Source organism: Ochotona princeps, chromosome 25 (assembly GCF_030435755.1).
Source record: "Ochotona princeps isolate mOchPri1 chromosome 25, mOchPri1.hap1, whole genome shotgun sequence".
NCBI lineage: Eukaryota > Metazoa > Chordata > Mammalia > Lagomorpha > Ochotonidae > Ochotona > Ochotona princeps.
In genome coordinates, this window is record NC_080856.1 from 16,172,506 (window position 1) to 16,316,144 (window position 143,639).

The 143,639-nt window shown below is 46.3% G+C and overlaps 2 protein-coding genes across 2 annotated transcripts; one reads left to right on the forward strand and one right to left on the reverse strand.

Annotated features, from left to right (window-relative positions):
* Positions 1 to 19,291: 19,291 nt before the first annotated feature.
* LOC101531703 (laminin subunit beta-1) lies at positions 19,292 to 82,599 on the forward strand. The gene is made up of 34 exons (XM_004598582.3): positions 19,292 to 19,485; positions 19,624 to 19,738; positions 20,674 to 20,849; positions 23,354 to 23,489; positions 26,474 to 26,547; positions 33,945 to 34,133; positions 34,223 to 34,286; positions 38,656 to 38,858; positions 41,087 to 41,207; positions 42,697 to 42,885; positions 43,158 to 43,337; positions 43,448 to 43,560; positions 44,989 to 45,068; positions 51,120 to 51,255; positions 52,483 to 52,641; positions 53,512 to 53,639; positions 53,851 to 53,974; positions 55,454 to 55,658; positions 56,307 to 56,450; positions 56,668 to 56,899; positions 60,047 to 60,210; positions 61,920 to 62,144; positions 63,086 to 63,300; positions 63,911 to 64,007; positions 69,038 to 69,407; positions 72,238 to 72,422; positions 73,342 to 73,583; positions 75,836 to 76,039; positions 76,581 to 76,725; positions 78,818 to 79,025; positions 79,164 to 79,305; positions 80,689 to 80,865; positions 82,138 to 82,297; positions 82,454 to 82,599. The coding sequence occupies exons 2-34, from the start codon at positions 19,702 to 19,704 to the stop codon at positions 82,588 to 82,590; spliced, it is 5,361 nt and encodes a 1,786-aa protein (XP_004598639.2). The 5' UTR covers positions 19,292 to 19,485; positions 19,624 to 19,701; the 3' UTR covers positions 82,591 to 82,599.
* Positions 82,600 to 87,082: 4,483 nt separating this feature from the next.
* Positions 87,083 to 108,667, reverse strand: DLD (dihydrolipoamide dehydrogenase). Its single transcript, XM_004598583.4, has 14 exons — positions 108,509 to 108,667; positions 105,335 to 105,413; positions 102,622 to 102,701; positions 102,104 to 102,172; positions 100,399 to 100,468; positions 97,949 to 98,049; positions 95,295 to 95,438; positions 94,823 to 94,924; positions 91,795 to 91,985; positions 90,061 to 90,231; positions 89,600 to 89,789; positions 89,071 to 89,208; positions 87,737 to 87,826; positions 87,083 to 87,644 (listed from the first exon to the last, which is right to left on the reverse strand). Exons 1-14 carry the CDS (start codon positions 108,545 to 108,547, stop codon positions 87,579 to 87,581), a joined length of 1,530 nt encoding a protein of 509 aa, XP_004598640.2. The 5' UTR covers positions 108,548 to 108,667; the 3' UTR covers positions 87,083 to 87,578.
* Between the last annotated feature and the right edge of the window lie 34,972 nt (positions 108,668 to 143,639).

Consider the following 143,639-nt stretch of genomic DNA (forward strand, 5'->3'; position numbering starts at 1 on the left):
TAAGTATTCTATTTACTAATAATAATTTCAGTCAAATGAACCTAAACATTAAATACCACTAACACTAACATAGAGGAAACATGATGGGGTGTACTAGTTTGTCCTATATTTTCTTTTTATTTAGGATTTGGCTTTAGTTCTAAAACTATTATTCTATTCTGAATAGACTGAATACCATTCAGTGTAATTTGCTTTTCCACCAACTTCCCTATGCATTCATTCTCTCTGTTTTTTGTCTTCTTTCCTTTTTTGGGGGGGCGATTTTTTTTTTTGAAAGATTGTAAAGAGAGTGAGAGAGAATCTTTCATTTGTGAGGTCACTCTGCAAATAGCTACTGTGGCCAGAGTTGGACCAGGCCAAAACCAGGAGCCAAGAGCTTTATCTGAGTCTCCCACGTGGGTGACAGAGGCCCAAGCTCTTGAGCCGTTCTCCACTGTTTTCCCAGGCCCATTGGCAGGGAGCTGGATCAGAACTGGAGCCATAGAAACCTGAACTTGTATGGGATGCTGGCACAACCTGCTGTGGCTTAACCCATGACACCCAGTACTGCCCCATCCCCCCGTACTCACACTCTCAACCAGAGGCTTTTGTTTGTTCCATATGGTCTTGGGAAAATATTTAAAAAGAGAAATATTGAACAACCTTTTTAAACTTGTCTGCAGACATATTGCTGTAGACAAGCATATTGCTGTAAATTGTAGTGTTCATTTTAAAAACTTGCAAGCACATTGTATTCTTTAGTATAAAAGATCAGATTGTCTCATTTTAAAATGAGTCAGTGAGTTCACATGAGTATTTTTGCATGGATGGTTCCTAAGGGGATCATTGCTGCTGTTTCTTTCAGAACAACTAAAGCAAGGGAATTTGCACCCCCTGTTTTTAATGAAAAAAAAAAATACGCATTCAGTAGTGTTATGAACAAGGAAGAGCAGCTGGAGCGAATTCTATGAAGGCCAGACTCATAAAAATGGATTTAAAACTTCAACAAAGGGATCTTAGGATTACCCACAAAGCAAAATGTGTTAAAATGGAGGCTATGAGAGAAAATGACAGCACCTACTTCCCTCAAGAGGCTCAAGACTAGAGGGAAACTGTTCAAGATGTATTTATCTGTTTACTTACTTATTTGAAAGGCAGAATGAGAAACAGGGAAAAAAAGACAAAGATATTTTTTGTCCACTCGTTCATTCCCCCAAATGGACATGACAATGGACCCAGGCCAAATTCAGGATCCTGGAACTTTGTCTTGGCTGCCCTCATAGGTGGCAAGACCCCAGACTCTCAGGCCACCATCTGTTGCTTTCTCAGGCACATTGGCGAGATGCTGGATTGAAAGGGGAACTAGGAATCGAACTGGCATTCCAGTATGGGATGTCCAGGTAGCAAGTGGTGGCTTCTATTGCTGTGCCACAACTCTGGCCCCCAAGCAGGAAACCTTTTTTCCAGGAAGGCCCCGCTAGGAATCTCTTGAAGTATATACAGTTGTAGTATCCCACACACCCACCATAGGAGTTTTGGCAAACTTCTGCCAGTAAGTAGTGCGTAAAATGGCCCAAGTATGTAAATGACCCAAAACAGAACTGCCACAAAGCTCTTTTTTTTTTTTTAAAGATTTTTATTTTATTTTCATTACAAAGTCAGATATACAGAAAGGAGGAGAGACAGAGAGGAAGATCTTCCGTCCGATGATTCACTCCCCAAGTGAGTGCAATGGCCGGTGCTGTGTCGATCCGAAGCCAGGAGCCAGGAGCTCTTCCAGGTCTGCCACGCAGGTGCACGGTCCCAAGGCTTTGGGCTGTCCTCAACTGCTTTCCCAGGCCACAAGCAGGGAGCTGGATGGGAAGTGGAGCTACCAGGATTAGAACCGGCACCCATATGGGACCCTGGCACGTTCAAGGCGAGGACTTTAGCTGCTAGCCCACGCTGCCAGGCTCACAAAGCTCTTTTTTACTCCAACTTTCCCACGAGTACACTGACTTTAGCCTTGTAGAATGATAGGACAATTATCCAAGTGTGTGTGTGTGTGTGTGTGTGTGTGCTTTGTCTGCAGTCACAGCATCCAGTTCTTCCTGTTCAATGATCAGAGACTACACAAGTAACAGGCCAAAAGTGTGGGAATGGTTAAAGTGAGGAGGTGCTGTCTGCTGCTGGCTGGGGGGGTTGTAGAGAAGCAGGAAAAGCCACAAGCATTTGACAAAGAGCTGTTGGAGAAAGGGTCAGGCAAGCCCTAGGGCTCAGCAGAGCCTGGCTCGGCGCTGAAGAAGCCTGGGAAGTGTGTGATGATAAACTTTGGCAAAATGGGAACTACACCTGATTACGCTTTCTAAACTTTGGAGAAAACAAAGGGTCTTAAAGAAGTTTGTGAAAATGCATTAAGACAAGCTGATTTGGGTGCAGAAAGCTTGTCAGCCATGCATATGAAAGGTCTTCAAAAGTTCATGAAAACATATATTATGAAAAACCTATAGGGACCAGCACAAAAGCCTAGTGGCTTAAAGCTTGCCCTGCATATTCTGGGATCCCATATGGGTACCAGTTATGTCCAGTGGCCCTGCTTTGCTTCTGCCTTTCCAATAAAAACTTTATTTATAGTAATATTCACTGTTTTTTTTTATTGGAAAGGTAGATCAGATATACGATGAGAAGGAGAGACAAAAGACAAAGATCTTCTACCAGCTAATTCACTCCCCAAATGGTCGCAACAGCCGGAGCTGAGCTGATCCTAAACCAGGAGTTGCTTCAGAGTCTCCCACATGGGTTCAGGGTCCAAAGTCTTTGGACCATCCTCTACTGCCTTCCCAGACATCAAGCAGGGATCTGGATGGGAAGTGGGGCAACTGAGACATGAACTAGCTTCTATATATATGCCCACGCTCACAAGCCTAGGATTTAGCGGTTGAGCCATCGCACCAGACCCCTGCACTCATTTCTTAATCAGAGCTCCTGCGCTGAGGATCCTGAGTTCCCCAGGCCCACACCTGGAGGGCTGCAGTCTCCATCTTCTCTGTGCCTTGGGGGTTGTCTAGGTTCTGGTCTCCCACTCCCTGCAGCAGCTCTGTGCCCTTTATGAATCAGAATCACTGGTCCCAGCCAATATCTATCACCTCCCGTTTTGCCTACTTGTTTGTTAAGCTTTGATTTTCAGTTCAGTGGCCCCAATATCATGTCATTGAATGGAAACACACTTCCTTCGGGGTCAGAGGCCAAGGTCACAGGTACAGATAGTGCAGTGTTGCCTGTGAGTCATTCTGCTGTGAGTGGGAACCTGGTTACACGTATTTCCTCTCTGGGTTTTAGATCCTTCTATTTCTTCTTTAAGATGTTTCCTTAGAGAAGGTACAGCTCTGCCTGCTTCGCTAAGAAAGTGTGTGAGGGTATGCATCTGGCCTAGTGGTTAAGATGCCCATGTCCGGGGCCCGGCGGCGCGGCCTAGCGGCTAAAGTCCTCGCCTTGAAAGCCCCGAGATCCCATATGGGCGCCGGTTCTAATCCCGGCAGCTCCACTTCCCATCCAGCTCCCTGCTTGTGGCCTGGGAGAGCAGTCAAGAACGGCCCAAAGCTTTGGGACCCTGCACCCGTGTGGGAGACCCGGAAGAGGTTCCAGGTTCCCGACTTCGGATCGGCGCGCACCGGCCCGTTGCGGCTCACTTGGGGAGTGAAACATCGGATGGAAGATCTTCCTCTCTGTCTCTCCTCCTCTGTGTATATCCGGCTTTCCAATAATAATAAAATTAAAAAAAAAAAAAAGATGCCCATATCCCACATTGAATTAGCTGGATTGAATGCTCACCTCTGGCCCCTGGTTCCAGCTCCCTGTTAATGCAGAGCCAGGGAGATGGTGATGATGACTTCTGCTACTCACCCGGGGGGATCTGAACTGGGTTCCCAACTCTTGGCTTGCCTCCAGCAAGCACTCAGGGAATGAGCCAGCAGATGATGGTTCTGAAATAAGTAACAAAACTTCAACAAAGTGCCATGATGTGAGGAGCCCAAAACATCCTGAACAGAGTATGTGTCACACTGATTCAATCATCTGACAGGATACCTAGAAATCACATTTTAATTCTTTACCCGAAATGTTTATATGTGTCAGCACGCATCCATTTCCTTTCCCTTTTTGTAATTATATTGTAGCTTCCTAAAACTGAGTTGACTGAAAGCCACATCTACCCAGCACTGGGAGATCTAAGAAGATGGGTGAGGGGCCATCACAGACATCTCCAGATTGAATTCTGAGCTTCTCAGAGTACGGGATGAGCTGGGTGGGGAGAGCAGGAGGAGAGAACCAGCATTCGAACCAGGCTGACTGATTATGAGGCTGGGAAGTTAGAGCGGTGGGGACTTGCAGACACGACCTCAGACATTGGCTGTGGAAGGCAGAACAAGAGTCTGAACAACAGCCCGAGTAACTCACATGGAAAGGGAGCGGGTCAGCAGGTTTGAGGCCAGAGAGAGGCACCTGGAACCCAGGTAATCACACCTGCACATTAATATGACGACCTGAGCCAAGTTGACCAGTGAAGGAGCTGGTGTGGCCCATTAAGGAGACAACTTCATCTCTTCTTTCAGATTAAAAGCTGATCCCAGGGAAGGGCCGCTTAGTGCACTAGGTGAGCACAATTAGGCAAACACTTCAGAGGGGCCTAAAAAGAAGAAGCAAGTCTGAAGGCAGATCCTGGATCCCAGGGTGCGATGGAACACATCAACTGGAAACTGCTGTCAAGTATGCATTCTCTTCCTTCCTCATTTTGGTTGTAGAACTCCTGTTTTATTAATTAATCATTTGGCTGGGGTAGTTGTCCACTTGCTGGCCACACTCTCAATACCTACAGGCTAGTTTACATATGCATGAATTCTGTAAGTCGACTTCGAATTGATGTGAGACAGTCACCAGACCATCACTGATTACAAATAAACCATAATATGTTGGTCCTTCAAATAGAAGGGACATTCAAAAGATACTTAGAATATGTGCATTGTGGGGGAAAAAAGTAACCTTTTCTTTGCACCAAAATTTTAATTCCATTTTTTCACAAAACCAACTCATGCAGTTCAGCTTTTCTGAAAAATGGACGTGACAACAATTTAAATCTTTGCTACAATGTTTAGGAGAAAATGTCACAAGGGAATGGAATTTAGTAATAAGAAAATTCAGTTCTCCAGGAAGGCATTGTGCAACACCGCATTAAGCAGATACCTGGGATGCCCACATCCCATATCCTAGTAGCCTAAGATGAAGCCGTAGAGCTCCTGGCTCCAGTCCTAGCTGTTGGGGCATTTGTAGTTGCATATCAGGAGTGATGTTTATCTCTCCCTCTTTCTACCTTTCAAATCAAAACCAAAAACATCCTGTTCCCTATCTCTGCCTCTCAGTGGCAAACATATTCGTAGCAGCATTTAAAAACTCCTTCTTCTCTGCTTTCGAAAGCCAAACTCATGACTCTTTGCTCTCCAATCTGATCCTTTTCCTTTGCACTTGGCTGCTCTCGCTCTGCCCCAGCCATGCACGCCTGAGTTTACAAGACTGCCTCTCCTTTCCAAGTCGCTTGGCCATAAATGAGGGCGAGTCACTCTCAGATGAAGGCCAGGACCTCAGACAGGCTCAGCCTCCCAGAGCCAAGGGACGGCCTCCCCGCCTTTCCCATTCAGTGAGACTGTCTCCAGAAGAACTTCCTTCAGAAAGCAGTTACACAAAGAAAACATGAACGACTACACTTAAAGTCTTACCAATAAATACAAAACTTTATACTCATAACACAATGCAAAATGTATAGGAAATTAAGTGTAGTTCGTGGGTTTCTCAGTGGTCCTTAGCCATTACACAAACCGGTTTCACCAAACCCTTCTGTATACACACCCCATGTCTACCCCCTCTTTCTTCCTTGCCCTCCCCGCAAACAGGCTTCATCAGAAAACCTTTGCATTTGCTTTATACAGCTGGAAACTAAAATTATTTCCCAGTTCTGAATCTGGGATCTTAAGGTACTAAAGAATTTCGAAACTTGGGTGACCCAAGGTCGCCTGGCTTGCTGTGCAGTGAGCTCTGAGAGCTCCTGCCTCTGAGTACCAGAGAGCCCCCCAAGGGGCCCATCACGTTGGCTGCCCTTCGCTCTCGCTTTTCTTCTCTTGCAAGAGAGCCCTCAAGGACAGGTGAGTGTTCTTCCTCCTGAGGCAAGCAGCAGCAGCCTACACAGGACTTCTCCTGACAGTGGCTTCAAACTGCTAGTCCTCTCGACCTTGACTGGTTCAATGCCCAGGAAGCTTCTGAGACTCTCCTTCTGAGGAAACTTCCAGTTACACAGAGCAAGGCTGCCCATAGCCAACATCAAGTCAAAAGCGATTAGAGGCAGCATCTGTTTTGTTCACATCTACATGGAGTCAGTGTCAGTCTTGGTCATTTCACAGCCTCTGCAGTTCACCTGAATGACGAATGCCCAGGGCTGCCAGGATACCAGGTTGACTGTGTCTTCACACTGGCAAAAGGTGTACTAGCTCCAGTGGGGTACAGCTGTTCCCAGTCATTCCCAACCATTCCAGCAGGGCTCCAAAAATTAATCTTGTTTTGTTTTTTCCCCCTAACTGCTGTTATTTTACTGAGAGAACTTTGAAATATTCAGCTGCAAAACATTCAAGGCAAAAAAAAAAAAATATTTAAAATCTACCAACAGAAGATGCTTTTAGCTGTGTTGGGAAAACATAAAATGGCTGGCTCAGAAGAGAGCTTGCTGCAGCTGGGCACGCTTTAAGAAAGACACCAGATGCCAACATCCGCTGCCCCATAGATTTTTCTCCCTGGTGCTTGCTCTCATCCAGAAAGGGTGTGAGAAATTGAAAATTGCCCATGTGGGAGACCTGGAAAAAGCTCCTGGCTTTCGATTGGCTCAGCCTCGGCCATTGTGGCCATTTGGGAAATGTATCAGTGGATAGAGCCAGAGAATTCTTCATCTTTCCTTGTCTCTGTAACTGTCTTTCAAATAAAAACATTAATTCTTAAAAGATCTACTGTGAAAATGCTAGGGCCCGGCGGCGTGGCCTAGCAGCTAAAGTCCTTGCCTTGAAAGCCCCGGGATCCCATATGGGCGCCGGTTCTAATCCCGGCAGCTCCACTTCCCATCCAGCTCCCTGCTTGTGGCCTGGGAGAGCAGTCGAGGACGGCCCAAAGCTTTGGGACCCTGCACCCGCATGGGAGACCTGGAAGAGGTTCCAGGTCCCGGCATCGGATTGGCGCGTACCGGCCCGTTGCGGCTCACTTGGGGAGTGAAACATCGGATGGAAGATCTTCCTCTCTGTCTCTCCTCCTCTCTGTATATCCGGCTTTCCAATAACAATAAAATCTTTAAAAAAAAAAAAAGAAAATGCTCAAAGGAAGACATTTTTGAAAAGCAGAATGACAGAAAAAAGGGAAGACATCTTCCATGCATCCACTGATTTATTCCCAAAATGGCCACAACAGCTGGTGTTGGGCCAAGCTGAAACCAGGAGCCCAGAACTCCAGCCGAGTGTTCCACGGATGTGGCAGGGATCCAAGGCAGCCATCTTCTGCAACCTTCCCAGGTGCATTTGCAGGGAGCTGAAATGTAAAGTAGAGCACTGGAGACTAGAATCATCGCTCCATGTTAAATGCCAGCATCACAAAATACCAACTTACCTTGCTGCACCACAGTGCTGGTCAGCCCAGACCGTACTTCTATCACACCCTCTCTTTCAATATAACTTGTTCTTTTAACTTGCTCCAGCTGCTATTAACTGACCCATCAAGCAGACCATTTTCCAGAAGTGACCAATTTCTTCAAATACATGACCTTTGCCATAAATTATGTCAGGCATGTTAATAAACATTTCACAGGAAGCAGTTTTGCTGGAAAGCAAAGAATAGATCAGCTAACCGAGTAGAAGTATTTTCTCTTCGAATGTTGCTGAACAAAGATATCTCTTGGGACCAGGATGTCTTTTGAGAATACTCAACTAAGAAAACAGAGTTGTAATTATTCCAAAGAGTTTATAATTTTCTCAAAAGCTTTTATGTTACTTTTGAAAGTAGGACTAAAAAATAACACAGTAGACCTAATTTTAGGCAGTGATCCTTACGTTAGGAAATTATTGAATAAAATTTGATTATGTAGGAAAACAAAAAATAAACCTGGCTACTAAAAGGGCCATTTGATTGGGGATGCCAGTTCATTATGACTTAGCAAATAACCCAAATAGCAGATGATTGCTTCTGTAAAAGTGAACATCTAGTATAACTCAAGGCTTGCTTTTGGTTCTCAGCTTATTGAGCCAATTAAAAGCATTACCTTCCTGTGAACTTTCTAAAAGGATTAGAGATGGAAGTTCAATGGAGCCTGTAAATCTACAGTGTTTGAGAATTCCAGAGATTCGTACCCTGGGAAGAAGCTCAAAGCTAGGCAAAGCTGTATAAACATTCCATATCTAAAGATAAACACTGGGGGATCTTTATAACATTCAGGTTTAGCTTTGGTGTGGGGCTCACTGCAATATGACTCATCAAGGGAAGGCAAAATATGAATGGAAAAGATCAAATCTTCAAGATGAAAAGAATCATCGCTCTCACTAGGAAAGTGTGCAACATTTCTTACAAATCTGTTTAAAAGTCAGTCTGCTAAGACATGAGTGATGGGTTTTCCATGAGAGCTGTTCCTTTTTGAAAGGCCTGCTCTACAACTTGTAGAACTGCTGTCATGGGTTTTATAAATGCATGTTCTAAATTTTCTCTTAGCTAAAGTCAATTTTCATTGAATCCCAGTCTAGCAAGGGCGGGGTGATTAGTATATAATTTGAAAGATTCAGACATTTACATAAACATGTCTTACTGTGAAGGAGGGGGCTTTCTCCACTCTACAGCTAGCGTCGCTGGTTTTGAACACAGAAGCAGGACCTGGCATGACGGCTCAGTTGGTTAACCTTCACCTCTCCCTGAAAAGTGCCGGGATCCTATAGGAGTGCCAGTTTGTGTCCCACATGCTCTACTTCCCATTCTGCTCCCTGCTTGTGGCCTGAGAAAGCAGCAGAAAATGGCCCAAAACCTTGGGACCCTGCACCCACCTGGGAGACTCAGAAGAAGCTCCTGGCTCCTTGCTTTGGATCGGCGCAGCTCTGGGCCATTTTGGCCGCTTGCGGAGTAAACCAATGGACAGAAGATCTTCTTCTCTGTCTCTTCTCCTCTCTGTGTTTCTGAATTTCCAATAAAAATAAATAAATAAATCTGTTTTTAAAAAAGTAGCAGGTTAAGGTACCGCCTGCGACACTGGCATCCCATATGGGTACCTGTTCTGGTCCTGGTTGTTTCACTTCTGATCCAGGACCTGTTCACATTCCTGGGATTGAGGATCTCATTCTATGTATTTCCCTCTGTCTGTAACTCTGACTTTCAAAGAAATAACTGAAAATTAAAAACAACGTAGTGCTGTGTAGCAGTCACGACTCATTCTGGCTAAAGAATGACCAGTGAATTATTTCTCCCCCACCAGCACAGTGGGCACAATCCCAGGCATTTATTCCCCCATTCTTGGTTGCTCATCAGACATCAATACACATGCCTGATGAGCCCCTGCTAGGTGGCTGCACTGTGCTCAGAGCTGGAGAAACTAATACTCTCATGGCACCTGCAAATGCATGAGAGAATTTGTGCCCTAAGCACTTATTTGATGTATACTCGTTGTGCAGCTAAAGTGTGCTCAGAGCTGTCCTGGTGCAGGAGACATACAGCTGAAATTGAGGGAAGGTAGTGTCTGTCCAGGTTGGACATCCACTCTGGAACAATCTAGGAAGATCATGCCCAATAGGCTTGTGTCCAAGTAACATGCCTTGATAATGGGGCTAACAGAATTCTGTGTGTGACAATGTGTAAGAGTTGAACTTTGAACACAAGGAAAAGCTGGCTTGGCAAAGTACAAGGCATTCCAGATGGGAGTAGCTATAGAAGTCAAGAGATAGGTTTTGTAAATGCTGAGACATGGAGGGTGTGAGTAAGGTTGGGCTTGGTGACTGATAGAGGGAGAATGCAGGGAACAAAGAGGTTACATCCACGCTGGATTTTGCAGAGCCTGTGTCCTAACAAATGCACCTGATTTTAGTACTTATTTCACAGATAATGAAACTGAAGCACACCAATTCTAAGAGCTTGCCATGGTGTTCCACAACCCATGAATGACTGCAGAATCAAAGTTCACATTGTAGTCATCAGCCTTTGAATTTGCATTTCAGGGAAAGACCAGTAGTAGTCAAAATTTGTTTAAAAGTACAGAAAACATTTGCATTTCAACAGACTTCTGCTTGGAATTTTTGTTTTTAATTAGTCTTAGCCAAATACATTCTTTTAAAAAAAAAAAACCTTAAGGTCAGGCAACTGTCTCCTTAAACTCCTACTCCAAACATAATCCTTTTGTCTTCTGTAAAAGTGCCAACTGTTATTTTCTATGCCTCCTTCTAGAACTTTTTTATCATTTGTATTGATGTCAATGCACCTATTTTATTTCTAGACATCCAAAAATGGTGGGTTTTTTTCTCATCATTTTAACCCTTAAACCTTCTTTATTTTTCCAGTAGCATATACATTCAAAGTAATCTTGGTCTCCTCTAAATGCAGGCTATAGACTGCTTGTACACAGCCGGGTTTGGCACACAATAAGTGCATAAGAAATGTGGGGCCGGCAGCGTGGCCTAGCTGCTAAAGTCTTCGCCAGGATCCCATATGGGTGCCAGTTCTAATCCCGGCAGCTCCACTTCCCATCCAGCTCCCTGCTTGTGGCCTGGGAAAGCAGTCGAGGACAGCCCAAAGCCTTGGGACCCTGTACCTGTGTGGGAGACCTGGAAGAAGTTCCTGGCTCCTGGCTTCGGATCGGCACAGCACCGGCCATTGCACTCACTTGGGGAGTGAATCATCGGATGGAAGATCTTTGTCTCTCCTCCTCTCTGTATATCTGACTTTCCAATAAAAATAAATACATCTTGAAAAAAAAAGAAAGAAAGAAAGAAATTCTTGCTAGGGAGCGGGGGATTGTTAACAAGGCTTAACGTACTGACTAGGTGCATCGGTGGAGCTAGCCAAGCCAGAGTTCAAATAGTGGTGATCATCACCAGCTGGATCAGAAACCCTCTGATAGATGGCTAGACTGTCTGTCCCATGTCAGGGGATTTTCCGGTAGGTCTTCTAAGAAATTCCTTCATCCTGGTGATGTGGGAAATGAATGAGCAGAAGGTTAATTTAGGATCATTGAGCTGGAAGTTGCAAGTTCCCATGTGTAATTCTATCCTTTACTTGTCAATCAAAATGCCCCCTTTCCCAGGATGCATATATGTCTCAACCGGGACCTGGAAGGAAGACGATATGGAGATTCAACTCCACATGGAATTTATGGAGGTACCGTGAAATTCCTGGGGTGAGAGGCCTAGGCATTCAGAGACACACTGCCTTCCTGCCACCGCCATACAGGAGGCCAGCAGTGGGAGATGGTCATTGGCTTGCTTGTACACTCTGTCCACTGCTACAGACCGTGGTTGGAAGGACAGCTAGAGTCCCTCTTTGCTTTTCTCCCCAACCTCTGTCCTGATGCCCTTTCCTGTCTGTGTGGGACAATCCATGGTTTGTGTGTGCACGGGTGCATGTGTGTATTCCCCTTCCCACTTTTAGAATAAGGGACACGATGTGATAAAGACTATTTATGTCAGCACTAAGAATACTTATCAGAGCCTGCAGTATAAAAATAAATACTCCCTCACCCATGTCACTGGTTCCTTGCTAGAATGGAGGTTAGTGCTGGCATTTCACTAACTTTGCTGAAGACAGCATGATGCGTCCTCTGGCACCTTTCTGCAACAAGCAGGCTCTAACTGAAACAGCACCCGATGCTGGCATGAGGCCTAAGCAGACTTGCTTCTGATGTGGTCCAAGCACAGCCAGAGGCCCCAGGTCGGTTACCCTCAGAAAGCTCAAGAGCAGTCTGGCCCCCCCAGGGATGACAAACCAAATGCTCTTCTTATAGAACCGGCTTTTCCTTGGGATGAACCAAGGTTGTGGAATTAACTTTGCTAAGAGGTCAAGCGCATTACGGCTGAGATCCAGAAGGCTAGGCAGAGGAGCTGGCTGTGCTGGCATTTCCATCAGTTCTGAGATGAGCGTGTAGGGGGCATCGCAGCATTCCAGGCTGGAAGTACTGGGTTGGGAGTTCGGATCTGTTCTCTACACAAGCCAGGAATAGTAGTGGGATGTTTAAGCTGTTAGCTAAATCCAGTCTCCTGGAACACCTTTGGTAATATTTAACAACCCGGAACTGTGAGATAGGTTTGTTAGAAAAGAGCAGATCAGACAAAGACAGAGCCTTAACCTACTAGCTTGAAACGCAGGGTAAAAATGAAGCCCTCTTTTCATTCCCTGAACATTTCCTAAATAGCAGTTATATGCCAGGAACAGGACCACAAACTCAACAAGTGGTGTGGTGGGGACTTCAGGGGCCCATAGGCCACTTTATTTCACCTTTGAAATAGAGACAATCTAGATCTGAAAAAGGAGAACTTAAAACTTTAAAGAGTAGACTTAGTCTCTTCTTCCTGTCCCCTTTTCTGAATTTTAGCCTCCTTAGAAAAGTAGCGAAATCACCATCAGCTGAAACAGAAACAAGCAGCATAATCCTCAAATATCTAGTGTTGGCTGGAGTATTTGGGGAGATGAACTGAGGCTTTAAAAGTTTTCTAAAAGATAGGCAAGTACCCACCACTGTTGGCCGCCTACTCAGTTGACACTGGTGTTTTCAGTAAACAGTGATTGACTCACAAATGTAGGCGCAGACAGATGTCAGAAAAACATTGGTTCCAGCGTTTCAGGCTTATGGTTGGCTGTCCTGACTGTGTGATCTAATCTTGCTAGGAGTCTGATAACCCTTTTTTTTTTCTCCCCCATGAGCTTACCTGTGCCTCTCTAGATCTGACATGAATCTCTCTCCTACCCATTTTTAAAGAGTCAGGTTAGTAACCAGGTGCCAAAACTTGTAAACAAAGAGTAAATAGTGAACTGGAGGAAAAAAACTTTGTTCCATGTAGACTCTTTCCATGGTACTCCTTTTAAATACTGATTAGACCTCATTAGGACGTGGAATGCCCCAGTGTAGACACCCAAGAGCCACCTGGCTCCTGTGGGATCACGCCACCTTCTTGGAAGGTAAAATACCAACGTGGGCATGCACTCTTGCAGAAAACCTATAGTAAGCTTAGGTGAAGCCTATTTTAGGGACTACTTTAAAGCATCCACATTTAAATGTAGATACTTCCTCTTTTTTGACATGTCTTTGAGCTATTTAATGATAGAGGATCATTTTTAAGACTGTGCTGATAAAACTCTATCTGCATTGGTCGGTACACTAGGCACATGACAGTTAAAACAAAAATGAAACCTTCCACATTTCAAGCCAAAAATGAGAAAGGTCCATGTCTTGGCTCCTGCTACGTGTCTGAAAGAATTTATTGGCTGGGGTGATGTGTGCTAGCCTCAGGCACCACTGGTCCAAGAACTGCCAGGGTCCCTCAGAAGCTATTCTTGTTTGCCTTCTTCTTGCTTCCCTCTGCTAGATTGAGTCTCCAGGCTGACACCCACGGTGGGAGGGTAGAGGAGAAGAGCTGGGCCTCCCAGGAATTCTCACAAAGCCAGAATCACCCTAGCTGAACTCTTAGAGTTTCATTCTTATCCCTGATCAATCACTTAAAAAAAAAAGTGTGTGTGTGTGTGGCGGGGAGCTACAAAAGCACACAGCAGCCTGGGGCTCACGCTGCAAGGAGCCCCATCCCAGCCTGGTCAACTGAAACTGAAGATGATAAAATACTATTACCTGCAGAAAAATCCTCCTGAGGTGTTGCCACCTGAAGGGACGAAGGATGTTCCCAGGAACCCATAGAGCAGCTTCTATTACATTGTCTAGAAGACTTAAAACACCCTGCCTCCCTGCTATCTCAGGCCCGACTGGTCTCCCTAACACACCGAGCAGCCATATTGACCACTGTGTGTTCCTGTGGCCGTTATATAAACTGTTGCTTGTTTTCGCTTACCCAGCAAGGAGAACTTCAGAATCTATACTTAGAAGTGTGTTAGAAACTCCCATTGGATGAGAATGCAAAACCTAACAAAATAGTGTCAGCTCCCAATGAATTCCTGGAGGCAGACATCAAACACAAAATGACATGTTACTACCCTACTTTCAAGAGGATCTTAAGAAGTCCTCAAAATGTGAAATAAAAAAGATGAGTTTATTTTGGTGCGACATTTGAAATCCATGCATTTTTTTTTTCATCATCACGAACTCTTTGAAGACACTTGTGTTAGAAGAGAAGCACATAAAAGGTGCTACATAATGATTGTCCCGAATTTTACTGGTAGCAGAGTCAACTATTCCTTCTAAGCTTGCACTATCTTCAGCACCTAGGGGGAAGCTGTAGGAAATGTGACAGCAAAAAAAAAAAAAATGTGTTTGTGGGCCCGGTGCGGTGGCCTAGTGGCTAAAGTCCTCGCCTTGAATGTGCTAGGATCCCACATGGGCACCAGTTCTAATCCCAGCAGCCCTGCTTCCCATCCAGCTCCCTGTGCCTGGGAAAGCTGTTAAAGCTTTGGGACCCTGTACCTGTGTTGGAGACCTGGAAGAGCTCCTGGTTCCTAGCTTTGGATTGGCTCAGCTCCGGCCGTTGCAGTCACTTGGGGAGTGAATCATCCGACGGAAGATCTTTCTCTCTGTCTCTCCTCCTCTCTATATATCTGACTTTGTAATAAAAATAAATAAATCTTTTTAAAAATGTGTTTGTGAGTGACATTTGAGAGTATTACTAATGTGAACTCAAATCAGATGGAGTTTGTCTTATTCTCTAACTAGGAAGAAACTCATGTTAACTAGAAAGGGTGTGGACATTTAAGATTTAAGGGTGATTTTTCTTTGTTGTTGCTTTTTGGTGAGATCAGTTATGAATCTAACACTATGTTTTTTAAAAATCGTGAAAACCTAATCTTTTCCATCAGAACCATGTTACATAAACAGTCTGGATATAGAACCTAAAAATCAAAGTCTAGGACATAACATCATTGTGCCAAAAGGCAGATAGGATTTTGAAATGAGACATGCCAGTGGTTTTCTAAGATGGAAAATGGAGATGACCTTGAAAATATTTTTTTCCAATGAAAATAATGAATGCCTCTGGGAGATAACTGTCAACACATTCTTGGAGGCGGCACAAGCAACAATTTGCAACTGCATCTGCCATGCAAAATGCTGCAGAACTCGCCACCTGTGCCCGAGCAGGTGGGATCAGGTTACTACAGGAGAGTTGTGTCATCAACCAGTATGAAGCACTGCATAGGTCCCTTGCACAAGAATGCTGCTTCCAAATCCTAGAAGAAGTTTGCAATAAAGCAGATAAGAAGAATTTGTTCACAAGTGAAACTTGGAAATATTCCTAAAATGAATTCTGAGTGGTGCTTCTTTCTCTTTGGCTAGAAAAAAATTCTTGACTGGGATAAAATTCATTTTGGGTAGAAGGGAAGTAGATACGGAAGACCGAAGGAGCCTTTGAAAACACGGACTAGTCCTGACTCACTCTCCTTCAAAAAGCAATTATTGAGCACCTACAAACCCCATCATGTTCAAATGTGCAAATGTGAATACAAAGATGAACGTTGCACAACACTTGCCCTTGTTTCACTTGCCCTTGTTCGGGGAGACAAGGGCATAAACAACTGGTTACAGAATTACGTCATATATGCTACGATGGGCTTTTACGAGGTGCTGGAGCAGAGCGCCTTCTGGAGAAGGTCATGTTTAAGTGGAGCCTTCAGAGACGCCTAGTAATTCATTTAGCTGACAAGATCAAGAATGGCTTGTGTAGCACAGAGCATGTCATCAAAACACCGAAAGTGCGTTACATATAGGGAAAGTGCTGTGGAATGCCACAGATGCCTTAAGTGTTTGAGCGTTAGATAGAGACCACAGTCTCCCATTCACTGAAGTCAGGAGCCAAGAACTCCAGCCAAATTACCATGTGGGCAGCAGGGACCCAATCCCTCATCACTTGCGCCATCACTACTGCTTCCTGGGGTCTGGAATCCAGAGCCACATTCTGAATCCAGGTACTGATGTGGGAGGCAGGTGTCTCACCCACTTATCCTCCCTTCTCCATGGCAGGCTTTTGAAATAAGGTAGGAATAGGACCAGGGATGTGTCTCTGTAAAAACAAAACCTTCTGGGAGCATCCCAGGGGATTAAAGTAGGAAGGCCAGTCAAGAGCTGGAGAGCCCGGAAGCAGTGAGGCAAGGCAACGCGGTTGCAGCAATGGGGAAAGGCCAGCTGGTGACAGCAGGAGTGGAAGCACTGCTTCTGAGACAAGCAGTGACTGAAGGAGAGGAAGAGTCAGATTCCCGGGTCATTCTGGCTCTGCAGAGGTGTACTTGACAGAGTCCCATCCTGGGGTTAATACTCTGTTGTCAGTGTAGTCAGGACTGGAATACAGGGATTCTGCTCATCACACGGTCAGTCCTGCTCCCCACTCCTTGTGTGGAGCTAAGGGCTTTATGAGAGTGCCAGCTGTCCATGGGAAATAGAAGAAAGAATGCAGTTTGTTCTTGGAGGGACAGGCAGAGTGATGAGTTTGGTTTTGTAGCACGTGAGTTTTGTGTACCTTTGAGTCATTTGAGATGCAATATCCCATGAGCAGTTGGATGAGAAATCTGTTTTTGAAAGATTTATTGTTCATGTATTTCAAAGGTAGAGTTAAAGAGGGGGGCAGACAGATCTTCCAATCACTGGTTTACTCCCAAAATGGCTGCAATGGCTAAGGCTAGGCAAGGCTCAAGCAAACTTCTTCCAGATCTTCCACATGGATGCAGAAGCCCAAGCCACTGGGCTATTAACTGTTGCTTTTCCCAGGTGCATTAGCAGGGAGCTGGAGAGGAAGCAGAGCGTCCAGGACAGGAGCCAGTGGCTGTAAAGGAGGTTGGCATTACGGGTGCTGCAGACTTTACCTGATAGATTACAACACTGGTCCCTGAATGTAAATTCTAAGGATGGCATGGGCTAGAAACGCAGAGGTGGGACATTGGTGCCAAGGCTGACAAGTAGAACTTTGGATGTGGGTGACAGCGTATAAAGGGAAAGAAGGCATAGAGCCTTCTAGATGATGAAGGAGTTAGAGAAGGACAAGAGTCACAGAAGAGGGGACATCAGAGTCCTGTGAGAATTTGTGTCCTGGAAGCGAGGGAGCAACGTATCTAGAACAAGGTGAATGTTCACCCACAGCAGCTGCTCCAGTGAGATTAGTCTAGATCACGTGGGAAAACTGCAGGTGTCTGGCAATTGGAAGCACACTGCGCAGTTACGAGACCAATGGTGGGATGGAAGCCACAGTGAGGGGATCTGCAGGGAGCACAGGTGTAGATTACCTTTGCAAGGTCCCAGGTTACCATGTTAAAGGGAGGAATGGAGTCAGGGGTACCCGGGATAAAGGCACAGTTTCAGCTGTTTTTACTTAAACCAGCAGCAGATTTGTATGTGTGAGAGTATTGCTCTTAGGAGATTCGAGAAGGGTGTACAGAAGACAGTGTGGGCATGGATGCAGACACACAATGATAGAGATTGAGGGCAAAATGAATGAGTGCAGTACCCCCCTGTGTGCACACTCGTGCAAGATTTAAAAACCCTCTTTCTCAGTAATGCTAAGTAAGAACCACCAGATTTGTGCAAAGTGCTGTGGGCTGAACAACCCGTTTTGTGCAAGGGCAGAGGCTCCACCAGCAACCAGGAGCAGAGCAGCGAGCAGGCCTGAGCTGCGGTGAGAACAGAGGCCCATGTCAGGGGACAAAAGAGAGCCCTTGAAGATCCTAGCAATTTGCACAGATGGAAGACGGTCATATGAAACTTCGGCCCCTGGTGCTAAAAGCTCAATCTGCAGAAAAGAAGCTGGGCTTTTAACCATCTCCTTCCACTGTGTTCCACTGTAGTATCAGACCTTCAGAACAGCACTGGCTCTCTCATTGGGGTTGCTCGTCAACAGAGCACCAGGGGCACTAGGAGAGGCAAGATCTGCCCCCATCCAGTCCCCCTGCAATCCCGCATGTACACATTTGGTGAATAATTAATGCTTCCCCAAGACCTGAGGCTCCTGCCTCCCCCACACTGCTGGAGGTGTATAAAGCCATAAAGCGGCCGGCTCTGTGGTCTAATGATTAAACTTCCCCAGACTGATTTCCTTGCAGCTAAGTTATAAACTGGCTAGCCAGCGACACCCCTCCCTTCCCCCACAACCCCAAGACACTGGAAAACAAACAAAATCTGGGGACAGGACTAACAATGGTCCTTCCCGACCGCAGGCGCCTTGGATGCGAGCGGAACTGAAGAAAGCTTACTGTTGGTGAATGTTCCTTGGCCAAGGGTGTTAGAATCGGGCTTCATTGACAGAAGGGGCAGCGGAATGCCTTCCCCAACCTGTCTTCTCTCTCTCTACCCTGCGGGAGCTGCGGGAGTTACTGTTTACCCGTATCTCCCCTGCGGGTCGCTACCGCAATGTTAAGAGCGTGCTTTGCTGGAGACGGTGGGAAACCCAGCTTGGTGGCCGCGTCAGCCCTTCCACCATGAGCCGGAAAAGGGGATAGCTGATGACGGTGCCCTTTGAGAAGTGTACTTGAACTAAAGCTGCTATCTCTATTTAGGTAAGAGGTAGAGGTAGATTGGACACGGACACAGAGAGGGAGGGGGAGAGAGAGAGAGGGGGAGAGAGAGAGAGAGAGAGAGAGAGAGAATTTAATGCGGGGACCACCTGGGTTGCAAGAAGTCCTGGCAGAGCTGAGGCAATGCGTGTGAAGAGCGCGTAGTGATTGGCAATCGGCCTCCTTCCGGCGAAGATGTTGTAGGGTTCGAGGCGCCCCAAGCCCCCTAGGCTTTCGTGCTGAGATCGGCAGGTGCAGGTGGTGTCTCACTTTCTAAGACAACCTGGCCAGGTTGACCCTCTGAAAGGGTTAACCCTCCTTCCTCCTGCAGAGTGGAGTACATTCCGGGGAGCTCGCAGGGTGCGAGTCTGTAGCCTTGGGCATCATCTCGTGACTCACTTTCCACCAATGTAAGCGCACGAGTCCGCGGTAGGTCCCGACCAGCCCCCTCGCCGGGGATCTGAACACCTACCTGGGAGACCAGCCCCAACGCATCCTGCCCCCACCACTGGACCGCCCAGCGGCGGGCCAGTCCTCCCACACCCCTTCAGATCACGCTGCCCCAAAACAAAAGAAGCCTGCTCGAGTAGGGGGTTGGGGTGGGACCTGGTCCTCACCCCCAGCTTCCAGTGGTGGCCCCAGCCGCCCGCCCCGTCTCCTCCGCCCCCAGTCGGCGAGTGTGCGCATGAGCAGAGGCGTCTCCCTGGGTTCCTCCCAAGGCTAAACTTTCTAATTCCCTTCTTTGGGCTCGGGGGCTGCCAGGAGTAGGAGAGCGCTCGCTCGCAGCGCCGCCGGGTGAGGAGAACAAAGTGGCTGCTGCGCGATTTCCCCCCCTTCTCTGGTGCACCCCCTGCTTCCGTGGGAGCGGCAGGAAATAGAAGGGCCCCTCTCCTCTCCTCTCTGAACATTTGCCTTTCCCCTCCACCTTTCCAGAAAAGAAGAAAAGGCAGACGGCTCGGCGGGCGCCTCAACTCTTCCGCTGCGCTGGCCCCTGGGCTGCCGGCAACGGGCATGGGGCTCCTCCAGGTGTTGATCTGCAGTCTCTTAGGTAATTCCGGGGGGAAGCGGGGGAAGGGTGGGTTTGGGTGGGGGGAGGGGGTTTGGCTTAGGGGAGGGGAACCCCAAGGCTGTCTGCTGCATTTTGAAGGGATCGGGAGAGAGGCTGGGTGGAAAGGCTGTCTGTCCCTAGGGTTCAACGCCCCCGCCGTGGTCTCAGTGGCGGCCGGGGACAAGCGCACGCGAAACGCCCGCGGACCGCACGCCTGGGCTCCGCGCCCAGCGCCTCGGCATCTGCAGGCTTCCCCGGCCGCGGCTAGCTGGCCCCCAGGCTTTGCGCGCCCCCGGTGGGATCCCGCCTGGTTTCCTCTGTGGAGGGCGGGCTCCCTGGACTGACAGGGCTTACTGCCCAGTGATCCCATTACCTAGGAAATAGCCAAGCCCAGCGCAGGCTTAGTCCTGGGAAGAGACCCGGGCCATGTGGCTTTCATTAACCATCTCCATTTGATTGACACCAGAAACAGCTGGAGTGAGCACTTTTCCTGGAATGGCGAAGCCTTGAAGCCAAGGACCATCCGCACTCGTTCCTTGCGGGGGTGGCGGTGGGGGCAGCGGTGTGCACGTACTGCTCGCGGACCTCACGCTCACGAGTTTCGACGCGCACACTCGCGTGCTGCCGCGTGCGTGCTTGTGTGCAGGCTCCCCAGGCGCCCGAAGTAACTTAGTGTGCACACGCATCTCTCTGGTGGTGGCCGAGCAAGTCAGGGTGGGCCAGAGCCGGCGTTTCCCGGGAGTGATGCTGCGGATCGCTGGGCACACTTGATGACGTTACCGGCTTTCTCTACCTGACCACCTGGCTTTCTCCTTCATCTCCATTGCGTGTTTGCGTTCTGCTTTTCTTCTGAGGCGACTTCATCTCCTTGTTGTACTTTCTTGGGCACAAGCCATCGTCCCCACCCACGCCGCTGTATCCTGCTCCTCTTGCAGCACTGTGCCGAGTCCAAGTGGACGCTCAGGAACCCGAGTTCAGCTATGGCTGTGCGGAAGGCAGCTGCTACCCCGCCACGGGTGACCTCCTCATTGGCCGCTCGCAGAAACTGTCCGTGACCTCTACCTGCGGGCTGCATAAGCCGGAGCCTTACTGTATCGTCAGCCACTTGCAGGTGAGGGCTGACAGAGTCGGAGCTCCTTCTCCCCGCCTCCCTTTCCCTTCCTCCTACCCCCTCCCTTCGCTTCCTCCTCCTACTGCCCCAAGGGGCAGGCCCTGGGGACTCTGCATCCTGACCGCCATCCAGATAGGAAGCGCAGCCGGCCGGGGAGTCCCGGCATTAGGCTGGTACTTCACTCACTCGCCCCACCTCGGTTTGCACAGTTGCATCCGCAGAACATTTCCTGCCGCGACTGCAGGCTGGGCTGGTAGGGAAAAGACAGGGGCACGACTCTGCGACTCGGATCCCTGCCCTCTGCCAGCTCTGACTGCAGCGGAGCCAGACGTCTGGCTTTTTGTTTGCTTTTTGTCCCTTAATTCTGGAAGTGCACCTGAAAGGTGGTGCATTCCCCTTATTTCTTGAGTGATGATTTTGAGTTTTCCCAGACTCATTTCTCTATTCTCTTGGCCTCCCATTGGGTATCAAGATCAGATCCCTCCCTAGTCTAAATACCTGGGTTGCCATGGTGCCCTGCGAGCAGCAGACTGTCTCGGGGAGTCACCTGTTCCTGAAAGTGGGTCTGGATCCAAGGTTTCTGAGATCATATTCAGACAGCCGCATGTCATGTTCAAAAAAGACAGAATACCAATGATGCCAAATCAGATTCCTTTTCTGTGGTTTTTGTTTGTTTTTGTTACTTATTTATTTTTTTTGGAAGGAGGCTGTTCTCTCTGGCTTTTGCTGAAATCAGGAGGAGTTAATCTCAGCTGTAGGGTGTGTTTCAAGCCAGTTGCTCCAAACCTGGTCACTCTACCCACCTGTGTAACTATCCTGCAGGTGCAGGGCACAGTGCCCTGTGGTTGGCACAGTAGATGTATTAAAATGCAGTCAATTTTACCATGAGAAAAGTCATCTTTATAAATTACACCAACAGAGTGTGGTACAGGGAGCGTCACTCATTTGCTTCCAGCTTTGGATGGGGGTGTCTAGACCGTTTCCTCATGAACAGAGGGGAGACTACACTGAAGCTTACCTCCCCCCAACATTTGTTTTTTTGAGTTCTTGTAATTGTTCTTCAGTACTAGTTTCCTTGATGACAACTTAGTGAAGCCAGTTCATGTTGCCTTTTCTAATATTAGGATTTGAGTTTTACCTAAAACACTAGGCCAGCACTGACTTCAGAGGCCAGGACATCCTGTGCATGAATCACCACATACTGAAATCAGCTTCCAGTAGAATGAGCATTAGGCCTCTCGCTTTTCAAGCAAGCAGAGCTAGAATCCTCCATTTACAGGACTAGCCATGGAACAGTAAGGAGCTTTTCACAGATCTCAGGCCCTACACACACACACACACACACACGGTGGGGAAGGAACGAGAGAGAGAGAGAATGAATACACTTTTCTCATGTAGTGGTTTTAAACATTGAGGCAGAAAGCTCATTTTGTCCAGGGTTCTCATGTACACAGACTTCTGGTCTGTTCTCTTTAGTTAGTACGTCTTGCCAGTTTCAGAATTCTTTGGGAAGTAGGTGATAACTAACCACATGCAAATGTGAACATATACGCAGCTGTGTTTTGGCTAAGATGCTCACTCTTGCTGTTGATAAGATATATGTGACTTTCTATAGGTCTTTGTGTCCCTTTCAGACTTACAACGAATCTGTATTTCAGGAAATGCAGGTTCCAGGAGAAGTTCCCTGTGGGGAAAGGGACCACTAAGTGGTGCTGATGACTTACTGTGATGGAGCATAAAGATTAGATAGGCTTTCCATTGGTCTGGGCAGCTGTGGCTCTCATTTTAGGGAGCAAGAAGAAGAGAGATGTTGAAGGTGTTCTAAGACCTAAAGTCTTTCTTTATTCTGCCACGTGTCCAGTGATTGGTCCCAGTTTGTGGTGGTTCCAGTATGGCAGGGTAGCCTGGTCCCTCCTTCTCCATTTATTCTATGCAGCTCCCAGGCTAGCCACTGCTGATTGTTAGCCATAACGGGGAGGAAATTATGAAATCCTATTGTGTAGCTCCCACAGCTCCTCTAAGTACTTCTGCCTAACACTTGGTTTTTGCCTTATTTAGATTTTAGAAAATCAGGCTGCATGAATTGTGTTCTTTTTTTCTTTCATATTGTTCGCTTTATGTCAGCAAAAATTCCCTAATACCTCTGCGTGCATTTTAGTTTAGAATAAGCTTCTCGAGCTATTTATTGAGATTAACGTTTAAGCCTAGAAATTTGGTTTTGATTAAAATAATAGTTTGTGGAAACAATGCCCTCTTTTTACTTGTAACCTTGGAAGTGCAAGGAAGTATTTTTCAGGAGGATTTTCAGCCCGGTAGAGTAAAAGTGACGGGTATGATAAAAATTGAGTAATGCTCATATTTCTGTCTTTTTTTGAAGCTACTAGGTTGTTTTTTTTTCTCTTGGTAGGCTTGATGGGGTTTTATCTGTGTGTGCATGTGTACAAGAAAGCGAGAGGGAGAGAGAGATGGCTTTACTAGACTGATGAGACCATCTTTGTTTGCAGGAGGACAAGAAGTGCTTCATATGCGATTCGCAAGACCCTTATCATGAGACCCTCAACCCTGACAGCCATCTCATTGAGAACGTGGTCACGACCTTCGCTCCAAACCGCCTTAAGATCTGGTGGCAATCTGAAAACGGTAGGTGGCTATTGTGGGGACAAGCTCCGTGGAGTGTGATTATAAGCTACATGGGGTTTCTGGTTGTTTGGGATTTTGATGGGCACAACGTGACCCACGGTTACAACCTGACATTTTATTGCCCTGGAGCCCCAACTTTGCTTGGTAAAATAGGATCCTTCCTCCTGAAGCACACACTTTCTAGAAGAAAGCAGTCTTTCATGCAAGACCAAAGGATTATTCTGTAGCCCTCACTCCTGGGGATTATGTATAGGGGGGGGCAGTCTGGCGGAAGGCGTGGGAAGTCTACTGCCTCCAAGGCCTTGAGTCATCCACAGAACCCAGCACCTTTCCGTTGTGATTGAGTTAGAAGAAAAAGACAGAATCCACAGTCCCACCATCAATGCCACCTTTCATTCATCTACAGAAAAATACCATGGATGGAAATAGCAGTGCTGTGAGTCACTGCCATGTTGTAAGTTTTCAGTCTGTTGCTGCAAAGACGGCCTCAAGTTAGATAATTGTCCTAGTACTCATGTCAATCCAACCTCCCTTTGCCATTTGGTTTTAGTCTAATGCATTCCTTTGCTATGATACTATAGTTGCTAAGAAGAATTTCACACAAGTTCAAACCTTGAATGCTGAAACTGATGGAGTACAGTAGCAGCTGTGTGTTGGGTAACTGACTGTGTACCATCAGCTGGTTGACAGGTCTGTCTGTAAGCGGGGGAATAGGTTTCCTTACTGACCACCCAGGCTCCTGAAATGAAACAAGCTTTGGGGAAGGGTCCTATCTTCTGTGTTAAGTCTGCAGGCAGGGACAGTTCTGGGGGAAGGTTGTTCATCCATTTCCAGAGTTGGGTGTGTAGGACGGGAGAGTCCGAATGCCAGAAAGAAGGATTTTCAGAAGGGCTGGAATTCTCTGTCACTGTGTCACAGGGGATTAAGTGAGATGAGACTGATGGAACTTGGTCTCTTTAGAAAATCAGACGGATTGTTGCTCTGCCCCGTCTCTCTTGTCTGCTAGTTCAAGCTGAAGATTTTCTGTATGAACGATTGGGTCTATTTTCTGTGGGGTGCAGACAGTGCTTGCCCATGATGGTGTTAAATCAACAAATTAGCAGTCCTCTGGCACAACTATTTTTTTTTTTAAAGCTTTGGCCTTTATTTTTCTTTTTTCAGAGGGGGTGTTTTTTTGTTTGTTTTTGCTTTTTTGAGTCAGGGAGGCAGAGAGAGAGAGAAAGCTCCCATCTCCTGGCTTAGCCCCCAAATGCCTGCGGCAGCCAGGACTAACACAAGTGGAAAAGCAAACTCCGCCCCAGGGCTGCGTGGTGGGCAAGGCTGGGACCCTAGGGACCGAGGGACTTGCTCCATCACTGCGGGCCTCCCCGGGGCTGCTTCATCAGGAAGCTGGAGTCAAGAGCCAGAGAGGACTCAAATCCAGGCTCATGGGGTATAGGATGTGGTCACCTTAACCCTTTGGGACAATTATTTTGAACTTAACATTTAAGAGGATCATTCCTAGGTCTGACAGAAACCAGATGCACCCCAGAAAAATGTGTCTCTTCTGCATAGGTTTTTCTCTTCCTATATAAAATAAATTTTAAAATGATAGTATAAAATGATTTGTGTACCTAAAATTAATTTTATAAAATTATAAAAAAATAAATGACTGAAAGCGATGGTGCTTTTTCAGGTTAGCACTCGAAATGGAGTGTATTTCTGCTGCACACATTGCAGTATACGCTGCTTAGGTGCTTAGGTTACGGCTGTCGTGTTGGTCTAGCCTTGAGCCGTCCATGGTTTCATCATCTCTTCTTTTGAACAAATACCATACATTTTTTAAAGTCTACAAGAGCACAGACCTGTCCTTGCTTCTCTGGGGGAATTCTGTGAAACGATTCTTTTTTTTTTTTTTTTAATAAATTGGATGCGATTCATCAGTGTGGTTATCGTGTTTTCTTTTACCGTCCCTGTTCACATCCGTTCCAGTAACCATGATTTTCCCCCCCAGTTGACTTGGCCGTTTTCCAGCAGGAGAGTTGAATGTAAAAGGTCCTACTGATTTCCTGAAAATTACACCGGCCAGGGACATACGAATCATTCTGATGCAATCCTGTCTCACTTCAGGGAGGACCACTTTGGCTCTCAACCATGGGCCCCAGTAGCTGTAGTCTGACACCCAAGAAAACTAGAAAAGTCACCTTTCCCCACGCAGCAGGCTTGGAGGCCCCGTGGGCTGGGCTGGAGCGGGAGGAGCTTCCCTGCCTGGAATTCCGGTGGCCTCTTGAGCTTGTTGAAGTGGGCTGATTGACCCCCGGGGCACAGTGCAAAGGCGCCTTTGTTTGTTCAGGCTTTCCCTGAAAGGGAAGATGTTAGTATTTGTTCTGGGCCAGTTTGTTTATCTGACTGATTCTTTGTCTCTTTGGCAGGGTTGGTTTTTAATGGTGGAAATGCATCCAAAGGTCTCCCCATCTGGGATAGCTTGTTCTCCATTGGAGTCTAACTAACAAATTGGGGGGTAGGGGGAAACCTTGGTTTATTTTTCTTTGCTGGTGCATGGACAAAGAGGCCTGTGTGTGTTTGTACTGGAAGAGGATCTGGTCCCTGTGCCACTCACCCTTGGCAAGCTGACCCCCTACCGTGCACAGGAAGTCTCTCCCATTGGAGAGTCCTTTGGCTTAGAAGAGGGGGAAGGTGTTTCCCTTTTCGCTAGTCCTCCAAGAGCAAGAGATGTCTGTTGACAGTCACCGGGGGAATGGTGCCAAGCCTCCCACTCCGGGGAGCCGATGCAGAATGATTTTGTGGCAAGCGGCAGAATTAACTATGACTTGGGTTTTCCCGCCTAAATAAACACGAAGGATGCTCGCTGGTACCCCAGCTTCACCTGGACTGGGAGAAGGCGTCCTCTGAGGAGCGTGACAGTCATCTAAGAGCAGATTCCACTCTCTGCACATGTTCTTGCCAATCTCACTCTCCCCCCCCCCTTTTAAACACTCTTGTAGGTGTGGAAAATGTCACTATCCAACTGGATCTGGAAGCAGAATTCCATTTTACGCATCTCATAATGACATTCAAGGTAAGAGTCTTGTCCTCTCCCCTCCCAAAATGGATGTCTCTTGGGAGCTGGCCGAAATGAGAATGTGTGTGTATGTTAAGGTTGGCATACACTGGGAGAGGGGAGCACTTCTTTAAAGGTAGGCCGGATAACTACATCGAACAAATACTCCGTTTTCATAGCAGGGATCAGAGAGCATCTCTGTTCTAAGGCAATTCAACTACAAAATTTTGATTTGATGTCTTTATTTCCCCTTAGATGGAGAGTGGCAGGGCTGTTTCTCCCAAGTCACAGCAGAACAGCTGGAGACAGGATTCCTCGGTCCTTATGTTTTAGTGCTGAGTTCAGAAAGTACATTGTCTTCAGTTTTGCAGGCTTTGCACAATTTGTGGGATCGCTTTTGCAGTTCCTTAGAAACTCTAAATGCCTTCTCCAACATGGGCTTTTCTCTTCATTTTTCTTTGGGAGATGCAAAATGACTCCAAGACGAGGGAATGTCTCTGTACAAAGTCCCTTTGTTTCTTCTTTAACAGCTGCCTGGAAATGACAGGCTGCACATGTTTTAAAGTATGTGTTGGTGCACAGAAAACCCGTAATTTACTCATTGCTTCTCAGACTGACTTTGCGCTTGAATATTTTTTGGTTAGAGTTAGCGGCCTTGTTGACTTCCTTTCAGGTTAGAGAGCATGTGGTGGGGGAAGATTTCCAGGTGGGCACATTGGCTGTGAGAGTTTCATTTCTGTCTGCAACCCTAGGGAGCTTGGAAGCCAGGGAGCAGGGGCGGGTGTGGGAGACAGAATGTGACCAGCAGAGGCATGGGGTCGTGTAATTCCCAGGCCTGAGCTCTCATCCACTTGCTCAGCCCCCCAGCAACCTGCTGCAACTGCTGAGGCTTGACGATTGACACTCTGATGCCTGATGTTGAGTGATAGGGAGGGCTGTCACTGAAGAAGTCATCACTCTTTCTCACCAACTCTTTTTCCCTTCCTTGACCACATTCTGCCCAGAGATTAACTTGAGGTTCAGCCACGCATGAGTGTGTTGCCTTCACCTTATAGAACACCAAAAAAGTTTCCAGTCCTACTCGTTACTTACGTTCTGTCTTTCACCTTGGAGAGGGTATCTGTTTGTACACATGGACAATTCCGAATTCATCTACATCCAGAAGTCCTCTGGGCACACGATCCACAGTTGACTACTCATTCAGCTGAATACAGTGGGCCAAAGATGAAATTCTGCATTTGAGGGCAGAGGGTCAAACAGAGCAGGCAGTAATTGAGACATGGAGAATGAGCACATGCGGATAGAAAACTGAGGGATCCTAGCTCCAGAGAGAAAAGCTGTGTCTATGGGGTTGGGTGCTTCGCGGGTGTGTACAGCCAGGGTTTAGTCATTGTTCTACAGATATTTACTGAATAAGTAAGTGTATACATGAATTCAATTATCTTCTCCTTGGAAGAGGCAGACATGGGCTCTATGGAAGCTTCTAGTCATAAAGACGAGGAAGGAGATAGATGTAAATAACTTCCAAAACATAGCAGAATGTGCTAAGTGCTATAGATAGCAGAAAGTGCCAAGTGCTATAGCAACATTCCAGACAGTATACGTCAGCACAGAGGAGGAAGAGATTCATTGTCACTCGGGATAAAGGAGAATGCTTTGCAAGGAGAGGATTGGGGATGCACTTGACCCAGGCAAGGAAGAGTGATCAGGTCTCAGTGTGGGGCAGGTGAAAGGCAAAATGTTCTTGGTGAAGCAAACAGTCTGAGAGCCAGTTGACAGTACAGGGCCGGGTGACAAGATGAGCCCAGCACGCATTGTCTGGGATTTACAAGGGAGGGGAGGGGAGGGAAATGGAAAAGTAGATCAGAGTCAGCATCTTGACTCCTTGCTGAAGAGGGTGAACCTTGTAAGAAACAAGAAACCATTGACAATGAAGTGTTTCAAGAAGACAGCCCAAGAGGAAATGCAGAAGAGGCATGCTGGGAGGCGCTTCCTGAGGTGGCCATCGAGGATGGGCCCTGGGATCCACGCAGAGGTTTAGATGCAAAGGCACTGCAGGTCACTGCCTGGAGCCCGGGGGTCCAGGTGGGATTCCCACATCCGGGTACCTGAATGTGATACCTGCAGCTTTGCATCACTGCTTTCCACTCATGCCACCCCTGGGAGGCAGTCGTGATGGCCCAGTTCTTGCCACCCACATGGGAAACCCAGTTGGAGTTCTTGGTTCCCAGCTCCCAGCCGGCCCAGCCTCAGCCAATTCTGATTAAACAATGGATAGGAAATTTCAATATGCTTCTCTCTTTATTTCTATCCATACCTCTCAAATCAATATATTTTTAAAAATGAGAAAGTATACAGTTTACTTCTTCTTATCCAAAATGCTTGGAACCCAAACAGATAATTTCATTGACGTTACCAAATTCAGCATGTCTAATCACGCGATCAGAGATACTCTGCAGTGTGAAACCTGTGGAGCACCGAGATGACACTCCGAAAGTTTCCGTTTTAGACTTCTGGATGAGGGATGCTCAGCTTGTCCTTGACAGACATTTTCAAATTGTGTCCTCAGGCAGCCGTGCTGTGAGGATCATCACGGAGCAGAGTACCAGTGATCTGAGGGCGGTCATGTGGGACCTAGAGCAGGAAAGCCTGAACTGTGAAGTGTGATTAGAAGCAGAATGGTGGAATGACAGGGATGAATCAAAAATGGCCTCATAGGCGTGGCTTCTGGCCTGGCAGTTAAGATGCCATTGAGGGCGCCTGCATCCTTTGTCAGTGCGTCGGAGCTGAAGCTCTGACTGTGTTCTTGGTCGCAGTTACCTGCTTCATCACACCCGGGGCCGTAGCTGATGATGGCTCAAGTAGTTGGGTCCCTGAATTTTGCCTGGCCCGGCCCTGGCTGTTCTGTGAGCATCGGGGGAGTAAACCAATGAATAGCTCTGTTACGACTCTGTGCCTGGCAAATGACTGAAAATAAGCAACAACAAAAATTGGTCTTAATGTCTTGTATAAGAAGATGGTTGATATCATTACCAGGAGTGAACAAAAGAAACGAATTGAAGTTAGGCATGGTGATCACAGCATCTCTTTTGTTGCCAGGCTTTGCTGTGGGGAGGCTGAATGTCCCGTAGGTAGTTTCCTCAGGCTAGCAAGAGTCATCTTGTCTCTATAGATGGTTTGTTTTTGTATATGGCCAGATGTTCCAAATGCATTGCTCTTTTGTTTGTTATAAGTTCCAAGGCAACGGTTCAGGGACACGAGGCCTGAGGAGACTGATGACTAAGCAAAGAGCTGTGCAAAGGCTTCCATTCTTGAGGCACAATGTGCTATTCCGGTTTCCAGCAGCTTCTTAACTCCAGAGGAAATTGGATGGTTTGTCAATGGCCCTTTAAAACTTACAGGGAGAAGGCAGCACAGCTCAGCCTGACTTCATCGCTTTTCCTCTCTGCCGCCTTTTGACCTAGAGACATCAGACGAGGGCGGCTTGCCCCTTGCAGAACCTCCCCATGTCTTGCCAGCCGGGAGCCTGCATCCATGGGGAATTGGCCAGACCTACTTGGCATGCTTGGTTCAGTTAGTCACTGGGATTCTCTGTCTCCTTTACTTTAAAATTCTTAGTCTGATACTCTTTCAAGTTGAATGAAGTATCATTCTGGGAAATATGAAAAATAAGAACCCAAGCAACCAGTGAATAAGACAAAGGACCTGTCAGAAGGTAATTCCCCTTCTGGCTGCTCGAGGATTAAGCCACCGCTCAGGGTTATTAAGGACAACAAAGGTGGCCTGAGCAGGCGCTGTCTTTCCCCTTTGACTCTCAGTCGCATTTCTGCCAGGCTAAGTCAGAAGTGAGAGTCTTTATTTAGGTTCTGTGTGCTCGGTCACCCAGTTTTCCTTTGCTGTCCTCCCACAGTGCTTGGACTCCTTTTCTGCACATGCAGTCACTGTGTTGTCAGAGCTGGGATGTCGCCCATCTGCCTGGTCCTCAGGGGTCATTGGGCTACATGTCCTGCCTTCAGCTGGCATGGGCATCACAGCCAACTTGCCATCCAGCCTCGGTTCTCATTTTTCCTTTTAAAAAATTATTTTTATTGGAAAGGCAGATTTTACAGAAAAGGAGCGAGAGAGAGAGAGAGAGAGAGAGAGAGAGAGAGATCGTCTGTCTGTTGTTCACTCCCCAAGTGGCCACAGCAGCTGGAGATGAGCTGATCTGAAACAAGGAACCAGGAGCCTCTGGATTCCCCAAGCAGGTGCAGGGTCCCAAGGCTTTGGTCCATCCTCTACTGCTTTCCCAGGCCACAAGCAGGAAGCTCGATGGGAAGTGGCTCATCAAACACAAACTTATGTCCACATGGAATCCTGGCGTATTTACGGCAAGAATTTAGCCACTAGGCTATTGCGCGGGGCCCATTGATGAGTCTTTTTTTTTTTTTTTTTTTTCTCTCTCACGTGCTCGTTTCTCAGACCTCTAAAGCAAGTGGGGGAAGAAGGCAGGTTTGATCTGTCCTAGCTTGGTTGGAATTTAAGCTCTCTAACTAGACTGTGTTTCCTTGTCTGCAAGCAGCTGTGTTGAGATGAAGTTTCCTCCAACTGCTGGGAGAAGGTGCTGCAGCCCGGGTCGCTTAAACAGGACACTTATTTTCTCACAGTGCTGGAGATGGGAAACCCGAGGCCAAGGTGTTCACGGGATTGGTTTCCTCTGGCGGCGGCCTCTTCCCCCTGCTCCTCTCAGGGTCTTCGTTGTGCGTGTCTATTTCCTGACATCCTCTTCTTACAGGGACATCAGTCGCATTGGACTAGAGCCCGCCCCAATGGCCTGCTTACCGTCTTCACAAGCTGTGCTTCTGCAGGTGCTGGCATTAGATCTGCAGTATAGGACTTTGGGGTGGGCATGAATCAGCCCATCACAGCCGTAACTCCCGTCCATGGAATAAAGATATCCTTGCTGTTCCTGGCGCTGCTCTGCTGTCCTGATTGCCTAGCTGCTCCCGGTGCTTTTTCCTGGGGTGGAGACTCAATTCTTGGCCTTGCTCTTGACCCATCAAACACTTGGAAGTTTCAGATATAGTGTGTATGCAGCAACTTCCAAATGCGTGTTTTGTTCTGCATGCACAATAGCAGAGTGCCCGGCCACTAGTTCAGGTGTTCAGTGGCTATCCCCACGGGGGCACCTGGCATGTGACTGGCTCCAAACTGAATCCTCTTCGGTGTCATCGTCATCGCCAAGCACACCTGCTCAGGCTCAGTTGCCTGCATTGCTTTTCTCTCCCTTCGTCTCCACTGACATCTCGTTGACAACTGCATGTAGTTCGCTATATTCTCCCTTTGCCGGAGTTTCACGAGCAGTACATTCCATCCGTTTCTCGCCATCTTGTTACAGCTTGAGCCCTCCTGCTCTTTTTGTCCATGTGCGCTAACTCTGTCGTGAGAGTGGTTTTTCTAATGTTTCATCTGATGATTTCCTTTTGTGCGTTACCTCCCCTCTTCAATGCAGAAGGATCCGGTCACATGCCTTCTTACGACCCACATTCCTCTTCTCCCACCTCCGTCAACCATTTTTTGTCACCTTGCAGCCACCTCCACCCTGTGAGTGTTATGTTGTGTCACATACTGAGGATGTAGCTGATGTGGCTGGGCGCTTAGCCTGGCAGTTTCAGACCCACACTGGAGTGTCTGGGTTTCGTTCTCTGCCCAGATTCCTGTCATCAGTGTGGGCAGCTCGGATTATATCCCCAGTCCCTGGCCTCAGCCCAGCTCCAGCTCTTGCAGACATTTGGAGAGTAACTCAGTGGATGGGAGCTCTCTTCCCGCCCTCCTCTCTGTTTCTATGCCTCTTGAATATTTTTTGAAGTAATACTTATTTGGGGAGGTTATTTATTTATATTTGAGAGGCAGGTTTACAGAGAAAAAGTTTTGCTATTGGCTGGTTTACTCCCCAAATGGCCACAACAGCTAGAGGTGAGCTGTTCAGAAGACAGGATCCAGGAGCTTCTGCTAGGTTTCCCAGATGGGTGCAGGGGTCCAAGGACTGGAACCGTCTCCTCCGCTTCCCCAGGATATAAGCAGGGAGCTGGATCAGAAGTGGAACAGCTGGGATTTGAGTCAGTCCCCATTTGAGATGCCAGCACTGTAGGCAAAAGATTAGCTTGCTGAGCCCCTGTGAGCCCCTCAAATAACATTTTTTTAAAAAAAAAATCTGAGACAAATAACTTTAAAAAAAAATCTGAGACACCATCTTCTCTGTCAGATGTCACCTTTTTATGGCGGGGGAGTGGTGGTGATGATGGAGGTGGTAAAATCTGCATAACATAAAAACCATTAAAGTGGCAGACTTAAATGGTCCATATCAATGGCACTGGATGTATTCACACTGTTGCACAAGTATTACTCAATCTATTTTCAGAACTTTCTCATTGCCCGCAACAGAAATGCTGTAGCCATTAAGTACTCCCTTTTGGCCTCTCCTTCCAGCCCTTGGCGACTTCCTCCACTTTCCGTCCCTATCTCATTGGCTGGTCCAGAAATTACACATAAGAGGAATCATATAAAACTTAGCCTTTTTTGTGGCTTTCTTGACTTAGCATAATCCTTTCGAGTTCCATCCGTGTTGTGACAAGCATCAGAATCATTGTTGTGGCTTTACGGTGCTCAGTTTTGTATGTCTGTACATTAACCATTCTGTGGGTGTGAGGGAGGGGGATCGCATTTTGCTTATCCATTTGTCAGTTGATGGACACTTGTGTTGGTTCTCCACTCGCTAATTGACTGCCGCTTCCATGAACACTGGTATACAACGCTCCATTTGACTTTTTGTTTTCCATTCTTTAGGGTATATACCTAACCATGGAATTATAATTTCCCAGCTTCCTGAGTTAGTTCTTTGATATTGTTTTTCCCAAGCACACTGCATGCGACTCTATTATGGTGTTGGATGTTTTACTGTAAACTATCAACCATATCTATACCTCAGAATTTGTCTAGATATAGGCAGCATGTAGGATACGGTCTGCTACTTGATAGGGGGTGATTATCTATTGAATAGTTAAATGAACAAATGTATGAATGAATGAGTGCTCCAACCAATCATGTTAAAGTCAGGGCAAATTAACAGATTGCAATTTGTTTGCTACGAAGGCCTGTTTGTAATCAACTTCTAAAAAGAAACTGCTTACTAATCTAGTAGGGTGGAGGAAAGTGCAAAAATTTAGAGACCAGACATTTTTCTTGCAAAGAAAAGTCTCTGTGGAGCAGCTTGAAGTTTTTGGAATTGAGAGCCAGCCGAAAATACTAACCACATGCAGTCAAAGACTTGTGGCCCAGAGTTGAATGGCACTTTTATTTGAGATTTTTTTAAAAATACACTTACCAGTTTTAAAAAAAAAGCAGCATCAAATGAGACTTTTGTTTCCCGCCTTCAGACATTCCGTCCGGCTGCTATGCTGATAGAACGATCGTCTGATTTTGGGCAGACCTGGGGCGTGTACAGATACTTTGCCTATGACTGTGAGAGCTCATTTCCAGGCGTTTCGACGGGTCCTATGAAGAAAGTTGACGATATCATCTGTGATTCCCGATATTCCGACATCGAGCCCTCGACAGAAGGAGAGGTTGGTTTGTGTCTTTGTTAGGACTGCTCCTTTTAGCTCTACTTTCTGATCATCATAAACATTCCAAGAACTCTTCCTTCTATTTGTAGGTGATATTTCGTGCTTTAGATCCTGCTTTCAAAATAGAAGACCCATACAGCCCAAGGATACAGAGTAAGCTGGCTTTGAAATGACAGTTCTGTTGGGAGGCGGGATGAGTCTTACCTCTTACTCGGGTATTACCGAGTCTGCCTTCTTCACTTTCCCTCTTGCTTTGCAATATCCAACCAGTGGTTGCGAAAAACAGGGTCCTTCAGAGCTCTGACTGACGGGAAACACATTCTGATGAAGAGATTTCGAAACACTCCAACCTGAAATACCTTGATCATATTATCTTATTTTCTGTTCAGCATGTTAATTAGGGTAGGGTTTAACCTTGTAACCAAATGTCCCCCCAAAATTCAGCAGATAGAATGAGAATTCTCTTATGGAATCCAAAAGGATTGTCAGAAAAGAAATAACTAGGTTTATCAGATAAAATATGGGCTGAGGAACCTGTTAAATCTGAATTGTCGATAAATGTTTTTGGTATAAATATATTCTGCATAATTTTTATGATGAGTACAAATATGTCCCATGTAATATTTATGCTTAATGTCACTACGTTCCAGGTGTTTTGGGACGTATATTAAAATAATTCATTATTTATCTACACTCTGAGTATCCTTCACTTTTATTGCCCACATTCCAAACTTGGGAACTCTTGGTTGTAATGCCACCCAGGATCCCAGCTGCATTCTTCAGTAGCCTTTACCCCTGCCCTTAGTTCGGTCCTCACTAGACGGTTGCCGTCTCACTGTGGAGGGCAAGCAAACTGCACTTAAAGATGAGATGTGAGTCCTCATCCCATCTCAGTAGACAAAATCAGTCACATGGCAACCCTGCAGGAGACCCTGGGGAGCATCGCTAGCTAGGTGCTTTGCTAAAGCTACGGCAAGAGCTCCTACTGTCAAAGGAGTAAGGGAAGAAGGCATACCGTGCAGCCGTGAGTGGAAGCTCGGTAAGGTGGCTGTTGGATTGCTGCTTAATGCATGGGTCAATTCGGGTTCACAGAGTTGGGATGCTGGGGTAGTGATGTGATGAGTAAATGGCAGGCAGATCTTGAGCCCATGTGTTTTTTTTAGATCTTTATTTTATTTTTATTGGAAAGTCAGATATACAGAGAGGAGGAGAGACAGAGAGGAAGATCTTCCGTCCGATGATTCACTCCCCAAGTGAGCTGCAATGGCCGGTGCTGCGCCGATCCAAAGCCAGGATCCAGGAACTTCTTCCAGGACTCCCACGCGGGTGCAAGATCCCAAGGCTCTGGGCTGTCCTTGACTGCTTTCCCAGGCCACAAGCAGGGAGCTGGATGGGAAGTGGAGCTGCCGGGATTAGAACCAGCGCCCATATGGGATCCCGGGGCTTTCAAGGCGAGGACTTTAGCCGCTAGGCCACAGCGCCGGGCCCTTGAGCCCATGTTTTACACTGTGCTCTTCACAGCTTTTTCTAGCATCCCACAACTACACTGAAGTTGATCTAGAACAACATTTTGATCTTGGGAGGCAGAAGGTGCAGTCGTCAAAAGAAGGGGCTGAGGTGTCATTCAGACCTGGGCTATTTTCTTTAAGATTTACTTAAGCTTAAAAGTCAGAGAGAGAAATGGCTGCAGTGGCTGGAGCTGAGCCCATTCAAAGCCTGGAGCCAGAAACTTCCTCCCAGCCTCCCACATGGATGCAGGGGCCCAAGGACTTGAACCATCCTCTGCTGTCCTCCTAAGCTGTAAGCAGTTAGCTAGATCAGAAGTGGATGCAAGCACCACAGGGGAGAGGGTTAGCCATCTGTGCCACTGCCCTGGTCCCCAGATCTGGATTTAAGGGGCATTTCCATTTTAATGTGGGTATATGACTGGGGCTAAGAAATTGAAAACTTCCTGTTTTCCTTTTTTGTTTTTTAATTTCATTGCATAACACTGACCTTGGAGCTATTAGGGAAGGAGAGTGAGTAGATATTTGTAAGATCCATCCGAAGACCAGGCTTGCGGAAAGTGTTGAGTAACTTGACACTGCTGCTGTTGTGGAAACCGGGGCCTGTCAGCGGTGAGCCACACTGCTGAAGTCCTCACTGCTCCATCTTTCCCAGCTGTACATGGCCGCCCCCGCCCCGGCCCCGGAGCTTCCCAGCTTATAGCATAGAAGAGCAAAGGGAAGCAGCCCATGGGATGGTGCCAGAAAAGTGCTGCCTCACTCACTTAAATTAGTTTTACATGTGGCCCAGACTCGCTCTAGCCTGTAATTTAGTCTTCTGTTCTCTTGTGTACTAATTACTGAATGGCATGTTGAACCCAGGGCTCATTTCTAAGAGAGCTGTGAGGCCTTAGAATCCAAAATCCAGCAGAGAAAAATGTCCACCTAGACTTCCAAGCCAGCACCTCCCAAGTCCATAAAAGACTTTGTCATTTGCCCCTTTCTGGAGGACATCTGGGGACTGGGGAATGTGTAGCCCGTCAGATCGTAAAGTCCTTGCCTTCTGTTAAACAGCATCCGGTCTGCTGCTATGGTATGGAAGCACCTGTGGTAGCTTTGCAGTCCCTGGCATTCGAGGGAACATTGTGTCTTTGGTTGTTGCTATGCTTGAGACCTCGGGGACTCACTGCAGAAGCGGTCTGCCTCTTGAAGCAGCTGTTGGTGCAAGGCCTTGTTATTGTTAAAAAAAAAATATGCAGGAGTTTGGGTGAGGGGTGGGGGAAGGCGGAGCATATTTGCTCTTCTGAGACTTCCACAAAGATCAGTTCAAGGGCTGCTAAATACTCCAGCTGCTGTTCGTGCCTGGTGTTTGAGCTCTTGTCAATAGACGCTTGTGCTCATTCAGGGGCAGGAGGCTTTGTGCTGGAGGAAGTGTTCGCATTCGCAATGCCTTTGAGCTAAGCAGGACCACGGGGTCTCTGTTGAGTTTAGCCCATGCATTTTCCCTTACATCCACAGCTATTTCTATAGTGTGGATTGTGGTCTGTACCCTCTATTAGCTATTCAGAATTGCACTGAGCTTTGAAAGTATTTGCTGCTGCTAGCCTTTGGCCTGGGGTGACACAGTCGTAAGAGTGCATCAGCATAAATCAAAGTAATGCTGAGGAGACTAAGCCTAAAAGGCTACAGCACTCACCTTAGTCCAAGCGTGTGGGCTCAGCAACCTCCTGGGATGCCCTTGAGCGGGAACAGCATGGCAATGAATGTGAACACCAGTGCGGAAGGTTGAAGGGCCCTCAGTTTATCCAGTTACAATAGGTTGCCATTAATAGCCTGTTCCGTAATACGCTTAGGTCTACAGATTTAGGAAGGGGTAGGAAAAAGTTTTTAAAAATTGACTTAGAAGTAAATCACAATTAAAAAAAATTTGCCCCCACATCTCAATATTAACCTTCTTTATTCTGATGTCACTATATTATATTGATAATATATATTATATTGATTATATTGTCACTATATTATGTTGTCACTGTATGTCACTGATTATATGGATCTGTGAAAGAGTTTTGTACAACAAAACCCAGAACATTATAAACCAAGATATCATTTAAAAACTTGTGCAGGTGGTGCGATGACTCCACTGGCTAATCCTCTACAGTAGAAGTGCCAGCTTCCCATATAGGCACCAGTTCATGTCCCAGCTTCTCTACTTTCATCCAGTTTCCTGCTTATGACCTGGGAAAGCAGCAGAGGACAGCCCAAAGTCTTGGGATCCTGCAGCCGTGTGGGAATCCTGGAAGAAGTTTCTGGATTCTGGCTTTGGATCAGCTCAGCTCTGGCCATTGAGGCTATTTGGGGAGTTAACTGGCAGATGAAGAACTCTCTAGCTCTCCTTCTCTCTGTAAATCTGCCTTCTTTTTCAGTAAAAATAAATCAATCTTTTAAAAACAACAACAGAAACCCCAAACTTGAGATACTCTGTCTGGATTGCAGTTGTGTTGCTAAACCCATTTTCATAACTTGGACTTCAGTGAAATGGTGAGAAACTTCAAGTAGTATTTTCCCCTCCATAAAATAGACCTATATATATGGAGAAGAAAATACTACTTGAAGTTTCTCACCATTCTCTATATAATGGGTAAACACTTTATTACCTGAATGAGAGTTTCTGATTTGGGGACTGATGCTAATTGTTGTGGGAACCAGCTGTGATTGCAAAACTTCAGATCGCCATGTGCTAAGAATTGTTTGTGTCTTTTAAGGTTTATTAATCTGCAGATCACTGGGTTCTGGCAATTGTAGTTTACTTCTCCACTTTCACACTTCCTGACATGTTGGCCCGTAGACAAAGCCATCACAGAGCAGTGATTTCTGTTCAGCTGGTAAAAAGGCAGGGACTTCCTTCTGACAGCTGCCACATTCTGTTAAGTTTCATTCCAGGGTTCCTCTCGGTGGTGCAAGTGGGAGGTGTGATACTGTGTCCTCATGAAGCGATTCTGATGTGATCCAACTTTTCCTCTTCTTGGTGACCTTCACAGATCTGTTGAAAATCACCAACTTGAGAATCAAGTTTGTGAAACTGCATACTTTGGGAGATAACCTTCTGGATTCTAGAATGGAAATTAGAGAAAAGTACTACTACGCTGTCTATGACATGGTAGTTCGAGGAAACTGCTTCTGCTACGGCCATGCCAGTGAGTGTGCCCCTGTGGATGGATTCAATGAGGAGGTGGAAGGCATGGTAAGGGAATGCCTACACTTCTTTCTACTTGATGGGGTGGGAGCGGAGCGGGACTCTGATGTGCAAACTGCCGCCAGGCTCGACTCAAACTTTTTCCATTCGTTTTCTAAGACTTTTGAGTTTTCCAGATTCACGTTTGGCCCATTGTACCATACAGCTGGTTCAATGCTGGTTTTGTCTTTAGAGAGTTTCTGGGACTGTGAGGAGATATGGGTTGCTCATTTTAAGGCCACTGAATGAATTTTTGGAACTTGTTACTGCAGGTTGTTGCTAAAGTTACTAGTTTAGTCAACAAAGATTAACAGGTCGTCTAAATAACAGTTGGATCTGCCTTTGTATTAGGGAAGATTAAAAACCACAAGTGTTCAGTCTTTAGGCTAGGAGGCATAAATTGATCCCAGTCCAAGGAAGGCAGAACTTGTAAGCCCCAGCCTACATAAGAAGTTGGGGTCAAATAGAGTTTGCTTCCTTTGCCGCTTTCCGCCTGTATTTGCAAATTTATTTTGAAACTTGGATCCAAAAATTGGTTGATTCAGTCAAAAAACTTGGTTAATTTGCCAAATGGATAGAGAAAATTAGGATAGTCTATTCTAATCTGGTAGGGAAGTCAGATATACAGAGAGGAAAATCTTCTGTCTGCTGATTCACCTCAAGTGACTGCAACGGCCAGAACTGAGCTGATCTGAAGCCAGGAGCCAGAAGCTTCCTCTGGGTCTCCCCACGCAGGTGCAGGGTCCCAAGGCTTTGGGCCGTCCTTGACTGTTTTCCCAGGCCACAAAGCAGGAAGCTGGATGGGAAGTGGGGCCATCTGGATTAGAAGCAGCGCCAGTATGGGATCCCGGCATGTGCAAGTTGAGGACTTTAACTGCTAGGCTACTGTGCTGAGTCCTCTAGGAGGCTTCTTAAGAGAGCTTGAGGATTTTACAGCCTGGCAGGGCTGTTAGGTCACCCAGATGCTTTCACCATGAGAAAAGAGGCCAGGGACCCTGAGCAGTTTGCTACAGAGCCCCAAATCAATGACTAGCAGGTGGAGGGGACTCCATCTTACCCTTCTGCCTCTGCCCTGGGCTCCCTGTGGGCCTTCACGGTTGGTGAATGGTGTGCTTGGCTTTTCTGCTGTTTGCCTTCTCAAACAGTCACAGTCTTTATCACAGAAGATGTAGCTGGGTCTGTTTTTAGCTCTTTTAAAACCACTGCCTTCTCTACGCCTTCATGAAAAGTCTCACTGCATGAGCAAAGCTGGGTTTTTCACAGAGCCTCAACGGCAGGAAGCAGTCCTCCAATGTGATTGCTACTGGTCTCAGGGGATGCCAGGTAGATGATGTGTCCTTTGCAATGGAACTAAGCTGATGTGTAGTGTGGGTCACATAGTGCATTGGGCTGTGGCTTCTGCCCCGCATGCTCTTGCCCTGTGTGCTTTAGAACTGTGCTTCAAGTTGCATAACATCAGCCTTGGGTCTTCTTGGAGCTGCACTGCTGGCACAGGGGTGAGGCTGGACCTGTTGGTCCTGTTCTTGATTTCAGTGCTATTACAAACTCCCAGTGAGGTGCCCGAGGACATTCACATGCTATGGGCTGAATTTATAGCTTCAGGGGTCTTCAGCAGGACCTAGGGTGGCACAATGCACAAGAAAGCGTGTCGTGGGCCTTTCATTGAGTGAATTTGAGAGTTTATAATTTCTTGAAGGAAAGAAATGGTTACTTTTTACTGAATCAAAATGAGATTTCAAAATTAAGTGCTATGCCTACAGCAAAAGAAAGATGCAAAACAAAAATTTTAAATGACTGCCTATTTGGTCTAGTAGTAAAACCCTCTAGTGTGTGAGTTTGTGTCCAGGCTGTTTGTGTGAGCTTATAGCTTTTATAGCTTTCTAATACAATGAATATTTTAAAAACTCTACAGTAACTTAAAAAAAACTTCAGTAACTAATTCTATTCTTCTGGGTTTTTCCCTAGATAACAAACCAATAATGGGTATCTTGGTACATTAAGCTTTTTTAAAATTTTTAATTAACTTTTCACAGATTCATTATAGTTTATAGACAGTTCTAGGATGGGAGCTTTTCTAGATTTGGGGGATTTAGCCACCAGCAAGAGTAGGGTTCTGGGGGAGGGAGAAACACTGTGGCAGGTTCATGATGGAAAGGGATTTCTATTTGCAAGGATTGTGGAGAACATTTGGCCATCCGTATCTCTGACTTTGCTTTCTCATGGTTATGATGTTCAAGGTGCATGGCCACTGCATGTGCAGGCATAACACCAAGGGCCTGAACTGTGAGCTGTGCATGGATTTCTACCATGACTTACCGTGGAGACCTGCCGAAGGTCGAAACAGCAATGCCTGCAAAAGTAAGTCTCTATCACTGGGATGTTTTGAAAAACTTCGGAATCTGATCTCTGCATTCTGATTGGGGATGCTATAAATAATAGACTGTTTTTGCAGAAGGGAAAAAAGTTAGCTACCTGTTCCCTACCTCCACAATATTAACTTTTAGGAGTCTAGCAAGTATCCATTTAGTTAAGTTGAACCATTTGGGGCGCTGTCACAGCGACTGTGGTAAGTACTGTGGAAGACTCAGATGTTGTCCTTGACATTGTACATGTTTGTAAGTCAAGAACGCCATGACAGAGAATGAAAGAAAAACAGGACACTAGATCATTAAGGCCTAGGAAATACAGAGTAGAGCTTTTGGCCTTGTTTCCATGCCAGCCCAACTGTGGCCTCTGGCATACTTGAGTGCATCCAAGCATCAGAAATATGATGTCAAGCCCCATACCCCCTGCATCCCACTCACAGTGATTCTGATAACCATCCTACCTTGAGAGTACACACCTGCCTCAGTCCCCGCTCTGAGATGGACTCTTCTAGAAATTCAGATAATAGTGAGAGCTGGAGTGGTCCAGACTTGGCAAGTCTAGTAGATTCCAGTCATCTCTGGATGACTGTTCAAGGCTGTTTGGGTGAGAAGGCAGATTGAGAGAGGAAGGTGGGAAAGGGTTCAGACAAGGAGAATAGTGTAAAGTACAGGCTATGAGAATGTTTTGTGACTGTTGGGAAATGATGCTGGCTTGAATGCAGCTGTGCTAGGAGCAGTACCATGGAGGGTACCAGGAATACATCCATCCATGTATAAGACACAAGCCCCTCTGCAGGGTGTCCTCCTGCAAGGCGGGCAGGTGGGAGAACTCGAGTGTAGAGGCCCATGCTGGGTCAGCTCTGTTGTGGGCAAACAAGCACCATTCTTGTGCATGGTGGAATGGGAGACTAGGATGATGGATTGGGCCAACAAGATTGTGCTGAGTGGGCTAGAGGAAGCTGGATACCTCATCTAGGAAGGCTTGGTGGACTTGAATTCTTCCTACAGCATTTGGCTTGGTGTGGCAGCATGAGTAGTGGGGAATGAGGTCATGTCCCCCAAAACAGGGACCCCATTCAGGCTTCCCTAGGAACTTGTCACCAGAAAGTCCTTTGGAGCAAGGTCTTAGTGTCCAGTCCCATGCTGAGTGGAACACCAAGGCCTCTTCTGTGGGCTGGCAGCCTTCCTGGTGGCTGTGAACTTCAGAGGGGCTTTCTCCAAGGATTCTTCCATTCTCTTACAAGGAGGGCAGATAGGTGGGTTTATTTCATTAAGTTCACATTTTTAAAGTTTCTGTGCTGATGGAGGGCTCGAACCTGTGGTATAGGTGGATGTGTCCTTTGTCACCACGAAAGCCGTCTTGTTCGTTCAGGCTGAATTCAGTCTCAAGTTTACTTAACGAGCTTCCTTCCTAATCAATGCCATCCTCCACTGACACAACAAGCTATGAGACTTCCCTTGACGTGGATCTTGTCATGCAGAGTGCAACTGCAACGAGCACTCCAGCTCGTGTCACTTTGACATGGCGGTGTACCTGGCCACTGGCAACGTCAGCGGGGGCGTATGCGATGAGTGTCAGCACAACACCATGGGACGCAACTGTGAGCAGTGCAGACCCTTCTACTACCAGCACCCGGAGAGGGACATCCGAGATCCTAATGTCTGTGAACGTAAGTTGGCAGGTGTCACCGGGTGGGACAGAGCCCAGGTGACTTTACACCATGAGCAGTCAGTAGTTAACAGCCTTTTCGCAGAGCTCCATGTATGAACAGGGAGCTCAGGCTTGAGCTCAGGCCTAGGAGTTCAGGATTGGAATTGACTCAGTAGTTGAGCTTTCTTAGTCTACTTCTGTGAGGTTTTGACAGTGGAAGGGAATATGTGTCAAGCAGTGACCCAACACCTTTCCTGCTGCATTTACGCTGATACTTTCCATTCTTTGTAGAATGTTCATGTGATCCAGCTGGTTCTCAGAACGAAGGAATCTGTGATAGCTACACTGACTTTGCTGCTGGTCTCATTGCCGGCCAGTGTCGGTGTAAACCGTACGTGGAAGGAGAACATTGTGATGTTTGCAAGGAAGGCTTCTACGGCTTAAGCGCCACAGACCCATTTGGTTGTCAGTGTGAGTGCATTTCATCAAAAGCTTGGGGAGGTGTCCCGGGTACATGACTCTCATTTTACTTGGCGATTCTGAAGCCTAACTGTGACTTGCTTTGATTTGTCTCTGTTAAGCCTGTGCTTGCAATCCTTTGGGAACCATTCCTGGTGGGAATCCTTGTGACTCAGAGACTGGATACTGCTACTGCAAGCGTCTGGTGATGGGACAGCGCTGTGACCAGTGTCTGGTAGGTGACTCCTCGTGGCATAGGACGGGCAGTTGGTGAGTAGGACGTGGTTTTGTAGAGGGGGCTTTTCAGCACTGTACGTTCTAACACCCACGTGTGCTGATCTTAACAGACACAAGTGGGAGAGTCACAGATAGGAATTATTAGGTGAATAGTTTGAGGAAATGTTGAGCACCAGTGTGAGGAATATGAAAGACAACCACAATGAAATACTTTGGCAAAATTAATGAGCTTTAAAAAATTGGAATAGTTATGATTAGTGAGGTTGTAATGTAGTATGCCAGTTATAGGAATGTGAATCAGGTTGACTCCAAACAGCATTTTGGAGATATCCCAGTAGCCTGCACAAATGTCATGCCTTTGGACCCAAGAATCCCTCTTCAGGGAATCATTCCTGATGACGTTACCGAATATTGGACAAGGATATATCCATCAGATGACTCTTGGCAGAAGATTTGGAAGCCTCACTCCACTGGGGAAACAATTTAATAAATTTGGGTGCTTCTATACAGTGTTATATTGGGTTGCCATTGTAGGTGACAATAGCTTGAGGAAAGGCTTATGGTGTTAAAAGAAAAAAAAGGCATGAATAATATCTTAATTACATGTGAGAAAATTTCACCCAGAGACAATAGGTGGAAGGGAATAGATAGAAGGGTTCACAGTGATGATTCAGAGTGAGGGTGGTTTAAAGAAAATCGTTCTGTGTTGGTTTTTAGTTGGTTTTATAATCCAGATGATCTGTTGTCCCCGAGTTGGATGTGTGACCCCTAAATATATTTATTTAGATAAATAGATAGATACCCCTCATGGATTTTTAAAGTGGATTTCAGGAAGTCTGATAGAAATCTATGAGCCTGTTTTTATCTTCATTTTAGGGGATGCAGAGTTCGTCTTCATGGTGTAGATCCTGTCCCAATTCCTCTGATTTCCATGTCCGTTGCTCCCCTAGACTCACTGAGCTCCTTAGCTTTCAGCTGTGAGAATGATCCTAGCTGTCTCCTGCATCTCCACATAGACAAATCCTCAGGGGGCTCTCCTCCTGGGAGCTACATCACACTCAACCCTGGGGGAGGGCAGGGGGAGCTCAAAGACCTGCCAAATAGTTGCTGGGACTCGTCCTTCCCGCGGAATTCCAGTGAAGAAAATGAGCGTCTCTCCTGCTTGCTGCAGTGTGAATTAGTGGGTGTAGATTATCTGCGGGGCAGAGAGCGAATGTGTGAGTGCTTGGCTGGGTGACGCCTCCCCTTGCTGTGACCCGCAGCATGGGTTTCCTTCGGAGTACTGCACCCTCTGGTTGGCTGGCTGCCTGCTGGGCGAAAGGAACATTTGGCAGAACAGCCACAACGCGCTGGAACTTGCTGCTTCTAGAGTCTCTTGTGCAATCGCAGAAACCCTCCTTCAGATGTGACATCTTTTGTTCCACAGCCAGAGCACTGGGGCTTAAGCAATGATCTGGATGGATGTCGACCTTGCGACTGTGACCTTGGGGGTGCCTTAAACAACAGGTGAGTGGAGCCTGGCTTCCCATCTTTGTACTCGGTCATGGAGGAGGGATGTGGCTTCTCAGAGAAATAGGATGGATGGCAAATGAATGGAAGGCTAAGTCCATGTTGGGTTGGAACACCTGATAACCACTTCTGCCCACAGTCTGGGTGTTTTCAAAGATCTTCCATTTTGTAGTTAGCTTTGAAACTTTATAGTATGTTTATGATTCTTGGTTTTTAATAGTGTTCACTGTTCTTGTTCTTAAACTTTTTAGTGTTTTTGGTTTTTTAACCATGATAGCCATAAGTACTCACAGTTTAAAATAAGTTGAAACAGTTCATACAGTTATAAAGCTTTCTGTCTCCCACCGAGTTCTGCTGCCTAGCATTGCCAATGTGAACAAATTTGTATATTTTTAGAAGTTAATGGTAATATTCAGTGTGACTATTAAAAATTAATATTTCTTATTTTTTTCAATAACATGGTAGGTGCTTATAGATAGTACAAAGATAAAAACAACTCAATATTTCCCACTTACCTTTGCTAACATCTTTTGAGAAAATCGAAGTAGTCAAAAATTTAGCGCATTTTAGGAGACTTGCTTTTTTTCATGTCAGTAGATACTTATTCCTTCACTTCTTCAGCTAGCTTTTTGGCGTTTTCCAGCATGACAGTGCCATAATTTACTGAATTATTCCCATCTCTTTTGCTCTTGTTTAGAATATATTTTAAATATTTATTTCTTTAGTTGAAACAGTAATAGAGAGAGAGATGTTCCATCTGCTGGTTCACTTCCCTAGATGGCAGCAATAGCCAGGACAGGGCCAGGTTTACGCCAGGAGCCAGGAACTCTGTCGGGGTCTCCACGGCAGGCAGGGACCCAGGCTCTTGGACTATCTTGTACTGCTTTCCCAAGAGCATTAACAAGGAGATGGATTGGAAGCAGAGCAGCGGAGGCTCAAGTTGGCACTCTGATGAGCAACGCTGCTGTTACAGGCAGTGGCTTAACGCACTGTGCCACAAGGTCAGCTGCTATTTTAAAGATGTTCCAGTGGGTATCCTCATAAAAATGTTTAACTGGGTATCCAGTATCTGTCTTGACGAATGTTGGTATCTCTGTGGACTAGGTTACCAACGATGGAAGGAAAATGTGACTGTTTAAGACAGATAGTGCCACTTCATTTTCCCACCGAACAGTTGTACAAGTGCCTTTTCCACCTTATGAGTTGCAGATCAAAATTTTTTTTGTCAATCTAACAGACAGATGGCAGATTCTCATTTTGACTTGTCTAGAGAATCTTGTTGTTTTTTTGTTTGCACATATAAACTACATTAATGAAAACTAACATGTAACAATTTTTAGTGAGTTTATCATGCTGCTGTTCCTTGACTATATGCGACACAAAGTTCTACTGAAAATTGATTGTAACACACATTTTGGCACATTTTTGTATATGGTTTGGAAGGCTCTGGAAATTGGCGGATTGGTGGGAGTTGAATTAGCCAGCTCTGAGTGAAACAGGAGTTTTGCTCTGTGTTCCTGGCTCGGAGTCAGAACATCTGGTGCAGTGTCAATGACTGCCCTGAGACTAGGCAGCTGTCTCCTTGTGGTCTCGACTCTTCCCTGAGAGAACTCGCTGAATTCATCGAGCCAGCACCCACGACTCTTGCCCAAGGCCAACATGGTCACCCTGGGGACTGCAGGCTCAGGCAGAACACATTCTGCTTGGCCTCTTGGTTTGGGTGTGTTCTGTTCCAGGGCCGGCAGCACACTGAGGACAGTGTGTAGCCTCTGAACTTTCAGGCTGGATTTCTGTTCTTAGAAAACCGCCAGCAGGGAGGAAGCAAAGATCATTCCATAACAAGCCAGGCAGAAACGCACTCAGCCGGCTGCTGATGGAATCCCTTTTCCACTTTTCCCCTGTGTGACTCCCAGAAGGCTTGCTTGCTGATTGCTGTTAGTGTCTGATGGCTCTGTTCAAAGCTGTCATCATTCCCCAGGTCCTCCATTTGTCGCTGCGAGTGGAATATGCAATTGTCCCCATTATGTAATAAACTTAGGAATGTCCCTTGTTCTTTTGCCCTCCGTGGCTCTGTTGCTTCACACTGCCTTCCCCCTCTTCCTGTTTCGCACACACTTGCATCTGCCTCCACCCACGCACAGCCCCTAGCCTGCCCTCTAATCTCTCCTGCAAACATCTATGAAGACCAGAAATAAGTTCATCTAGAGAACTGGTGACACACAGACTTTTAGTGAAGTTGGTAGTGCAGGTGACTCTGTGACTTGCCAGCATGCTGGATGAGATGCGCAGCCTTGGGGGATCGCTATCGTTCAGGAAGAAAAGGAAACAGCTTGAAGGAAGGCATGGAGGTCTGGGCTCCCACCAAGGTTTCTGGTGAATCTCTTCTGTGCTTTTTTTCTTCCTTGAGAACCCCTTCCTAGAATGATGCCTTGGGCAGGGTCTGCTGTGAAGTGTGGATGCTACTGAGGTCATGTAATAATAGATGACGGTGATTGGGAAATGCTCGGCTGTGTAGTGGATGTGTTTCTTTGCTCGTGAATATTGTACTTCATAGGGTCCTTTTGTTTTGCCTTGTGTCCATCGGGGGTATTAAATAAATGTTGGAGTGAAACAACTTCAAAAGTCAAAAAATTCTTAAGATGTAAAAACTAAATACAAGGCAGCTTCAGCAAGTTGAAGGAAAAGTGAAATTAAAAGGTAAAATTATTTTGGTGCAAAAAATGTGAAACTATGCATTATCTTTTTGTAAAATATACTTCCCATGAACTCTTGGAAGACATTGTTATATCCATGGTTTTCAAAAACTTGTGCACCAAAGTGAGCTTCATTTTTTTTTAATGCATTTGTTTGAAAGGCGGAGGGAAAATAGGGAGATTTTCATTCATCAGATGCCTTCAACAGTCAGGGCTGGGCCCAGCCAAAGCCAGGAGCCGGGGGCTCAAGCCAGATCTCCCACGTGGGTTGCAGGGACTCAAGTATCATTGCCACCTCTCAAGATGTGTATCAGCCTGAAGTTGGAATGGGGAGTGGATCGAGATGCAAACCCAGGCACTTCTAAATGGGATGCAGGTGTCTCCAGCAGAATCTTAATCATTGTGCCAAGGCGCACCCTGAACTTGCCTTTTAGTTTGATTTTCCCATGGACATTTTAAAGTAGCCTCATCTGTGCTTCTTAGAAGAAGCAGTCTCCAAATGTGATCTGAAAGTTACGTTGACCAGGGACAAAATTAAGTACAACAAGCACTGAAAGCAGAAATGTACTTTAGGACGTTTTGTTTGAGCCAGATGAATGTTTGGCAGTGCAATCAAACCTTGGTGTGATGCATGTCTAATAGCTTGACATCTAATCTGAGCTTCTGAATAATTAAAAAGACTTAGTTGTCTAAGTATTGTGACTCCAGGTTAATGAAGTTTTCCCTAGTTGATTACCTACAGTAATGAATGAATCAGAATCCATGGCAGTGGTTACTGGGCAAATGCACTGGGAGCCATGCCTTTCAGTGACAGCCGTGTGGTTGGCTTTGTATCCGTGACCAGGTGTTTGGGTTAATGTTCCTTACTCACATTTGTGTTGCAGATAAAGGACCCAATCAAGCCCACTGAACTCTGTCTCCCCACCTTCAGTTGCTTGTTCTGCAATGACTGCTCATACAGGCTCTGGTTACTTTCTTCTGTAGTGGTTCATAATTTGGACGTCAGCATCCCACTGGGGAGGAAAGAAGGATCTTCTTGGCCATATTGTAACATCCTATGGCTGAGATCCTGAGAATAGCTTTTGGGGTGGAGTCTGGCAGGAGAGGCCAGGTCTTAATTGAAACCAGCGTTCTTCTCCGGGAAATTGGCTAGGATGTTAAGAGTTCATTTTCCTGTAGGATAATGACAGGATGTGCAGGAGGAGACTTGAAGAGGACCGTGTCAGGGCACTGGGGGACATTGTGAGTCAACCACTGACTGTTAAACCTGCCTGTGAGTTGCAGCTTGCCTTGACTACTTAAGGCAAGCTCTGGGATGAGGGGGAAAGTGAAAGAACTTTGGGAGTAGATTTCAAGCAACAATTGCAATGCAATTTAATGGTGGCAGGTATTTTGGGTCTTGCTTTTGCACATAAAATTGTGCTGCTGTGGGAAAAGGCCAACACAGACTAAGAACAAAAGGGCTTCATGTCGGCTTCTCCCTAGGCCTTGTGGGCCGAGGTGGTAACAGCTAGCAGCTTGTTGCACACGTTAAATTTTCTATTTGTTTATCCTTTATTTAGATTGCATCTCTTTCATAGCTGAGGTCAGCAGGGTCAGAGATTGCAGTTAGATTGTTTTTTTTCAAAGATTGACTTATTTTACTTGAAATTCAGAGTGACAGAGAAAGTGGGAGAGACCAAGAGATCTTGCATCTGCTAGCTCACTCTCCAGATGTACACAGTGGCCAGAGCCGGATCAGTCTGAAGCCAGGAGTTAGGAGCCTCTTCTCATCTCCCACGTGGGTGCAAGATCTCAAGGACTTGGGCCATTTTCCATTGCTTTCCCAGACCATCAGGAGGAAGGTAGATCAGAAGTGGAGCAGCCAGGGCTCCAACCAGCATCCCAATGGGCAGCTGGTGCCTGCCAGTGGAGGATTAGCTAGCGGAGCCACTGCGTCAGCCCAGTCAGCTAGATTTATTAACAATCATGTTGCAAGGGAGAAAGCAGTCAGTGGCATAAAAGTAATAAAGACAAGGAAGATCAGAGAAAGCCCACTTGAAAATGGTAGAAGGAGGGGACCAAGCACAAAGGTTTAATGATGGGGTCTAAGCGAGGCTTGGCAAATCATGGAGTTTAAAGACCTGTTGCCTCAACTTTAATGAATGTGTGCAATGAAACCAGGTATATTGTAGAGGTTAAATGCACATATAACAAAGAGACATGTGGCCTTCAAGAAGGCAGTGGCCTGAAAGACAAAGGAGATCGGCACAGCGTGGTGGCAAGGACACACCACAGTGAGGCTTCTGTAGAGTTTTGGAAGGACAGGTGGATTTTGGCTGGGAGGGAAGAGGAAGACGTCCCAGGCTACAGGACTAGCATAAGCAAAGGGAAAGGAGTCGAATCATGTAGTACATTTGAGAAATATGTAATGGTAACTAATTGTTTACCATTATGGTTGGAGAGGTCTGGGAAGAGGATGGAAGGACAAGATGGAAGAAAGCCTGGTGTGTCTGTCTTCCAAGTTCGTTATGCCCAGAGATGTTATGATTGGCATGTCAGGCCACTTGGGCAGCTTCAGAAAAGATCACATTTTGGCTTGGGAAAAATCTCAGCCTGGTAATGAGGATACCAGTTAGAAGACTGTTACTAATGCTCAGCAGAGCACAGCTTGTGGTAGCAGGAAGAAACACAAGATGCAAAGAGATGAACCTTCAGGATTTGGTCATGTTTGTGAAGATATCAACTGGGCAGTAACGTGTGCATCCTGATCTGTTGAGATTCCACTGGTGGGCATATCTTCACTGTAGAAGAGAACACAGGTGGCCTTGAGGGCTGTCACTGGAGAACCATGGAGTTGGGGTCTGTGATGATCAGATAGGAAATATCCTTCTGGGGCATCTTTCGGATTCACGGTCCAGAAAAAGGAGGCATGGTTCGAAATAAAGCCGAAGATAGAAGAGATGAACATGGGGAATTTAAGGATGTCTGCGTCAGCACGACGTTGGATTGCACATAACTGAAGAGAGGGCAGGAGGGGGGATGAAGCCCGAGAGAACAGGTCATGGGCAGGTTTCGCTGTAATGCGTTAGAGTTGGGATTAATTCACAGGCACTCTTCTGTCCAGGTACTTGTGTGTGTATTTTCTGAAGCAATTGAGAAACTTTTGCATAAATATACTTCAAGAAGGCCATGGAAAAAAATGGGCTCAAAGATACACAACTTCCTATCGAGCGTGATTTTTCCCCTGCATTCCTACGAGCGTTTTGAAGGCCCTTTGCCTCTCCGTGGGATGTTGGATGGTGCACCTGGAACTGTTGCAGTGGCTAGCTTAGGTCTGTGGTAGCCACAGCTGACCTCCTCTTCTTCCTTGCAGTTGCTCTCCGGAGTCAGGCCAGTGCACGTGTCGGCCCCACATGATCGGACGTCAGTGCAACGAAGTGGAGTCTGGATACTACTTTACCACATTGGATCACTACATCTACGAGGCAGAGGAGGGCAATCTGGGCCCGGTAAGTAGGGGCGTGCTGAGCAGGCTGGTAAGGGGGCACACACTCACTCTTAGAGAGGAGGTCAGGTAGAAAGCATTTTTGGTAGTGTTTGCCAGGGAGCACAGGACAAGGCCTGGGATTGTGCCTGCTGAGAGCGGTCATGTTTCCAGTCAAGACTGACTGACTGACTCACAGGGCTTTGGGGCATTGACCATTTGTACTTGGAGTCTGAAACTAATGCCAGTGAGCGAGATGAAGCAATCCACTAGATATCGGACCGCCTTGTAGAGAATCTCATCACTCCTGGATTTGCTTAAAATAGCATTTGGGGTGTCCTCTTCCCTCCCCTTTTACCTATTTCCCTGGCTGTGTCACCCACGGTCTCCAAAAATGGAAAGGGAGCAGGTGTCTGATTGCAGTGCCTCTTAGGATGCCCACGTCCTGTATCGGAGTGCCTGGCTTTGATCCCTGGCTCTACTCATCGTTACAGCTTCATGCTAATGCCTACCCTGGGAGGCAGCAGTGATGGCTTCAGCTGGATTGAATTCTTGTTTGCTTGAACTTTCAACCTAACTGCAGCTGTCAGGGATATCTGGGGCATAAGTTAGGGGAAGGAAGATCTCTGATTATCTCCTCCTGACTGCCTTTAAAATAAAATGAAAATAAATAACACGTGTTTTTTTTTAAATCCTGAAATACTAAAAAGAATGGACCTGGCATTGTGGCATAGCCACTACCTGCAGTGCTGGCATACCATGTGGTTGCTGGTTCGAGTCTCAGATGTTCCTCTTCCAATCCGGCTGTGCTAATGTGCGTGGGAAAGCATCAGAACACAGCCCAAGTACTTGGTCCCACACAACCCACAGGGGAGATCCCGTTGGAGCTCCTGGCTCCTGGCTGTGGCCTGGCCAAACCCTAGCTTTCGTGGCCATTTTAGGAGTGAACCAGCAGATGGAAAACCTCTCTCTTCTCTCCTCCTTTCCTCCATCCCCCGTGTCTGTCTCTTTCTTTCTATAATTCTACCTTTCAAAGAAGTAAATAAGTCTTTAATATAAAACTAAGCAAAAAGCCTTTAAAAAGAGCTGAATTTCCTGCTGTATATCAAAACTTCGCAATCTAGTGGAGACAGTGGGACTGTAAAGTGTCAGGTAGCCACGCTTCGGAATTGCTGGGTAACCTCAGATTTCTTTGGCTGTTGAATGTCAGTGCCTTCCATTTGAAATAAGCATGTCTTTCCCCTGTGCCCAGGGGGTTAGCATAGTGGAGCGGCTGTATATCCAGGACCGCACTCCCTCCTGGACTGGAGCTGGCTTCGTCCGAGTGCCTGAAGGAGCTTATTTGGAGTTTTTCATTGACAACATACCGTATTCTATGGAGTATGACATCTTGATTCGCTATGAGCCCCAGGTAAAAGAACCTCTCAGTGGATTGTGTGCGTGTGTGTCTGTGTGTGTGTGTGTCTGTGTGTGTGTGTAGGGGGTGTTATGGTAGAAGACTACTGTTTCTAATGGATATTTCTACTTTTACATGAGCCCTAAAACCTGCATCAGAATTTTGGGTGATCCCAAAATCTCAGCTCTGCCATGGAAAACTTTCGTTTATCTTGAATCCGATTTGTCAAACGCTGAGTGATTAGAATAGCTCATGAGAATGCCTCCAGACCCTCCCCCAGCTTCCTTCCTGCCGTAGTCTGGCTGCCCAGGAACCCAGACACAGGCCCCTCGCTGTAGAGAAAGACGTAAGGTGAACAAGTGGCAGCAGAGGTCAGATGGGCCTGGAAGACAGAAGTGAGGTCTGCCAAGATGTCTCAGGGAAAATCAGATCTTAACCTTTAAGGCTTAGAGGGGACTTGGATAAATGGACAGAAGCAGAAGTAAGGAGCATTGTAAGCCGAGGAAGGAGATTCTCTGGGGAAACTTGTTTCCCATGGCTAGGGCAGGATGTTGGAGTGGTGGCATCTCTACAGACATACGCTCTCCATGTTCATAGGCAACCATCAGAGGACATTCAGCAGGGCCTTGTTATGATCTGAGCTGTTGTAAACTAGGCAGAAAGTGATGCTGGGATGAGGCAAAGAGATTAGTTGGGAAGGAGAAGCGAGGAAGGCTGGGACAAGGGCAAAAGCAGAGGAGGAAACAATGAAGGGCAAGAGAGGTGATGACTGCGTTTTTCCGTGTTTAACTTTGGCTGATGATCGACTGGGAACAGCCTCCAAAAACAGCAGGCGCGGTGGATGGCCACACATGGTCTTTCAGTTGTTTGGTTATTTTCTCCCAGCTGCCCGACCACTGGGAAAAGGCTGTCATCACCGTGCAGCGACCTGGAAAGATTCCAGCCAGCAGCCGCTGCGGGAACACTGTTCCGGATGATGACAACCAGGTGGTGTCGTTATCACCCGGCTCAAGGTCAGTGTGACAGCGGTGTGCGGCTCGGCGGGACGAGAATGCAATGTCAGGTTTTTCTCATTTCTTGGGGCGGGTGAGGAATACTTGCAGAACCAGGTGCTGACGGTCCTGCTTTGGAATTATCAGTAGAACTCTTTTTTTTTTTTTTTTGCATGTTAATCTTTGTATCTCTAAAGGCTGACACTTGTTTTTGTCTCTTGCTTGGGGACAGGTATGTGGTCCTCCCTCGCCCCGTGTGCTTTGAGAAGGACATGAACTACACCGTGAGGCTGGAGCTGCCGCAGTACACCTCCTCCGACAGTGGCGTGGACAGCCCGTACACGCTCATCGATTCTGTAAGTGTCATCTCGCTCGCGTGTGTGAGAGCCACGGCCCAAAGCGTGCAGCTGCTTCCTCAGGCTGGACTGGTTGTGCACCCATTTTCCCTTGCTCTAACAAATTACTGGAGGCTGGGAAAGTGACTTAGGTAGCCACACGTTTCAGGAGTTAAGACCAATGGCACCGTATCTGGTGCTGGTCCACTCCCTTGGCTGCGCCCCATGGCAGAAGGGCTAGTGGAAGAAGTCATGTATTGAGACTGGAAGAGAGAAAGCAGGGAGAAGTCACGCTCGCCCCTTTAAAACCACCTTCTTCAGATAAACTAGGTTCCACAGGAGGCACATTAATGCTATCAGGTTGGCGAGCCTGTGATGCATCACCTGCCAGCAGGCCCTGCCTCTTAAAGGTTCTGCCACCTTCCAGCGCCACCACATCGGGAACCCAGCTTGCAAGAGGAACACTCGGGGCACTAACTCAGACCACATCCAAACCACAGCAAGGGAGAATGGCCAGCAGCTAAGTAGAATCGTTCTTTCTTGCCTCCAAGATTACTTTTGTGTATAAAAGTACACTCTACAGGAAAGGGTATATTGGAAATCCTTCTTTCTGAAAAGAAATGCCTTCACCTAGCACTGCAGAGGTTGCACTTAGCCTACAGGTAAGACAGCAGTTGAGACACATGTGTCACAGAATGGAGTACCTGGGCCTGATGCTTGGCTCTGGCTTCCGGTTTAAGCATCCTGTTAATGTAGACCTGGGGAGGCGGTAGTGATGTGCCACGTGATTGTGTTCATGACACCCACATGGGAGACCTTGATAACATTGCCAGCTTCAACCTTGGCCCATCCCCAGCCAGTGCAGGCCAATGGGCAGTGAATTAGTGGATGTGGAATTAGTAGGACAACTGCTTATTCTCTCTTCCTCTCAAAGAAATTTTCTTGGAGCTGGAGCAGTGGCAGGTGGGAATCCTCTACCTGCAAGCGTCTCATGTGGGTGCTGGTACGCATCTGGTTGTTCCACTTCTGATCTAGCTCCCTGCTTGTGGCCTGGGAAAGCAGCAGAGGATGGCTCCAGGGGCTCCCACACCCATTGAGAGACCTGGAGGGAGCTCCTGGCTCCCCACTTCTCACAGCCCAGCTCCTGCCATTGTGGCTGTTTCGAGAGTGAACCAGTGGATTGAAGATCTTTCTGTCTATCTCACCCTCTCTTTCTGTCTCTCTTGCTCTCTCTGTCTCTCTAATTCTTTCAAGTAAAATAAATAAATCTTCAAGAAAGAAAGGCATTTTTTAAAAAAAGTTTTAAATTGTATTTCAAAACTATCAAGCTCTGCAAAATCAATTGAAATTTGTCTTTCCTAATAATATTCAAGGGCAGAATGAGTGTGATTTCTTGGGTCCAAGTAAAAGAAGTATTTGAGTTTTTTTCCTGTTCACCTGCTTCAGCCAGGGATGTGGGCTCTGGCTTAAGACATGTCACTATTTCTCTGTCCTTCACAGCTTGTTCTCATGCCCTACTGCCGGTCGCTGGACATCTTCACCGTGGGAGCGTCAGGAGATGGAGTGGTGACCAATAGTGCCTGGGAGACCTTCCAGAGGTACCGCTGCCTGGAGAACAGCCGTAGTGTTGTGAAAACGCCCATGACGGACGTTTGCAGAAACATCATTTTTAGCATTTCTGCCCTGCTGCACCAGACTGGCCTGGGTAGGTGTGGGGTAAGGGTCGCCCGAACAGCTGAGTTTAGTTCCCAAGGTGCCCTGGGGTACGTGTCATATTGTGTTATATATAGTACATCAAGCAAATAGTGTTTTTGTGGTGCTTGGTCCTTTTGATTCTCACTGACATTTTAACAAATGAGTGTCACTGACTACAGGATATGCAAGAAAGATGCAGCTTACAGAAACCCAGGGGGTGATCTAGGAGGATGCTACACTTCTGCAGGCAATGAGGGGAGTTGGGATAGGATCAGAGAAGCATCCGGTAGCTGAAAAAAATTTTGTTTTGTTTTTCTTTCAAAGGTCAGAGCCAGCCCTGAAGGTCACAGGGCCTTGAGGCTAATGTTCTGTGATATTTGAGCTTTGAAGGCCAGGGATGAAAACCATGAAGATCTTTAGTTTAGAAGAAGTTGCTTTGATCTGTCACCCTCCCATCCCTGCCACCTCCTTGCATTTCTTCACTCCCACCCGTCACAGGACTGGCATTTCAAACTGGGATTTTGAAAAAGTTGACATCCATAGGGCAGAAAGGACTGGGAGAGCCGGAGGCAGGGCCGTGGATGAGCAGGAGGCAGGCGGGATGTGCTGAGTAGTCCTCCACTCCCATCTCAGGTTCTGTCTTCTTTCTACCCTACAGCTTGTGAATGTAACCCTCAGGGCTCCTTGAGTTCCGTGTGTGACCCCAACGGAGGCCAGTGTGAGTGTCGGCCAAATGTGGTGGGACGAACCTGTGACAGATGTGCCCCAGGAACCTTTGGCTTTGGCCCCAGCGGATGCAAACGTAGGTGCCTGGGAAGCACAGCAGGTGTTCGTTGAGAATTCACTGCCTGGGGTTGGCTGGGCTCTGGAGCTCTCAAGGTGGTGATGCGCTGTCGTCAAAGTTGGTGTCTGGAGCCGATGAGCGCTGCTTAGCTGGTATCCAGGGTGCTTCTGAAAGGGGTATGTCTGCTGCTAATGAGTTTCTCAAGGGACTTTTTCTCATTTTGCTTTTTCTGCAGCTTGTGAGTGCCACCTGCAAGGATCGGTCAATGCCTTCTGTGACGCCATCACGGGCCAGTGCCAATGTTTCCACGGGGTATATGCACGGCAGTGTGACCGATGCTTACCTGGGTACTGGGGCTTTCCTGCCTGCCAGCCCTGCCAATGCAATGGGCATGCAGATGACTGTGACTCAGTGACGGGGCAGTGCCTGGGCTGCCAAGACTACACCACAGGTCACAACTGTGAAAGGTACGTGGGCACTGCATCTCAAGAGAAAGGAAAAGCCTGAGATGATTTGTGTATAAATAAAGACGTCAACTTTTCTGAGTTGACCATTATGAGTAAACAAAAAAAAAAAAAAAAAAGAGAAAGGAGAACGATGCAGACAGCATCGTAGACACAGAACAGAATTCATTTCCACCAGCCTGTTCCTGGCTCATGCATTTCCGATGACCTCAGTATTTTCTAGGAACTCATTGATTTATCCTGGACGTGTTTATTTTACGCCTTCCATGTGCAAGGTGCTATTCTGGTGCTGGGATAGGGCAGACAACGAAAACCAACATGAGCCCTCCCTAGTGGGTATCCATTCTGGAGCCCACCTTAGGTACGTTTAGAAATCATTTCTGTGTCTGCAGATTCTGGCCTGGAATGGGAGTTGCGAAATGTTCATGCCTGATGTGGGTCATAGGAGACATCAGATGCAAATGGGATTAGTCACTTCAGTCCTTTGTTTTCCAAAAACACTTATGCAACTGCTGTTTCCAGGAGACTGTTAAATGTGCACCGCTAGATGAGATCTCCTGTTAATGTGTGTTAGTCGAATAATTATTATGGCTGTAAATCACTGTAGTAGATAAGTGGATACAGGACAATAGGATGTGCTTCCAGTGACATTAATGACCCAGCTTGATGGATATAGTCCACTGGAAAAAATAACATGCTGGTTTCAACTATTCATTGCTCATTAAGAAATGCAGGCTTAACTGTTAGAATCCTCTTGGGGCAAGGTTAATACTCTACTTTTTTCTACGCCAGTAAATTTTATCTCTTCTAATACCCACCCATTGTATATCGGATTTTACTTTTAAAAGGCCCTCAGGGCACATGTTGGAAAGTGCTGCAGAGGAATTATCAGTGACAACTGAATCGCTATCAGGTCAGAGCATGATGGCGCGCATAGCGGCCAACATCAAAGCTTGATGCTAGAGTGGGATTCAGGAATTCAGAGGTCCTGATATCAAAAGGTCCTCCTTTTGATAAGTGTTATCCCTTCCAACCACATAATGGTGTGAAAAAAAAAAATAAGGTAGCAGTCACACAAGGAAAGAGGAAGTTAGCCCATGGGTGTCATCTTCTGTTGGCTGCCAAAGGTTTTTGTATGATTTTTCTCTCGAAGTGAGATAGAGTATAAAAGGAGCAGGTGAGAAAATGAGATTAACAATGAGAAGAGAGTGCTGTGGGAGAGAGAAGAAGATGACACAGGGGGCAATCCTCAAGGCTGATTGGAAGTTGGACATGCTGTGGAATCACTGTGAGCATCCTGGAAGAGTCCGGGATGGACTTTGGATTTTATTGGTAGAGGATTTTGCTTTCTTAGAGGACAATGGGAACAGGTGCAGGAGCACTTTGCTAAAGTCTTGGGAACTCCCGTGCAGTTTGAGCCGGTTTCTCACTTTGAGCTCTTTTCTTCATGGCAAGGAGATCAGGGTTTCAGGTTCATAAATTTATAATGGAACTCTGCTCAGATGGTTCCCAAGAGGAAGAAGTGGGGTGAGGGCGGGCAAGGGGGAGGCAGGAAATGAGCACTCTGTGTCTGCTACGATGTCTTAGGATTCATTTCACCCAGAAAAGTCTCATGGAAACTCCTGGAGCAATCCCTGCACAGTTACTTCGTCCGTGTAGACGCTTCCCACACGGAATTACCAAATATGTTCTTAGGTTACTTGTGTGTCTGATTGAGTCGATGGTTTATGTCTTCATGAGAGCTTTTCTCTTATGTTTCTCTCTTTTTCCTCTTTAAAAATGCCCAACCTCAGCTTCATAAAAGCATCGCCACCACCATCACCACCACCACCATCACCACCACCATCACCACCATCACCACCACTACCACCATCACCACCACCACCATCACCACCATCACCACCACCATCACCACCATGACCACTACCAACACCACCATCACCACCACCACCATCACCACTACCACCACCATCACCACCATCACGACCACCATCACCACCACCATCACCATCACCACCATCACCACCACTACCACCATCACCACCACCATCACCATCACCACCACCATCACCATCACCACCATCACCACCACTACCACCATCACCACCATCACCATCACCACCACCACCACCACCACCACCACCATCACCACCACCAGCAACAAAAATAACAACAAGAAACATGAAAAATGAGCAAACTGGAGATCGCAATACCCAAGTTTCATGGACCTTAGATCCATGAATAAGTTGGAGTATCCATTTTTTTCTAAGCTAGGTAATTAGGCTTGATTGATAATCTCTAGAATTCCTTCAAAATCTTAGATTACAGAAAATTTAAAAAAGAAATAGTAGCTCAATTCCTGTTCTCCTGGACATAATCAACATGACTTAAGAAAAGAATTTCTTGCTGAAAGCCAGGACGTTGAATTCAAATCCAGGCTTGTGATTAAGCAGAGCATGGGTTTTGCAAATCATATGGCTTCCAACCACTCCTAATCCCTAAGGGATAAGGGATGGACCTTTTGGATTTGCAGTGAATAAATAACGTCCTTTATCCCAGCCCAAGCTTGGAACAAAGGAGATGGGTAGAGAGTCCGGCTATGTGACTTCTGGGTCAATTGGCCTTGGTACCTACTGACAGAGATTGGATTGCAGGACATGGCCTTCAACCTCTGACCTCTATAGGACCAGCTACCAGCTTGTCCCTCCCAGGCTGAGTCAGGTAACTCTGTGCCATGCCTACAGAGACAGACCCCTTAGTGCAAGGAGGCAGCAGCAAATGGGACACAAATATGTTTCAAGGGATATGTTGGTGTTGTGTGGGGTGCTATGAGAGAGGGGCCAATGGCCCACTGAGTTAATGCAGTGGGGGCTGCGAATTTGATCCCCACATTAGCAGTGTAAGGGCTGTACCTGGGGCTTTCTGAACCAGACACCCACAAGAGGAGACCGACAACCTGACCTCACCAGGCTACTAGGGTGAGTGCAATAGAGCTAAGAGCTGAGAACTGGTGCTCTAGTAGGATTTTTTCCTGTGGAGACATGCAGAAGGGTGGGGGAAGGTTCTCAGAACAGTTTCTATTACACTTTTCGTGAAACAAGTTTTGTACGCCTGTGGGTCACAACTGGTTCTCTTCTGTGATGAATGCAGGTGCATGGCTGGTTACTATGGCGACCCCATCATTGGGTCAGGAGATCACTGCCGCCCGTGTCCTTGCCCAGATGGCCCAGGCAGTGGCCGCCAGTTTGCTGGAAGCTGTTACCAGGATCCTGTTACTTTACAGCTTGCTTGTGTTTGTGAACAGGGATATATTGGTAAGTCACGTGCACACTTAATGAGGAAAAAAAAATGAGGTGAGGCGGAAACCAGTTTATCTCCCAAATCGTTCTTTCATTAAAAGTTAGGGGATCTGACATACAGGTAATTGTGTTTCCCATTTGGCTTGTCCAGGCAGAGTCCATCCTTGGGCCTTTCTGCGATAGCGATGGTTATGACACAGAGCATTTAGATCCCTAAACAAACACCCACGAAGCACCTTGCTATTAAGTGGAAAGATGAATTTGCATTTTATTTTATTCTTTCCTTTCCAACTCCCAGCAGAGGCACTCCAAAGCAGTGAGGTAGGCAGAAGGAAGCAAATCAGATCTTGGGTGGATGGGAGTGTAGCCTGGGTGCTAAGATGCTGGCCAGGAGGGCCACCTTCCATATTGGTGCACCTGGGTTTAGTTCCTGGCTCCAGCTTCCCACCAATTCCGGGAGACAGTGGTGATGGTTCCAGGGGTTGGGACCCTGCTCTTTGCTTGGGGGATCAGCACTGGGTTCCTAACTCCGGCTCCAACCCTGACCATTGTCAGCTTATGGAGAATAGAGCAGCAGATGGGAGTTCTCTTTCTGTTATTCTGTCTCTCTGCTTCTCAAATTGAATGTCAATGTTAGAAGAATAACATCTAGAGTATCAACAGGCGGCAGAGTCTTTCAGAGCTGAATCTGTTCACCGTGTAGTATCTTCATACCATCTGCCAACCAACATCAAATGAACTTAGCTGATTGAAGAAATCGGTTCCTTTTTATTTTATCCTTGACACCACTATTTCAAATACTCGTTATGCTTATGCATAGTGGAGCCAATGTTTTTTGTATAAAATTTCAGCATTTCTTTTTATGGAAAGATTGTTTTCTTTATTGGAAAGTCAGAGTTACAGAGAGAGATTCCATTTGCTGGTCACCCCCTGATGGTTGCAGTGGCCAGCACTGGGCCAGCCCAAAGCTAGGAACCAGACCATCCGCTGCTGCTTTTCCCAAGCCTTCAGAAGGGTGCTGAATCGGAAGAGGAGCAACTGGGACTCCAACCAGTGCCCATATAGAATGCTGGTGTCTCCGGCATGCTGGCCCAAAATGTCAGGATTTTGCAGGGAAATCATCATTGAAAAAATATTTTTTTTCAGGATATTTACTCGGGAGAAGTGACTTCAAGGGTGGTGGAGCCTCTTTTTTCTGCCATGAGCATCATTAACAGCATCATTTAGAGGCCACACATAATTACAAGCTTAAAACTTAGCTTGCTATAGACGCAATGAAATTTTGAGTCTTGCCTTCAGTTCCCTAGGCAGGGTCAGACCAAATGATGTTATGGGCTTTATACAGTGTGGAGGCTTTATACGGCCCACAGGCTAGGGTCTCTCCACACCTGGTTACTTATATGATGGTCCTTGGGTCCGGATTTTAGGATCAAGCTGGGTTTAACAATTTGGGATGGTTACTGAGTTCTACCCCGTGTCCTCACACGCTGAGATGCCGTATGTTGGAAATTTAATACTTATTTGTGGCCTTGTAGGCAGTGGTAGCCATGTGAGAGACAGCAAGTTTCTCTTCCTGCTCCTTGCTAAAAGCCTGCTGCCTCCCCTTCAGACGTGGTCATTGGGTGCTCTGCGGTGCCCTTGGTGGTGGTGGTGGCGGCAGAGGTGGCACCCAGGTGTTTTGTCTCTCAGCTGAAACCTTTGAGCTTGGTTCTGTTCTGCCGCAGGCTCCAGGTGCGACGACTGTGCCTCCGGGTACTTTGGGAATCCCTCGGACGTGGGTGGGTCGTGCCAGCCCTGCCAGTGCCACCACAACATTGACACAACAGACCCAGAAGCCTGTGACAAGGAGACGGGACAGTGCCTCAAGTGCTTGTACCACACTGAAGGGGACCATTGTGAGCTGTGTCGCTTTGGCTACTATGGAGATGCTCTCCGGCAGGACTGCAGGAGTAAGATGCGCCTGTGCTTGGGGGTGTGGTCTTCATACATTGATTGTCCTGGGGAAAGCACATTCGCCGGTTCAAAGCCGTGCAGTTTCACCTGTGACCAACAGAAATGAGACAGCGTTTCTTTTTCTTGACATACTCATGGCAGCAATGTATAGATGGGAGGTGGCTCCATGCCAGCAGAGAACCAGAAGGGAGTCTTAGTGGCTTTGTCACCCTCATAAATGCCAATCCATGGGGCGTTTAGATGTTGTTATGCCCGTGCCCTGCCAATTTGGCTGCTACTGAAGAGATCATAAATACCTGTTTTTCTAAAGTCCCTGGTGGCTAGAACCTTCCAGATGAGGGATCAGAGAGACATCACATCTCTCAGGCGTCTCTCTCTTGCAGATTTATTTCTGACATCATGTCAGGATCAACTAGTGTTGCTGCTGTTGCTGTGTGAGCAACCCAGCCCCAGGGGGCCTGGGCTGCGTTGATGCAAACGTGTGGAATGTGGGGACCAGCAAGACCAGATTCCTGCAAGCCGTAGCTTACCAGGCTGCTGCTACCTGCACTGTGTGCCATGTCCTGGCAAGAGTTGGGAATCATTAGATCCCTTAGTTCTCATGGGCATTGCTTTTGATGATTTCCAGTTAAATCTCCCATTTGCAAATGCTTTACCAGCAGCCTGTGGAACCTCTGTATTTGGAAACCACATCTAGACAGACTTCACAGTGTGAGTGGGTTGTGCCCGGGGAGATGCCAGAATTGAGTGGTAGAAGCTGCTAAAGGGCAAATTGTTGGAGATTTCTGGCGTTGCTGGCTGAGTACTTGGCAGGTTGGGGTTGGGAGTCTGGAGAGCGGAGATCTCAGCCATTTGGCAGCAGCTGATTCAGGCGGGTGCCCTGCTTGTCGTGGAGTGGTGTTTTGTAAGGAAGACCCCACTGCCTGTTCTTTTCCAGAGTGTGTCTGCAACTACCTGGGCACCATACAGGAGCACTGCAATGGCTCCAACTGCCAGTGCGACAAAGGCACTGGCCAGTGCCCGTGCCTTCCAAACGTGGTGGGACAGAACTGTGACCACTGTGCACCCAACACCTGGCAGCTAGCCAGTGGCACCGGCTGTGAGCCCTGTGGCTGCAATGACCTGCATTCCTTCGGGCCATCTTGTAATGAGGTGAGGCCACGATGGTGCCAGAAGAAATGGGTTGAGGAGTCCTGGGTGATGGTCATCCCATTGACAGAGAAAAGCCACCCCCTCTTCCTTCTGTTCTGGGGTCCACTACCTTGTCCAACACAGCCTGGGCTGCATATCAGCCCCGCTCGTTTGCCATGCAGAGTCCCGTGTGCTGCAGACCATGGCAAGTCGACTTGGTGTCCCAGCTGCGGGGTGCAGACTGACTGAGCAAGGACAGTGGACGATGCTTCTCTGCTCCAGGAAGCACAGAGCTCTGCCCAGCATTGTGGACAATGCTGCTGCTTGTCAACACCTGCCGGGTGGCCTGCTGCCTAGGGCCAGTTGGGTGACAGGTGGTCGGGGAGTGTTATGACCTGTGAGGATACAAGTTAAGGAATTCTGAAGTAGAGTGCATTGTGATGTGGGCCTGGCCAAATCTTTGTTGAAAGTAGACAGCCGAGAAGTGCTGATCCCAGAGGAAGGACCCTGGTCCATGTTAGCCTGGGGTAGGCATCGTCATCAGCCAATTGCCAACTGGCAGCTGGGAGTATGGGAACTGGGGATGGCTGGCTCTGCCCCTGCTTGACTTGGCTTTGTGCTCTTACCGTAGTTCACAGGGCAGTGCCAGTGCATGCCTGGCTTTGGAGGCCGTACCTGCAGTGAGTGCCAGGAGCTCTTCTGGGGAGACCCTGACGTGGAGTGCCGAGGTAAGACATGTGCAGCGGTCGCGGTGCAGGGTGAGGGGGTCTCTAGGCGCCTCTTTGTCAACTGTAAAGCACAACTGTGCTGGTTAGGTTGTCTGTTCCAGAAAATTCTTCTTCATGATACTCAAGGTGTAAACAGCATCAGAGATCTAGCACCTGTAACCCTGCAGATAAGCCTAGGTCACAAAGTGCGGGCCTGCTCTTCCAGCCCCAAACCTGGCAGAGAGCACTGGTTGGTGCATGCATGCGCGCATGCCACAAAATCACATGGATTTGCGTTCTTTAATGCTGTTAACCCAAAAGGGAGCATAGCAATTTAGCTTTCTGCAAATGGGTTTCTGTGCACTCTGCGTAAGATTTGGTGGCCAGTGTCCTTGGTGATTCTATTAAGGCCATTCACTTGCTGATGGTGAAAGCTCTTGGTGTGTCTGTGTGTCTGTGTGTCCGCGTGTACACATGAGTGTGTATCCTGACAGTGCTCCTAATCTGGAGACTGAGCATGATGGCAGAGCCTTTGCACATGCGAAGGGAAAAAGGGATGTAGGATGAGAGTTGAGGAATGAACCCAGACTTTGCCTTAGGGTAAAGCTTTTTTCTTTTAAAAAGAACTGAGGGAAATTCGACAATTTCTTAAGAAACCAAAACTTACTCAAGTAGTGAATCATTAGGATTGCTTAATGTCTGTGTTGTTGCAATTTTTTTCAAGCTGGCCAATAATTTTTTTTTCTTGGTGAAGATCCTGACATGAAAGAACTTATGAACCCTGTTTCCTACTTGGTTGTCTTCAAGTTTTTAATTTTTAACTGAGGGTTAATATTTTTGAGTTCTCTAAGTGTTCTTTGGTTTATTATCTTTGTTGTCTATCTAGAATTAGAGCTCTCTGATGAGCTGTGAAGTTGAGAATGACTCCCCCCCCCCCCCCCCCCCAGTGCTTAACAATGGCAGCAGGAAGTCATCCAGAACTTGGAGTGAGCAATTCACTACCTCCTGTAAAAGATCAGAACCTGGAAACTCCGTGTTCTCTCACAGTGCAAACCCATCAGCAATTCCTGAACAGCTGGAAAATGCTAAACAGAGAAACTCCGTGTTCCCTCACAGTGCAAACCCATCAGCCATTCCTGAACAGCTGGAAAATGCTAAACAGAGACAAGATCAAACAAGACCACATATGATTGATTTTTTCAGATTTGTTTTTCTTGGAAAGGCAGATTTACAAAGAGAAGGAAAGACAGAAAAATCTTCCATCTGCTAGGAGAGCTGAGCCAATTAGCAGCCTCCTCCAGGTCTCCCAAATGGGGACGGGGTCCCAAGAATTTGGATCACCCTCCATTACTTTTCTAGACAGCAAAGAGCAAGGTAGAAAGTGGAGCAGCGTGACACAAACCAGCACCCAGATGCGATGCCGGCACTTGCAGGCAGAGGATCAGCCAATTGAACCATTGTGTTGGCCATTATAATTGGTTTTATGAGCTAGGACACAGCCAGAAGGAGTGGATAGGGACATCTTAGGTTTGATTTCACAGTGCCGTGCTCTGTGTCCACAGCCAGCCTCTAGCACAGATGTCTGGTTTGAAGGGAACTGAATCTTAGCGTTTGCATTAGCAGGCACTGACATCCATCCCTTGGGTCAGTTCCCTGGAGGTTGGCTTGGAATCTGGCTTTTCCAGAACTCTAAGCCCGATGTTGTTACAGTCTCCTTTCTTGCAATGCCTGCGGGCTTGATTGCTCCCCACTGCCTCCCCTCAACCCCCCTCCTGCCCACCCTGGTTGCTTCTACCCAGGTTGTATCAGCCTGTGTGTCATTGGTAAAACAGCTCTGGCTGCCGCAGCCTCCTGACCTTTTGCTCCGTGTTGGCGTGGTCATCCTGTAAAGCCTGGCTGTAGGAGTCAGAGCCAATTGGAGAATTGTTCATGCAGTCCTTGGTGCTTTGCCTCTGACCCTTTTATCTGGTCTCTAAACTTTGCCTCTCAATGTATTGACAAATCATGGCTTATGGCAACTGTATCAACTTGGGCTCTGTTTCGGAAACTTTACCGAGTAAGACTCTCAGCATACGAGCTTGCCAGTTTCTTTGTTCCTTCTCTCCAGAGGAAAGGTCAGCCTGTGGCAAAAGACTCTGATTATAGGAGAACCAAACAGGCATGAAGACCACCAAACCAGCATGTGGTGCAAAGCAGCGTGGTTTGGGTACCGAGCCCATATGGGATGCTGGCCCCCACAGGGCAGAGGCTGAGCTTGCTATGTGACCACGCCAACCCCGTCATAGACCGTTTTCAAACAATATGTGTGAAGAATGTGCCTTCTTCCCAGGGGTCTGAATCTGCACATCCCTTTGGCCCACTGCTCTTAAAGAAAAGTAGTTAAAAGACTGATAGAGGAATTGTAGCTTTGCTTAGGTGTGGTTGCCTTGGAGGACACTAAGTTCTAGACGGAAGAGGACAGTTTCCTTCTGCTTTCCTACCACACTCTGTCCTTTGTCCATACTCACATGTGGCTTTCCTGAAAAGTGGGGATCAGAAAGCCGCTTTCTCAAAGGGTGAACATCTCAGGTGGAGTTGTTCTGATGTTGCTCTGGCACATCAGTGTTATAACATGCCATTGCATCATTTAGGGCATTTCCTCATCTGCTGTTTCTCTGCTTTGTGTGATGTTGTCTTGGCTGGGATGGGGGCATTTGGAAGTCGGGGAAGGGTTACGGGAGAGAATTTGGACTGTCACCAAATTGGAGCACTCTCTATCTTAGCCACTTGGGATCCAACGACCAAGGAAGGACCCATGTCCCACAGTGCTTCCTGCAGGTTCTCAAACTAGAAGGTGTTGGATCCCAAGAGCTTTGGGTGCCCTGTGGAAGAGGCCAACAGCCTACAAGGCACCCAGAGGGAGAGAGAACTGAGTTGTAAGGGACTGTACCCACAGTGGGAAATAGGAAGAACAGAACTTGAAAGGGCAGGCCTGGAAGCCAGCAGAGACAAAAAAGATGGATCAGCCAGATTGAGAAATAGGGGAAAACAGATCTATGCATTTTAGTCTTAGATTATGTCATGGATTACCAAATACATCTTCCTTTGAAATTGTCTATCGGATTGCACAGAGTTAAACTGGCTGATACCACCTAGCCAACAATCTACTTCTAGAAAGCGTTAGGTCATGGCTGGCTCTTCTCTTTATGGAAAAGAAATGCAGTTATGTAAAAGACAAACCAGTCGGGTCTCTAAGTTTGAAGGCATTGAATGTTCCTATTGTCTGCGTGGGTTGGGGCTCTTGGCCTAGAGAGTCAAACTTTAACAGGCCCCCACTGTCCTGGGACAGAGAGAGACTTCCAGCCGCCTACCACAGCACACTCTCAGCAAATTCCAGCCTGAAGCTCTGCATTCTGCCCCAGGAGTCTAAGGGTCACATGTTGAATTGCTTTGTGGATTCACAGATAGCAGAAGGAATGCTTTCCTCTTGAGCGCTGGTTCCTGGAAAAAGCCAGTGGTGAAAATCCCAAGCCGACTGGCAGTGTGGAGGCATAGGTGAGAGGCCCGGGGCAGCAGCCGCCTTCCTGTCGGGCCTGTTTTCCTGGAATATTTCTTAAGGAGAAAAAGGACAGGTCACCTCGTCACCCATAAGGTCTCTATAGAGCCTGTGTTCTTTATTCTCTTTGATCATTACTGTTCATCTCCAGTTGCAGAGCTGGGGTCTGGGGAAGGCAGCCTCTATCCACAGCCCCAGATAGATTGGATGCTTGGATTTTTGATATGCATACCATGATACCATCTGGTGTTGTTATCAAAATGATTTGGTGCCACTGAAGCTTGGGACCATAATCCCTGACCTTATTAGGCTAGTAAGGAATCAGGGCAAAGGGACGCCAAAGACCACACTGTGTTGGTTATATCTGGCATTTTTAAAAAGTTTTTTATTTGGACCTGGTGTGATGGTTCAATGGCTAAATCCTTGCCTTGCATGTGCCGGGACCCCATATGGGTGCAGGTTGGTATCCAGCTGCTCCACTTCCCATCTAGCTCCCTGCTTGTAGCCTGGAAAAGTAGTAGAGGATGGCCCAAAGCCTTGGGACCCTCCAACTGGATGGGAGACCCAGAAGAGGCTCCTGGCTTCAGATTGGCTCAGCTCTGGCCATTGCAGCCACATGGGGAGTGAACCAGCAGATGTAAGATCTGCCTTTCCAATAAAAATAAAAAAAATTTTTAAATAATTGACTTGAAAGGCAGAGTTACAACATCTTCTGTCTGCCAGCTCATTCCCCAGGTGGCTGCAACAGCCAAGATGGGGCCAGGCCAAAGTCACGAACTCTATCCTAGTCTTCCCCTGGGTGGAAGGGGGTCCGTGTACTCGGACACTTTAGCAGGGAGCTGGATCAGAAGTGGAGCAGCTGGGATGTACACCCGCTGCTCATATGGGATGCCAGCATCAGAGGTGGCAGGTAGCCTAACATGCTAGGCCACAGTGGATTTAGTTTTCTTTGGGCTAGGTTGACTGTATTTTACTTTTCTGTTGGTGACCAGCTAGCGTAGGCAATGCCAGGAACTGTGCATTTTGTGCTTTATCTTTGGCTGGATGCAGCCTGAATAGTCTTGGGGAAGGGGACACTAGAGAAGCGCAGAGACAGGCCCAAGGTGTGGTGCTGGATCAGGGTCCTGGCCCAGCATTTCTCTGCTGGGAATCTTGGGGCAGGTTATACGAGCCCTCTCACTGTGTTGTTGTATCTGAGGTTATTACATCTGCAACTCGTCACTATGAGGGTTCAATGAGATAATGCAAATAAGTCACCCCTGTAATGGGAGTGCCAAGTGTGTAGTCAGCAACTGCTGTCAGCTGCTCATTTTAGAGACTGACTAGTATTGCTAAGAAAAGTGTGAGGCCCTGTGTGTGCTGGGAAAGCTACTGCGGCCTCCCGGTGGAAGGCCACCGCCCTGTCCTGGGTGATGGGTGTCTTCTCGTGGCAACAGTGACCTGGGATCCTCAGGGTCAAGTCTGATCACTGAGGGTCAGCATGGTGGTCAGCTAGCGTCTCTGTTTTCCCGTCTAGCCTGCGACTGTGACCCCAGGGGCATCGAGACGCCGCAGTGTGACCAGTCCACGGGTCAGTGTGTCTGCGTGGAGGGCGTTGAGGGTCCCCGTTGCGACAAGTGCACCCGTGGGTACTCGGGGGTGTTCCCCAGCTGCACACCCTGCCACCAGTGCTTCGCTCTCTGGGACGTCATCATCTCCGAGCTCACCAACAAGACCCACAGATTCCTAGAAAGAGCCAAGGCCTTGAAGATCAGCGGCGTGATCGGGCCCTATCGGGAGACCGTGGACTCCATAGAGAAGAAGGTCAACGACATAAAAGACATCCTGGCCCAGAGCCCCGCGGCTGAGCCGCTGAAAAACATCGGGAATCTCTTCGAGGAAGCAGAGTGAGTCCTCTCTGAGCCAGTGTCATGGCTCCCGATGTATTTTCCTTTGCCGCTTTGATGAATTCACAATGCGAGGGTTTCCCAGCCCGGTGCTTCTGCCAAAGGGTTTGATTAATCCTGAGAGTAAAACCAGATTTTAGGCCAAGCTTTTTCCTTGGTCCTGACCCTGGGCATTTGGGTGAGTGAATGCTGGCACGTCGCTGGGAACTGAATCTCTGGAGACTGTGGTATCGACTGTGTGCATGTTGTGCTCACACTGCGCTTTGCAGAATCATGCTCTCATGCAGCTGTGTCTGCTGAAAAGAACTCGGAGACCAGAGTCCCATACTTGTGTCCCCTCTGTCATGTGTTGGGTTATGAGCCTGAACGACAGAATGCATAAATCTTTATTTTCCCTCTGAGGGAGGAAACGGGGGATCGTACTTGCCATGACCTTGCAGATAAACAAAAGTATTGATGTTTGAGATGATAACATCATCGCAAAGAAAGCATGGTGTGAACATATGGCTGCTTCTAGGGCAAGTCTGTTACTGTAGAATGGACTCGTTATGTCCCAGTTCTTTGTGCTGCTCAGCCACTAGTCTCTAGACCAGCGCTGCAGACCTCCTCTCGGAATTCCGGAAGCTTCTTTACAGTGCCCAGGTCTCTGCCTGGCTTGTGGTGGTTTTCCTGAGGACAGCAGGTGACTGAGCTGATCCCCAACTTCTCAGGGAGTGTCTTTCTGCCTGTTCTCCCAGGCTCACTCCTGCTCTTGAACAGCCCCAACTCCCTTTGTTTAAAAAAAGAAAAGAAAAACAGTGCAGGATGACCAGGGAGCTGCAAGAGCTATCGGGGAAGCACTTGTGCCCCAGGTGCTCCAGGTTTTCTTCCTAGGCATGAATGAGAGTGGTGTTTCACAGCTAAACATGGACATGGAGAAGGGGATTTGACGTGCTGACACGTCAGCAGTGTTTGCTGCACGTGATGGACCTTGGGTCGGTGTCTAGGAGGCCAGGTGGGCTTTGTCCGTCATGCTGCGTGTGAGAGGCAGGAAGGGACCAGCAGACATTCTTAGCTCAAGTAACCTTCCAGGGTGCACATCTAGGGCAACAGGCCTTGAGCCGTCTGCATTCCTTACGAGAGGCCAGAGTTTGTGCCCTGACTCTGCTTCCAATGGCAGCTTCTTGATAATGAACACCCTGGGAGGCAAAAGATGCTTTAGAGCTGGCGCCCATCTGTTCACCTGGAAGACCACGATTGGGTCATACAGCCTCCTGGCTTCCAGTTGGCCCTGGCGCTGGCATTTGGAAAATCCAGCAGTGGGTGCAAGATCTTAGAACCTCTTCTGACTCTTTCTCCTTCCCTCCTCCCACTCCTTTCCTCTCTCTTCCTTTCAGGTAAAACGAAAATAAGTAGTTTTGTGGCTCAAGGCCACATGGTTGCTATGGATGATAGGCTGTGTGTGTTGTGAGCAGGTGAGCATTCAACAAGCGCATTATACAGAGATCACAATGGCCCATATGGGCTACTGGTGCAGACAGGCAGAGGATTAGCCTGTTACATCACCACATGGCCTCCGCAAGCAGCTTTGTAACGTGCTATACCACAGTGCCAGCCCCTCCACTATTTTTTTTATGATGCCTTTTGTGTGTGTGTGTGTGTGTGTGTGTATACACAAACACATATATACATATTGGTGCAACCTTGGAGATGGGAAGGTACAGAACAAAGGACAGTTTTTCGATTCCAAATAAAATTATGAAAGCCAAACATCCGCACATTTCATCATCAGTAGATGGCACTTCTCTTTTGAAAAAAAATTTAAGATTTATTTTATTTTCTATTGGAAAGTCAGATATATGGGGCGAAGAGACAGATAGGAAGATCTTCCATCCGTTGATTCTTTCCCCAAGCAGCCGCAAAGGCCAGAGCTGAGCTGATCCAAAGCCAGGAGCCGGGAGCCTTTCCTAGGTCTCCTGTGTGTGTGCAGGATCCCAAGGCCTTGGGTCGTCCTCAATTGCTTTCCCAGGCCACAGGTGGAGAGCTGGATGGAAGTGGGACCGCCGGGATTAGAACTGGTGCCCATATGGGATCCTGGTGCGTGCAAGGCGAGGACTTTAGCCACTAGGCTACCATGCCAGGCCCAAAGGCACTTCTCTTTGGGAAAGTGTGCCTGGTGACAGGAGGTGGTTCCAGTGAGGCCCCTGGCCTGAAGGTTAGGTCCCTCTGCAGGGGCCACAGGGCTCTCTGCATGCTGCATCTCGAAGAAGGTCCCTGAGGCTTAGGGACATTTATACGGGGTGGCTGGGAGGCCACATGCTTGACCGGAGATGTGATTGTCCCACGCATGCTACCTCACAGCAGACTGAGCCCTGCAAGTCGTCTGATGCCACAGCGTGGCTGTGTGCACTGCTCTCACTTCACAACTCTTAGCAGCAAGAATCACTGTTAGGCTTTTTTTTTTTTTAAGACACAATTGCTGGAGCTGTGCCAATTTGTACCCAGGAGTCAGGAGCTTCTTCTGAGTCTCCCACATGAGTGCAGGGGCCCAAGGACTGTCCTCTGCTACCTTCTCAGACCATAAGCAGGGAGCTGGATTCGAAGTAGAGCAACTGCAACATGAAAGGGTGCCCATATGGGGTTCGGCACTTGCAGGAGGAGGATTAGCCAATTAAGCCATGATGCCGGCCCTCATCGTTAGATTTTAGAATGAGATCAGTACCTAAATCCTGTCTGCTATAAATGAGTTGGATTGAAATAACAGTGATGGATATGGTGTCAGTAGAAAATGTATAAGACACCTCTCCTTTGCTTTATTTTACATAGGTCAGCTTATCTTTCCTTTTTACAGGAAACTCAGCAAAGATGTTACAGAGAAGATGGCCCAGCTAGAAGTGAAGTTATCTGATACGGCTGAGCAAAGCAACAGCACGACCAGAGAGCTGGACTCTCTGCAGGCAGAGGCGGAGAGTCTCGGCAACACAGTGAAAGAACTTGCTGAACAACTCGAGTTTATCAAGAACTCTGATATTCGAGGTGAGCACTTGTCATGCCAATGCACAGTTCTTGACCCTGGGTTTTAGCTTTCTCTCCTGTGGATACAGTGGCTTCATGCAACAGCAACAAAAAAAAAATTAAGTGCTTCCTACAAATATGAAAACTCAGTCTCTGGCCCAGTGAAGGATGAAGTCTTCATTTGACCCAGTGTGGGACTCGGGGCATAGGGCAACTAAGGAGACAGGCCATGGTTCCTGCGAGTGAATGACGTGTGTGTTAGAGTGGTATCCATGTTCTGCTTTTTTCCAGTGAGTAGTTGAAACCCTGACCTTTTCTAGAAGAGTAGGTTTTTTTGATGGTTACAATATTGAATTGTCACTTCTGCAAGTCCTTTGACGTTTGGGAATGTTGACCGATCACGAAATAATTTTTTGCCAAGTCCTCCACTTTGGGCTATTGTAGGCTGTATCAAATCCTCTCAATCTTAGATCACATTAGCCATCCTGATTTATTATTTACAGTTGCTCTTCTGTTTAAGTAGGTCCCTAAGATGCCAAACCATCCCACGCTGTTTTCAGGTGCCCCATAACTCGCCCTTTGAGTGGATCTGAGTAAATGACAAGGAGAAGGGAACATTCATCTGGACAGATGTTTCACAGGCTGCCGGATAGCAGCCACTGAGAAAGAGCTGCAAGCTGAGGGCCTGTGTGTGCAGACCTCTGAGTGGTGAACTTATTTTTCAGTTTTCACCCAGATGGTCTGGCATCCCTCAGAGCTAGGTAAGGTGCTAATGGAACAGAACTATTCATTAGTCTCAAAAGAGCAAGCTCTGCCTCTGAAGATTTTAAAAAGTGACAGTAAATTGAGTGCCAGAAATACCAACTGTGGGGATGACTTGGTGAGGACGCCCAGTACACTGGTATTGAGTGGGGACACTGCCCTTTCTTTCCTGCCCTAGGTGCCCTGGATAGCATTAACAAGTATTTTCAGATGTCCCTGGAGGCAGAGGAGAGGGTGAATGCCTCCACCACAGATCCCAATAGCACCGTGGAGCAGTCGGCTCTCATACGGGAAAGAGTGGAAGACCTGATGATGGAGCAAGAATCCCGGTTCAGAGAAAAGCAAGAGGAGCAGGCTCGCCTTCTTGATGAACTGGCAGGCAAACTACAGAGCTTAGACCTTTCAGCTGCTGCCGAGATGGTAAGGTTTGGGGGGTTGGCCTCATTTCTGTAGTGCTAGGAGGAAGAGAAATTCCCACCCTGCCCTCTTGTTAGCACTCAGTTGCTCAGTGGCACCTGCAAGCTCTCTGGCTCGCAGTGTGGGATTTCCCTGACTCGTGCATGGCCAGGCTAGGTTAAAGCCAGCAGGTGCGTTTCTAGCCCTCTCCCCTCCCAGGCATTGTTCTGGAGTCCAGCAGGGTGATCCTTACCACTTGTGCCTGCTGTTATGTTCTCTCAGTTGCTTGCTCAAACTTTAACCATTGTTGTTGTCGGGATATGGCAAAACCCATTTCGGTGGAAGAAATCATAATGGTTCTGGCAGGGCCTTCCTGAAAGAATTCAAGGATCTAAACCATTTTATTCCCACTGATGTTAGCTGAACTGTCCCTTTGTTCCAAGTAACTTTACCTGGTGAAGATTAACCATGCAATTTTAAGAGGCAGATTCATTTCCTAGAAGCTTTTAAAAAAGAACTCTGGTGCCAAATGAAATCTAGCGCCGAGTTTAATGAACATTGGGCAGAAGGCCAGAAAAGCCGAACCACCTGCTCCTTCTCCCGTTCCCTTCCCTTCCTAAGGAAGGGTGCCCAGTGGAGAGAACCTGGAGGGTATTTTTTCACAGACTAAGGCTTGTGCTCACTAAGCTTTGGATTCAAACTTCCTCTGTTCAGAGGAAAGCCTCACCCTCGCTTTCTTGGGTCAAGACAAAAATAGGCTGTTTCACATTCATTTCCTTACAAAACCTGACAGCATCCATTGGAAATAGGGGCCAAGTTGATGTCTTCTCACCACTGGATGAAAACTGCAAGGGAGAATAAAAAAAATGAAGGGCCAGAGTCATGTGAAAATGACCCCTACCAACCAGTTGACAAAGCTGCTCTATACAGCCACGAAACCCCAGCCTCCCATTTCTTTCCTTCCAGTTGTAATTCAGTCGCTAAAAAACTGGTCTCTGAAAACAAGCAGAATCTTCGCAGCCTACACCGAGAAGCAACCATGTGGGGGACATGCAAGGGCTGCTGGAGGCTTCTCTGTGCCTGCTCCTGCAGCTGGCAAGCTAGCTTGGGCTTGGCTGGCTTCCCTGATTCTTAGAGCTCTCTGTATAGGCTCCATACAGTTGCTTCCTACTATAGAAACAGCTGTTTGGCCATTTGTGTTTTTCCAGTTCCTTGTCTTTGTGGATGTGGAGCTGGGTCCATGCGCCCTTTGAAAGTTTTTCCTCCCACTATCCATGCCCGTCTCCGTTGAAACAAAGCACACGTTCTGGTGTATGCTGTCAAACTGCTTTTTGCAGAGCACCCTGAGACTATTGTTGCAGGTTTTCAGAGACTGTGGGGTTATAAGCTATTGGGCCAAAGAGTTGATTCTACTTCTGTGAAATCTGACAAACTATGCTTTCCTTGCTTGGAAGTAAACTGACAGTTGCTTTTCACTGCAGTAACCATCTTGCCACCTCCCTGTAAATTCCCTGTCAAACGTTTTTCATCATATAGCACACTTCCTACAGTATCAGTTTACATTTGTGTGCCATGATTAAACAGGTGACAATCGGGAAGTTTCCACCAGACTGGAAAGGAAGCGGATGCTGTGATGATCAGTAAAAGCTGCATCCAGCATTGTGCCTCGTTTTCTCCTCGCTCCCATCTGCAGTGCCCCGCACTGCTTGCCATGCTCAAATTCCACCCCAACGACTGCAATCCGGTCTCTCCCTTGCCTCTCTCCTTCACTCATCTGATCTTGACTGTTAAGGAGAAATCTTACTAACCGCGTGTGAAGTTACTAGTTACATGAAGTTACTGGTTACAATGCTAGCTGCTAGGACTTTTGTGGCACTGTGCTCACCGCAGTGGTTAACAAATGAAACAAGTTCATAGTATTGATTTTAAAAAACGCAATTGGTTCCAAGGAAGAAGAGAGCATTATTTAGCTCTTGTAGGCAGAATTCAATGTGGTACAGCTACCAGTGTGGGCACCCTGGGCAGAGCTCCATATGGTCCTCTAAGTCAGTCATTTAGGCAGAAGGTATTGTGGGACTGTCCAATTTCAGTGGCAGTGAGCAGGTTAGCTTATCTCTAAATTCTTTGTTCTTTCCACCCTGGATCCCACACATATTTTTGAGCACTCTTGCTGAGGACCACCTACACGCTGTCTGGGGCCACCCAGGGCCTGCACAGCTGTGAGGCAGCAGCAGCCTCACTATTCGCACCCATGCCCGATCGTTGGCTTGTTGCAGACCTGTGGCACGCCTCCAGGAGCCTCCTGTTCCGAGACTGAGTGTGGCGGCCCCAACTGCAGAACTGACGATGGAGAAAAGAAGTGTGGAGGGCCTGGCTGTGGCGGGCTGGTCACCGTGGCCCACAACGCCTGGCAGAAAGCCATGGATTTTGACCAAGAAGTCCTGAGTGCGCTGGCCGAAGTGGAACAGCTCTCCAAGATGGTAATTCAGGGAACTGGCTAGATTTTGTTCTGTTTCTTTGCAGATCTGAACAGCAGAAGCCCATTCCATGAAAGAGCAGTTCCTAATCAAATAAGAAAGCTCATGTTCCTGGGGCAGTCAGGGGAAGAGGCGGGGGTTTTCTTCACACAGCGAAGGATCCATTTCCTCCTCATTCACAGGGAAGTTAGAAATCTTAAAATGACTAAATTACTGCTTTACATGGGGCCAGGGTTATGAGATCATCCAGCTGTGTCACGAAAATTCTTTCCTGAAGTATCTGCATTGTTTGGCAAGAGTTAAACAACCTGAAAAATATTTTAAATGCTAGCTCTGTCTCTGCATTATTAAATCTGCATACCAAGTAATTTCCATCTAATAGGACTAAAGTACTTGCTTGAATGGGACGATCTGCTGTTCTACACTTGATCTTGGCCAAAAGGCCGAGAAGCCATACGATCTGCTGTTCTAAATGGTCTGTCGACACTGTTTTCTGGACTGAGTGAAACTTCAATGGATGAGATGATTGGTTCTTCACATTTAGGTTTCTGAAGCCAAACTGAGGGCAGATGAAGCAAAACAGAATGCTCAAGATGTTTTGTTGAAAACTAACGCTACCAAAGAAAAAGTGGACAAGAGCAACGAGGATCTGAGAAACCTAATCAAGCAAATCAGAGACTTTCTGACACGTAAGCACTTTTCCATTTCGTGTTACTTTTAGGATATCTGTTCCTCAGATGAGAGGCCAAATTTAAACCTACATCGCACATCAGTCAACTTCTTACAGAGTGTAAAGTAACATGTCTGAAAATGAAAATTACTCAAGTGAGGACATGTTTTAAACTTATGCGTGTAAGTAACCTTGTTGGTTGTTGCACACAGGATACTGAAGTAGCAGGTATGAAGCCAGGCATATACTGTGATAATCTGGAATCTGTCATCAGAACCTCAATTCAAGGAAGAGGGACTGGTTATCTTGGCATTACCCCAAAACTTAAAAAGAAAAATTGCAAAGATCTGTTTGAGTTCTGTTCCAGCCATTGGTTCATGCCCCAGGTGCTTGCAGCAGCCAGGGCCAAGCCAGATTGCAGCCAGCAGCCCAAGTACTTGGGCCATCACTGCTGTGTTCAGAGGAGCATTACCAGGGAAGATCAGAAGTGGCATAGCTAGCTAATCCTCCGCCCTGTCACACCAGCATCCCATATGGACAATAGGTGGAGTCCCAGATACTCTATTTCCAATCTGGCTCTCTGCTTATGGCCTGGGAAAGCTGAGGATGGCTCAAGTCCCTAGAAGAGGCTCTAAGCTTCTGTCTCCAGCCACTGTGGCTGTTTGGGGAGTGAATCAGTGGATAGAAGACCTCTCTCTCTGTTTCTCCTTCTCTGTAATAATCTTTTACATAAAAATAAATCTTAAAAAATACACTTAAAAAAAAAGGTGGAGCAGGCAGGACTTGAACCGGCTCATATGAAATGCCAGTGTCACCGACAGTGGCTAAACCTGTGGCACCAAAATGCCAGTCCTGTAATTTTATTACCATAGAATATTATATATTCATTGCATCCAGTGAAACCACTGTGTACCTTAAGCATTCTATAGAGAAGAAAAAAATTGGTAAAACTTGTGTCTAAGACTTCAGTGTTGCTGGTCACAACACAAGTGTTATTGGCAACAGTGGTTTGGGCTTCAAGTTCTAGAAAACTCTCAATTAAAAAAGATTTTGTTAGGGAAGATGTATACTGCCTCTGTGAGCCCAAGAGTAAAGTCGGCTTCATGAGTCTTGGACCTTGGTACTTTTTCTGTTTCTGCTTTGCTCATCTTAAGCTTACCAGCGTTGTTCTCAGGCTAGCTCCTCAGGAAGATGGCTGCTGAAGTTCACATAAAGACACAATAATACCTACTGGAACAACAGACCACTTCCTCCTTTGCTGTGTCTTTCCCAAAGGGAGGAAACTTCCCTGGAAGCCCTAAGTAGCCCTAATCCATAAATATTACTGGCTAGAAATGAGTCGCACATGCAATGTATGCAAAAATATTACTAGAGAATGGAAATTGATTATAGTAATTGGAGAGTAATTAGGATTTAATGCTGAATTGACTTCAGCTATTCTTATAGGTAACGTTCATACAGTACTGTCTCACTCTAGAAAAAAAAGCCAAAACAAAGGGAGACTGGCTAATGAAAGCCAGTGGTTTCTGCTGAGAACACCTTTGGGATTATCCTGTGGAAACGATCATGAGTGGGAGTCTGAAAAAGTTTACAGTGTAAATAATTGAGGATCTGGGGTTGGAGTTGTGGGGTAACAAGCAAAGCCATATGGCTGCTGGCTGCTCGCTCTAACAAACCTTTAGAAAGCATGAGGTCTGACACGCCTGAAATCCCTGCCCCGTGGTCAGAGTGGTTCTCCTGCTTCTCTCACTGGATTTTCTTCCGTCATCTCCTGAATCTAGTCCTCAGGAACGCCAACCCTTTGTATCTGTATTTGCGTAGATCCTGCTGTAAACCCTGGCCTGCTTTTCCACAATCTGAACCACTCACTCCCCTACACTGTCACTGGTATCATTTTCTGCCCACACTCTCTCCACTCAGAAATGTCAACTCCTCATCAGTTCCTCATCCTACCAAAGTCTAGCAGTACTGGTTTCCCCACCTCCACCCCCAGACCCTGACACAGCAGGAGCCCGTGGTCTGAGCCTCCAGCGCCTGTTTCCCTAGCGGAGGACAAGTGGTTGGATGCAGTGAGCCGTCTGATGTTCATGAGTTACCTTTGCTCTTGGCAGAGGACAGTGCTGATCTGGACAGCATCGAAGCGGTGGCAAACGAAGTACTGAAAATGGAAATGCCCAGCACCCCGGAGCAGTTACAGAACCTGACGGAAGATATCCGGGAGCGGGTGGAGAGCCTTTCGCAAGTAGAGGTGATTCTACAGCAAAGTGCGGCTGACATTGCCAGAGCTGAGACGCTGTTAGAAGAAGCTAAAAGGGCCAGGTAAATGAGCACATGATGGGGAGGATTGCTTTAATCAGTGCAAGTTCTCAGGCTGACCTGTGGAAGCCTCTTTGGTGAATGTTTTTCCAGAGAGAAAGTACATTCTTGCTATACTGTCTCATTCTTGTTACTTTTTAGTAAAAGCGCAACTGATGTCAAAGTCACCACAGACACGGTAAAGGAAGCTCTAGAAGAAGCAGAAAAAGCCCAGATTGCTGCGGAGAAAGCAATCAAACAGGCGGATGAAGACATCCAAGGGACCCAGAACCTGCTGACCTCAGTAAGCTGCCACTCCATTATAGCCATGTAGCAGGAAATGCCCACCTTACTCTCTGATCAGAGAAATAACTTTGACAGTGACCTCTGAACAGAAATGCTTACAACTGAAAGGACTCCTTAAATCTAAGCAAACACTAAATTGAGCAGAAACATATTTTCAAGGGAAAGACGTCAGCCTCTTCATTTGCGCCTCCCAGAAAGCCGAAGGAAGATGAAGCCCCTATACTTTGAGGGAAGAGTAGACTGTTACGTCACAGGAAGGGCAGTGCTGCGCTCACTCTCCAGTCGCACAGAAAGTGCCCTGCTCTTGTCATAGTCCCAAAGACCAGTGTCCTGAGATTTTGGTGATCATTCTAAAAAATTCTACTCTGAATCTTGGAAAACAAAGAAGGTCAAAGTGTGTTTCCAGTATCCTATTCTGTAGAACAGACATCTGTTACACAATCTGTTTGGTTTACATGGAAAAATGGATGCTTTATTGTAAGCAGAATACTTAGAGACTAAGGAAATCTGTAAGAAAATACAGATGGCAACTCGGACTTTTTCTTTCCAGAAAGCAGTCTGTGCAGTAAGTTTTCCATCCACTCTGCATGTCCTCAGAGAATCTCTGACAGAAGACTCTGCTACCCAAGGCCGTCAGCTTTCCTGGCCAACCTTCCACATAGTCAAAGCTCGGGAGATGGACTCTCAGGGTGCCTCTCCTACCCACACTGCTACAAGCCTGCCTGGCCCTACTGCATTGCACTGCTCTCAGTGAAACAAGCCCCAACAATTCCTCAGCCACTATTTTCTCAGAATTACAATATTGAAGTTTTTAAATCAATGGGTGAACCTGGAGGGTGAATAATTTGATTTGAAATATTTACAAATTTTAGCACATGATTATACTGATTCATCAGGTTTATTACAACAGAGTTGTTTAGGCCCATACTTTAACTTTTAAGAAATCGGATTCTTTCACAAGCTAGACTGCTTATTTTGGCTAGCATTGAAGAGTTCATGCCTGCTGTGGGAGTTTACACAGAAATCCCTCTTCTTGTAGCTGCTTATCTACGTGTGTTCTTTAGCAAAAGCTTGCAGGTGTCCCTAAAATGCTTTCTCAGGACATGACGATTCCTGGGGGTAGTTAATATTGACACTTTAACGTCAACCTCAGCCTAGATAATCAGAAGTACCAGATAATAACAACATGCATGCATGCATGAGTTATAGCAGAGACTAAATGACAATTCATATAAGCTCTACTGAAATTGTATGTTGTTTTTAGTAATTACTTTTTTGGGGTCTCAAGTAAGAGAGCAGGGCAGTCCTTCAAGTCTTCCTCTCAGACGGTAGTGCTCCCTATCAGACTAACGGCCCGTGCCATGACCCTTGCCCCTTGCAGATTGAGTCTGAGACAGCAGCTTCGGAGGAGACCCTGTTCAACGCCTCCCGGCGCATCAGTGAGCTGGAGAGAAACATGGAAGAACTGAAGCGGAAGGCTGCCCAGAACTCCGGAGAGGCTGAATATATTGAAACAGTAGTGCAGTCTGTGAAGCAGAGCGCGGATGAAATTAAGAAGGTAGGCAGATGTTCTTGACTTCACAGACTGGGGGGACTATGAGCTTAAAATGCTTGTTCACAACACACATCCCCCGACCTGCGGCTGGATAAAGGAAAACGGGACTGTGTGTGAAGTGCCCCAATTAGCAAGACCTGGGCTCTCACACCGAAACCTGGGGCTGGGCCTTAAAATAAGTGCACTGAACTTGTGTTCCCTTATTTATTTTTACTTAATTTTTTATTTTATGATATAATTCTACGGGCTCTTCCCAAACTGCCCTGCCCTCAATTTTCACTATATTATTACAATAGCATAATATTTAGGATAATCTAAAGGGCATGTTGTAATTAGCTGGCCATTTGAGAATACTTTGAAGGCAGAATAGAAAAAGAAAACATTACTATGAACAGCTTAGGAGGAAATCAAATCTTTCAGTCTTAATGTTGAGTCAGCTACTCCTTGCTTCTCATTAGAAGTGCCAGATTTTGCAAGGGAAAATCTCCTGCAACCCAAATTTGCAGCTAGGAGCCGAAACGCAACCGGAGCTCCGCGCTCACTTCCTAAATCTGTATGGGCATGTTCACCCCCAGAGAAGGCTTTAACTTAGGGCAGTGGTACTGTCCAACACCCCATGCTCTTCTGAAAGGCTACAATTACTTCCATGAGAAATTGTGAACCACACACATGCACAAAAGCTTTGGCATGCCTCTTGGTTGCGGAAGACAAAACAACGAGCAGCTGTGTCTTCTGAGGCCGCTAAGAGCATCACTCTCCCAAGTGAGAACAGAATTGAAACGTCCAGAATGGTCTCTGCTTGCATAGTGGATCATGTGACCCATCTTTCCCAATCACAGCCCATTTCTCTCCTCAGCCACTGTCTGCGTGTCCAACTGCCTTACCCCCCCCTTCTTCCATCTCCTGTAAAATCTGCCTTTTCTCTGTGACTTCCTGGCTTCAAGTCCGCACAAGCCTTCTGTTAGCCAATACCAGACGGACTGTTGGCCATTTCTTTGGCTCATCTACCCTACTCATCTACACTTTTCAAATGAGAAGAAGAGCACTGATACAAATCTGAAATGCTTAAAACGTTTTAGAAACTCATGTCAATTGGACATTAAATGCCAAGGTCTCCAGGTGTTTTTAAATTACTTGCCTTTGAATAACCTGATGAAACCTGACCAGCCGTGGTGGCTGACCCAGAATGCCATGTGAGCTTGCTGTGACTGTGTTACTGCTCTGAGATATCATCACTGATACTATCCCCTTTGTGTCTAAATGATGAAACTGCAGACTCTCGACGGTGAACTTGGGGAAAAGTACAAGCAAGCAGAAAATATAGTTGCTAAAAAATCTGAGGAGTCAGCTGACGCCAGAAGGAAAGCGGAGATGCTGCAAAATGAAGCAAAAACACTTCTGGCTCAAGCAAACAGCAAGCTGCAGCTGCTAAAAGGTGGGTTGTTTCACTGAGCTGGTGTGTTTTGGAAGGGCTGTTTCATTTAAAGGGTAAAAACTGACCGCCAACCTAGAACCTTCTAAGGCAAAGACTATATAGCATTGATTTTTTTTTAAAAATCTTAACTGTTCTAACATGTTTCTTGTTTTTCAGATTTAGAAAGAAAATATGAGGAAAATCAAAAAAAATTAGAAGATAAAGCTCAAGAACTCATGAGCTTGGAAGGCGAGGTCCGTTCGCTCCTAAAGGACATAAGCCAAAAAGTTGCTGTTTACAGCACCTGCTTGTAACACAGGAGAGGGGCTCAGGAGTACGTACCACCTGAGGTGACCAAAGCCAAGCAGCCACATGATGAAAAGCTGAATGAGCGTCCAAACAACACTCTTGACCTATTTAATATTTTTAATCACCAAACTTTGTATGGAGCCAAATAAAATAGTGCTTTTGTATAAATATGTAACTCTTAAAATTCATTGTTACTTTTACTGATTTAGTGATCATCAGTCCTTTTATTTCAAGAATGTTATTTGCACTATAAACAGATTTATAAATAAGCTTACTGCCTCTATGAAGACCTTAATAAACTATTGCTCACCTGCTTCTTAGGCCAATATCCTCCTCCTAAAACCCTCCTGGGAGGGCCACGTTGGGAAGGATAAGGAGGGAGACAGCCCAGCGCCCCTTCACCATTTCAGAGGCTGCTCAGCTGCACCCATCACATTAAAGTAAGAAACAAGAAGTAATGACTTCCAGAAAGTCAGGAGGGTGGACTGGGGCTTGTCCTTTGTGCCACCTAGGATAGGAAAGGTTGACTTTTCACACACTGCTCTTGCAAACTGAACAATGCTCTCAAGATTCTCTGCTGGGGTCCACAGCCACTAGTCCATAGGGAAGAGAAAATTGCTGGGCTGTAACTGCCAGGTCTATGGTAACTTGATGGCTCATGCTGGATGCTGACAGCCTGCCCCAAAGTGTTGCCCAAACATGTCTTAGAGCAAGATTATTCTGCAGACCACTTAACAACTACCCACACCGCTTCAACTACAACTAGGCCTAGGACAAAAACTGTAATTTAAATACCAAGGCTATTTTTCTCTGGTCCAGGACAATTACTTGTCCCTTTATTTAGACAATCATCCTATTAGAGCAACTCTTCCTTTTTTTTCCAAGTATTTTACTTAAAAGTAGCAAACCTCTCTACTTCTCACCATTCTTTTTCAACTAACCACTGAGGATCTCATTTTGAAATGAAAACATTGTATCAATGAACCACAGTCAACTAAACTCCACCCTACACAAGCTTAGAAAATGCCATATTACACTGCTCTCTAATTACAAGGGAGAGCAAAGGGACACATTTGAGGTTTAAGTTTGCTTCCAGTAGTGATAAGTAATACACTTTATCAGACCAGCCCTCTTCCTGGCTACAGGAGAGAAAAAGAAAAGCAACAGAGGGCAACTCCAAATGGCCAGAAGACCTAACACCGTAGCTTGCCTTTAAATATTTTCTTCTCTAGTTTTCACTTGAAAGAGAGTTGAGGGATCCTTCCATGTGCTGGTTCAATCCTCAAATGCCTGTCACAGACTGGGACAGACTAAGATAGGGGCTGCACAGTCCGTCTGTGTGCCCTGACGGGTGGCACCAATGCCAATGCTCAACCCATCCCCTGCTGCTTCTGAGGATGCACGTTAGAACGAACTGGGATCGGGAGCACTGCTGGGCTCTGGGAAACAATGCAGCCGTCCGTGAAGTGTTTTGCCTGCTGCATCAAATGCCCACCCCACTGTTTCAATTTTAACAAGGTCTTACTTAAGAGAATCAAAGCCATCTGCAGAGTTTGGAACAACCCCAACAGCCGGAATATGGAGAAAATTCCAGAAAGGATATTTAGAGAGGGGCCCCTAAATTCTGCAGAGGCCCTGGCAAAATGTTGAAAGTACACAGCAATGCTCACTAGGAAAAAAAAACTATGTGTGGACTTTAACAGAATGTCATCCCATATTTACAGAATACATTCTTATTAACACATCAACCACTCTGCATGACAGACTGTGTTAGGCCCCAAGACAAGCTTCAGTTCAATAAATAAAAAGGAATCTAAAAATCCCATACAAAAAAATCAAAATGGAAATATATTAAAACACACTTGATACAGGAAAAGAAGTATTAAGAGGAGAGTTTATAGTAATGAGTGCCTACATCAGTAAGATAACCTGACAGTAGAGCTTATGAACAGGGAGGAGGGGAGTGGACCACACCAAGCTCAAGATGAGATGGAAAAATGTAACAACGACAAATGACACTGAACATGATTGATAAGTGAAGAAAAGGGAGCTATTATGACCACAAAAAGTCATTTGGGACGATCACACACAAGCACACACTAATGAGGTTGAAAAATCTGGGAGAAGTGGATTAATTTCTGGACACGTGTAACTTGCCAAGATTGAATTATGTGAAGACCTGAACAGACCAGTACTGAGTCATTAGACTGCATTACTAATGAGGTCTCTCAAAGGAAAGATCTCCTCTGGGATCAGAGGCCTTCACAGCTGAGCTTAATTAAACTTCCGTAAGGAAGCACTACCACCAATGCTTTAGTTCAAAAACTGCAAGGCAGGGAGCCCTTTAAAACCTCATTCTACAAGGCTATCATTCTCTTGATTGACCAATATTCCTGATGAACATAAACAGAAGCACGCAACAAAATCCCAGCAATGAAATCTAATGGGGATGTCATTGTCGCTCAGCACATTAATGCTGAGCGACATCATCATCATCATCAGAGAATTGGATTGGAAAGCAGGCCAGTTTGGACTTGAACTGGTGCTCATATGGGATGCCAGAGAAACTTCTGCACAGCAAAGGAAGCAATCAATAAAATGAGGAGACAGTTAATACAATGAGAGAAAATATTGCCAAGCTATTCATCCAACCAAGGATGTGTATCCAGAATACCTAAGTAACGCATTCAGCTCAAAGGAAAACAATCCAGCTTAAAAATGAGCTCGAGATTTGAACACACATCTCTCAAAGGAAGAAATACAAATGAATAAAATCAGTGTTCAGTATCATTAGGCATCAGAGAATGCAAACCAAAACCATAGTATGGTATCTCACGCTGGTCAGAGAGGCTGCTATTAAAACACAGGAAACCACAAATGCTGGTGAGGACGTGGAAAAACGGTGAACACTTAACACATGGCTGGTGGGAATCCAAGTTAGTATGGAATAGAACGGAGGTTTCCCCAAAAAACCAAAAACGCGTCTACCTGTGACCCACCTATCCCACTCTGGGAATGTTTGCAAAGGAATTACATCCAGCGTATAAAAGCACCTGCACTCCCATGTTTAGTGCAGCACCAGTTACAGTAAGTCGCCATCAACCCAGGTGTCCATTGATGACAAATGAACGGGTAAAGAAAACGTCACACAGACGACGCAACACTATTCAGCCACGGGGAAAGAATCAAATTCTGACACCTGCAACAAAGTGTATTGAACAAGCAGACACACTGGAATACAACACATATAACAAGACATAAAGCAAGAAGATTCTCTTCCATATGTGGACATCAAATACATCAGCCTGAACACAGCAGAGTAATCACTACAAAGCAGGTATAGGAAACAGAGAGGGAGACTGGATAATGAGAACTATGCTGGCTGAGCAGAATAACATTCTAGTGTTTGGCATCACAATGGTGTAGCTATATAGCTCACAACAATGTTCCTTATAAACAACTGGAAGAGGGGAGCTCAAAGGCACCATGGTATAGAAACCAGAATGTACTGGAAATGCTAACTATCTGATCAGTCTATGCTGTGTGCGTGTGTCAAAACACTGCCCTATATCTCATAGAAAATATGAACTAAAATCAGCTTATCTTTTTTATCACCATTATTTTATGATACAGCTCCACAGGCTCTAGGATTCCCCCCCCCCCAAATTCCCCTCTATTATCACAATGCATAGATGCATAGTCCTTCATGAACATAGGGGCACAGGTCTGTGCCCCATCTACTCCACTTCTGATCCAGCTCCCTGTGTATGGCCTGGGAAGGCAGAAGAGGATGGCCCAAGTCCTGGAGTTCCTGTACCTACATGGGAGGCATGGAAAAAGGCTCCTGGTTTCATACTGACTCAGCTCCATTTAGAAGTTTGTATCATCTATACAAAACTTGAGAATCACTTACTGAATCTAAAATGATCCCTTAGTTATAACATGCAAAAGCCTACTCAGCATTTAGTATTTTCTTCTTTACATCTTTAGAAATGGCCTTTTAAAAGATATTTATCAATAAATGCAATTGTACAGTGCTCTTCTAAGAAACAAATGACCTATCTATGGCAATCCACATGGGAAAATTTTGAAGATGCCTTTCAGGGTGTATTTCTCCAAAAGTAAATGCCAAACATTGAGCAGGTACCTCGAAAAGTAGTGAAAGGATGATGTCCTTTTAAATACATGAGTACCATATAGAAGGAACAAAAGATACCTTCCGGCCTTCGCAGGCAGCGACAGGAAAAACACACTCCAGTGGGCGTCAGGAAACACTCAGGACATCTCAGGAGCCACTCAGAGTAACCGGGGAGTGGACACTAAAGACACGGTCACCTCATTAATCTTCATTTCCCACTGTAACACTGCACGTGAGTTTCATAAACAGACCCTCTCATTCGTGTAACTGAGTGTCAGTCCTTCAGACCTGCAGATCTCAGTCAACCCCTCAACGCCCCACTTTTAGAATGCAACAATTGAAGGGTTAAATAAAACAAGTGAGAGACAGTCCATTTTTATTTACATCAGTTCAGTTTATACATATTTGAATCTTATTCTAATGACTAACCTGCTTCCAGTATGAAAAGCAAATCTAAAATAACTTGATCACCTTGCATCAACACAACTGTCCACATACACTCCAGCACCATCCATGTAGAAGCAAACGTAACTTCACTGTGTCAGAGAGAGAAGCTTTTAACCTAAGTTCAGCGAGACGAAACCTTTCATAAACAGCATGAAAATAAAGGCTGAGGGAAATTTTCCAAGATGCTACTAATAGTGGCTTTTTGTCCTACATTTTAGTACAATGAAACAAAATATGAAATTTATTTAAAATATAGGTAGATTATTCCATTCTGTTCAAATCTATTAAATACCTTCCAAGTCTCATAATTCAGTCCTGGATATGCTTGGGAGCATATTCTGTTCAGCAATGTGACCTCTATAAAAGCTCCCAGGAAATTCCAGAAAAAAATATATATAATCTTTTAATTTAAAAGTTGATTGATTTGCCAAATGATGCAGCCAGGTTTGCTTCTCTAAAAGCTTCTGACAAAGTCTGCAAGAGAAGATATTTAAAAGTTACACACCAAAAGTATTTGTGGGAAACAAGAAAATGTAGACAGCTGTGAATTCTATGTTGGGAATTACCGGATGTGCATGGCAGACCCTCGCTATGTCTTCGCAGGACGCCCCGTACTCCAAAGCGAGCGCAGCTTCGTTCACCATTTCTCCAGCACCCTTTAAAAGAACAAGCAAGAAGTCATTTTGCTTCCATAGCAAAAACAAAACAAACCAAAAAACAAAACAAAACGATTACACACTAATAGGACAGCAAAGGTTAAGAGAGGCTGCTTTAGATCTTAAGATTCAAAGGACACGTACTGTGGCGGAGTAGGTTAAACTACCGCTTGGGACACCATACACCCCAAATTGAAGTGCCAATTTGAGTCCCAAAGGCACCTGGGAAAGCAGAAATTAACAGTCCAAGCACTCGGGTCCCTGCCACTCATTTGTGAGAGTCAAATGGAATTCTAGCTCCCTGGCTTTGGCTTGGCACAGCCTTGGCTGTGTGCACACCTGGGGAGTGAAGCAGCAGATAAACCTCCGTTTGTTTCTACTACTCTGCTTTTCAAATAACTTTTTAAAAAAAGGTCAAAACTGCAAGACTTTAACTTGTAAAGATTAACTACTACTGTGACTGATAAAGAATCCCATTTCTAAAAAAGTGATCCTTACCACTTGCTACACCAATCACTCCCAGGCTCTGCGCTCCCTTCACCTCAAGTCACAGCAACTGATCTTACAAAACTGCTGTAAAAATGAAACAAAGCACATGCAAACATTCTGCTCTCAGGACTGTTTCACAGACACCTTGTGGGAGGCCATGACTGTAGGAAGAGCAGAGGGGTGAGCAGCAAGAGCCTGCCTCACCAGGATCTGGAAGCAGAGCGCTCTGGGCAGAGGCCACTGAAGCACAATGGCCCCACTATGTGTGCACATCTGGCCTGACATGAACATCAGAGAGGACCCGGGTGGCAGGGCACGCATGAGCCAAGGCAGAGAACACAAACAGTGGGAAAGGCAAGCCAGGCAGGACCAGATTCAGGGAGGCCTTGTCGGTAACAGTCAGCAACTGAGCAGTCCCCTGGACAGGGAAGGAGGGAAGGCCTGCTGTCCATGCGGAAGCGATAATCCCAGCAGGACTCATGTACCGGCACCCACCTGCCAGTGATGCACACACGCCAAAATCCCAATGTCTGCTGGCAATTAGTAACCTCACTATGAACACAAGGCCGTCTAAAAGTAAGCTCTAAATGACACTGTCTTTCAGAAACCTAGGGAGGACATCGGGCTTTACTGGATATGCATGACAGACCACTGCTGTATCATAACACGCCATTCCACACTGCAAACCGAGGGCAGTTTCCTTTGCCATTTGAGCAGCTCTCTTGCTGTTAACAAGCCAAGGCTTCAGTACTCACTGGGCCCAGAATGTGTGCTCCCAGCACCCTGTCCGTGGCCTTCTGCCCGAGAATCTTCACCATGCCGTCCGTGTCGGCATTCGTCTTAGCTCTGCTGTTAGCAGCAAACGGGAACTTGCCAACTTTGTACTCAATACCCTGATGGGAAACAAAAAGTGAAAATCTCTATAAACATTGAAAAAAATCATTCCCATTGGTGAAACCACCTAGTGCTTGTTCAGGAAATAAATCCCAAAGCAACTGTTCACAGAGTAGACAGGAGGGAAGACACAAAAGGTGACCTAAGAAAGTACACTTATATTTTAGGTACAAATCTAAACAAATACAAATGTACATCCACGTGGTTGCATTTCAGAGCTCTGCAGCTACCAGCTTCTGAAGAGCAGCATCCACTGGTAAATCTAACAAAGCTAAGAATATGTGCGCTCTGAAGTTCTATATGCTGTTAACAGACACTGATGCCTTTTCTGAGCCTCTAACATTACCTCAACTCACACTCTGGAGTAACACTGCCCGTATTCAGGCTTACCTCCTCCTTCAACTGTTCTTCTGACTTTCCGACCCAAGCCACCTCAGGGTGCGTGTAAATCACTGATGGCACGCAATTGTAATCGATGTGCACAGCTCCCCCGGCCATGCCTTCCACGCAGATAATGCCCTCGTCCTCTGCTTTGTGAGCCAGCATCGGACCCGCAACCACATCACCGATAGCATAGATACTGCCAGAGATCACAAGAAACGTGGTGAAGACTGGAAACTGTGGCTACTCCTCAGTCACACCATGGTAACAACATTACAGGCCTAGCTAGTACAACACCAACAAGTCTAGCAGATGAAGCTCTTCCAAGACTTGATTCCAAGCACTGTTGTCATTTTACATTTTATAAGTTTAGTATTCTTCCCCAAGGCCATTTATGTCTTACAGTAGGACAGTTTTACTTTCAGTCTTTGAGGTAAATTATTGAACACGAAAATAGTTATTTAACTTACTTTGGAATTTTAGTTTGGAATCTGGTATTGACTGGGATTCTACCTCTGGGATCTAGTTCAATTCCAAGTGCTTCGAGTCCCAAATTCTGAGTATAGGGCCGTCGGCCAATGCAAACCAAGAGCACATCACATGTGATAACTTCAGCCTTACCACCAGAGGCAGCTTCAATGCTAGAAAAGGAACAGCACAGATGACTACACAAGTGCCCACCATAAAGAGCTGACAGACGCAGAAAATGAACATCAGAAACTGTTCTTATGTAGATGGTATCTCTAACAATATGCTGGCAATTATAAACACGAACATGTTGATCCGGTAAGAAAATGCATATATATCCTCTACAAGCTTATCATTACACTCATAGTGTTAACAACCATAGTTAAGAACACTTGTCCTGGGCCTGACTCCATAGCCTAAGTGAGAAAATTCTCACCTTGAATGTGCCGGGATCCCATACGGGCACAGGTTTGTGTCCCAGCTACTCCACTTCCCATCCAGCTCCCTTCTTGAGGCCTGGGAAAGCAGTCGAGGACGGCCTAAAGCCTTGGGAGCCTGCACCTGCATGGGAGATGCAGAAGGAGCTCTTGGCTCCTGACTTCAGACTGGTCATTGCCGCCATTTGAGGAATGAAGCAGAAGATAGGTGTCTAACTCTGCCTTTCCATAAATAAAAACATAAAATATATATATATACCTTACAATCAGCAAGATCCTAGTTGAAGTACTGACTTTGCTATTCATCAGCTGCATTAAGTTAGGTTGCTAAGTGAGATATTTATTTATTTATTTATTTATTTCAGAATTAGGGTGCCAGGCACATAAAAATAACCATATAAACTGTTACTACTTTCCCTATATATATGTATATATATCAAAATATTAGTTTCACTAAATGTTGAAAGCTGTAAATTTTCTAAATGTGCAATATAAAAAGGCATACCACAGTGATAATGCTGTGTCAATTTTTCTGGTTTCAAGTGAACCATCAAGTTCAATGTTTGGAAAGTGTTATATACTAAGCAATAAAGTTACAAAAGCTGGGGCTGGCATGGTGGCCGAGTGCTAAAGCTGCTGCCTGTGACACGGGCACCCCACATGGGTGCTGGTGTGTCCCTCTGTTCTGCTTCCAAGGCAGCTCTTGGCTAATGCGCCTAGGAAAAGGAGAGGCGGCTCAAGCACTTGGGACCTTCTCCAGGATGAAGCCCCCAGCTCCTAGGTTCAGACTGACTCAGTCTGGCTGCTCTGGCCACTTGGGGTATGAACCAGTGAATGGAAGACTTTTCTCTATTATTTTCAAATAAATAAATAAATAAATAAATCTTTAAAAAAAGTTTAGGGCTCAACATGGTAGCCTGGCGGCTGGAATCCTTGCCTTGCATGCCCGGGATCCCATACAGGTACCAGTTCTAATTCTGGCAGCCCTACTTCCCGTCCAGCTCCCTGCTTGTAGCCTGGGAAAGCAGTGGGGGCTGGGCTTGAGGCCTTAGAACCCTGCACCCATGTGGGTTATCCAGAAGAGGCTCCTGGCTCCTGGCTTCATATCGGCTCGGCTTTGGCCATTGCAGCTACTTGGGGAGTGAATCAACAGATGGAAGATCTTCCTGTCTCTCCTTTTCTCTGTATATCTGACTTTCTAGTAAAGATAAATAAGTACTTTTTTAAAAAGTTTGAGCATTAAAAAAAAAACACAGACACGAATGACATCATATATCAAAACAAAGGTAGCATACTTACGAAACATCAATTTTTCCATCTGGTTTCTTGGTAGCACCAGTAACCTTTGTATTCAATTTAAATTTAAATCCTTGTTTTTGAAGGATGCGTTGAAAACTTTTAGAAATCTCCATATCAATTCCAACTCCACCTACATGACCCAAAAATTCAACTGCGGTCACATCTGCACCAAGCCTTTGCCACACTGAACCCTGCAAACAACAATCAAAAATCCCAAAAACCATTAGGTCATAAAAATAAAACTAAGCATATTTACCAAATCACCTTAAATAAATTATTGTAAAGTACTGTCTTCTTTTGTTAATGTTTTTGTTACAATTTATAAGGCTTAAACTTTTGTTACAGGGTTACTGTGACAAATATGAAAAACTTCATATATCTATCCAGTCCCATTTACTTAACATGTACTACCTGTCAGGTAACATTTCAGCTGCTGGGCACGCACCGGTGAACAAAACAAAAATTCAGGCAGAACAAACAGAGAAGCAAAATTCATGTCAGAAAATAGTAAAGCACCACGAGAAACAAACACCAAGCAGGTAGTAGACAGGGAAGTGCAGAGGGAAGAGGCACTGCAATTTCCACAGGTGGATCGGGGAGGGCCTCACTGCGAGTCACACGTTCACAAGGACTTGAAGAAAGGAGGGAAGGAAACACACAGGTTAGCTGTTCAGGGGCGGGGCAGGGAACGCTAGCACAAAGGCCTAGGAAGAGCATGGGGGCTCCTAAAGCCAACAGTCACTGACGTTCAAAACACTCCACTGTTTCAGGAGAATCGCTCCCTTTCTCATACAAATTATAATTTATAATGGTGACTAATTTTTTTTAACAAAATGCATAATTCCAAACACTAACAGATATAAAGCTGTGAAAGGCAAAAAGATCATATTTCCAACTAAATTAGATTTGATTATTAAAATTTTGAAAATTTCATTAATGTTTGGGATGACACTTGAATTAACCCAGAGGTAAAACACGACTCTGAATATTCAAAAACATGCATATGCATATATATATATAAAAAGACATTATTCCAGGCCTCTGCCTGCAGCACTGACATCCCATATGGGCACTGAGAGGTCAAGTCCCAGCTGTCCCACTTCCCATCCAGCTCCCTGCTAATGGCCTGGGAAAGCAGTGGAAGATGGCCCAGAGCCTTGTGCCCGTAAAGCCATGTGGGAGATCCAGACATGGTTCTGGGTGCTGCAGCCATTTAGGGAGTGAGCCAGTGGACAAAGGAGAGATCTTTGTCTCTCCTTTTCTCCGCAATTCTTTGAAGTAGAATAAGTAAATTTCAAAAAATATATATCAAATGATGAACTGGACATCACCAAAATTAAAGACATAGAATAATAACCTTAAGAACACAAAAACAGAAATCAGACCGGAAAAAAATATTTGCAACAAACCTATGTGGTAAAGGAATTGTACCCAGAATAAAGAACTCTCCAAACTCAATGAATTAACAACCCAACACAGCAGCAAACAGACAAACCAAAGACGCAAAGACAATGCAGAGATGAAAAGTGTTCGATATTGTAAATCACAAGAAAAATGTAATGAAAACCACAATGGATGTTACCATCCACACATCAGAATGGCTCAAATAATGAACACCCAAAGAACCAACTACTGGTGAGGAAGCAGAGGAACTGAAACTGCTGGCAAGTGGTACAGCCACACTGAAAAACAGTTAAAACAGGTATCTACAGCAAATCTTGCACATGGATATCCACACAGTGTCACTCATAACAGTCCCGAAATAGAAAACCCAAGTGCCCAACAACTAAGCAATGGATAAACAAAGTGTGCTATGTGCACGGAATGGAATATTGGGCTTACAAAGGAAATACATGCAGCTATCCACTGAAACTCACATGAGCCACGAGAACATTATGAAAAGGAAGGAAGTCAGACACGAAATGTTGGATATTAATGATTCCATATTCCCTAAGTGGTCAGAAAAGGAAATCCATAGACAGAGAATGAAATCCAGCAGTGTCAGGGCTAAGGGAATGGCAGAGAAGCACTGCTAATGGACACCTGCTTGTTTTCCTGGAATGATGAAAATGTTCTAGAATTACAGCCAACTACTGTGCATCACAGTGAATCTGCTAAAAACCACTGAAGCTCACCCTTTGAATGGGAGATATATGAGAGTGTATAACTGGCACGAGCGCATACTAGACATCATATGTAACTCCTGCAGGTCTTGCTTACATTTTGATATGGATGGTAGTACTGCTAAGCAGGTTTTGTTGTCTGTTCAGGGCCTGGGTGGGTTGGATCAGGAGAGATGGAGCTACATGTTTACTGGACAAAGAGCCTTGGAAACACAGTAGTAGAGATGCCAAAAGGCATTCAAATATGAATAAACGTAGAGGGACCAGTGGCGTAGGAAACCTGGTAGAATATAACGCCATACCAGAAATTACTGAATAGGAACATGGGGAATTGTGCTTACAGAATAAAACACCTCCATTTAGGATGTCGGAAACAAAACAATTCCTGATGGTTACAAAACACAACAACCCTGAGAAGGGCAACCTGCAACGGAGGGAAAGGTCACTGGCAATATGGGGAAAGTTGTCAGATGGACGAGCAGGCAGGAGGTACGAAGCAGCACGGCTTTCACAGAACAGCAAGCAGTCCGACGATCCAAAACGTCCATTCTGAGGGATCAGAATGAGCATGGCAAAGGAGGAAGGGGATCACACATGCTCCGTGATGGGTAGGATCTTCACATGGGACAGCCTGCTCAGAATGAGAGCCTGATTCAAGGATCTGAAGGGCTACAGGATACTGAAGAACCACCAGACCAGTTCCAGGAACCGGTAGGGAGGAAGGGACAGGAAGCAGACCGCATGATACAGGACACTGTTCTCATGAGGAATGATTACACACGTTAATACTGGTGGTCTAGGGGAAAAAAGTGAATTCGTTCCTACTTCAAAGTTTTCAAGCAAAGCTCAGTATCAACTGGCCCAGCATGTCACACCAACCATCAAAAGTGACAGGCAACACTTACCAATTCTACTCCTATCACTCCTGCTCCGATAACAACCATCTTTTCTGGAACTTTTTTTAAAGATAAAGCACCCGTAGACGACACTATTGTATCTTCATCAATCTGTATAAGAAAAATAAGAAAAATGACAGAAATTATCTAGAAGAAACCTAGTAATTTATAACTATATCACCATGAAATCACTGGAATTGCATCACTGATTTTGAAGTCAAACCAAGTTCAGCAAATCCCATTAAAATGCTAAATTTGATCATTTGACAAAATGATCACTTTTAATTTTTCACACTAATTTCAAGTATAAAATTACTATAAAATGTCTGGTAAAAACCACTGCAACATAAACACCAGTGACTCTCTAAAGCTTAATGACTGTGCAGGTGTAATATTTCACTCAGAAATGTATCACTTAGAGCTCACAAACAGCAGAAAGCAAACGTAGCTGGAACAGCGGTCATTTGTAAGGCGTCAGTACCGTGATTCCTGGAAATGGAGTAACTTCCGAGCCTGTCGCGATGAGGATGTTTTTGGTGTCGATGACCTGCGTGCTGCCATCTGCTTTTGTAGCAGTGACCTGATTTTTGCCAGTAATCTTTCCAAATCCATTGACATGAACAACCTAAGCATAAAACAATGTTTACAAATTCACAAAGGTTAAAAAATTTTGATAAATAGGATTACTAAGAAAAACGTGCTCTGTACATACTTTCTTCCATGCAAAATGCTGCTTCCTGTATGATATGACAATGCACAGCCATGCCACTAAAACCCCGGACCAGAGGCGCATGCTTCCTTTCACCAGTGCTCTCTATATAGTTCTGGAAGTTTCAGCCAGAGTCAAAGGCAAAGGAAGAAGGCAAATTACCCCTGTTTGCGGTTAAAATGATTCCATACATAGAAGACCACAAAACTCCAGTAAGAGACTACTGGAGCTCATAAAGGTTTGTTAAGTTATAGGATTTACCATCAACACACAAAAATCAACAGCCTTTGCATGCACAAACAGTATCATGGCTGAGAAAACACACAACTGTAAGATCAGCACTTTTCATAACAGCAACCAAAAAAAGTAAATACTTTGAAATACAGCTAATCAATGATATGAAGCATGTCTATAATGAAAATTACAAAACAGTTACAGAAAAAAAAAAAAACAGGAGACATTAAAAAAATGGAAAAAATCTTCCCTGCCTGTGGATTGGAAGAGTATCAGCAAAATGCCGTGCTAACCAAAGCAATTTACAGAATCAATGTAATCCCAATCAAAACATCAGTGACATTTTCTCAGATCTATAAAACACAATGCTAAAGCTCAAATGGAAACACAAAAATATCCCAATCTTAAAAACAAAGCCAGAGGCATCACACCACTGATTTCAAGACAGGGCAATTATAATTAAAACAGCCTGGTACTGGCACAAAAACAGACATGTAGACCAAGGAACAGAATAGAAACCCCAGAAATTAAATCCATGCAGCTACAACCAACTAATCTTTGACAAACAAGCTCCAAGCAATCACTGGGAAAGGGCACTCTCGCCAACAATCGCTGAGGAAATTGGATCTCCATAGCAGAAGCTACGTAAAGCTACATACAACCCCTACCTTACACCTGACATGAAAATCAACTCTACAAACTGATACAATCAGGGAAGCTACAAGGAAGATTTCTTGCATAGGTAATTAAGGCAAACACAAACAGGATTACATCAAGCTAAGAAGTTTCCGCACAGCAAAGGAAAGAAAGCACAGAGGCAACCAACAGAATGGCAGCAAATAGTTGCAAACTATACATCTGATAAAGGACTAACACCCTGGACATATAAGCTCAACAAACTCCAGTACAAAAACGATCCAGACAAAGAATGTGAAGAAATTCTTCAAAGGAGGAAATGTAAAAAGCCAAGACACATGAAAACATGCTCAGGACCACCAGCCATTGGGGAATGCAAACAAAAACCACGATGAGGGACCAGCATGGAGGCACGGCAAACGAATCCTCTGCCTGCAGCACCCACACTCCACATGGGTACTGGTTCAAGTCCCAGCAGCTCTGCTTCCAGGTCCAGCTCTCTGCTTAGTGCTTGGGAGGACACTGGAGGATGGCTCAAGTCCTTGGGCCTCTGCACCCATATGGGAGGCCCAGAGGAGGTTTCTGGCTTCTGGCTTCTGGCTTCAGATCAGCTTGGCTCCAGGTATTGCAGCCATTTGGGGGTGTGAACCAGCAGATGGAAGCTTGCTTTCTGTCTCCACCTAACTCTGACTTCCAAGTTAAATAAACAAATCTTTAAAAACAAAAACAAAACAAAACAAAACAAAACAAAACCCACAATGAGTTTTCACCTTACCCCAGTTAGAGCAGCTACCATTCAAAAATCCAAAAACTAAAAGGTGCTGAGGAGTCAGGGCAAACTGCTGATGAAAATGTAAACTAGGACAACCAGCACAGAGGACAGCATGAGGACTCCTCAGAAACACCCACACAGATCTTACCATATGACTCAGCCATCCCACTCCTGGGATTTTACCCAAATGAAAGGAAATTAGCCTACAAAAGTTATTTGCACTCTCATGGTTTTTTGCAACTCAATTCACAACAGCAAAGATATGGAACCAACACAGATGCCCACAGAGTATATCAGGGAAACCGACTTTAGGTCAGCATATTGGTTTTGGTGTTTAATGATTCATGTATATATTTGATGGAGTTACAGAGAGACAGAGGGAGAGACAGAGAGGTTTTCCATCTGCTGGTTCACTGCCCAACTGGCACAACAGCCATGGCTGAGCCCAGCCAAAGCCAGGACTCGGAAGTTTCTTCAAGGTCGTGCAACTGGCTGACAGGAGCCCGAACCCTTGAGCCATCTTCTGTCGCTTTTCCCACACCATTGGCGGAGAGCTGGATACAAAGTGGAGCAGCCGGACTCAAGACGGTGCCTATACAGGATGCTAGAACTGTAGGCAGCAGCTTTACCTGCTGTGGCACAATGCTGGTCCAGCATGCTGTTTTCATTAAATATATATCACCCAGTAGCCAAGTTCAAATAGCAACACTCTATTATCTGTAAACCAATGAGACTATTTCACACATATACAAATGAGGCATCAATCTAAATATTAAACACCAACCTTATTCTGTTTGAATAAATGGGCAATTCCACCTGTTAAAGCTTTTACTGCAGTACTTTTCTGCTCCATCATCTTCTCTAAATTCAAGCGAACTTCAGACACTGTAAGTTGTTAAACAAATTTGTAATCATTACCTAAATTCCTGAAGAAGTGTGGTATTTTTCATGAAACCAAGTCTGGAAAAGTTTCAATCCAATATTTTCAAGATTTAGTAAAATTTTTAATTTAGTAATTGGCACAGTAATCATAGCTGATAAAAGGTTGCCAGCAGAAATATTCTGTTATCTTAGTAATAGAATGTTTAAACACTGTAAAATATGTACACTGGGCAAAAACACTGTCCAAAACAAAACATTACACTCCACTTTGCAAACACACGCTCCGAACAATCTTAGGACCGTTGTTAAGTCTGGAAGACATTTAAAAAGAAATGGCAAAATAAAACAACACTTGGAATTTTAAAAAAGAAATGATCTCATGAAATTAAAGAATAAACACATTTGAGCATTTCAAATGCAGATGCTTGAAACATGTGGTTTGGTTAGATTTTAATTACTCACCTAACTTAAGAGAGGACTTGCAAGCAACAATGTAGGAAAAAGCAGCTCGATTCAACAGAACTTGGGAGGTGAAAAAGATATCTAAGAGATTGGCCCATGCAACCAACACATCTCAGAGCTGAGGCAACACCGACCCTCAGGGATGCGATTTGCCAAGATGAAGGGCTGGACTGACCCTACCCATCACTGCCTTATATCATTCTATTCTACATTTCATCTAGTGTAACACACCAGCTCTATGTCCACTGCACTGCCTACACACAGCTTTCTTTCAGAAACCTACTGCTATAAGGAAACAAATGTAGGAAGTCACCTGAAGGTACACTTAGGTCCTTCCTACAAGAGACCACCCTTCTGTCAACAATAGGACAAAATGGAGGAAAATACCTCACTCAAGAGAGCCTGTCAGAACAAGACACACAGATTAACATGTTACAAACGGTCCTTCCAATCGGCTGCACATACCAGCACACACACAAACTGGGGCTGGGAACGGCCCTGGTGGGGGGCTATTGGGAGTCATTCCTGCTGGGCTGCAGTTCCCACTGGTGTGCCTGAGGGCTGAGTGGGTGGTGGGCAAGGTTAAGCCAGGCCACAGCATCTACTGGTCTGCATATGAGATGGGGCTGAGGACAGAACTGACAGGGCAACTGCAACCACCAGTGTGTGTCTAGGCTGATGAGGGTGATGGACTGAGCTGGACTCTGTACTGCCTGGTATACGTGGGAGTCAGGTCTGGGGACACCTCTGATGAGGTTTTTCTGGGGACTCCCACAACTGAACCGCTGGATTCAAAACTAACCACAGGGAAAATCATTTCCCATGGTGTGTATGTGTCAGAACTGGGCCTCTTTGGTTGTTGGAGCCTGTGCAGTGAATAGCACACCCAGAGGCACACGGGGGACATGACAGCTCAAGGCCTGCAGAGGACACCTAGTACCATGGCAGAGGATGGAGGGCAGAACAAAACGGACGACTCTCATGACGAAGCACTGACAGCAGTATCTGGGCGAATGGAGACTCTAAGGTGGACTGTCAGCCGATGGACCCTGGAAGGATTTCCTCATCCTTGAAACAATGAAATCAGCAGCATCTCAGAACTATCAAAACTACATCAGCAGTGTCCTCAGACCATGCCCCACGCTGGGGAGCCTGGGATGACATCGGGTGGCCATCCCCCATCCCTGCGGTTAGGCTGTTTGGGAGCAGTCCTCTCCCCTTCTCTCCCACTTCCCCAGACACAGGAAGAAAAAAGAGATCGGGAACAGTTTTCTCATCCACTTCCCTCCACTCCTCAACCTCTCCCACCCTAACCAACGGACCACACGGGCGTACATCCTTCTCAACTATGTAAACATCATTAAAACTAAAATAAACATATTTTTTAAAAGAAAGAAATGGTCCTTTTTCCAGCTGTGCCCCGCCTTTCCCTCTGCCCCCTCCCTTCACATCTGTCTGCTCACATGCACTCAGAATCCCGCCTCCCCTCAAACCAAAAGCTGGTAATGGACAGAAGACGGGGCCGAACTCTGGACTTCAATATTCTTTAAGGAAATCGATGTCTTTGAGAAATTTTATCTCAGTCTTTCCTAACTAAACATTTATAAGGGTACTTAAAAAATTTGTGAAAATAGAATCAAAAGACAAGTTCATTTTGAAATTTGTGTAGTTTTTTCATAACATACATCTCCATTGGCTGTGTGTAAAGAATTCTCATTTGCAACAATTTCAAATTTTTGTGCATGATTTTTTAATCCCATTTTCCATCAACTTTTTAAAGTAATTTCACTTTATACACACACACACACACACACACACACACATACACATATATTACACAGGTAAGTCTTCATGCCTCATAATATCATTAAAAATGAAAAGTATACTTACTTTCAATTCCCCTAGATGCAAAATCTTTTCCATGGGCCATATGGTAATAATGAGAGTTATTCAATAAAGCCTAAAGGAGATAAAAACATAAAATTACCAAATATTCATAAGCAACCAACATGCAATCAAAAAGCATTTCCAAAAAGACAGTCTCTACAAGAAACAGTACAAAGACTGTACCAATCCAACTCCTTAAGTCATTAACCTAAAACAAACAATAATGACATTAACACTGAAGAAACAAGAACGAAAATTTTATTTTTCTACTTTCTTTTAAAGCAAAAGCATCAGAGCCTGGCATTGTGGCACAACAAGTTAAGCTGTTGCCTGCAATGTTGGCATGCCCTATACGTGCCAGTTCACTTCCTGGTTACTCCTCTTCCAACCTAACTCACTGCTAATGCACCTGGGGGGCGCAGCAAAAGATGGGGGGCGCAGAAGACGGGGGGCACAGCAGAAGACGGCCCAAGTACCTGCAGCCCTGCATCCACATTGGAGACCTCGATGAAGTTCTAGGCTCCTGGCTTTGGCCTGGCCCAGCCCCAATTGTTGTGGCCATTTGGGGAGTAAATCACCAGAGAAAACTGAAGAATAAATCTGTAACTCTGCCTTTCCAACTAATAAATCTTAAACAGCAAAAAGCAAAGGCAAAACAAGCATTTACCTCAAGGTGATAGGCTAGAAAGGTAGTTGTAAGTACATACCTAAAAGAACCTATTGGGATGTATAGTAACTGTGTAATAGAAACTATCATAACCAGATGTGCAGATAACAATGCAGAATGCATCTCTATTTCCAAATTAAAGATGGACTTCCAATAAAACTCTTAATATGTCTTGACAACAGGATGCCAGACTCTGACACTTGTCCATACCTACCATATTAGGATACATTTAAACAGCAGAATGCTGGACTTGTGACTGTTCATGAAGGACTGTACTACTGTATAATATGGGGGGAATCCATAAGGATAAAGGAACTTGGAGAGAGGGAAGGGGAGATCCCAGAGCCTATGGAACTGTATTATAAAATAAATCAAAAAGAAAAAAAAAGACCTATTATCTGTTTCAGTAGTAAAGGAAAGCTAAAGAAGAAAAACAACAAAGTCTGAATATAAAGGTTTAGGTTTTCATCTCTGAAGCTACTTCAGAGGGCTGGCGCCATGGTAACAGTACATTAAGCCTCCATCTGAGGCACCAGCATCCCATATGAGCACCAGTTCAAGCCCTGCCTGCTCCACTTTTGATCCAGCTCCCTAACAGTCTGGGAAAACAGTGCAGGGTGGTCCTAGTCTTTGGGCCCCTGCACCCATGTGGGAGACCCAGAAGTTTCTCCTGACTTTAGACCAACCCATGCAGCCTAGCGATTTGGAGAGTGAACCAGCAGATGAAAGACCAATATCTCTCTCCTTGTCTCTCTGTAACTGTGCCTTTCAAATAAAAGCAAATAAATCTTAAAAAAAAGAAAAAAGGAAGGAAGCAGGAAAGGAAAGGAAAGCAAGATAACAAGAAGAAAAGCTACCTCAGGAATGCGAGGCATACTGACAGCAGCACTAAGCTTCACAAGGAATTACGCGGGGATGGTTTGTACTTCATCCTGAGGCTGTTTTTCAGCAACTGCATTTGTCCGATACTCTATCTCAATGCGGCCTTCTAGGAGGTGGCTAATGAAAACCAATTCCATACGGAGCAAGGCAGATACTCACCTTAGAAGGAATACAGCCCACATTCAAGCACGTCCCTCCAAGCGTTTCATTTTTCTCAACACACACTGTCTACAAGCAAATAAAACGTTATGTAACTGCACATCAGCTCTCACTAAAATTCCAACCGTGTCTGTCTTCATTAATAAGCTCCTCAAGCTTTCATAAAGAAATTAGAATACTCTTCTAAAATTTATCATGCGAATAATGCTACACTCAGGGCAACCCAAGAATCAATTATTCTATACCTCATTCATTTCTGGTTAACATTACATACGTATTACTTTAATTCCGTTTCTCTTTCAAAGTGTGAACAGAAGGCAAAACGAGAAGTCCTGAGAGGATGGAAAACACAAGGGACATCCGCCTCCCTTTTCCTGGGACTACACCCCATGGAGCCCTCCACACCACTCTCAGGCTTACAAACACTTCACAGAGTTAAGAAACCATTTGCCACATCTCTACCAGCAAAGTATTTTATGAGTGTAAAAATCAGCACCTAGTCTACATTTTACTCTTACCTTAAAGCCTAACTGGGCAGCTTTGATAGCAGCTACATAGCCTCCAGGGCCAGAGCCGATCACGGTCACATCAGCATCAACTACAATAAAGCAAGTTGATAGAAAACAGTAAATTGCTTCACATTTACCAAAAGCAATACTTAGTAAAACAGGCTATAACACCCTCTGTGTAAACCACCAAGAAACTGAAAATAACAAGCATTTTCTACACTGCCTATTTTATTCTTAAGTACAATGGCACAATATTTTAAATTTTTTCTATTCATTACGGCATGTGGAAATACAAGTCAGAATGCGGGTGTCCGTGTCAGCGTGCATTCTCATTGGCTCTCTCCACATCACAAGCATGCATTCTCATTGGCTTTCTCCGCACCGTCCTCTCTGCCTCTCAAATAAAAACCAAGAGCCTCCCTCAGCCCCCAAACAAAACTAGCAGATAAACTCCACCAAATAACTCTTTTACTTTTTTAGTGAATTTGGTGACTAATGGTTACTGCCTTATAATATCTCTCTTTTTTTTTTTAGTTTTTAAGATTTCTATTATGTGTAAAGCCAGGCAGGTGCCATGTCCATGAGCCTGCGCGTGTGCTTGTGTTAACTGACACAGCCTGTTAACAGCCTGGCTGTGCGGGAAGCAAGTGCTGGGGGTCGGCGGAGGGTGGCAGAGTTTCCGCTGTGAGCCAGGGTAGTGCTGCTTGGGCCAGTGCAGAGCCCGTCACAGGACCCACTGCCTGCCTGTCTGTGATTGAAGAGCCTTCTAGGCCTGTGTTGCTGTTATTCCTACGGATCTGTTCCTTCTTCTTTTGCTTTTTGAATATTTTCTTTTAAGCAAAACAACCAGTAGTTTATTTTCTTTCTGCTCTCTGGGGCTGTGCTGGGATCTGTGGACTGACTGAAGTGGGCAGCTGCCTGCCTGCTCTTCCCCCAGCCCTGGGCAGTGGAGTGTGCCAACGATCCCACTTCTCCAGGCCCGGGAAGCCCATTGGACCCAAAGGTTCCATGTCTCCCAGGGTTGCCTCTGCTGCCTCAGGAAGAGTTCCAGTGGCTGTTCTTTGTTTATGTGATTGAGCTCAAAAGTCTGGGGTTCCAGGGAGGCTGAACTTGATGTCGGGACTGTGGGGACTGTTGGTTTTACCTTGTTAGTGTGGACGTGTGTGCTGTGTGCGTGCACGGATGTTTCCCTTCCCTTCCTGCCTCGCGGAACAAGATGGAGAGACTTCTGGCTCTGCACTGCCTCTTGCCTTCCTGATGACATGGGACTGGTCTGCTTTCCTCCTGGTCTGCATCTCCTGAGTGCCCCTGCTGTTCTTGTCTGCATTTCACTCGCATCTTCCTCCCTGAAGGTGTCCTGGCATCCTGAGCCTGTGGGCCTCCCTTTTGGGTCCAGGTGGGAGACAGAAATCCAAATTATGGAGGAGGCCGCTTTTGCCAAGGCCAGGATGCGGTGGAGGTGGGCTTGTCCCCTGGTGACTCCTCTACTCCTCACCCAAAGCCTAAGCGATCTCGACCTTGGGAGGGTGTAAGTCCCTACCTAGCCAGCTGGAGATGTGGGAAGAGCTGACCAAAATGCGATTTCTCTGAAGACAGGGGCAGGGGCTGGGGGTGGTCACCACCCACAGGCTCAGCCCTGTCTTTGTCACCTCAGGTTTTTCAGCCAGCCTCAGGCAACTGCGTGGGCCTCAAGCCAAGGACAGGACAAGGTCACCACTACCCTTAGCCTCCAGGAGCTGCTGGGCTGGGCCAGCCGGTCTCAATCTGCATTTTGCTTCATACTTCCTTTGTCTTGTTTTCCTGTGGATTCTAAGTTCTGAACCAAGAAAGTCCCAAGTTGTCTCTTACCCCCACCCCTCCAGAGACCTCCTGTGGAGACAGGGAGCCACGTGGTACCCAGTGTGTTTTGGGAGTAAGGGAGTTCAGGTCCAGGTCCTGGGCCAGTTTGCCACATGACACTCAATTCCCTTTTGGATAGCAAGTGGAGAACTGGACCCTGGAGCTGGGGCTGCAGCGGTCAGCTGGGCAGGTGGCTCTGCCCCACCCGGTGAGGGAGCAGGTCTTCCTGCTCTCCTGACCCCATCCCACTCCAGCAGCACTGGTCTTTAAAATGTATGCTTTGGATAAACCTACCAATATTTTCAGTAAGCATATCAAAAAGTCACCTTTCTAAGCACTGTAACAACAACCAATACAATCTTAGCTGGTAGATAAAATTAAATGGTTAACAATGCAATTATCTGAAACTACTCCTTGGCACCAAACTTTGCAGTGGTTTCCCATCCATTTGGGAGTAAAAGCCAAATAGAGTTCCTGGCCTGGATTCCTGGATCTCTGCTCCAGTGTTCCTCCTGAGAGCTAACTCCAACTCAGACTCTCCTCACAGCCCCAACAGTCTTCTCTTGCCTACATTCAAGCCCCTGCCCAGACACGGCCCAGAAAAAGGTTTACCTCGACTCCCTGCCTAAAAGAGTCTCTTCCCTCCAAAGTAATTCATTTCCAATTACTGCAAGCAACACTTATCTGCTACTTACATATTGTTTATCTTTTATCAACAGGCTCTACATTTCATACCAGCAGGGAAATGCTTTGTTACCTACTGGAACACACTAGGTGCTCAGTAAACACTTAACTGAAGAGATAATACAAACACATTAGTTTTTAGACAGATCACTGTTTGAACACTGAAATACAGAGTAAGCGTTCTTGGCTAACTACTTACTAGATTGATCCGCGTAGTTCCTCAGGGGCACCACAGAAACTCCCTGGAGTCCATGAGATACTCGACTGAACTGGCCTCTCTAAGAAAAGAAAAGGTTTTTATTATGTAAAACATTAATGCGAAACACGGAACTCCGAGTAACAATGAAAATATCCATTTTGGGCAAACATGTAACACTAATTACTAATGTATATTTTTTAAAACATTTATTTATTTTTATTACAAAGTCAGATATACAGAGAGGAGAGACAGAGAGGAATATCTTTCGTCTGATGATTCACTCCCCAAGTGAGCACAACGGCCGGTGCTGCGCTGATCCGAAGCCGGGAACCTGGAACCTCTTCCAGGTCTCCCACACGGGTGCAGGGTCCCAAAGCAGGGCCATCCTCCACTGCTTTCCCAGGCCACAAGCAGGGAGCTGGATGGGAAGTGGAGCTGCCGGGATTAGAACCGGCGCCTATATGGGATCCTGGTGCGTTCAAGGCAAGGACTTTAGCCGCTAGGCCACACCGCCGGGTCCACTAATGTATGTTTTTAAAGGATTTATTTTACTGTTGTTGGAAAGGCAGATTTAAAGAGAGGAGAGATAGAGAAACCAATCTTCGCTCTGCTGGTTCACTCCCCAAGTTGCCACAGTGGCTGGAGCTGAGCCGATCCAAGCCAGGAGCCAGGAGCTTCCTCCAGGTCTCCCAGGTGGGCACAGGTTCCCAAGGCTTTGGACCATCCTTCACTGCTTTTCCCAGGCCATAAGCAGAGAGCTGGATAGGAAGTGGAGCAGCCAGGACACGAATGGCACCCAGATGGGATGCTGGCTCTTGCAGGCAGAGGATTAACTAATTCAGCCATCATGCCAGCTCCTGCAATGATGGTGTTCTAACCCAAATCCACGTAGTTCACACAGAACAATTTACAAAGACACTCCTGAGCCAACAATTAGGGACCAGCAAATTGAACAAGGTAACTTAGGAAACCGCACTAAATAATACTAGTTTTACAAATTGCAAATTATCTCCCGAATTTTCCAAAAATGGATGACTACCATTTCCCAAGAGCAGCAAGGGACAACAAAACAAAGCAAACAGTTTGCACTTCTGCCATCATGACAGGCACGTGGGTGGCGGTGGCCACACCTCCGGAGATGCAGTAAGACTCTCCACAGCGTGGCAGCCCCCCGGAGCTGCAGTGGGGGCTCCACCACAGGCCCACCTCGGCCCCTCGCAGAGAACACGGCTTCCAGTGCTCTCGGCTGCACTGCCCTGGGGAACACAGCGGCCTCTGCCTGGACAAAGAGCATTTCACTGTACACCTCCGTTTTCCTCCCACCCACCATGTCCTCCTACCCCTCCTTCCATCGGGACAGTCACCTGCTTTCAAACTCAAAAACAGTAAACTTATTACTTAGAAAAGTCCAGAAATAAACTACAGCTGATCCTTTATCAACAATCATTTGAACAGCGCAGGACCACTTACGTATGAATTTCTCTTTTGGGGGAGGGACTGGCAGCAATTCTATAAATGCTGATGAACTGAGCAGCCTAGATTAAAAATAAATAAAAGTCTTAAGGGGCCAGCATTGTGGCTCAGTAGATGAAGCTGCTGCCAGTACTTTCACATCTAGAGTACAGGTTCAAGTCCCCAGCTGCTGTGCTTCAGACCCAGCTCCCTGGGAAGGCAGAGGAAGTCAGTTAAAGCACTGGGGCCCCTGCCTCCTTGTAGGAGACTTAGATGGAGTTCCTGCCGCCTGATGCAACCCCATCCGTCATGACCATTTGGGGAGTGAACCAATGGATGAAAGAAGCCTCTCTCTGTCTTTCAAATAAACACATCTCAACAAACCAAACTCAGGAAAGATACGTGGGGGGCAGTGCAATAGTACAGCATGCTAATCCCCAACTTGCAAACACTGATGTCCCATGTGGGCACTGGTTTCTGTTCCCTCCTCCCCCCCCCCCCCCCCGCTACCCCGCTTCTGATCCAGTTCTCAGCTAATGGCTTGGAAAGGGAGCAGAAGATGGCCCAAAGCCTTGGGATCCTGAGGCCATGTGGGAAGCCAGGAAGAATCCTGGCTTAGGATCAGCTCAGCTCTGGCCATTGCAGTCATTTGTGGAGTGAACCACCACCTCCAATCCTTTAAAAAAGGTATGTAACAAATGTTTAAAATATGCCACCTTCTGGGGCAACTGTGCCAAGCTCAAGTGCAGCAAACTGCCTTCAAACTGTCTCTTCCTGAGCAGTTCTTCTCTCCAGCAACTCACTTATCACAATGCAAAGTTCTCTCTTTCAGCTCTTACTTTGCACCGTATGTAACACATAAGACACCATATGTAATTGATGCTATCAGTAAGGTTTGCAGTCTCCAGTTTGGGGGAGAGGTGTCCAACGTTACACCCACATTTCTCAACTGTACGAGAGGTCGCCATTACAAACTTTCGCTGTTCAGGAGTCAACTGCATTCGTTAATTGTCAACTTCGCCATTCCACTCGAAGGACAGTGTCTGTATTAAACGTAATCGGAGGGGGGGAACCCACCATACGGGGTGAGGGTCTACACGTGCTTTCAGGAATCTGCTTTTGGGGGTGGCGGTCTTAGACGGCTACAGAAGAAGGGGCTAGTTCCACTATCTTTAGTATCCCCACCAACACAGTACCTAGGCACGATGCCACAGACGTGCAGTGAGACTGTACAATTAACAGGTGCACAGGGAGCGAAAGTAAACCAGACAACCTGGTCTACGAACGGTTTTCTCCTAGGGGAGTACCGGAGGCAAGTCATGGGCGTAAAGCTGCCAGCACCGGCCGGGCTTCTGCAAGGGGTTGGCAAGCTCGGGGCCACTGAAGTGTCCTCAAGGTTACCTGCCGACTGCAGACGGCCGCTCAGCAGTGAGGACGACGAAGACGCCGAGGGCCCACGGGACCAGGGTGGCTCCCGCTTTCCCCACGGGTAGTACAGGTCCGAGGAGGGCGGGAGGTGAAGACCAGACGACCCTTAAGCGACGGGGCCTTCGGAGAGCCGCCGTCTCGGGCAGGGGCCGAGCAGGTGCACGGGCGGGGTTGGCCAGGCCGCCGGCCTCTCCCACCCTGCGTGGCTTTAGGCCGCGCCCCAGCCCTTCCCACCGACGGAGCGCGCCTGTCCGCACCTCGGGCTGAGCACGAGCCCGCCCAGGCGGCGCTCACCTTGGCCAAGGCACAGTACACACGACTCCAGCTCTGCATTTTGGCAGCCAAGTCTCCCCTCCGCGGATGCTTTCACCTCGGTCCGGCGCGTCCACCGCTCTCCCAAGGTCTCCCCGCCCTGCGCATGCACAAGCACGCCTGACGTCAGCCCCCGGCAAAGCAGCGCGATTGGGCCGCGCGAGGTTGAGGTGGTCGCGTCGCCGCCTCTGCGTCGCAAGCTGTCGTGAAGAGCTTCGCGCTTTGCGGCGGCCTGGGTGGAAAGGGGCCGCTTGGGCTGCTTCTGTGACGAACCAGTGGGTAGTTATTTCATGCAAGGAGGAAAGCTTAGCAAGTTCGTCAAGCTCTGGTGTTAAGTGTCCACTGGACAAACGGTGAGCTGTAGCCCAGTACCCCTGCTTCCTTTTTGCATGCAGTTGTGGGGTTGAGCTGAAAAGCACAGAACACATTTGTCCACGTTCCCACACAGCTGTAAGCAGCCGTACGACCGTATATTGGACAACCCTCCTCCTCAGTATGTTAAATTACTTCTCCTAATCCTTTAAAAAATGCAAGGCTGCAGCACCCATCAGTATGTATGTGGGCTGGGCCTGGGGATGGGCCAAACTGTGCTGGACTCCAGCACTTGCTGGTGCTTACAAGATCCAGAATGCATGGGGAACAGGACAGGCTAGGCTGTGGCACTCTCCAGGTCACATGAGAGCGAGGTCTGGGAGTGAGCAGGCGGGATCATTCTACAGCACACACTGCAACAAGTGATAGCCAGGACAGGGTGAAGGCCAGACTGGGTTGGTCTGCAACACCCACCAGTTCACATGAGGCCTGGGAGTGGGCGAGGATGGGCTAGGCTGCTGTACCCACCAGCAAGAACTGGAACTGGAAGCAGTCTGGGTTGAGCCAGGCTGTAGCACCTGCTGGTGAATGCTGAGACTGGGGGCAGGCCATCTCAGACTGGTCTACAGCTCCTGCTGGTACATGCAAGACCCAGGGCTAGGAGTGGACCTGCTAAGGAAACTTTGATGACTCCCTTGCTGGGCTGCTTCCACTGATAAGTGTGAGAGCTGTGACTGGGAGTGGACCAGTCTAAGGCAGGCCAGCCTGGTTAGGTTGCTGCAGTAGCTAGTGTGCCCCAGAGCCAGAATGGTTGCAGACCAGTAGAGACGGGCAGCATAAGCTGGAAAGTGCTGGAACTAGCTAAAAGTCATGGACTGAACCATAGTGCCCTTTGGTAGGCACAGGATGCAGGGCTGGGAACATGCCTGGTGGGGGAACTGTGGGCACTCCCTTGCTAGGCTGTACCCATTGCTGGTGAGAACAGGAACCTGGACAGAGTAGTGGCTTCTGTTGGCATACATGAAGGCCGGTTGGGTTTGGGGACATGGTGGGCTGAACTAAACCACAGCCCCTGTGGATAGCGATGAGAGCGGGATGTAGACTGATCTGGGCTGGGGTAAGCCATAGCAGAGGCTGGCATGGGTGGGGACTAGGACTGGTGACAAGTCTGGAAGGGGTTATTGTGGGTTGCCCTGATTGGGTCATGGCACTCAGTGGTGTGCATGAGGACCAGGACTGTAGCAGGCCGGCTGGGCTGAGCATGTCCAAATGCACATGGGGGACATGTCAGCCAGCTCATCTGGGCCAGCGGGGGATGTCAAATGCCTTGTCAGAGGATGGGCAGCAGAACAGGTTGAACAATTCTCCTGAACAAGCTTTGCAGCATGTTCCTGGGTCTGTATATGCACTGATATGGACTTTGTCATCCAGTAGACCTTGGAAAGATTTTCTCAGCCCTGGAGCAATGAAACCAACAGCGTCATGGAGCTACCAAGACCATTCAAGTAACACCCTCAGAACACTCTTCCCCGTATTGGAGTCTATGGGGCATCAGCAAAGAACTGTATCCCATCACCAAGGGCTAATGTGGTTTGACAGCAAAGAGCAGCCCTTTCCCCTTCCTCCCCTGCAGACACAGAAAAAAAAAAAGACTGAAACATGTGTCCCAGCCACCTTCCTCCATTCTTGACTCTCCCCACCCTAATTGGTGGTTCACAGGATCATACATTCCTTTCGACTTTGTATACAATATTGAAAATAAGAACAAAGAAAATTTTAAAAGAAAAAAATGAAAGACGTACCACAACAAAGCTATGACAAACTACAAATCACTCAGTGGCGGTGGCAGCAACTCCAGTTGGCAGTGGCCAGCAGTGGCAACAGCCATGTTCTACTCAGACCCTTTCTGGGCAAAATCTCAGCTGGGCTAGTCTTCCTGATGTTTTGCAAACTTTCTCAGACTTGACGCTGATCCTGTGGCTAAGAAACAGCTTGCCACAAGTCCTTTTTATGTATAGGTAAACCACACATGACTTCTCAGAGATCATTTGCAACTCAAAGTTCTGACCAATGACATTTAATGACCTCCAACATTTAATGAAAAGCTACTATGTACCAGATATTATAAATTGTGTCTTTTTTTTTTTTCAATTACATACCATTGCAATTCAGGTATGTTTAAATCTAATTTGCAGGAAAGGGAACAAAAGTGCAGATGATTTGAACAGTAAAAGTAAGGCCAATGCACGTGTCCTCACTTCCTGGTTTTTTTAAAAAGATTTATTTGGCTTTATTGGAAAGACAGATCTACAGAGAGAAGGAAAAACAGACAGAGGAAGACCTTCCGTCCCCAAATGGCTGCAACAGACAGAGCTGCAGGAGCCAGGAGCCTCTTCTAGATCTCCCACATGGATGCAGGGTCCCAAGGCTTTGGGCTATCCTTCACTGCTTTCCCAGGTCACAGCAAGGAGCTGGAAGGGAAGTGGAGCAGCCAGTGCATGAATGGTGCCCAAATGAGACCCTAGCACTTGCAAGGGGAAGATCAGCCAATTGAGCCATTGCACTGGGCCCTGTTTATTTGAAAGGCGGAGTGACACACAGCGAGGAAGAGATGAAAGAGAGGTAGAAAGATCTTCTATCTGTTGTTTTTTTTTTTTTCCCAAATGGCTGCAATGCCCTGGGACTGAGCCAAAGCAAAATCTGGAGTCTGCAACTCCATTCTGGCCTCCCATGGGGTGGCAAAGACGCAGGTACTTGGGCCATCTCCTGCTGCTTTTCCAGGCCCAGTAGCAGCGAGCTGGGTAGGAAGTGAAGCACCCAGGCTCCAGGCCTACATTCTGATATGGAATGTTGGCGTCACAGGTGGCGGTTCAACGCCCCACACACCACACCAGCCCCTGTTCCGACTCTTGCCACACTCCAACACCCTGTCTCTTCCTGTCAAGCACAGTGCTGACTGGTACAGAGCAGAATCCCTCTCATGGCTGAAATCCTCATCTCTGGCTATGACCCACTCCCATTATTGAAAACAAACTTAATGGGGGTGAATCTCCTTTTGTGAGAAATGAGCTTAAGCACCTTTAAGATCAATAGCACCATTAATGATGCTATTAATGATCAATAGCATCATTACATATTCAGCCTACTTCCCTAGGTATTTTGTGTTTTTTTTTAAATTGAGGCAGTATCTGTATTTCATTTACTAATCATCTCCATTTTTCCCTGAGACATTTCATTATTTAAAATGATGATTTAAAAACAAAAAAATTGTATCATCTAAGGGGAGGGGGTCAAAGAAAAAAATTTCTCATCTAAGCAGTGACATTTGATTGAGTAGATAATAATAACTTAAAGAATTGTTAACAGCATCTAAGTATGTGATTATAAATGTAGTAACTTAAAGTCCCTTAACACAACTTTCCCAGAAGGGGGCAGTGTTCTTTCATAGATGATTCCAAAGACACCAGGTCATGGATGCGCCAGAATTAATAAATCAACACTCACCAAATATTGTGTGTTGAACAGCTGCTGAGTACAAAATATTATACAGGACATTGACCAGAATGTGAAAATGCAGTGCCCCAAGGCCCCTGATTTCAGAAAGCTCACACTTTAGATGAAGAAATCAGGATTCTACCCAGGTACTATAGAAATATCAGACAACACACCTGCTCCCGCTGGACTTTCCATTCACACATGGCCAGTCCATCCTCCTTCCTCAACCAGCAGGAAACGACCCACTCTTCTGCTTCCTTTGGCTGCTCCCTCACAAACTAACTGTTGGTACGGCTACCTGCCCTCTCTAACCAAGATTACACTATACCTGTTTTCTGCCTTGGCCCGGCATCCTCCCAGTGTGTCTTTATTTTTTCTCTACAGGGCTTATTAACTGTCTGAAATCAGTAATAATTACTCTGTTGTGTCTGTTTTCTGCTGCCATTGAAGCTAGAATTTTGTTCATGGAAATATTCCCAGTGCCTAGAATAGCGTCTTGTATGAAGTGGGCACTCAAAAAGAAAAAAAAAATTCACCGAATAAAAGTGAGTAGACTAGGTAAGTGCTGCAGGATTTCAGAGGGGGAGAGAAAGTCACGGGCTGGGCCCCTGGAGAAGTCTTACACAATTGGAATCCTTTGGAATGCATGGTGATTGGCTCTGGAACTTCCCGTAGACACCAAAATCTGTGGCTGTTAAATCCCCTATAGAACACGGTAGAGTATTTGTATAAAACCCACATAATCCTCTCCTGTTCTTTCAATCATCTCCACATTACTTATTCCACCTTGGCGATAGTCTTTGGATTGCATTTTCGGAGCGGGGAGGCTAATGACAAAGGGAAAAAAGCCCATACATATTCAGCGCAGACATAATGTCTTTTGCCAAATACTTTTAATGCACAGTTGGTCAAGTCCATTGATGTGGAGCCTGCAGCACCAGGGGGCTGACTTTGTACACAACATGTAATGCCTTAAATGGGTCTTTGAAAGGTAGGTGGGATTTTGCTAGAGGGAGAGGACAAACCAGGGAGCACGTGATTCCTGAAGCATGTGGGCATTTGCACAGACGGCAATCCAGGACTAAAGCCTAATTACAAACAGTACCGGAGAGGAGTAAGGGGATAGGCCTTAGCGCCAGGCCTCAGGGTTTGAATCCTCCTTCTGCAGTTCCTTCACTTGTACCCGTAGGAAGAGAAATGCTCATGTCTCTAAATGATTCCCTCATCTGTAAAGTGGAGATAATTACCCTTACACAGAAGACTGGAGAAAGCTTATAAAGAATGTCCTTGGCACGTAGTAGCTCCTAAAAGGGGAAGAAATTATCAGTCCATTGCTGTCCCGTGCCAGACTCTCATCAAGCAGCTTGGTTTAAATTCACTTTCAGGATGCATTTTGAGTTTGTTGACCTGAGTCTCTGCAGCATTTAATAACCAATCGACCAAAAAATGGATTAAGGTGATGGTTACGAAGGGAGTCCTTTAAGGAGCTCTGAGAACTAGCCAGTAAATAGCAACTGCCATTTAGGGGAATTCTGTCCCAGACACCCTAGTGCTGGTTTGCACAGCGATGCTAACATCAATCTTGTTAGCATCATTGTTTCTGGTGATGAAGCAGGAAATATCTGCTTTAATGAGACTGAGTTACTGGTCTAAGTTCTGGAGTGTGACAAGGGATCAAGACAGGATTATAGACAGGATTTCAAATTCCAGGGGGGGTCTTTTCATAAGACAATTCTGTGCTGCTTCTGGCATGCGTGAGATCTGGATCTGGGAGTGAGTTGAGTGGGGGAACATGGAACACTCCCCTAGTGGGTCATAGCTCCAGCTGGTGAGTATGTGGTCCAGGCCTAGGTGTTGGGCAGGTTGGGCAAGGTAGCTCCACCTGTTGGTAAGTGTGTGGGTTGGTTTTGGAAGGGGATGGACCGGGCAGGGCCCGTGCAAACCTTAGCTCATCAGCAATTGCAGAAACCATGCTGGAGCACAGGTCGTGGCAGGCTAGGCTGTCACACCTACTGGTTTGCATGAGCCTGGGGTGGGAGCTGACTGAGCAGGGCCAGGTTCCAGCACGCCCCAGTGAGAACTGGGACTGGGACCAGGCCCAATCGGGCCAGGCTACATCATCCAAAGGCAAAGGCCAAGGCAGGGGAGGGTCTAAGCCAAGCTGGGCAGAGAAACCACTGGTATGCACGAGACCTGTGGCTAGGAGCAGGCCTGGTTAGGGAGCTAAGGGGACACCCTGGCTGGATTGGGGTTCCCACTTGTGAGCAAGAAGGCCAGAGCGGGGGCTGCAGTCTAGTCAGGGCATGGCTGCAGTGTTCCTTGACACAAGTGTGGACTGGGTCTGGGGTGTGCCAGTCTGGGTTAGACTCCAGCACCCATTGGTGCTAGTAAGAACCAGGGTAGATGTAGGATGGGCTAGGCTGGGTCTCTGCCCCTACTGAGCCATGTGTGAGCTGTGTGTGGGTGTGGACCAGGCTTGGCTGGGCTGAAACACCCAGCAATAAAAACCAGAATGGGTGAAGGCCAATCAGGAAAGACCACTGTTCCTGCTAGGACAGGAGGTGCACTAACTAGGGCTTACCCATGGACCCTCCTGTGTGCGCGAGATCTGGCACTGGGAGAGGTTCTGATGGAGGAGCTTGGGGAACTCTTCTGTCAGGACACAGTCCCTGCAGGTGAGCTCAAGAACCACAATAGGGAGCAGCCCAGACCATGCCGGGTAACGGTACCCACTGGCATACATTTGGCACAGGTCAGGGGGGTGAACTAGGTGGGGCCAGTTCATATCACCTGCTGGTGAATCCAAGCACGAGAATGGAATGTGGGTGGGGCCAGGTTGGATCACAACACAAGCCAGTTTGCATGAGGGCCAGGACTGGGGGCTGGCTGGGCTGGGCTAGGCTGTAGCCCCCACAAGTGTGAGTTGGAATTGGGGGTAGGACAGGCCCAGCCAGGCTACAGCACCCCCACTGGCAAATGCCAAGGTGAGGCAGGTCATGCCAGACTGGGCAACAGCACACATGAGACCTGGGGCAAGGGGGGAGGAGATGAAGCCAGTAGGAAGACTGTGGAGAAATTCTCTGCAGGACCCCCACTCCCACTGGTGAACATGAGAGTTGGGGTGGAGTCAGACCAGCCGGGTAGGGCTACAACACCTGTTGACCTCATGTGGGCTAGATCAGGGGAAAGCCAGGCTGGGTTAAGTATTCCTACTGGCGCATGTGTAAGTCAGAGTCAGTGTGGGTTGATTGGGCTTTGCCACAGCACTAGCTGGCAGCTGCTGGCACAGGGGGCAGGTGGCAAATTCTGTCAAATTAAACTGCAGTACCACCTAGAGAGTGCAAGATCTTGGAGTGGGGATGGGTCCAGTAGGAAAAGACTGGGGACCTCCCTCCTGGGTTGCCACTCTGACTGGTGGGCATGAGAACCAGGACTGGGGCGGGCATGACTAGACAGAGAGTGGCACCTGGTAGTACATGTGTGAACTGGATAGTGGGGTTGGTTGGGTTGAACTAGGCTTCAGTGCCCACTGACATGTATGAGAGCTGAATGGGATGTTGGACAGATTGGGCCAGCCTGCTGTACATACTGTCAAGCAAAGCACAGAAACCAGGGTAGGGGGCAGGTCTGGTGGGGGTTATTGCAGTTCGCTGTGTATAGGCTGCTACTCCCACTAGTGTACGTGAAGGCTGAGTGTGTGGCAGGCAGGACCGAGCTGGGCTGCAACACCCATTGGTTTGTGTAGAAGACAGAGCTGGAGACAGAACTGACCCAGCAATTGCAACCACCAGCATGCACATAAGCTGATTGCGGCAATGGATTGGCCTGGACCCTGTGTTGGAAAGCACAGACAGGAATCAGATCTGGGATCTCCTCAGATGAAGGTTCTGTGGGGATCCCCACAACTGAATTTCTGGACTCACAGCCCCTACTATAGAGAGAATTGCAGGTTCTGTGGTCTGACCGTGAAGTGCATGTGGGCCTCCTCAGTGACTTGGACGGAGCAGTGGACAGCATATCCGGGTACCAGAGGACGCCTGGTGCCGCAACAGAGGACGGAGGACAGAACAAATCAATCATTCCACCATTTGCCCCAGCCAAATGGTTGGCAGTGAACAACTGGGCAACTGGAGACTCTAGGGTGAACTATGTTGATCAGTGAATCCTAGAGAAATTTCATCGTGCTTGGAGTGGCAGTAATTCAGAACTGCTGAACTATCAAAACCTCCTGGGCAAGACCCTCAGAGCATGCCCCACATCAGAGACTCTGGGGTGGTGTCAGGTGGCTGTCCTCCATCCCAGGGTGCAGAGGCGTTTGGGAGGCTGGGTGTGGCTTCTCTTCTTGTCTCCCTCATTCCCCAAAATACAGGAAGGAAAATAAGAGAATGTGGAAATGGTGATCTCAGCCACCTTCCTGTAGCCCTTGACCTTAATCACCCTAATTAGGTACGTAAAAATCATGGAAAATAAAATGAATTAATAGTTAAAACAAACGATTCTCTGCTTCTAACTACTTTTATGGGATTTGAACCAACACAAGTATATTGTTGATCTGTTCGATCAGTTGAAAAAAAAAACCCAGTGCCTGCCTCGAGTCACTTCCCTCCCCATGCCTTCCCTTCTCTCCCTCACCCCTTCTCTCAGATAAGAGGAATTGGGGCACCTGAGCGTGTCTCTTGAGGCCACTTCCCGCCAGCTTATGAAAGATTTCCTCTTCACAGACTTTGCTCTCTCCGAATTTAAGCCTCTTCAGGTGGAAATAATGCTTGGGGAGAAAATAAGTTGGAAATACACTTGACTTTATCTCATTCAACATATTCCATTTAATGTTTCCACTTCAGAAAAAAAAAAGTCATCCAAGCCATTAAGAAACCGAAAAGAAAATGTGAAAGCTAATTGACGCAAACATCTAGGAGACATAAATACATAGTATCCGGCTGGGCGCTTGTGCGCAGTGTCCATGGATGAACAGGCGGAGAATGAGAGAGAATATTGTGCCAGAGGGTTATAAAGTGCAGCGGCCAGGCAAAAGCAAAACCCATCCTGGCGCCATGGGATATGAAAAGGGGCGCGGGGGGGGTTGAGAATGAACCGAGCACTATGGGATTTGGAAAAGACCCGAGGCCAGGTACTGTGACCGCAGGGACATTACTATTCCTGTAGGTGTTTGCAGGTTGTCTGTTCCACTCTAAATAAAGAATATACTCAGCCACCAATTGAGCATTGTTTGTTATTCCAACCCAGGGGCCAAGTAGGATTTTTTTCATTTACTTAATAGAATCGGGAAGAAAGATGTCAAGAGAGGCAATTGCTGTCATCTCTCCCTTCTGTATCTCATAGAGAATTGCAAATTTTCTCCATGCCAACAATACAACACCTCATCATAATTTTCTGACAAAATGATACTTAGTGTGTCAAATTAAAGCATATGTCCACATTCTTTTCTAACATGAGTGCTCAATTCTGTTGACTTTATCTTCTGAAGACAATTACAACTCCTCAAAATGACAAGTCCATCCCATGGTAGCAGTTAATGAACATATAGAATCCACAGTGTGTTGGGCCCAGCACAGTAGCCTAGTGGCTAAAGTCCTCACCTTGCACACGCCGTGATCCCATAAGGGCGCCGGTTCTAATTCTGGCAGCCTCTGTTTCCCATCCAGCTCCCTACTTGTGCCCTAGGAAAGCAGTAGGGAATGACCCAAAACCTTGGGGCGCTGCACTCACATGCATGGGAGACCTGAAGATGCTCCGGGCTCCTGGCTTTGGATCAGCGTAGCTCCAGCTGTTGCAGCCACTTGGGGAGTGAATCAACGGATGGAAGATCTTTCTCTCTGTCTCTCCTCCTCTCTGTATATTTGTCTTTCCAATAAAAATAAAATAATTCTTAAAAAAAAAAAACAAGAATCCACAGTGTGGATAGCATTGTACTGGATATTGTGAATACTTAAAACTTGCATGTTTAATTTAGTCTTTATGGAAAAATTTTAAAGTAGCACAAAATAGACAAAATTGCATTATGCACCATAAATACTCATCGCGGAACTTCAACAATTATCAAAGCATTCTTAGGGCCGTTATTGTGCAGGTTAAGCCACTGCTTGTAATGCTGGCCTCCCATTTGGGCACAGTCTTGAGTCCCAGCTGCTCCACTTCTGATCCATCTTCTTGCCAGTGCAGAAGATGAGCTAAGTTCTTTGTCCCCTGCACCCCTATGAGACTCCTGGAGTGGACTCCTGGAGCAGCCTCCTGGTTTTGGTCTGACTCAGCCCCAGCCAATGCAGAAATTTGCAGAGTAAACCAATGGATGGAAAGTCTCTGTATCTTCCTTTCTTTTCACATAACTCTGCCTTTCACATACATTACATAAAGTTTTCAAATAAATCATTCTCAATGTTGTTTCAGTCCTTAAGTTTGCTTTAGTTTGAAGCAAATCCCAATAATCACATCGTTTAATCCATTATTATAGCGGCCAACGGGCATCTGTGAAGCACAAGGATTTATCGATATTAGACATCACTCACTATCAAAGCTTCCAATTCAAATTTTTTATTCTGTTTCTGTTTTTGTTTTGAAGCACAGAGGCAGAGGCAGCCACTGGCTCGCTCCCCCAGATGCTCGCAGTGGCCAGTGCTGGGCCAAGCCAAGGCCAATAGCTGGGAACTAAATCTGGGTTTTTCACTGGAGTGGCACAAACTCGATTACCTGAACCATCATCTGCTACATCTGAAACTAGAGTCATGAGCAGAAATTTCCTCTTGTAGTTGTCGTCAGAAAGTGTAGAAAACATAAATACAATCATGACAATGGTTTACAGATTCACAAGAATAAAGGCACTGAGTTGAAAGGGGAGGATTATCTGGCCATATTATAGAAGACAAGAAAAAATCTTTGTGGACACAGGACTGATAATCCACCAGATTTTTCCATGATCCGTAGTGAATGGGAATTCCAGAGAAAATAATTTCAAGAGGAAATCCAAGAGCTGTGCTGCCTGAAATACCAAGGCCTCACACATGAGCAGCTTCCTCTTGTCTATACTCATGACAGCCGATAGATGGCAGCCACATTTAGAGGCAAAATCAAAGGTCTCCAATTGTATCCATGCTTTGTCCAATCACAAGCCTGCTTCAGCTTCAATTACTCGCTTCGACAGATGTGTCAGGACTCCAGCTATCCTAAAGTGATTTGGAGAACAGAGAAGAAACAGAAGAGCCTTCAGGAGCTTGTCTCGTAGCCCTCCTTTCACACCCACAACACAAGCATATGCTCATTATCATTGCTTGGAAGCCTTGTCAAGCTGACGGGCTTTGATGACTTACTACAGGAAAAGAGTGCAAAGCTTCTGGATAATTTTTATATGCATAATATGTGGAGATACTATTTGGGATATCCTGGGTAATATGAAATATATTATTACATTGATTTTCACCTACTTCTTTGGTTTTTACTATTCTATTTCTTTTGGGCATTTTTGTCCCAAAGGCTAGACCAGACCATATGACCCAACCCTGGCCAACCAAAATAACAAATTCCCAGTTGCTCAGTGATTGATTTAGGCATTTAGGACACAATTAGAGTAAAACAAACTCTCTTTTTAAATTATCTGTCTTTCATTTATTTGAAAGGCATAAGTAGAGAGAAAGGAGGGGACACAGAAAGAGAGAGAATCTTCTATTCTCTGATTCCTTCCCCTAATGACTACAACAAGTGGAGCTGCGCCAGGCTGAAGTTAAGAACCTGGAGTTGCTTCCAGGTCTCCCACGTGGGTGTAGGTGCCCAAGCACTTGGGCCATCTTTCTGTTTCTTTCCTAGATGCTTTAGCAGGGAGCTGGATTGGAAATGGAGCAGGCAGGTCTTGAACTGGCACCCATTTGGGATGCCAACATCACAAGTAGAAGCTTAATCTATTATGTCACAACACTGGACCCAAAACACTCATGTTACCGCTAAGATGGAAGAGAACATAAAAACCTTAGCTGTGCAATTGTCCTGCCTGTGTGTGTGTGATGGAACACACACTCAGGAATTCAAGTTAAGCCAAGGAGAGAAGTGACATTACAATAGTATTGAGTCCTTCCTGAAGCTAATCCTGTTGTTCATTCCCTGAACTGTTCAGCTATATAACTGAAAGCGTTCTGTTCCTTAAGATAGTTTTACTTGTAATTTTTATCCCCTGCAGCAGAAAGATTCCTAACTAACACTCCTGAATGAGTTACCTTGAGAGAAAATCTCCGTCTCAAAAATGGAAGTGACTGAGTAGTAACACAATGTGAGCAAAACAAGAAGCAGGATGGTGGGTGATACAAATGAAGAAAGGTCACAGTCTTTGCAAGCAGAAAGTGGGCTTCTGCTTGGTTGGTTGCCCTGGTTTGGTTTGAGAACCGGACCATCTCACAGCTTAGTTGTCCCAACCTTGAATCAGCAGAAATCAGTAGTGCTTCCTGATGACCTGCCCAGAGTACAAGCCTTAACATCAGGACTTCCCTTATGCCCACAGAGGTACTACTGGAAGCAACCCAAGCAATAAGGCATGAATGCATGGGCCATGTTAACAGAGGTGGGAAGAAGAGCATGAGGAAACAGATGATCACACGCTTTTTAAGTACTAAAAATTGAAGAGAGGTAGGAGACAAAGGAGAGAACTGTGAGTCCCTGGGTTTGGGGAGTGTGGAAGGGGGAGCAGATACGCAGAGGTAGAGTTGCCAATTTAGGCATTCTAGTTCATTTCTGTGTCTCCTCTAGCCTCCAGGAACAGAATGAGGACACATTCTTCCCTTGGCTTCCATTCTTCCACTTCCAAAAGGAAGTCCTTGGCCTCTGAAAATCTCTTAACCAAAAGCTGGACACCAGTGTCCTTGGACCAGCAAATCCCTCACCCACAGAGACAGCTCTGCCAGGAGCACACAGTAGCAGGATCAGCCTGCCAGTATCCAGCGGGGCGGTGGGAAGCCAGTCGCCCCACCAACGCTACCTGTAGGTTCCCGCCCAACAAGAAGGGATCCGGGAACACTTAAAATCCAGCGAGCTGGATTAGAAGTGGAGCACCCGGGGCTTGAACAGGCATCCATACGGGATGCTGGCACTGCAGGTGGAGGATTAGCCTGCACAGGCTTCTTGTTTGGAGTACTCTCCAGGGGAAGACTCTCACCATATTTTTAGCAGCTTTTTTCAGAAGGTTGAGTGTTATGGTTAATTTTTTGGTGTCATTTTGACTGTATTAAAGAATAGCTAAAAACTAGGAAAAATATGCTTTATCCATGAAGATGTTTCCAAACAAATTTAGCCTGTGAGTCTGAGTGAGCTGGGTGGCAAGAACCAACCTCAAAATGGGCATCACCCATTAGCTGGGGCCCAGAAACACTCTAGTCAGAAGGTGTACTAGCCTCTGCAAGGTAGGATTTGCTCAGCTCACTTGACTCGAAACCAGGAAAAATATGCTTTGTTGCATCCATGAGGGTGTTTCCAAACAAGTTTGGCATGTGAGTCTGAGTGAGCTGGGTGGGAAGATTCAGCCTCAACATGGGGATCATCCATTGGCTGGGGCCCAGGGACTCTTGAGCCAGAAGGCGTACTAGCCTCGGCAAAGTAGGATTTGCTCAGCTCGCTCAACTCCTGCTTTGGCTGTGAGTTGCTGGCCTTTGTACTCTAGAACTTATACCTATGACCGAGTTGTCTGTACTCAGGTTTGGGTTTTCAATCTGAAACTGTGATTCACTTTCTTGGCTTCCCTGCTTCCCTGACCCTCAGGGCAAGGACTGAGCCACAGCACAGGCCTCCAGCCTATACAAAACTTACTGTGGAGCTTCTCAGCTGCCATGATCATGTAAGTCATCTATTCTGGTAAAGTCCCCTGTGTATACATGTCTAATTGGTTCTGTTTCTTGAGAACCACAACCAACACAGTAGATACCAGGGGTATGAGGGTTTTTGCCTGGGTCACAATTGTCAGAAAGGCTAGAGTGAATGAAGTACGGTTCATGTTGCTGAGGATAGAGGGCCCAGGCAGAAGGACCACCCATGCCAAGACCGCAGGTGTGACAAGTCTTGGCATACTTGGAAACCAGAAAGGAGACATAAATCCCAAGATCCTGAGAATGGCTGGAGAGGATCTTCAGGCAATGACATCTGTTATTAGTCTTTTCCTTTCTCTTGTTTTCAAAGATTTATTATTATTATTATTATTACTATTATTATTATTTTGGAAATGCAGATGTACAAAGAGGAGAGCCAGAGAGAAAGGTCTTCCATCTGCTTGGCTCTCTCCCAAATGGCTTCAATGACCAGTGCTAAGCCAATCCAAAGCTAGGAGCTAGGAGCCTCTTCTGGGTCTTCCACGTGGGTACAGAGTTCCAAGGCTTTGGGATGTCCTTGACTGCTTTTCCAGGCCACAAGCAGGGAGCTGGATGGGAAGTGGAGGAGCTGGGACATGAACCAGTGCCCCTTTGGGATCCTGGGAGGGGAAGTACTGGCCAACGTAATCATCATGCCAGGCCCTCTTTTCCCTTTTTCACCAATGCATTTCCCACGATCAGACTTCAGTTTAGTAGTTATCCATTGCTGCATGGGAACAGGCTGTCCTCAAACACCAAGGCTTACAGCAGTGATGACCATTTCTTATGATCTTCCAGGCTAACAGGACCACAGCCGCCTGGTTCATCTACATCACATTGTAATCTTTGCACAGCTTGAATGATTGGGAGGCTTAACTGGCGCTGAAATGTCCAAGATGGCCTTATTCACATGTCTGGCACTTGGCTGCTGATAGCTGAGGTGTCTGGGTGCTTTTTGATGAGGTCTTACCTCCCGTAAGGTCTCTTTCCAGTTGGGAGTCCAGTCTGAACTTTTTTTACATGGCAGCTGACCACAAAGACAATAACTACAGCAACTAACCTTTTTGTTAACCTTGGAAATCAGACATAACTATTTCCATTGCAGTCTCTTAATAAGGCAAATCCCATTATCAACCTAGACTCAATGTAAGCAGGAGAAGAGTTCACATATTCATGGGAAGAATGATTAAAAAAAAAAACAACTGTCATTTTATTTATTTTTTAAATTATTTTTACTGGAAAGTCAGATTTACAGAGAGAAGGAGAGACAGAGAGAAAGATCTTCTATATGTTGGTTCATCCCCCAAGTGGCTGCAATGCCTGGAGCTGAGCCAATTGAAGTCAGGAACCAGAAGCTTCTTCCGGGTCTCCCACGTGGGTTTAGATTGGGACACAAACCGGGCCAAAATGGGATCCCGACGCATGCAAAGTGAGGATTCTAGCCACTGGGCTAGCGTGCTGGGCCCTAAAGAGATATTTTTAACAGCAAATTGGCAAAGCCAAACAACTCACATTTATTTCTCATAAATGCCATGTTTCCTTATATGCACCTTTCTTTGGGCTGGACTGACTTTTGCTTTTTCCTTTCTACGAATCTTTATTAGTTCTCTAGTTAAATTAGTTTAAAGGCCTCAGTAGGGACCAGCTATGGAAGGCAAGCAATGACCTTGGACTAGGTAGCTCTCTTCAGCTTAGGGTAATTTCTAGAGAGCACCCATTCTTGTCAGTAGCTGGATACACATTAGACCTGGACAGCTCCACACAGAGCCCACTGCGTGCACTTTCTGTCTCTGTGTCCGTCATCTGTTTTGGGCACTATTGTGTCTCAACTCCAGCATGGCGGTTGGGACAGCTACCATTATTTGCATTCTGCTTGAGTGTCCAGACATTTTCTGTCCCTCAACTTTTGCTTTCATTTGTCAAATTTAGCGTTGACATGTCTGGGAACCCTTTGTGGGACCCTTGCTGAAACTCATTCTCTTTCCAAAGAGTCGCCTGTTCCATCTTCGCCGGCTCAGGCATTGAGCTCAGGCTGTCCATGATCATGGGCTTTTGCTCCCTGGCTTTCCCCTTTTCCCTGGCTTTACCTCCAGTTTCATAAACTTGCTAATCTCCTGATCTCTTTGCTTGAGTCAATGAGATAGTATCTGAAGACATATCCTACTTCAGTCGTAATAAAAACTCAAGCAGAGCAGTTACAAGAATTGTTTCTATGTTCAAGTGAATCCAAGATTTAAAAGACTAGTAAAATCTTGAAATGACAAGGGCACTAGGCCATTCTCATACCTACATTGGTTGACCATCCTAGAGAGGAGCTGGATTTTCACAGGTTCACCCATCATGGCCACAACCCAGCAATTGAATTTCTGATCATCTATTCTAATGAGATCTTTTAAGAGATGTGAAAAAAATTATAATAAGCAAAAATATCTGTTGTTGGGGCTAGCACTGTAGTGCGTCAAGCCTCTACCTGCAGTGCCAGCATTCCTATATGGGTGCCGGTTTCAGTCCCAACTGTTCCAGTTCCAGTCCAGTTCCTTTCTGATGTGCCTGGAAAATCAGGCAAGAGTACCCCAAAACCTTAGGACCCTGCACACATATGGGAAAACCGGAAGACACTCCAGGATCCTGGCTTTGGATTAGCTCAGCTCTGATCCTTGTGGCCATTAGCAGATGGAGAATCTCTCTCTCTTCTCTCCCCTCTCTCTCCTCTCTCTCTCTCTCTATCTCTATCTCTCCTCGCTCTGAAATTTGCCTTTCCAATAAAAAGAAATAAAGCTTTTTAAAAAGTCCATTGTTGGGGAAGTGGGGCAGCCGGGATTAGAGCCGGTGACCATATGGGATCCTGGTGCATGCAAGGCAAGGACTTTAGCCACTAAACTCCCACGCAGGACCCCCCCACACAAATAAATTTATAGAACATGATGCATACTGTAATCCCTACTTGTGCAAAAGTACTTGTGTCAGTGTCCATTTATGTACTGAAAGATACTTGAATAATTGTTTGCCAAATGACGGTTTAAAAAAATGTTTGGAAAACAAACATCTAGATATAATAAAGTAAAAGATGTTAGAAAAAATGTAAGTGCAAATATACAGTTTTTTTTTTCAATATTTATTTATTTTCACTGGAAAAGTGGATCAGACTTACAGAGAGAAGGAGAGACAGAAAGATCTTCTATCTGCTGGCTCACTCCTAAAATGGCCACAATAACTAAATCTGAGCTGATCTGAAGCCAGCAGCCAGGAGCTTCCTCTGGTCTCCCACGCAGGTGCAGGGTCCCAAGGCTTTGCGCCATCCTCTACTGCTTTCCCAGGCCAGAGACAGGAGATGGGTGAAAACTGGAGCATCTAGGACATGAACTGGCACCCATATGTGATCTGGGCTCTTGAAAAGTGAGGATTTAGCTATTGAGTCATTGAGCCATGTCCACAGGTTTTTTTGCTTGTTTCTTTGTTTTGTTTTAATAAAGGGTTTATTTGAAAGGCCGAGTTGCACAGAAAGGGGGAAAACATACGCACACATACACACATAGATAGAGATCTTCCATCAGCTGCAATGGCTGCAATGGCTGGAGCTGGGTCAGACTGAAACCACGAACTGCTTCAGCTCTCCCACATGTGTGTAGGAGACCAAGCACTTGGACTAACTTCTGCTGATTGCCCATGTACAGTAGTGGGGAGCTGGACTGGAAGTGGAACAGCTGGCGCTTAAACTTGTCTCTATAAGGGATGCTGGCACAGCAGGTGGTATCTTAACCCATTGTGCCACAATACCAGCCCTGTAAGAGTATTTTCATGCCTAATTTGAAATCAGAGAAGAACAGATTGAGTATAGAAACCTTTGAAATTTTTGTATGGACATAAACAATATAGAAAGACAAATAAAACTGGAAAAGCTATTTACAATCCATATGACAAAGGTTTAACATCTCTGGTTAAAGGGCACTTGGAAAACACTTTAGAAACAGAACACTACAATAAAAACCTTGGTGAATAAACAATTTACAAAGGACAGAATATAAGGAGATAGAAAACACATAAGACTCCCAACCAAAGCATAATAAATCTTGTGGAACAAACCAAGCTTCAGATTGGTTGCAATTTTTCTATCTTCAAATTATTTCAGTTAGCTCTCAAAGCAAGCTATTTGCTGTATGCTGTAACTTACGGAAGTGATGTGGCAAGATTTGTTTACTTATTTTTAAAGATGTATTTTTTTTTTATGGGAAAGGCAGATCTACGGAGAGAAGGAAAGACAAAGATCCTCCATCAACTTGTTCACTCCCCAAATGGCTACAATGGCTGGAACTGAGCTGATCTGAAGCCAGGAACCTCCTCCGGGTCTCCCACATGGGTGCAGGGTCCCAAGGACCTGAGCCATTCCTTGTTACTTTTCCAGGCCATAAACAGGGATCGTGACCAGAAGTGGAACAGCTGAGACATGAACTGATGCCCAAATGAGATGCTGGTGCTGCAAGCCAGAGGATTAGCCATTGAGCCATCGCGTGGTTCCCTGGAGCAGGATTTAAATATAGAGGTCGGCGTTCAGAATTTATCTCTGAAAACTCACATTATGTCTAAGGCTGCCTCCATCTTTGTGTTCATCTCATTCTTCTATCCCCCACTTTCATCTTCTCCGCTGGCTTCTTTCTGATCTAAGACAAGGCCAGGGATTTGGCTAACAGTTTAAACATGCCTTGTGACATCCATGTTCCCCGATTCAAGTTGCAGCGCAGCTTCTGAGTCTAGCTTCATGTTAATGCATATCTGGAAAGCAACAGATACTATCTGAGGCCTTGGGTTGTTTCCAACTCCTTGGGAGACCTGATTGAGTTCCGAGCTCTTGGTTTTGGCCTGGCACGACTCAGGCTTTTGTGGGCACTTGGAGAATGAACCGGCAGCTGGGCTGGTCCCCAGCCGGGAGACAACAGCTGCTTCCAGGTTTCCCATGGGGGTGTAGAGCCCATGGACTTGAGCCATCCTCTGCTGCTTTCCCGGTTTGTTAGCAGGGAGCTGGACTGAAAGTGGAGCAGCTTGGACTTGAACTGTCACCCATATGGGATGCCAACACCACAGATGAAGGCTTAGTCTACAATGCAATGGCACCAACCCCTCTGTCCTTTTCAAAGAAAATGAAAAGAAAGAAATAAAACCATAAACAATTAACAATTTGTACTACATGAATATTGGCCAATCAGATTGGCCTGGCCATAAGCAAAGAGATGTATCTGAAGTACCGACCACCTGACTTTAGGATGATATGAAGCTAGGACATTTGATTTCTATTTCAAGACTTTTATTTCAAACTTAAACACTCATAGGGTAAAAGTGAACGATGTAAATAAAAAGGAGCCAAGAGAAGAATAATACTGATTAGTGACAGGTAAACTCAGTTAGTGACTAGTAAACTCAGCTACGCTCCCAAGAGGCCAGTAATGCGTCAGGTTTAGCTACCTGCAGCTACCAGCAAGACAGAACAAACAGACTTCTTCAAAAAGAATATCAGCTTTGGATTTTTTGGCAGAACTAGATGGGCTGGCTCTGGCCTGAGCGCTGTCTGGTTTGCTTCTAGGTATTCTAAGCCAAGCCCACTCTTGAACTTTCACTGAACAAAAATCATACATTTGTAATCTGTTGTGAATACCTTTGGACTTAGATTGACTCAGAAGAAATAAGACTTAAGAATCTGGCTTGTTTGAAAAACCTCGTTTCGCTTCCTGTAATAAGCTTTTGTACATTTAGGTATAATAACAGGAGAATAATACAGGAAGGATTACTTTTTTGGATGACCGGTGACTGATGCTATTTTAAGAAAGTATGAACGGGCCCGGCGGCGTGGCCTAGCGGTTAAAGTCCTTGCCTTGAAAGCCCCGGGATCCCATATGGGCGCCGGTTCTAATCCCGGCAGCTCCACTTCCCATCCAGCTCCCTGCTTGTGGCCTGGGAAAGCAGTCGAGGACGGCCCAATGCTTTGGGACACTGCACCCGCGTGGGAGACCTGGAAGAGGTTCCAGGTTCCCGGCTTCGGATTGGTGCGCACCGGCCCGTTGCGGCTCACTTGGGGAGTGAAACATTGGATGGAAGATCTTCCTCTCTGTCTCTCCTCCTCTCTGTATATATGGCTTTCCAATAATAATAAATCTTAAAAAAAAAAAAAAGAAAGTATGAACTCTTCAGTAAACAGAAAATGGCATTCTATTACGTCTTGTGTAACTTACAATCGTTGGCCTTTTGATGACTCTTGACCTTTGTTGTCATTCTATAAAGCTATGTTTTTTTTTTCCTCAAGTTTAATAAAAGGCCAACATAGACAAAAAGGTCACAAGTCATTCTGGCTGTTACCTGTGTTTCTTCCTGGGCTATTCTAAATTAATCTGACTTAATATTTTTCTTGAAGTCAGAAGAGGAAAGACGAAGAGAAGGGAAGAAAAGAACAGAAACAGTCAGGACTGAGGAGTCTACAGCCCCCCAAAGCTAGAAGGGCATTTAGGAAAAACTGAAAGTACAAGATATTTAGTTCTTATCTCACATTCTTGATGTATTACTATTTATCAATTATGCATTCAAAGCCAGACGCTGTTCTAGGCTCTGGAAATAGAAGGGACAAGAAAGATCGGCACTGTGGGCACTGGTTCAAATCCCAGGTACTTCCTTCACTTTCAACCCAGTTCCCTGCTGATGCCCTGAAAAGCAGCAGCAAATGGCTCAGGTCCTTGGGCTTCTGCACCCAGGCGGGAGACTGGGAGCAGTTCCTGGCTCCTGGCTTTGTGGCAGGCCTAGCTCTGGCTATTGTTGCCATTTGGCAAGTGGACCAGCAGATGACCTCTATCCCCCTGTCCCCACTCTCTAATTCTACCTTTCAAGTAGATAAATTAAAAAAAAAAAAAATAGCAAGAAGTGACAAGATCCTGCTTCCTTAGAGCTCCTATTTTAGTTGTGTTGATACAGAGAAACTAAAAACATAAAAGTAAAATAATTACACTTGAACATGGAGAATTAAGGCGCTCTGAGGAGCAGAAATGCCAACATGGGCTGCACAGTGTGATACAAGGCAGAAAGCACGAGACAGGTGCTGTGCTGTGGTGGGCATGAACACTACAGAAAAACAGCTGGCAAGGAACCTCCTTGTTCCCTCTCGTGAGTTCTTTGTGCATCTGGCTACTTCTGTTGTCTCGAACCCTTGCTCTGACCCCTTTCCCAAACGTTGAGCCCAGCTCTTTCATTACCCACTGGACATCTCTGTTTGCATAATCATGCCTTAAAAACCAAAGCACCTAGCAATTCTCAGGCCACATCAATCATTGCGCCAATCAAATATACCCAACTACCTACCTATTAACAATCACAATCAGATAGATGTCTCCAAAATATCTAAACTACACCTTACACTCCTACCTGGCCTCATCTTTGTCCCAGCTCCATCGCTGCCATGAATCTTGTTGGTCTCTGTGAATAGCAACACCAGTCTTTCCAATGCTTCAATCTGACACCTGGAAGATATTCTTGGCCACTGTTCAACTGGGGGCCTCTCCCTGGCCCAGCAAACCACCTGCTATTCCCTGGACCTTCCAACTCAACTCAAGTGTCGACTCCTCTGATAAATCATCACAGCTTCCTCGTCCATCAAACTTCAAAAAATGCTTCTCTTTGATTATAGTTCTTTTCACATTTTGGCTGCTGTCTAGGACTGTCCAGGTTGTGGCTATGGAAGTGAGGACAGGGCTGTCTACACCCTGTCCTCCCGTAACTTTTCCACCAAGAGCAGATAGTTTTCTTCCATATTACAAAGGCATAATATGTACTTAGTTGTGTCCTTGTCTACATAAGGCTAGAATAATTTGGTAAAAGATTTTATGGCAAAACAGACACACACTGTTCCTGTTCTCCCTCCCAACCCTCATAAATATAGTTCCAAAGGCAGCTGCTTCTCCCCATTGTCAACCCGCCTCTGGCTGTGCTACCTTCACCCCTGGCCTGCAGGACTGTGAAAGCCTCCTTAATGTTCTATCTCCATTCTGGTCTTGCTCCAGGTCATTCAGAAACCAGGACTGAGAGAGATGTTCTTCAAACACAAATTCTATCACTTTATTTCTTCTGCTTGAAAATCCTTCCCTAGTTTCCACTGGGCTCAGAATAAAACCCACCTCTCTCTTTACTTCAACCCCAAGTGATGTCATCACCAACCGCCCCAAAGTTGGTTCAAGCTTCTTCCCTTTGCCCTTTGGTCTTCTATCATTTCAACAGTCCAAGCTGCTTCTGGCCCAGGACCTGTGTGCAGGTGGCAACCTCTGCCTAAACTCCTTCCTGCCACTGTTCCCATGCCTGCCTCCTCTCATTTTCAGATGTTGGGCTACATGGCACATTCTCAGGAAGGCTTTCTTTGATGTTTTAAAAGTGTAATCAGCTGGGGCTAGCACGGTGGCTCAACAAGTTAATGCTCCACGTTTAGTGCTGGTAGCCCATATGGGCACCAGTTCATGTCTTGGCTGGTCCACTTCCATTCCCGCTCCCTGCCGATGGCCTGGGAAAGCAGTAGAGTATTGTTCAAGTTCTTGGACCCCTGTGCCCATGTGAGAGGCCAGAAGACGCTCCTGGTTCCCAGATTTGGATCAGCTCAGTGAACTCTTGCCATTGTAGCCATTTGGAGAATGAACTAGCAGATGGAAGATCTCTCTCTCTTCTCTGTCCTCTCTCTCTCTCTCTCTCTCATCTTCCCTCTGTAAATCTGCCTTTTCAATAAAAATTAATAAACCTGAACAAAATTCCGATCAACCATAACACTGCATTTCAGCATCCTGTTTCTTGGGTAGCACTCTTTCATTTAGGGGCTTTCTTCTCTCCGCCTTTCTCAGTAAAGTGGAATCTCCAATAAATGCAGGACTTTGATGTTTATGTTTGTCTTCTCTCTAACTCCTAGGACAGAGCCTATCTCACAAGAAGCACTCTTTAAACAAGTGCTGAATGGGTGGAGGAGTGAACACCTGCTCACTTCTTTGCAATCCCCCTCACACACCTTAGCAGAGCAAAAGCTCTGTGAGGATGGCAACTGTATTTCGTTAGCAGCGCTTCTATCCCTGGAGTCCAGGACCATGTCTGGCACATAATGAATATTCCACAGCTGTGCTGAATGAAATAAAATGTGGAAAACAAGTAAAAATGTTGGTAACAATCAGGACTGAAGGCACTGAAGACTGAATTACAAAGGTGAAATGGGCTGGTCTTGTAGTGCAGTAGGTCAGGGCATCACTGACAGTGCCAGCATCTATATTAGGGTGCTGATTCAAGTCCTGGATGCTCTGCTTCTGATCCAGCTGCCTGCTAATGTACCTGGGAAGGTATCATCGGATGGTCCAAATGCTTGGCTTCCTGCCACCCACATGGGAGAACCAGATGGAGTTCCATTTCTTGGTTTTGGTCTGGGTCAAATCTATTTGAGAAATAGATTAGCAGATGGAAAGTATCTATCTATCTATCCATCCATCTACGTATCTATGTACGTTTTTCAGAATCTTCAGAGTGAAAACAGGTACACCTGCCAGCGTTGTGGCTGGGAAGACCCGCTTGCATTAACAGTGCCCTTGCCAGGCCCTATTCGACACCAACTGATGAACACTTCTGGAAGCGCTCTGCTGAGTCCAAAGCCCTGGAGCTCTGCTACCCACTGAAAACAGCAAGATAACTGTGTAGAGTTTGTTCCTGGTTCTAAAATTATTAATTAAAAAAAAAATAGCTCCGTGGGTGTGTGTGAGAGAGAGAGAGAGAGAAACCTCAACACATTCAAAACTCTTTAAATATTGTCGCTTAGGGAAGAAGACAGGGATTGGAAAGTGGAAAATAATAGATTCACTCTAGGCATTTGGACAGATATTCCCTCTGGCCATTGTATATTTTGCCTTATTTTTCCTTTGGTCATCTGACATGTATTTTTAAAAATACAAGTTAAATGTTAAAGTTAATAAATATTCCTCCAAATATCCCTTTACAGATTTGTGAAAGTTGTCAGATTGAAAACAACATAGCTGAAGCTGGCATTATGTTGTGGCAGATAAAGCGGCCACCTGCAATGCCGGTAGCCCATTTGGGTGCCAGTTCAGGATCGGACTGTTCCCCTTCCCACTACGGTGTCTGAGAAAATAGCAGAAGATAGCCCAAGTGCTTGGGACCCTGCCCTGGACATGGGAGACAGGGGTGGAGTTCCAGGCTCCTGGTTTTTCTCTTGGTTCAGCCTCAGTTGTTGTGGCCAGCTGAGGAATGAACCAATGCATGGAAAAATCATTTTTTTTCTAGCTCTCTGCCTTTCAAGTAAATGATGTTTAGAAAATGAAATCGCTCATATCAAGTCCAGGTAAGGCCATGAGGGGAAGACTCCCAGGCATGATTTGCTTGATCGTGTTGTGGGCGTGGGTATGATCTAATCTTTTAGGTCCCTGCCTCTCAGGAAGACAAGCATTCTAAATGCGGACATTTATAAGATGCACGAAGCTATAACAAGATTCATTAGAAAGTGAGGAAGTGAACACACGGACACCCAGAAATGTCAAGTGCCTCAAGTGGATTGCAAAAGGAGACGGGATGGGGGAGGGGGACAGAGAGCACCTGACTCAACTCAGCCATGGTGGAAGGGATGGCTCTCCCAGTGGTTGGTCTCTTTTATGGGGTAGGGGTGGGGCCTATTACAGGTGTGAATCCACCTGGGAATTTTATGGAGTTTCATGTCCATATATTCATGGAATTCCCCCCTGTAGGTTCTGGAAGAAAGAGGTGCACCCTGGGAAGGGGGAATTTTGATCACTAGACTGAGGGATAGCAATAGGAACTTCCAGCTCACTCAGACCTAAGCTAATTATCTACTTACACCACATCAATAACAATAAGGGTCCCAAGAAATCTTTGTAAATCATGACTGACCACATGACCCACCCACTGGCAGCGGGACACACACAGAAACACTTGCCTAGTGCACAGGCTCACACATCCATCCAGCAAAGCTACCTGCTTTGCCCTGAATGCTAGTTTTCTCTGGTAAAGCAGCCAGTTGCCAATCACAGCTTATCAGCTCTCCTATAGCCCTCAAGAACACATAAGGTTCTCTTCCTTTAGGAAAATTCCAGGCCATGTTGGAGGCTCCTGTCATATGCATCCTGAATCACAATCCTATCCTATCCCCAAAGGAAAGTCTCTTTGGGGGAGATTCCTTTCTTTGTTTTTCTTGAGGGTTGACAGGTTGTAGACTTCCATTCTAGTGAAGTTAGACTAATGAACCCAGGTGTTATTCCCTCATGATGAATTTAAATAATGATTGTTAATGTAGTATTTTTCTATTTCCAAAGTACTTTCATATACATTATCCGATGTTAATCTACTGAGGAATACATTAGCAGTAGTAGTAGAACCCCAAAATATAAACAGTAAGTTGTGGATTTAGAGTTCAAGTGAGTATTATGATTGTTTTCCTTTGGGCTAAGGCCAACTGCTCTTCTGCCCATCAAGTCATTTCCAGAAAGACTCTCGACTCCAGATTAAACATGTCTATTAAGCATATGGTATGCACATCATAATTACATGCATAATTATGTATATTACATACATATTGTTGTAGTCATGGTTATTTGTGTTAAAGAATCCATTAAAAGGGATATGCTTTATGGAAGAGTGGGTGAAGCCACAGCCTGCAATGCTAGTATTATATATGAACACTGGTTTGAGTCCTGACTGTTCTACTTCCCATCTAGCTCCCTGCTAATGGTGTGGGAAGGCAATGGATTATGCTTGAAGTGCCTGGGCCCACATGAGAGACCCAAATGAAATATCTTTTTCTCTCTCTCCTCCAATCCCTCTCTCTTCACCTTTCAAAGAAATTAAATATTTTTAAATGATTACATTATTAAAGGTTAGGCTTCATGTTAACCCTGGAATATTCTGAGTAAGTTATTCTGTTGCTGATAGATGCTACTGTTTCACTGCTTTATTGGAGAAAATGTAAGCATAAGGTAAGACTCCCTCTCTGCCCCAATATGTTGACTGAGTCTTTTATGTCATTGGCAAGAACTTTCTATAGGCTAAAGTGCATAACCCTGACTGTTGATCTCAGACTATTACACTTCTCAGGAGCCTTGGCACAGCTCTGTTTATGTGCTAGGAAGACTGGCCTCTTGACAGAATTTCAGTCCTAGTGTTGCCAGGTAGTGAAGGTGGCATCGATTTCTATTCTTTTTCTTATTAACCCAAGTTACTTAACTTGATGGACTAGGTAGGCAGCCTCTTGCCTTGACAGACAGACAAGAGCCTCGGTCTTCTCTCTTCACCCAGGATCTCAAGGCCCAGGGGAACTTTTGATAAGCTGCATATGCCTGGCTTCTCACTTATGGAAATGTGCAGTGATGGAGTACTGGGGTCTATCATATACAGATGTGGGGGGCTAATGGCACATGCATCCCTGCTTTCAGACGAAATATAAATTCCCAATGAAACTATTGGACAAGTAGACAATGGGATGCTGGACTGTCTGGCATTATCTGTACCAACAATGTCGGGGTACACTTAAATAAGAGACTAATAGAGTTATGATTCCTTATGAAGGATTACACTACTGTAGTAAAATGGGGAAAATCTGTCAGGGGGTAGGAGTTTGGGGGATGGGGAGAATCCCAGCCTATACAAAATTATACCACATAATTCAAAATTCAAAATAAAAATATATTTTAAAAAATGCATATGCCTGGGTCCACCACCCAGAGACTTGCCACTCATTTGTCTGAGCTGATGCCTAAACAATACTTAAAAAAAAAAAACCCTCTGCAGGTGATGAGGAAGTCTTAAGTTCAAGTTGTCTGGGATTGCAGTGAGCAGCGGATTGTCCCTGGGTCTACAAGGATGTGGTTTTTCCCTGAAGCAAACATTACCCCCAGGGTTGTCAAAGTCCTTTCCTGGCCCCTGGTCTTGGCCAGCACATTCCTCCCACGCTCACTGATGCTGAACCCTGGGCCTCCAGCTGAGAATTGGCTCAGGTGTTTGACTAGGATCCAAGCAGGCTCCTCATAGAAGTCTGCCTGTCTCATTCTGCTATGCTCTCTGTATATGAGAGGCTCCTGGCCTTAGCAGAAATACAGCCCTCTGTATTTTTCACAGCAAGATGTATCCTTTACCTGCTGGCATGCTTGGAATTTTAAATCAGATCGGTCTATTTTTAATCAATAATAGAATTTCTACACTTCCGGCCCTGCTAAAAGAAGCAGCTTGCAACCGTGTCCTCCCTAGGGCTTGGCTAAGATCTGGCCGAAATCTTGGTCAAATTACCCAAATTACATTCTCAACCAGATTCTGTATGCTCCATGCCTGTGTTAAGCTGGCCGGAGAGCATCACACTCATGCTGTGTAAACTCACCACTTATGGTAACGCTTAATATTATGGCCTTAGATTGGAAAGGGAGTTAGTAACTAGGGAAGAGCCGTAGGAACACCTGCCCTCTGAGTTAAATAAAACTACGCCTGAAGACAACAACTTGTGTTTGTCTCAGGGGGTAGGATTGACTCTGTTGCTTTTCTTAGTCAGTAAGCATTTATTCAGTGCTGTCTCCTTTGGACAGTTACTAGGTAAGTGCATTTTCAAGAATTCAAGGACTAATGTGGAAAGCTGGTAAGAGCAAATCACTCCAATGCCATGAGCCAAGTGCAGTGCAAGGGTTAACGCAGTACAAGGTTCTTTCTTGGGCATCTAGAGGAAGCCTGCGAGAGTGCAAGGGCTCCAGAAGCAGGGCTGTCCGTTTGTGCAAACGTCGGCTTTTGAATTGGAGAAAGACAACTCTGGGTGCAGCCAGGAAGTGGCTCTGACAGACTCCTGTTGGATGGTACTCTCCTTGACCCAAGCACCTTCTAAGTGCCTGCATATGGTAAATCATTTAATACTCCCAACAGCTCTTGGGGGCACCAACTATTATTATCCCTCATCAACATAGGAGGAAACAGGCAGAGATTATGCAAGTCTGATTGGGGTTGTATGGCTGTTAGGGAATAAAACCAAGATTTGGACGCGAAATGATTTGGCCCCAGAGTGCATGCGCTTTGCCATTGTGTTACACTGCCTCGCTGAGGGAGACGGGGAGGAGGGACAGTGACACCCACCAAGCCAGGCTGGTATAACAGCCCAGGGTTAGTGGATACACTTTGAGGAGGAGCCATAAACAGCCAGGGTGGCCACCTAAGTTACTAAGCTTTTCTCTGAGTTTAGGAGTGCTTAGAAGCACACGTGTCAGAACAAAACAACACAGAAAAGGGACCCGGGATGTTTACAGGAAGCATTTTTTTCTAGGCATTCATGATGGGGATCCTGTTGAATTCTTGTAGTTCTCAGAGGTGGGCGTTAAATATCAGGGAGCTGATACCCAGAGAATGAAACAGCTCATGAAATATTGATTGACTTTGGCTGCCCAGCCTCCTAAGAGCAGATTTTTTTTTTTTGAAGAGAATTGCTTCCCTCCTGCTACATGTAGTCTAGATGGGAGCAACATCTCAAGGACTTGCCTCCAACAAGAGTCAGAGAGCTGTGCCAAAAGGCAGGCTGGCTGGCCAGAGGTGGACTCTGTCACATGCAACCAAAAGGCAGCAGAACTCAAAGCTGAAAACCCCCCATCACATGGCTCCAGCTCACCATGCTGTTCCTGTGGCTTTGCATGCAGGTTCTGCGTCCATGGAGGCTGTTTGGCACAGGTTCAGCGTAAGAGTCTGTCTGCAAACCATCAGAGGCATGTTCCAGGGAAACTGAAGAGCTCTGTTGGATGAGGAAATAACAGTAGGTTTATGAGATACAACACACATTTGGAAATTCATCCTGTCGGGGCCCAGCGCGGTAGCCTAGTGGCTGAAGTCCTTGCCTTGCATGTGCTGGCATCCCATATGGGCACTGGTTATTATTTGGTGGCCCCGTTTCCCATCTAGCTCCTACTTGTGCCCTGCATGTGGCTCCACATCTGTCAGCAAATTTCACTGAATGTTAAACTTCTTAAATTGTCACACAGTTAGTAAATATTTACTAGGCAAGACACTGTCCTAGGTCCTGGGAGGATGGCAGTTACTGTAAGAATCTGAGTTCTGGCCTTCCGTGTACTTAGAATCTAACATTGTGGTTGGGAGAAGACAGACAACATATAAAATTATTTTTTAAGTGATTTAATTTTAGGTGCTGGCAACTGCTTGTGTAGCTATCATTGGACAGCAGGCAAGAGTGGAGGTGGGGGCCTGGTGCAGTAGCCTAGTGGCTAGAGTCCTCGCTGTGCATGCACTGGGGTCCCATATGGGCACCAATTTGTATCCTGGATGCTCCACTTCCCTTCCAGCTCCCTACTGTGCCCTGGGAAAGCAGTGAATGATGACCAAAAGCCTTGGGACCCTGGACTCGCATGGTGGACTGGAAGAAGCTCCTGGCTTTGGATCAGCTCTGCTTGTTGAGGCCACTTGGGGAGTGAACCAGCGGATGGAAGATCTTACTCTGTGTATCTCCTTCTCTCTGTAAATCTGACTTTCCGATAGAAATAAATAAATCTTAAAGATTTATTTGGAAAAAGAGTGAAGGTGAACAGAGGGTGCCAATTCATTCATTCATTCATTCATTCATTCACTCACTCACTCATTCATTTGAAAAGCAGAGTTACAGATAAAGAAGGAAAGACAGAGAGAGAGAGAGAGAGATTCCCTGGTTCATTCCCCAAATGGCCACATCAGCCAGAGCTGGAGCAGTCCTAAACAGGAACGTCTTCAGGGTCTCCCATGTGGGCGCAGGGGCCAAAGGACTTGGGCCAGCCTCTCTGCTGCTTTCCCAGTCCGTAAGGAGGGAGCCGGATCAGAATTGGAGCAGCCACTAGAACGGGCTCCATATGGGATGCTGGCATCACTGGAGGGAGGATTAACCTGCATCATCGTGGTGCAAGCCCCTGTTAAGACCTCCTTAAAGAGGAGGTAGGGACTGAGGTCCAGGATGAGGTAGGGTCAGTCAGGCAAAGCTCTGGGTAACGAGCACGCAGCCAGAGGAACAGCATGTTCAAAGGTCCATCTGGGCATGAGTTTGAGAGACAAAAAGAAAGCTAAGGCAACTGGAATGCAAGGACCAGGGCACAAACTGTAAGTCCGTCAGGAATGCCAAGCAGAGCCCATCATGTGGGTTTGGTAGAGCAATGCTGGGACATTGGTTTTGTCCTAGTTCTTAGGGAATTCTTTGAAGGTTTTCAGTCAGACAGTGATGTTATTAGGCTGACAGCCTTGGCTGCTTTCCCAGGCTGTTGCAGAGAGCTGGAGTGGAAATGGAGAAGCCTGCCCATAAGGGATGCTGGTGGTGGCAGACAGAGGATTAGCCTGAAAGGCTACCACACCAGCCCCTGATCTAAACTTTATAAAGACACTTCTGCCTGCGGTGTCGTGGCAAACTCGTCCTGAGTGGGGTCTGAAACGAGACCGGAGATTAGGAACTGGGTCTGGAAGTCTTCTCAGTGTTTAAGAGAGAATTGATAAAAACTTGAACTAGGACTACAGCAATGCAGATGGTGAGAAGTGTTGGGGTTTCTAGCTTTTGTGGTATGGTGAAGAAAGAAAAATCATCCCCCCCGCTGCTAAGTTTTGGAACTTGTTTTAAAACCTTTGACTTTAAAAATCTCTTTAGTGCCAATCTGAGGAGTTACACAGAAATGTGTAACTCACAGCCTATAGCATAAAATACGTTGATGGGTGAGGAATCTGCTCAGTGCAGGTAAGTTGAATAATCCAAACTTAGGGACTTCATTTAGTTTAACGAAACTCCCCCACCCCCGTCAAAATAAGCCAACTCCTCACCTAGCTTCCCCACCACCAGGTGTGTGTAAGAATAGCCAGCAATGAATATGGAAATATCAAAGTCTATATGCATGCACCTGACAACCAAACTTAAGAGCTGTAACAAGTTGGTTGGATTCCAAGGTTAAAGGAATTGGAGACTCGTTGTCAAGGTTGTGGCTAGTCCAATTCACAACACAACCTTGCTTTGAACTTTTGGCTTAGAGATGGGAAGCATTATATAAAGTTGAGTCAGAAGTATGGTGCACCTCCAGTCAGAGTCAGCTGTTACAAACACCCGTTCATTTGTGGGTTCTCAGCTTTTTCTCCTCTACTTCCTTAAGACCCATGCTAAGATCATCGGAGGTTGTGTGCTGAGATGATCATTTTAGCTCTACTTCTGAGCACCACTTTTCCAGCCAAGACCAGCCTCTCTTGTAAATAAAGATCTGCTCAGAGTCTGCGGAGGACTCTGTCCTAAGGGAGTGTTCTGTTCCTGATGTGTTCAAAGGACCTGAGGGCCTTCTATGTTTTGAAACAAATAAGTAGCCTCTTCCAACTAACCACACACCTGCGCCTTCGTCGGACCCGGACAACAGCGCCTGACCTGGGTGAACGCCCATTGCTCTCCAGCCCCATCTTGGCTCTGTTTGGGGTTTACTTGTCTTTTTTTTTTTTTTAAGAAAAGATTTATTTTTGTTTGAAAGACAGATTTACAGAGAGGAAGAAAGATCTTCCCTCTGCTAGTTCATTCCTCTAATGGCTACACCAGCTGGCGCTGAGCCAAATCTGAAAGCAGGAACAAGGTATTTCATCCTGATCTCCCACACCGGTGCAGGGGTCCAAGCACCTGGCATGTCTTCTGCTGATTTTCCAAGTCATAAGCAGAGAACTGGGTCAGGAGTGGAGCAGCTAGGACTTCAACTGGTGCCCATATGGGATGTCGGCACCACGGGCTGAGGACTAGCCAGCTAAGCCATCTCGCAGCCCCCTACTTGTTTTATTTGAAAGGTAAATTTCTCCCTGAACTGGAGACAATCTGTTCACCCTCAGACCTTCTGTTTGTGTAACACAGTGAGGCACCACACAATGAGGTTTGGCCAAGGCCAGATTATACATACAATGGTGTTCTCATTAGTACCCAACAATGAAGTCAATAAAGGATGAATTTCTCAGAACATGTCACTGTCATTGGAAAGCACACCCCTACCCCCTACTGATATCAAATGGAAATCTGACCAGAACAGGGATAGTGAACTTTCACAATTGGCACATAGATTCTTTATTTTTTCAAAGATTTTAAAATTTATTTTTATTGTAAAGTCAGATTTACAGAGAGAAGGAGAGACAGAAAGATCTTCCATCTGCTGGTTCACTCCCCAAATGACCTCAATAGCTGGAGCTGAGTCAATCTAAAGCCAGGAGCCAGGAGCTTCTTCCAGGTTTCCCACCTGAATGCAGGATCTCAAGGCTCTGGGCCATCCTCCTCTGCTTTCCCAGGCCACAAGCAGGGAGCTGGATGGGAAGTGGTGCAGCTAGGACATGAACCAGTGCTCGTGTGGGATGATCCCGATGCTTGTAAGGAGAGGATTAGCCAATTGAGCCATTGTGCAGGCCTGGGACACAGATTCTGACATTGCCCAGTCAGGAGGCACGAAACTGCAGCGTGAGAAATGGAAGGCAACCAGGCTCTCCACCTGCCCCTCCCCTCCTTCTTACCAGGATGTGGTGACCAAGGCCCTGGAAGCTCTCCACGAAGTCCAGGCAGACCCTGGAAGAGGACTTCCTGAGTAGAGTGAAGAACAGTAACACTCAGGAGAGGAAGAATGGGGGTACCTCCCTGTGTTCCTCTCTTGCCTGCACCTGAGTACCCCAGCTCTTGCTTCATGGGAGAGTGAGTGTGCGGGGCATCCTTATTCCTTTTGGGAACTTCTCAGAGTTGGAGAATTTACTTTTCAAAGGCAGTCAGGGAATCACTAGCAATGAACACTTTATACCCCTGCTAACCATCTCTAGGCATTGAATACCATCTTTTTGTGGACAAGATTGGAAGACAAGTAACAGACGTAGAGAAAGAAAGAGCGTGATGAAGTGGAATCACACCCATCTTTGCTTACAATTGCTTAAGCTACATACATTTTTTGCACTTGAGGAAAAAGATAAACTAGGGTTAGCATGGTGGCACAGAGAGCTAATCCTCCACCTGCGACACTAGCATGCCATACAATGTCAGTTGGTGTCCCAGCTGCTGCAGTTCTGATCCAACTCTTTGCTGCTGGCCTGGAAAAGCACAGCCCAAGTCCTTGGGCCCCTGCACCTATGTTGGAAACCTGGAAGAAGCTCCTGGCTCCTGACTCCTGGTTTCAGACCAACCCAGCTCCAGCTGTTGTGGCCATTTGGGGAATGAACTAGTGGATGAAAGACTTTCTCTTTCTATCTCTCCTTCTTTCTCTATAAAATCTGCCACTTTTTTCTAAATCAAGATTTATGTTCTAAGCATCTAATTTTTTTTTAAAGATAAACTAGCTTTCAGCATAGAGTAGTTGACCGATGTCACTTGATATTGTTGCTATGAGTATTAATATTACTGCCTACCATGACAACACACTGTGCTGGCTTCTGTGGTCAGAGAAGAGAAAAACCTAGCCTCTGTCCTCAAGCCACTGAACCTCTAGAAGCAAGGACAGGTGAGTAGCTGCTGGATTGCGACACAGTGCAATCAGTGCTGGCCCAGCATGGCCCAGAGGTCTCTGAAAGCCCAGAGAAGGGGCACCGGCCAGGGGAGGCAGGGCAAGTGCTGCTTCTGCAACAAACAGCCACTGTGGTGTACCTTGAAGGACAAATAGAAACTGGCCTGGTTTATCTGTCAGCTCTGGCCATTGTAAGCAGATAGAGAATGTCTGGAAAGGGCACCAGGTGGCCATCCCATTTCCAGGGTAACTGGAGGTGATGTTTCCGGATATTCAGCAAGGTGTTGACAAGGTGGGAGGATGGCTTGGTACTGCAGACAGGCCTCTGGGAGCCACATGCAACTGCCCCACCCCTACCCCCCACTGGAAGGGAATCATCGCTCTCCTGCTGCACGGTGTCCTTCCACATTCAACATCCCAGACAGGTGCAGGCCTTGGGCCAAGCCCACACCTTAGCAGCCAGGATAGATGCTAGTGAGGAGGCAGGTCTTTGCAGCTTCCTAAAGGAAGTATTCTCACAATACCTGGGAATCGGTCCAGAGGCTGTGAGTCAGACATGTTGGCATCTCCCATACCAGGTGAGGCAGGGAGGGGAAAGAACAAGGAGGCAGAGGCGCCAGGAGATGCACAGGTCTGTCAGGGGCACAGAGTGGGGGTGGGAGGAGGCTGCAATGGGAGGATTCTGCTACTCACTCACTCTGGCTGGAGCAGGGAGTGTGGGAGGAGAGACTTCAAGGGGAAGCTGGAGCAACAGAAAGCCTGCTATGCCTTTGGTCATTATCTTGTGAATGGAAGCACAGTGAGCAACGGGGAGGGAAGGATAATAGAGATGTGATGAAGGCTGGCAGGGCAGGTTGGGTGTTCAAAGTGTGAGCTGTGCACTCAAGAGTCTTTCCCAAGGGGTTGACTTTGTGGCACAGTGGACTAAGCTACCACTTGCGAAGCTGGCAGCCCACATGGGAGCCTGGTTGCAGTCCTAACTGCTCTGCTTCTGTCCCTTCTCCCTGCTCATAGCCTGGGAAAGCAGCAGAAGATGGCCCAAGAGCTTGGGCTCCTGCCACTTGTGTGGGAGATCCAGACAGAATTCCGGATTTCTTACCATTGGCCTGTCTCAGCCCTGGCTCCCGTGGCCTTTGTGCAAGTAATACAGAGGATGGAAAATCTGTCTTTCCATTGGTCTCTATAGCTCTCCTTTTAAACAGACCATAAAAAACAACAACAACAACAACAACAACAAAAAACTGAGAACAGTTTCTCTCCAGCATTTGATCAGAGATGTTTATGTCACTGTTGTGATTGTCTTGCCAACCACAGCTTTTCTTTCCCCCTTCCTGTTCTGAAATCAGATCCACCTTTCCTAGATTGCAGCTATCAGGATGTTGATTCTGGGCTGTTAATTCTGCTTGTGTTGGAGGGAAACACAGAGGCAGGTGGAAAGCAGCCAGGCTTGCCAAGAGCTGTGTGTGTTTGGACTATCCAGCGACAGCATTTGCACAACAAGAGGAACGCAGCAATGAAACTCTGAGACAAGCTGCTAAAAATAGCCATCTTTTCTGAACCCTCACCCATCTTCCCTGAGAGATGCTGTCTGCAGCTGTAACAGAGTAAAGTGACAGCTTGGCAACCCTCCAGCGAAGTCAGGGCCGATTCTGACGGAATCTGTACATGGAGAGGAATTTGCAGGCACCCGGAGTGGTAAGCGCCTCGGTTTTCATGGCCAGAGAAACAAGAATGAATAATAGTCAGAGAGAGCTCCAAGTGAGGGTCTTGGAAAAAGCTGCCGCACCACAAACTAAATGGAAAAAGACAAAAGGAACACACACTTTGTCCCACTGGGTAGAAAGAGAAAGACGTCACCCTTCAGTCTGACTTCAGGGTGCCCTTGTTACTACACATCACAGTCTACTCCAGGGCCCCAGTTCAGGAGGAGGTGCTGATTCAGCAGGTGACAGATCATGGGTGTGGGGCCCCCCAATTCCCCAA

What these genes read in the sequence shown, in the direction of transcription:
- LOC101531703 (XM_004598582.3), top strand. Translation starts at nt 19,702, where the DNA reads ATGGGGCTCCTCCAGGTGTTGATCTGCAGTCTCTTAG. An exon ending in AGGAGGGCAATCTGGGCCCG is followed by an intron (nt 51,256 to 52,482) that starts GTAAGTAGGGGC and finishes CCCTGTGCCCAG; the next exon opens with GGGGTTAGCATAGTGGAGCG. An exon ending in AATCAGAGACTTTCTGACAC is followed by an intron (nt 76,726 to 78,817) that starts GTAAGCACTTTT and finishes TGCTCTTGGCAG; the next exon opens with AGGACAGTGCTGATCTGGAC.
- DLD (XM_004598583.4), bottom strand. Translation starts at nt 108,547, where the DNA reads ATGCAGAGCTGGAGTCGTGTGTACTGTGCCTTGGCCAAG. An exon ending in TGGGCTGTATTCCTTCTAAG is followed by an intron (nt 100,469 to 102,103) that starts GTGAGTATCTGC and finishes TATCTCCTTTAG; the next exon opens with GCTTTATTGAATAACTCTCA. An exon ending in GAGTGATAGGAGTAGAATTG is followed by an intron (nt 91,986 to 94,822) that starts GTAAGTGTTGCC and finishes TGTTGTTTGCAG; the next exon opens with GGTTCAGTGTGGCAAAGGCT.